This window comes from Hibiscus syriacus, unplaced genomic scaffold (assembly GCF_006381635.1).
Source record: "Hibiscus syriacus cultivar Baekdansim isolate YM2019G1 unplaced genomic scaffold, ASM638163v2 tig00002793_pilon, whole genome shotgun sequence".
Lineage (NCBI taxonomy): Eukaryota > Viridiplantae > Streptophyta > Magnoliopsida > Malvales > Malvaceae > Hibiscus > Hibiscus syriacus.
The window spans coordinates 192,006-313,901 of record NW_024061944.1 but is presented as its reverse complement, the minus strand read 5'-3'; the positions used below and the strand labels follow the sequence as shown (position 1 = coordinate 313,901).

General features: G+C 36.0%; 5 protein-coding genes, 1 long non-coding RNA gene and 4 pseudogenes across 6 annotated transcripts; 5 read left to right on the top strand and 5 right to left on the bottom strand.

Annotated features, from left to right (window-relative positions):
* Positions 1 to 3,513: 3,513 nt before the first annotated feature.
* LOC120148949 lies at positions 3,514 to 5,090 on the bottom strand (annotated as a pseudogene).
* An 856-nt stretch (positions 5,091 to 5,946) lies between these two features.
* Positions 5,947 to 7,515, bottom strand: LOC120149341 (xyloglucan endotransglucosylase/hydrolase protein 9-like). Its single transcript, XM_039162156.1, has 4 exons — positions 7,338 to 7,515; positions 7,138 to 7,238; positions 6,187 to 6,380; positions 5,947 to 6,097 (listed from the first exon to the last, which is right to left on the bottom strand). Exons 1-4 carry the CDS (start codon positions 7,513 to 7,515, stop codon positions 5,947 to 5,949), a joined length of 624 nt encoding a protein of 207 aa, XP_039018087.1.
* Positions 7,516 to 10,180: 2,665 nt separating this feature from the next.
* LOC120148939 lies at positions 10,181 to 20,851 on the top strand (annotated as a pseudogene).
* Positions 20,852 to 37,411: 16,560 nt separating this feature from the next.
* Positions 37,412 to 50,773, top strand: LOC120149991 (molybdopterin biosynthesis protein CNX1-like). The gene is made up of 13 exons (XM_039162696.1): positions 37,412 to 37,756; positions 44,750 to 44,876; positions 45,569 to 45,696; positions 46,107 to 46,208; positions 46,278 to 46,361; positions 46,880 to 47,107; positions 47,276 to 47,466; positions 47,560 to 47,664; positions 47,843 to 48,151; positions 49,380 to 49,537; positions 49,641 to 49,747; positions 50,185 to 50,241; positions 50,348 to 50,773. Exons 1-13 carry the CDS (start codon positions 37,559 to 37,561, stop codon positions 50,570 to 50,572), a joined length of 2,019 nt encoding a protein of 672 aa, XP_039018627.1. The 5' UTR covers positions 37,412 to 37,558; the 3' UTR covers positions 50,573 to 50,773.
* A 113-nt stretch (positions 50,774 to 50,886) lies between these two features.
* Positions 50,887 to 52,192, bottom strand: LOC120148930 (release factor glutamine methyltransferase-like). The gene is made up of 2 exons (XM_039161894.1): positions 51,492 to 52,192; positions 50,887 to 51,173 (listed from the first exon to the last, which is right to left on the bottom strand). Exons 1-2 carry the CDS (start codon positions 51,735 to 51,737, stop codon positions 51,042 to 51,044), a joined length of 378 nt encoding a protein of 125 aa, XP_039017825.1. The 5' UTR covers positions 51,738 to 52,192; the 3' UTR covers positions 50,887 to 51,041.
* On the bottom strand, positions 52,085 to 52,867 carry LOC120149328 (annotated as a pseudogene).
* Positions 52,868 to 58,515: 5,648 nt separating this feature from the next.
* On the bottom strand, positions 58,516 to 60,612 carry LOC120149980 (calmodulin-7-like). The gene is made up of 2 exons (XM_039162690.1): positions 60,398 to 60,612; positions 58,516 to 58,926 (listed from the first exon to the last, which is right to left on the bottom strand). Exons 1-2 carry the CDS (start codon positions 60,471 to 60,473, stop codon positions 58,553 to 58,555), a joined length of 450 nt encoding a protein of 149 aa, XP_039018621.1. The 5' UTR covers positions 60,474 to 60,612; the 3' UTR covers positions 58,516 to 58,552.
* A 45,166-nt stretch (positions 60,613 to 105,778) lies between these two features.
* On the top strand, positions 105,779 to 109,376 carry LOC120149956 (annotated as a pseudogene).
* Positions 109,377 to 110,224: 848 nt separating this feature from the next.
* On the top strand, positions 110,225 to 111,860 carry LOC120149965. Its single transcript, XM_039162681.1, has 4 exons — positions 110,225 to 110,281; positions 110,374 to 110,539; positions 110,626 to 110,702; positions 111,332 to 111,860. The coding sequence occupies exons 1-4, from the start codon at positions 110,270 to 110,272 to the stop codon at positions 111,539 to 111,541; spliced, it is 465 nt and encodes a 154-aa protein (XP_039018612.1). The 5' UTR covers positions 110,225 to 110,269; the 3' UTR covers positions 111,542 to 111,860.
* Positions 111,861 to 112,363: 503 nt separating this feature from the next.
* Positions 112,364 to 112,709, top strand: LOC120149973. The gene is made up of 2 exons (XR_005518497.1): positions 112,364 to 112,459; positions 112,582 to 112,709. It is a non-coding gene; the product is annotated as an uncharacterized LOC120149973 (long non-coding RNA).
* The last annotated feature ends 9,187 nt before the right edge of the window (positions 112,710 to 121,896 follow it).

Genomic DNA, 121,896 nt, shown 5'->3' with positions numbered 1-121,896 from the left:
TAATAAATTATAAAATATAAAAAAGTATTTTTTTAAAATATGCATTATACATAATATATAATCATATTATTAACACTTGTACAGTGTAGTTTGACTTGATTAATCGAGACTTACAAATTTTATATAAAAAATATAGCTAGATTTGTGTATTGATGCGAGTAGATTACGATGTTTCCTAACAAATTTTGATACGAATTATAGTTAGGAAATATTGAACATTGCTCGCATCAATATATAAATCTAGCTATATTTTGATCAAAATTTATAAGTTTCAACTATTATAGTTAGAGTACTTTGTATAAGTGTTAATAATATGACTATATATATTATATATTATGTATAATATACGTTTTTAAAAATAATTTTAATATTTAATCATTATAATTTATCAATTTATAGCTTATGACATATATTTAATTTTTTAAAGAAATGCATAGTACTTTTGGTATTATATATATATATTGTTTTATATTTACAATTTAAGATTATTTTTTTATTTTTTTAAAATTAAATAAGCACACGAACTTTTAAAGAAAACCAATTTAGCCTTCGAACAAGATAAAAAAACTAATTTTACCTATCTATCATGTAATATACCACGTCAGTAGCCACCGTAGCCTCAACTTCGTAAACTTCTATGTCAGAACTGTGAATTATCACATCAATATAGTAACGATCAACGATAAAAATATTGGTGTAAAGTTATATTAGGTTTATTTTACGAGTTCGAGGGTCAAATTGGATGAAAACAATTCGAGGACCGTATTAATTTTTTCTGCGAAAGTACATAGGTTTCATATGCATTTTTGCCTATTTTTATTTAATTGAAAATTTGAATATTTTAATACACATTTAATCTGTACTTTCAACGGATATTTGATTGTGTTTGTGTGATTTATGTATACATTCCTTAATTCAAGGAGCTTTCGATATGTCTACTGTTATCGGTGTGTAAAAATACCTGATTCGGTTGACCCGCCGACCCGAATATTAAAAAATCAAGTAATTTTTTTAAAAAAATGACCCGATCGGGTCGGGTACCCAGCCCGATATTTCCCGGGTCAGGCCCGGGTCACAAAATTGTGTTTTTTGGGTACCCAGTTTACCCGAGTACCCGGTTAGTTTATATATTTTTATTATATATATATATATAATATAATATAATATATATTTATATTATGGATTATTAGATTTTGTATTTCGAACTTTTAAATTTTATGTTTGAATGTTAGAGTATGTAATTCAAAATTTCAAACATTTAAATTTGTGTATTTTTTTAAATTAATAATTTAAAAATAAAAAACCTGGTATCGGGTACCCGCAACATCCGAGTTGGGACACGGCCGAGAAATCACCAACCCGGATGTTCCGGGTACCCAGATTTGCACACGCCCAGGGCCGGGGTAGGAGGGGCGCCCGCCCAGGGCCCATAATATTCTGTCGGCTCAGCATATATGTTTTTGGCTCTCACTGAAAATTATATACATCAACCCATTTAATCAGCAGAAAATGATCAGAAGATTTTGTTCAAACATATAATCTGATAAATTTATTTGTAATATGGGAATCACCCATGTGATCCAATGGAAAAGCATTTTGCAGCAAATCACCATGAAAAAGAAAAGGTATAATGTCGAATAAATCTCTAACGTTCGATTAAATAATCATTTTAATCTTTTTTTGAATCATTTTAATTCAACGTTTTTTAAGATAAAAAACCTCTTAGATTTGACTAAATAGTCACTTGATTTTTTTTTAATATTTTGTACCTAATGTTTCATTTTAGAAAGAAAATATGTATTTTAGAGCATTGATAATTTGTTGACTAACGGTTTTCATCCACGGATGGATTTGTTACTCCAAAATAAACTATTGGATTAAGAAATGCTTAAACATGATGCTTAATTTAAGAAATGCTTTTCCACGAGACAATATTTTTACTCTAAAATCAATGATTATGTATTAGGAAATGCTAGAAGGCAATGTTTTTATATGTATTTGTATACTTAAATATATTTTTGACATTGTTTTGAATTATTGTTTGTTTAATTAAATAAAAAAATTATAATATAAATTTTATATTACATATTTTATTTTTGAATCATGGACTTATTTTTTTTATTTCGACTTAACCCAAAAAATAGTCAATACTGGCCATGCGGGTTCACATATGGCCATGCGTGTTCATTTTCTAAAATGAAAGTGTTTTTCTAAGTTAAAGATTATTTTTTTCTCATAAGTTACAGATTATTTATTTTTCTCATAATGAATTAAGAGAAGCTTTTCTAAGCTGAAATTGTTGAAAAATCATTTGAGGTTAACAATGTCACAAGAAAGATTGAATGAGCTACCTATGTTATGTTGTGAAAAAAATATGTTGAAAAATATTGATGTTGACGCTATGATTTTGTATCAAAAAATGTTCGAAGATAATGTTTTATATAAATTTTTGTGTGCTTTAATATTTTTTTTATATTTTTGAGATGATAATTAATTATTATTTATTTATTTTAATAAAAAAATAATATCAATTTTATACTATATATTTTTTATAATTTTTTAAAATTAGAAGTCAATTTCTTTTATTTCATCCGGACAAAAAAAATACCCAAAGGCCGGCGCTGCACACCCCTACCTACTGTTATGCATAATAATAAAATTGTAGCTCTTTTTTTTTATTTATAAATGAAATCACGAGCGAGAAGAGTAGCTGGAATGAAGTGATAGTTAGGTTAGCAGCGTGTGAACATGTTGAAATCAGCTTAGAAACTTAAGCCATAAGAAAATCAGTATATTTGTATTTATTAAATTATAAAGTTAGTTAGTTGTAGTAAAACAAAAAATTGAAAATATTAAGAAAAAGATTGGTCGGTGGGAGGAGTCAGGAGTGGGGTCCGACATGACAGAATCTCAAATTGGAAGTAGACCAGACACGTGGCTGGCTGAAGTAAGTAATACGGAATGCCAACCAAAGGAGTTTCTTTATAATTTGTAAATGAAGCCTCTACGAATATTTTCACTACCGTCACGAGAGTTCCTTCAATACCAAGAAATAACGTTGATCTCTTTACACATTCCATCAAGACTTAAAAACTTTACGTGTAATAAACCGAATCCAATCACAAGAGCAGATCCCAAAGGCTGGGTGGGGTTATAGCAATGGCATGGAATTGTGAGTTCAAAATGGAAGCTGGACCTGCAAACCCAACCCCACCAATATGGGTTCGAGAGCTACGGGCGTGGCTGCTTTTTGTTTCAACCTCATGTGACTGGTTCTTCTACATTTTATTTTCTGATGGACTTGTCTGTCAGATTATTGCCGCCTCTTTTATGACTATACATATCCCATGCAGAGGTATCATGTTGTCTAGCGCCAGTGGAATAAACATTTTTCTAATCGATCATGTATTTTTGTTTTACTCATTAATGATGTGGCGTTTTGTGGTTCAACGACAGTGTTCGAGAATAAATAGTTTTCATTTAAAAATAGAATAAAAGGGGAAGAAAGGAAAGGAAATTACTGATACATTGCCTGTTTTAAGTTGCTATCCATAAAACAGATCAAGTCCCAGGAAATTCATACAAGATCCATGAAATGGAAGAACAACTTCATCTGCTTGCACACTCAACTCGATTCAACCCGACCCCATCCTTCAGTCTTAAATTGTGATTCAGAATCTCTCATCTTGGCCATCAGATCTTCGATCATCCTCAATATCTCTTTTCTCAGCTCACCGACCACCAATGGAGTAACCTGCTCATTTACAGCAGAAAACCACAAATCCTTCATCATTTTTGCTTTCACTACTTTCATACCAGGAGCATATAGTTCTCGCGGTAGCCGTTACATATGAGCCACAATCATAACCGTTAACTTCCTGAGGCGTGTCAATGCATTCTAGATACTTGTCGTTACCAGCTTAACTGGAACCGCTGATAAAACCGACTACGGATTTATACAGCTTCATGGCATGCCTCTTATTCATCTGCTGACTGCTATCGTGATGCACAAAGACATTAGCACTTCGGTAATGTGCAAGTAAACTCCAGTGACTTCCACCTTCGGCTAAGCTCACATCATCGTTAATATTGACCGGAAAAAGCACGAGGTTCTTAACTGGCAATTTAAGGGGTTCCAAAAAATCATTGAGACCATCAACATCGGGACAGTTGGTTATCCAGAAAGCAATCATTGGTGAAACCAATAGGATGTCCTGTGAAGGGTGGCTTGAAGATAGGAGACTAAAATAGAACTCTATGATTCTATCATTCAGATAATATGGACCACCAAGGATTTCCAAGTCCGATCTTCTAAGAACAACGTCATTGTAACCGAGAATAATTTCATCAGCAGCAGATTTCCCCATGCCCTAGATACTAATCCGTATTCCTGAAAACTAAACTCACAAAGCATAGAAAAAGGGATCAAACAGCTATTAGTACACGAGAAAAATGGTTCAGCGCCTGGAAACTAGTAATAGACTATAACGATGCATTCTGCTTTAATTGCAGTATATAACAATTTTCGAGTCCTTGAAGTTAGGCCCTCAAGTCCTCAATTTGTTCGAGCTGTGTTTCAGTTTCCTAGAGCAAAATCCGCATAGGCTATGCTCAACCAATGCTACAACATAAGGATGATGAATTGCAATACTTGTTTGATAACCAATAAGTAACCCAGATATTAAAATTCATAGGCAGCCCAGTTAAAATAATCAACTCTAGAATCGCAGCAATAAATTCTTTCCCCCAATCTTCAAACCTTGTGAAATTAAATCCCGCAAACCAACAAACTCAATAAATCATTGATGCTCAAAACAAAGCAAGAAAAAGCCCAAACCAAATGTCTTTCTTGGAAAATTCATTAAACAAAATAAGATCTCAAAATCAACAATTTATACTCCAGATTACGAAACAATTGACATACTCTGTTTAAAAGAAGACAAGAAAACCTTAAAACCCCAAATAATCATAGCAAAAAAAAGGTGGAAACTTAAAATCAACATAATCCCACTTACAGGAAAGCCTGACATTGAAACGGAAATGTTGTCCCTTCTTATGTTGATTATCACCTACGGAATAGAACTCCGTTGTATCAAGTGCTTCCGAGGATTTTTCTTCCCTCGAAATGTATAAGGAAAAAAAGAGAAAACTACAGAGGTAGAAGGACGGCCCAATACTGAAAATTAACGAGCACGTATTTCAAGGTTTTATTGGGCTCTACTAACCCATTTTACTTTTTTAATTTAATTTTAAAGAGCCCAATCACATGACTAATGGTGATTTCTTTTTAAGATACAATACAAAAATATTATTCGATTATATGACGTTGCGTTGTCGATTACTGTTAAAAATTATAAAATAATTATTAAACTATTTATATATTTTAAACTCGTAATTTTTTTATTAAAAAATTAACAACTATCTAACCTAGATGTTAACCTATAGATTAAAATATGAATAATAAAGACTCGATGTTAACTTCCTAGCACATAATTTGTGAGCAATTGAGGGTGTAGTTCTTCAACAAATGTAGCACTTTTAAAATTTCCCCGAGTTTAAAATTTGAGTTTTGAGCTCAAGTTCTACTAAAAATATATCATCTCTTAAAAACCGCTGCATCAAAAATGGAGCTAAACTTTGGTTTCGGGTTTAATTTAATATTATTAAGAATTTGTGAAACGCTGCTCATCATACATCGCACTAATGTCGAGTGATACACTCCCTTGGTAACTCGGTGAATCGGGCTGTGTCTTTACAATAGTCATACACCAAATGCCTTCTCCGGACCCATTTAAGTTGATGGCTCCTATGCCTGCTTAACCCATCGAAAGCTGGCTTATCCCACCAGAACCGGCCGAGTTGGGCCAAAGTATCGTCTGCTTCTGACAACAGTTCACAAGCATCGCTAATGAAAGAACGAAAGGTTGAGACGAAGGGAGCATGGGTCTAGTTGGTCTTCACTCGCCCCCCTTGCGTGGCCCAATCATCGGCATTCCACACCGACCCTCGGATGCTCATTGATTGGTTTCTTGGAAACGGCACACCGTTTTCTTCTTTGTTAGTGAAAACCCGTATGGGAATTCTATCAACAAGAAACCTGTTTAAATGAGAGAAATAGGATGTTCTAAATACAAGAAACAACTTCGATTCCGAGCTTAAGTTTAACATTTTTGATGACCTGCTCACACGATGCAATGGCGATTCCAGAAAAAAGAGTTGGTGTGGAAATCAAGTGTGGGATCAAACCAAAGAGTATGCCTTTGCTCTCGATTGCCGGTGCCACTGACGTAAATATTAGTTTGAACAAGGTACGGCTCACTCGATACATTGCCGAGAAACTCCAAGTCCAGTTCGTCATGATTAGGCCCTTCCGACAACATCTGCATTTTCCCCATTGTTAAATTTGTCCAACATTTTGTTTATTTACTCGTAACAATTAGGGCTGGTAATTATCTATGGGTGAGTAGATTATACATCCGTCCCGAATAAATGGATGAAAACCCGCTGTGAAACGGATGATTGACGGTTGATGGATGGATCAGGTGATGGGTCGGATCGGATATGGATGAAATTTTTTTGACCCATCACCCGCAACATCCATTTACACATTAATATATCCATCTATATATATATATATATATATATATATTAAAAAAATAAACGGGTGATTGTAAATATTCTTATTCTCTTAATTCTGACTTTTATTCTATTGAAAATATGTCTAATTTTTTAATATTGACTTATCCCTATTGATACTAGGATGGAGAGGACTTTTGAGAAGTGATAGTTTGTTGATGAATATTTGAAGATTATATTTAGTGTACAAGACTATACATGTTGCATCTATTCACTTGAAAAATGTATTACAAACATAGTGCACAAAACTATATAAACTGTGTTCCATTTTGTTTTTGTTTGAAATGGATAAAAATTTATTGTTCATGTTTTGGTTTCTATGAATGTTTGAGTATTAATGTTTGGTTTCTATGAATGTTAGAAGAATTTGAGCTTAATATGGATGAAATTTTTTGCGGATGATGGATGGTGTGGATGGAGATTTAGATCGCGGGTGATGAGGCGGATGAAGCTCCACCCGACTCATCTCCGATCTATTGCCAGCCCCAGTAACAATTTTACATAAAAGGCAGTGACGGTTCCAGCCGAGTCTCCTTCAATTAGTTTGATCTGCACTCTTGCTTGCCCAAACAAATATTTCTTCTTAGACTCAAATCCACAACCTACAGCCAATCAAATCACCATTTGATGACAACAATAGAGAAAACACTCATTACCCAAAGTAGATATACATATATAGAAGCTGAATAGCTCGACTTTACCTGAAATATTGTCCAGAATTAACTTTATCTGGTCTCCTTCTGAGATAATATGATGGGGAGCCCACTTGAAGTCAAAGACTTCACTAAAGTTAGAACATGCTGCTAAGTCAGAATTCATTGAATAAAATCCGAGCACAAATATTGCAATCTCAAGCAGCTGAGATATATTTGAAGTCATATTTAGCAATGGATTTTCACCGCTACTGGAAACCTAAAACCTCAACTCAAAGCACCGAGACAAATGCATATATATATATGGATATAGCCCACAGTTTGAGATCGGCTCCATCATGCGAGTCTGACGAAATGGAAAGGTTGATTTCAGCAGAAAGTGAAAGATAGTGGCGAGAGGGAGGTTGATGGCTACTTTGGAGCGGCGCCTTTAACTAAGGGGATGGGGAAATCCATTCGATTAGTAGAAATGAGAGAAAAAAAATGAGTTGTCATCAACTTTCTTACTGCTAGCGCTGTAAATTTAGCACTGCAAACGGCCTAAAAATAATATGTATTTGGGTGGTTTATAGAAACAGCCTATCCGGGAAAAAGAAGTAAAGAAATATATTATAGCTAGCCTGAAACCAGATCACATTGGCGTTATGGTATATTTATACTCCTAACAAAGTCTTCCATAGTTTTTTTTTTCTTTTGAATTAAAATGAAGGAAATTAGAGAACTGGACTACTTAATACTAGTAGTGTATAATCGGTATATATCCTTGATGGAAATAAGTATATATATACATTTTCCATCAACAATCCAAGATTTTTTCAATGATTCTTCAATCCATTTCATATTTGGTTTTGCACATGAATATAATATCAACAAAGTTGGAGATCTTTGAAGCATAATCTTTATTTTCAAAATGGAAAGTCTAGTCCCAATTTGCTTTGATGCTTTCTCATCTTAGTGTCATATGGAAATAATGTTATGGACATTCCTTTTGAAGAAACTATATATTCTTTACAAAAATTCTTTCACCATTGTTAAGCTCAAAAGCCAAAACACCATGCATGGAACAGAATCTATTCTTAGACGAGGAAAATAACGTCAACCCAGGTCACATACCAGAGTCAAAACTTCCATAACACTATAAATAGAGAGCTGAGATGAAGGACATTTGCATACCAATAGGGATTTGAGATTTAAAAGGAAGAGAGGTCTAATATGAGGAATCAGAGGCTTGTTTAATAGCCAAGTATGACTTGCCTACAACCCTTCTCATCTCATGGCTGCACTGCTGACCCAGTTTTGGCTAACTTGACAGCCTCTTTTCTCCCATGCTAGCTCTTCTCTTCTTTAACATATTGTTATCGGCTCTTTTTCTTTTTGTTAGGTCTTCTCATGGTTTGCTGCCAGGTGTGGTTATGTGCTCATGTTTGGCACCATGATTCGGTATGAGTTGATTGGTATGCTCATGGTTTCATGGTTGTGGTATGTCTATAATATCCGGGTCTTGTGAGATTGTATTGATCCTTATCGTTCGAACTCTTCTTTTTGATTCATTTAGGTCCGGAGCATTTTTTTCTCCATTTAAGATTAAAGAAAAGAAGGAAACTTAAAAACAAATAGCAAAGCAAACAAAGCTCAAAACAAAATCTACCATCAAGCTTTAAACGGAACCTTCCTCTTTACACCAACCTTAGTCAGATGTGTTGCTAAGCAATTCTGCAACCTAGACGAATGAACAAATTGTAGACAGAAAAATTAGAATGATTTGAATTGAATATTTATAATCTACAAACATTTAATTCATTGGTTCTAACCATTTTCTCCCGTAAACTGACGAAATTTGAAATTTCATAAGCAAAGAATTGAGATTTTAAATCATTCTTAATGTTTTATAATTGAGAAGAAAGATGGTCTAAAGATAAAATTCCATATTGATATTAATTAAATATTTGTAATATAAAAAAATACATAATTGAATTTTTTTTACTATTTATATGTTTTTATTTTGACTATTAATTGATATAGCAGAATGAGACGATAATTCTTACAACAAGGTCCAATGTTTAAATTTTAATGTTGTGAATTGAGCAAGTTAAAATGTGAGATTAAGAAGTTCACTCTCGAAATGAACCTCCACAATATTCTATTAAGGTCAATCCATCAATAAATCAAATATTTGTGGTTATATTTAAAAAATACAATTTTTTTTTTAAAATTTATATTAAAAATTAATTAAATTTCGTATTATACTTTTATGGGAAAATTTTAACCTTCATACAATTATTTGTCCTATAAATACCATTTATGAAAATGTTTGGAGCTAATGAATATTTTTGTCGTTTATATTATGATGGTAGGACAGCTAATCACTTTTATTTTTTTAATTTTAAAATAAAATTATGACAAATAAAAAAAATTCGTATGCAAGCCAATTGATTTGAATAGTTATAATTGAACAACCAATTCAAATATACTTTAACAGTCAAATTAAAATGATTTGAATACTAAATGCATTAAACTTATTGGTTGTAACCATTTTTTTCCAAAACTAAAAATTTCATAAGCAAATAATTGTGATATTTAAATCATTCTATCTGAGGTATTGTGAGAAGTTCAAAAATATAAAAAAAAACAAAGCTCGAATTTGGTGAAGGTGAATATTTGAATTTGTTTCATGAAAATCTTTAATTTTGTTTCAATAGAAGTTGCATTTCAGAGCGACAACTTGTGGACTTTCAGTCAAGTCGTTCCCAAATCATTTTCTTGAATGAAATCTTTTTACTGCTTGTTTTGATCTTTAGATTCTTGCATTTCTTAATCTAAGTCAATGCAATTCGTTTTGTTGTAATTTTATTTTTTTGGATTTTTCATTCCTATTAAACAATGCCTTGCTTCCTGCACATTTGCAGATATGGCCCAAAATGGCGGTAACGGTAACAATGGTGTGGAGTTTGAGGCGCCGCAACCGCACTCGGTGAAAGAACAATTGCCTGGAATTCAGTATTGCATTTACAGCCCTCCTCCATGGCGTATGTAAAATCCGTCTCATATCTACGCAGAATCTAGTTTGGAATTCAGTTTCTTTGTTATCCATCACTAAATTAGACAGTTGGCGGATTTCATGCAATGTTCCCTGGTTTTACTTTCAGAACCCAAACGCAGAATTTAACCATCTCAAAACAAAATTTAGAATCGATTGAACCTTCTCTTTGTATTATGTTTTTCAATATTTTATGCAGCGGAAGCAATTGTACTGGGTTTCCAGCATTATCTACTCACTCTTGGCATCACGGCTTTGATTCCGAGCATACTCGTTCCTCAAATGGGCGGCGGAAATGTAGGGATTTAATTGGTTCATCTTGCTTGATTTGTCCTTTTTATTTCTTTATTATGTTATTATGTAAGTGATTCAATCTAGTTGAAACTGTAATGCCCCGAAACTCGGGTCAGTAGTTTCGGTCAACTTGAAACCCGTAAGTCAAGTCAATTAGACCTCTTAGGATAGTTGATCAGTTCAAAAAGGGTATTGGACTTAGGTTGGCCCAATAGTTAAAGGATATTGCTGTTTTTAAAATGAGTTAAAGAGAGAAGGACTAAAAGTGTAGTTTACCCGTAACTTGTTTGTTAAAAAGCCTCTTATCTCCCTTATTTTTCATGTAAGTCATTCCCCCAAAATATCTTCCCATTTTCTTCTTCTCCATACTCTTCTTCTTCTTCATTTCTTCTACTTAGCCAAGATCAAGCTCTAAGGAAACCTAAGCCTAGATTGAAGCAATCAAGGTAAGAAATCTATTCTTCATCTTCTAAGCTTCCATTAGAGCCCTTAATTTCAAGGTTTGGCTTAGTTTTTCAAAAATGAGTTTTTATGGGTTTTTAGAAATTAAGTGTTTTAAGTCATTTTAGGAGAGTGTTTGAGTTGTAGGGAGTGTATCTAAGCTTTATCCAACACCTAGTTAAGTAAGTAATCCATTTTTATGCATTGATTAGTTAAAGAGGTTGAAGAGAGAGTTCAAGCCAAGGGAAAAGGAAGAGTGGATCCCTAGTTGATTTAAGAAGTGTTCTAGCACCCAAAGAATCTAGGTAACACACTATTAGCTTTTTCATACCAGTTGTAGAATCAATAGAAAGGAGTTTTAGATAGAAAGTTGAGATAAAGTTTGTTTAGTAGCTTTATATGGTAGATTTTATGTTTAATGTTTTTAGCATGTTTATAAGTCTTATTTATGTTCCCTTAATATCACATAAGACTTTAAAGAATGTTTGGGGACCTCACTAGGGTCTTTGGTATTGAAAAATAAAGTTTTTCATGATTGTTTTATGACTTCTGCAGGTAGAGTATCGATACTATAGGGTTAGTATCGATACTTGTTCTTCATTTATGGGCAAAATCATGTTTTCTGGGAAATAGTATCGAAACTCTTTTAAGAATATCAAAATTTTGGGTCATAGTTTCGAAACTCCCAGAAAGTATAGAAACTAGGCAGAATAAAATGTTTAAAAGTATCGGTACTTATATAAAGTATTGAAACTTTTGCAGGAATATCGATACTTTTGGCTAGTATCGATACTTTCAGTCTATTTTGGACAGAAATGTCAATTTTTTAGGGATTTAGACACGAGGTACCCCAACACTTCATTATATCATCAAATAAGACTACAAGTGAGAACATAATTGATGTTTATTCAAACTTAGAAATTAAATAATTGGGGACAAATAAGACTAGCATTGTTTGGTTTTCGATAAATGATTTGGACACCCGAGTTCCATTAGAAAAGCTAGTGGAATCGAAAGTATAGATGCAATCTAAATATATCCTTAGGTAGGGTAGAAGGCCCTTAAAACCGATTAACTATGGCTTAGGCCTGACACTCACAAGGGGTTGGTTAGTCAGGGGTATGGTGTCCGATGCAAAATTTCGGCGGCCATATCTAAGTAGACTAGAGGGGTGAGTGAGCTCCGAGATGCAGTAATCCCTCAGCCACACCATGATGTCTACAGTAACATAGAGAGTGAGTATCGTAAGGATATTCACTAAGCATATTAGATCAGTAGACTTGATAGCTAACATTTTAGTGATATACAATTAGTATGTTTTAGCTATTAGCGTGTCGCTGAGCTAACTTCAAATGTTTCTGTGGGAAAATTAGTAGATCAAGTAGTTGGGAAGAAGTAGATAGACCAAGGTCCATAACAGTCCAGTGTAGATTCAGAGTACGTCTCAACATTTTTTTTGAAAGGGCAAGTATATTTGTAAATTTTATTGTCCAGTTGAGTTGTAATTTCAATAGAGCGGTATGTATTATTTTTGTAAAGTGTAAATACTTTAATTTGGAGCTCCTAATTGTAAAGATTTTATTTATTCTTCAGTTTATTTTACAGTTGTTTTGTAATTAAAGAAAGTAAGAAAAAGTTGGTCGGCCACTTCGATGGTTCCGTGTAGTACCTTAAATCGATTGACTGTGTGTCGTGCTGGTCTAAGGTGTTACATTTAGTGGTATCAGAGCGTCAAGATTGTCGTTCGTAGGACCTGCGGGTCAGTGGTGGTCAGTGTCGGTTAGAGTCAGTCAGTGTCAGTAAAGACTTTATAAGTATACATGCCCTTAAAGAGTTAAGTTGTACTTCAGTATATGCAATTGTGATAGTAATTCTTTGTTTCCTATTAATTTTAGAATTTTAGTGATGGGTAGAAGCCTATATCATAGTAGAGAGGGTAGAGACGAGAGTAGAGCTCATTTAGTCAGTGATTCAGAAGATGAGTTTGTCCCAGACTCCGAGCATGGAGAGCCTGGAGACACAGAAGTTGATGAGGTTGCATTCTTCAAGAAGTTAACCTTTACTCTAGAGCGCATAGTTAGAAGTATTTCTCAAACACCTGTTACCCCATCTGTTCAGCCAGTCCAATCAGTTTCTCCGTCGTAGCACCTTAGGATACCCCATAAGAGAAACTCCAGAGTTATTGGACGACTGAATTCTTTGGGTCAGGGGATGATGATCTAATTGTAGCTGACCAGTGGTTAAGAGAAACCCTTAGAACCCTCCGTCAGTTGCATCTTACTCCCGAGGGAATTTGGAGTGCGTTATCTCGCTGTTGAAAAGTGTTGCGATAGATTGGTAGGAGACAGTGGATATATCTTTAGAGCCTGAGCAACCCACCTAGGACCGGTTTTTAAAGGAGTTCTGCCAAAAGTATATAGGTGAAGCCCACATGGATGCAATGAGAGATCAGTTCGCTCAGTTGATCCAATAGGACTGGTCAATATTCAAGTATGAGGTGCAGTTCCTCAGGTTGAATAGATACACCCTGGAGTTTGTTTCGTCAGAGTACCATTATTTTCAAAAGTTCAGAGAATGTCTCCGGTTAGATATCTTGACTCATTTAGCTGCCAATCCACCAAGAGTTTTTGTTGAGCTAGTTTTCCAGACAAAAGCAGTAGAGAGAGTTTTGACAAGGATAACAACGGAAGAAGACTCTACCTCAGGTTAGGGCAGAGAAATGAAAGAGTCAGTACAACCAATCCAACCATCCAAAAGGTCGATAGAATCTCAGGAGCCTGAGAGAGCCATGGTAGGCCATTCTAACCGATCAACATAGAATATTAACGAAGGAGTGAGTAGAACCAGTCAGTGCAAGAGACTGTTGTTTAGTGCACCAGTAGCTAGTGTTGAATAATCGTCAAGAATGCTTTCTCATCTTACTTGTTCATGTTGTGGTAGGAAGCACCTAGAAGTTTGCTGGTTTGGGGATCAGGGTTGTTATCATTGTGGGTCTTTAGATCATTTTCCCCGAGATTGCCCAGAAACTCAGAGTGTAGCTCCAATGTTAACTCATCAATCAACTTCGTCAATTCAGAGAGGCAGAGGGTTTCAAAGAGGAAGGAGTTCTTCTAGTCAGACTGGTAGAGGTGTCGTTTAACCTGAAGCTAGTGGGGAGCCTATAGTTGTAGCCCGTCAGTTTGCGATCAGAGCTAGTGAAGAGGATGATGCAGCTGATGAGTTCTCAAGTAACCTTACCTTATTTCTTATTCCAGTAACAACTATAATTGATTTAATAACCAAGTGTTAGGATTCTTGATGAAGCTCAATTGATCAACCGAAAGAAATTTGCCAAGAGGATGTGAATTGACTTTTTGAGATTAGGGAGTAAAGAGATTTAAGGATGAGAAAAATGATGCACAAAGATTTATAGTGGTTCGACTTTCTCAACCAAAGTTTACATCCACTACCTTAGCTTCTCATTAAGGATTTTTCTAACAAATTCACTAATTTGTTCTTTCTTTTTACATGATCAAGAGATAACCTTTACAACTCCCTAACTTTTCATAGGCTAAGTTGGAACCAATCCCCTTTTACAAAAGGATAAAATGTAAACAAGAAAACCTCTTAAAGGTAGGGTGTTTACAAGAATTAAGCTCACAAAAATAAAACCTAAGGATATACAATTAAGCTCAAAACACTAATATTTACAAGATAAAGAAAATAAAGATTGAAAAACCTTTCTCTTGAGTATGAATGCTTGGATAGGTGTTGGTGACATTCTTCAAGCGTCTTCAACTTGTTTTTATATGTTGGAATGAGTTTGTGGTCGTTTCTAGCCATTGGGGATGTTTTTGGAGCCGTTGGGTTTATTTTTCTGCAAAATAAAACTGCCCAAGACAAGGAGTATCGGTACTCCTTTAATAAGTATCAATACTACCTTTATAATATTTAAATAAACTAGTCGTTAAAGACTGTTGGGCTTGACCAGTATCGATACTATGCTCATGGTATTGATACTACTATTTAAAGTAGTATCGATATTCCTTTGAGTATCGATACCTATTTTGCATTATAGAATTTAAGCAATTTGGAAAACAACTGGTAGTATTGATACTACCTAGAGAGTATCGATACTTCTCTTACTTTTTGGTATCGATACTACGTGAACAATATCGATACTGTTAATGCAGTATCAATACTGTAAGAACATTATCAGTACTACTTACCCATAAAATGTTTTGTTCTCAAATTCTAGTTTAATAGACTTTGAATTATTTTTTAAAAAATTTGAACAAATTCAATCAAATCCAAAAATATTTTACCTTAATTTGTTATGTCAAATTATTATAAAACATGGTTCAACACCAACCCTTAGAGTTAGATGTCCTAGAAGTTGAGATTAGTAGTAGATGTTTGTCAAAATTTTAAGGACGAAATTTCCTATTAGGAGGAGAGAGTTGTAATGTCCTGGAACCCAGGTCAGTAGTTTCAGTCAACCCGAAACCCGTAAGTCAAGCCAGTTAGACCTCTTAAGATAGTTGGACCAGTTCGAAAATGGTATTGGGCTTAGGTTGGCCCAATAGTTAAAAAATAGTGGTTTTTTAAAAATGAGTTAAAGGGAGAAGGACTAAAAGTGTAGTTTACCCGTAGCTTGTTTTAAATGTTAAAAAGCCCCTTATCTCTCTTATTTTTCATGTGAGTTATTCCCCAAAAATATCTTTCCATTTTCTACTTCTCCAGACTCTTCTTCTTCATTTTTTCTACTTACCCAGGATTAAGCTCTAAGGAAACCTAAGCTTAGATTGAATCAATCAAGGTAAGAAATATATTCTTCATCTTTTAAGCTTTCATTAGAGCTTTAATTTCAAGGTTTGACTTAATTTTTCAAAAATGAGTTTTTAGAAATTAAGTGTTTTAAGTCATTTTAGGAGAGTGTTTGAGTTGTAGGGAGTGTATTTAAGCTTTATCCAACACCTAGTTAAGTAAGTAATCCATTTTTATAAATTGATTAGCTAAAGAGGTTGAAGAGGTAGTTTAAGACAAGGGAAAAGGAAGAGTGGATCCCTAGTTGATTCAAGAAGTGTTCTAGCATCCAAAGAATTTAGGTAACACACTATTAGCTTATCCATACCAGTTGTAGAATTATTAGAAATGAGTTTTAGTTAGAAAGTTGAGATAAAGCATGTTTAGTAGTTTTCTATGGTAGATTTTATGTTTAATGTTTTCAGCATGTTTATATGACTTATTTATGCTCCCTTAATATCATATAAGACTTTAAAGAATGTTTGAGAACCTCACTAGGGTCTTTGGGATTGAAAAATATAGTTTTTTGTGCTTGTTTTATGACTTTTGTAGGTAGAGTATCGATACTATAGGGTTAGTATCGAAACTTGTTCTTCGTTTCTAGGTAAAATCGTGTTTTCTTTGCATGAGTATCGAAACTCTTTCAAGAATATCGAAATTTTGGGTCATAGTTTCAAAACTCCCAGAAATTATCGAAACTAGGCATAACAGAATGTTTAAAAGTATCGATACTTATATAAAATATCAAAGCTTTTGCAGGAATATCGATACTCTTGGCTAGTATCGATACTTTTAGTTTGTTTTGGGCAGAAAGGTCAGTTTTTTTAGGGATTTAGACACGAGGTACCCCAACACTTCATTATATCATCAAATAAGACTTCAAGTGATAACATAATTGATGTTAATTCAAACTTAGAAATCAAATAATTAGGGACAAATAAGACTAGCTTTGGTTGATGCTCGGGAAATGATTCATACACCTGAGTTCCTTTAGAAAAGCTAGTGGAGCCGAAAGTAGATGCAGTTCGGATATATCCTTAGATAGGGCGCATGGCCCTTAAAATCGACTAACTAAGGAATATGCCTGACACTCGTAAGGGGTGAGTTAGTCAGGAGTATGATGTCAGATGTAGAATTTCAGGGGTCATATCTCAGTAGACTAGATGGGTGTGTGAGCTCTGAGATGCAGTAATTCCTCAGCCGCACCATGATGTCTATAGTAGTGCAGAGAATGAGTATCGCAAGGATATTCACTTAGTAGATCAGATCAGTGGACTTGATAGCTAGCCTTTCAATGATATACAATTAGTATGTTTTAGCTATTAGTATGTCCTTCATATTTTTCAGTGGACAAGTTAGTAGATCAAGTAGTTGGAAAGCAGTAGATAGACCAAGGTCCGAACCAGTCCAATGCAAATCCAGAGTATGTCTTAACATTTTTTTGAAAGGGCATGCATATTTGTAAATTTTATTGTCCAGTTGAGTCGTAATTTCAATAGAGCGGTCTTTATCATTTTTATAAATTGTAAATACTTTAATTTGAAGTTTCTCAGTGTAAAGATTTTATTTATTCTTTAATTTATTTTACGATTCTTTTGTAATTAAAGAAAGTAAAAAAAAAATTGATCGGCCACTTCGATAATTTTATATAACACCTTAAATTAATCGACTGTTCATCGTACCAGTATATGGGTTACAAAAACTTTGTATTGTGTGTGGTGTCTCTAAGACAGGCTGAGAAGGCAACAGTGATTCATAGCTTACTTTTTGTTTCGGGATTAAGCACACTTTTTCGGTTATTTCTAGGAACCTGGCTCCCCATAGTGTGTAGTGGGTTTATATGCTTATTTGATTCCTGTTACTTCTATTATCCAAGCAAGCAGGTACGGTTCTTACACAGATCCTTATGAGGTTGGCTGGTTTTGTTATGCTTGTAAAAATTCTTTTCAAATATATTACCACTTCCTATTTTTCTTGCTAAAAAGTTCGATTATACTATCGTCTTCGCCGAATCCTAATTTTCCTTGAGGTAGACACGATGTATCAACTCTTGTACTCAAGTACGAGTAACCTAACTTAAAAGTTGCAGCTAAATAGCCATGAAAATTTATTGTCCATCTGGATTATTTTACAGAGGTTCGTACGGACAATGAAAGGGATTCAGGGTGCACTCATTGCTGCTGCATGTTTCCAGAGTGCATTGGGATTTTTAGGATTATGGAGGAATGCTCTGAGGTTAGAACCTTCAAAGTATATAGACTGATTTTATTTGGGGTGTACAATATCTTGAATACTTTATCTTCTTTTCAGGTTTCTTAGTCCTCTCTCTGTTGTTCCATATGTGACTTTTACTGGGCTTGGACTTTATCATCTTGGCTTCCCCGTGGTAATTTTTTCTGTATCTTTTTAGTGACCGGCTTCTAGGATATCTCCTTCGGATTTCGTTGTGTACCAGCATTTTTCATAATTTCAGTGCTGTTGCCATCCTGCTATATGATTTTTAGCTGATTCTTTTCTTTTTTTACCATTTAATTCAGCTTGCAAAGTGTGTAGAAGTTGGCCTTCCAGGGATTATTCTCATGGTTTTTATTTCACAGGTACGTTTATTCTTCAATAAAAAAGTTTTCAAACAACTTTTTTTTTTATAATTATTTTGTGGTTATTACTGTTTATTTTTGCAATTTTTGGTTATGGTGAGATGTATGCTTCCCTTGAGGTCTTTTTTTCAAGATCTCGTCGCTTCTATCACCTTCACATTCACAATTGCTGTTGATAATTACTCTTCTCTTCATTTCTCGTGATTCTGCTGTATCTTCCTCGTTATATACAATCAAAGCGCCTTATCTGTGACATATTTTCAATCCTCTTCACAGTTGTAATTACATGGTTATTTGCTCAACTTCTAACCTCAACTAATGTATACAAACACAAACCAGAGAACACCCAGGTTAGCAGTCGAGCTGATCGTGCTGGGCTTATTACCACAGCTCCTTGGTATGTTATTCCGACTTGAGGATTAGTGTCCAATAAGAGTATTTGTTCGACGAAAGTATGTTCAAATGAAAGCTTTTTCACGTATTTGAAGACAATATCTCCATGCCTATATCTGAATATCCTAACATAGATACTTTTAACCTGTCAAATTAAATATACTTGTAGATGTTAACTTTTACCTTTTGACTCATGATCTTACTCTCAAACTATTTGTTCTTAACCGCAGGATATATTTTCCTTATCCCTTTCAACGGGGAAACCCCACCTTTAATGCTAGAGATGTCTTTGTTATGATGGCTCCTTCGTTGGTTTCTCTTTTTGAGGTTTGAGCACCACCTCAAAGTCTCACTTCAACTTGAACTTTTTAATTTTTTTCTTTCATATATTTGGATGATTATACCTCATGTTCATATTCATATTTGTATCGAATACGATATTTTTTCTAATCTTCAGATGTCACTGATCATGCATGTTGTTTGCAGTCAACTGGTACATTATTTGCAGCTGCAAGATATGGAAGCGCTACACCCGTTTCACCTTCTGTAATTAGCTGTGGTGCTGGTTGGCTGGTAGGAATTGTTTCATTGATATCTAAGCCTGTGACGTCTCGGGTTCCAGGACATCTTCTCGACATTGTCCTAAGCAGTGTGAATTAGCCATCGCCCCTCATGCTCTTATATCAAACGTATTGCCCTGCTCGGCCTTGTCACCAAAGTACTTGTATTGTGAAAAAAGTCTCCCACGTCCTTTCCACGGCAGGCATACTTTCGGAGGACAATTAAGGGAAAGTTGTGTGCGACAGAAGCGTCCTGAAACCTGAGCTGTTACAGAATCCAATTAGACTTTTCCCGTTTTGTACATTTAATGCAATTTCACCTTATTTTTTTTCTTCTTTTTCAGGGAATTGGGGTTTTGCACTATGGTTTTCTTGGTTCTGTCACAGCAGTGTAAACTTGAAACTTGCCATTAAACATCATTGAAAGTAGGTTCATTACGTGGATATCTGTTAGGCTGACCACTAGACTTTGCTCTTCAACAGTGAAAATGTAGGCCTGCTGGCGTTGACAAGAGTTGGAAGCCGCAGAGTAATTCAAATATCAGCTAGATTCATGATTTTCTTCTCCATATTTGGTAAGCCAGCAGCTCAACATTAACACAGTGAAGGGAAAATAGCCTTTTTAGCTCACATTTTTCCTTTCCTCTATTTTCTCTTCCAACCAAAACTAAAATGCTATTTCCCATTGATGCATCAGTGTAAGTTTTTCTTGTCTTTTGAGGATCACTAATGTATGGTTATCTTATAATATAATATAATATGAATGTGCATTCAATGTCAAAAATAAGAGCTTCAAGTACTTGTCTGTATCTTTATTTCTTCCATTGATGCATCAGTGTAAGTTTTTCTTGTCTTTTAAGGATCACTAATGTATGGTTATCTTATGATCGTTATCAGCAAAATTCGGAGCCATTTTCGCTTCTATACCATTACCAATTGTGGCAGCTTTATATTGTGTACTCTTCAGCTATGTCTCTTCTGCTGGTCTTAGCTTTCTCCAATTCTGTAACCTGAATAGTTTCAAAACAAAGTTCATATTAGGCTTCTCCTTCTTCATGGGTTTTATCAGTTCCACGGTACTTCAGAGAATATTTTCATGGTGGTTGGAGATCACCTCATCATACTGGTTCGGTATGATTCCTGGAAAAACCTGGTTCAATTCTTAATTTACTTGCATGTGACTCACTTCACTTTCCCTTTATTTACATCCTAACAATTTCTTTCCCTTATGAATTGCAGTTGAGTGACATAATCCTTGTGATCTTCATGTCACATACAACAGTTGCTGCGCTGGTAGCTTTATTCTTTGATTCGCACATTCTCGAGAAAACGATGAAACCAGAAAGGACATTGGGTTGAATTGGTGGGAAAGGTTTAACTTATAAATCAGATGTTAGGAATGATGAATTCTATGCACTGCCCTGCAGTCTCAACAAGCTTTTCCCATCAATTTAACCTTCGAAAGTAAATCATTTACATTTTCTTAGCTTCGTTTATGGAGAAATTATTAAATTGTTACCATTTTTTCTGTAATTATTCTTTATTATATTTTTTTCCTAATTTTCCTTTCCATTGAGTTCCAAAATTTTCCAAAACCAAAAATGAATTTGGTGAGTGTCAGTATAATTATGCATAATGTGTCGATCGAAGATAATTATACTAAAAACATGGAGCATAAAGGGGATATCGGTTATGGTTATGCATAATGTATCAATCATTGGTATAATATCAGATATACGAAATGCGTCGAACATTGGTATAGAACACGGTTATAATTATATAAAAAAAAGAATGAAGCAAAAGATTACCGAATACAATTATGCATAATGTTTCGAGCATCGACATCGAACTCGATTATATTAGAAAAAAATGAAGCATAAAAAGAATATCAACCCAAAAGAGAGGGAGAGAAAAGAGATGGCAAGTGAGCACATATGAATCAGCAATGTTCTCTTTTGCTTTCATAGTTGGTTCTGCAAGATTTTCAACTTTCCTTAAAAGGAAACAAGAATATATTCCAGTAAGGATTCAATTAAAAGAGTAGACAAAAATGGAAAGGCAGAGATATTGGACTGTAATTTCATCTCTGTAAAGCTAGTCGATGATTGCTCCACTTGTGCACTATGAAACCCTTTTTCCAGTCGCCAAATAAAAGTTTTTTTTTTAAAAAAAAGGTCAATGATTTGATCAAAAGATGTTTGATCCTGTTTTATTATTATTGAAGATTACCTTCCAAAAAAACCCAGCAAAGAACATTATCCATCCGTTAGAATTCACCATTCAAAAATTGACCAGAACATATTCCTTTTATGTGGACAACTACATGATCTAAAATTGGATGCTAATTAACAGTGACAGATACATTTACCTTTTAAAAAACTATAAATTCCAAGCCTTGGCTTCTCCATCGGTGCACAAATCTGAGGAGGAGAGAAGCCTTACATGAAGAAAAGAATCGTGTTTGGTAGCCAAGGATGACTTGCCTGCATCTTTCAAAGAGCTTCACATTCTGTAAGAAAAATCCTTAAGCAGAAGAAGCTCATCTTGACGTTGCCAGGCAGTCACCTTTGCTAATCTGACAGGTTCTTTTCTCTCATGTTAGGCCTTTTATTCTTCGTCATTCATCTATGTGAATTTTTTTACAAGACATTATAATCTGATACACATGAACAGTTGTTGACGTTAAGATTCGAATGAATCTCATATTTACTGGATATTATATTGTTATGATATATAATCTAAAAGAGAAGAATCTCCTGTGAGATTTGCATTTATTTTATAATCTAAAATTATTGAGAGGATAGATATTGCAGATTAACATCTTGTAGATACCATGGATTATCAATATGATCTGTACATATTCAGTGAAATCTGCTCATTATAGGTTATATTTTCTACTGTTTCAAGTGACATCGTATGTATGCCCAAGGATTATATATTCAAATAATTAATATATGTTTTAATCATCTATATCATATAATTTTGTACTCCAGCTATATTTAAGTTTAGGTACTTAAATTATTTTGGATAAGAAAATGACGGTTTTCTACTTTTTTCTGTTGTTGTCAAGTTCCTCTATTACCTAAGATCGTGTGCAGGGACAGCTAGTGTGGCACCATGAGCTGCAAGAGGCTATGCTGATCCGCAAGGTCAGGGAGGGTCAATTAGTACAGGAGGTTGGCGTGATGAACTTTTCCAGATGCAAATGGTTGATTTTGCCGCTGCTCTAAACAGCCTGCTGAAGGAGTTCCACAGCATGATTGCCGAGCTCCATGGAAGTCAAGTGAACAAAAAAATCATGTAAAATTGAAGGATTAAATTTTAAAAAATTATTTTCACAAGATAAATTGAAGTTACACATATATTTTAAAATGAAATTTATTAGTACAGCTTGATCATGGTTCGGTTTTGTAACGTCCATATATTCAATACCTATATATGTACTCTTTTTCTTCCATTCAGGGGTTAGAGAGATTCTTTTAACTATGCCCATGCTAGTATCTTGTTTTGTTTATATAATACAAAACCCACTTAAAAAAAACAACTAGACTTGCATAATTAAATTCTTTTTTTTTTAAAAAAAAGGAGAAAAATAAAAATTTTCAAATTGTATCAATTTTTTTCTCCTACTAGCAATTTAAGAGAGGCCAAGTGGGCAATATTCCTTTATCATCCAAAGAATAAGGATCAACTGTTGGAGTCCACAAGAAGGGAAGAAGATTATTTGGCTGGAGGGTGAGTAGGCTGAAAAAATTTCGGTGTATTCTGGAAATAGCAGGTGGGTGCTGCTGATTCTCTCATTTCGCCTGCAAATAAGAGTAGTAAACGATACGCAACCCATCTAAATCCAACTCAAGAGCCAAGGAGATCTTAACATCCACCATAACAGTCGATATATAAAATAATTTGACCATGATTAAAGGCAGCATATGATTTATCAGTGGTTGTTCTCTTTTACTCATAAGAATAATTATTTGATTATAGTCATGTATGGATATCATATGTGAAATATTTTGTAATTTTAGTTAATGCGTAATAGAATAATTATAGTCACGTATAAATTTATATCTAATTTAATTTTTTATTTTTTCACTAAAAAGGTCTTATGATGAATTTTATGAATTATTTTTTATTTTTTATTTTTTCACTAAAAGGTCTTATGATGAATTTTATGAATTATTCCAAAACAAAATTGGAGTTATAGATTTTAACAGTGTGGTATGCACTTTGTATGCGTAAGACAGGTTAAGAAGGAAAGAAGCATATTTTGCATATATGGCAATCACAATTAGGATGGGCATGGGTCGGGTTTTTGGTCTACCCGTCCCGACCCGACCCGAGAATAAGAGAGCCTTCACCCGCGACCCGATCCGACCAAATAAATGTTTCACCCGACCCGAACTAAATATATGACATAAAAACCCGACCCGAAATAATAAAAAAATTTATTTTTATTCAATAAAAATAGTGACTTAATTGAAAAAAAAATTATATACCGAGGGGTATTATTGTAATTATCCCTAAATATATAGGGTAAAATTATATATTTTTTCGGGTCGGGTCGGGTTTTTTCACCCTAAACCCGATCTCGACCCGAACTCGATTTTTTTAAGAAAAATCTGACCCGATCGGGTCGGAACCCGACGGATCGGGTTTAAATGCCCATCCCTAATCACAATTCCATTAAAAGGACAGACCAAATATGGCAAGACGGACATATTATCGCGTTGGAAAGTAATTCTGTAATGCAAGTTGTGGATTTATGAATTGTGTGCACTATCAACCTTTCTTTTTGTCATCCCCCAGTATCCATCCAATTAAAATGAATTAAAAGTCTAATCTTTTGATTAAAAGATGTTTCCTTTTTCACAGAGTTTGTCTAATTCGATCCCTTTTTTTATTAATAGAGTTCGACAAAGAACATTTTTCCTTTTAAATAAGGATTCTTCATTCAAGATTGACCAGAATATAATTGGCTAATCTAACACCTTCTTTCCCATCATGTTAGACTCTCTCTTCTTTGTCAACCGTCTATCTGATTGTCTTTTGTGTTGGCATTAAATTTCAAGATTCTGAGGCTGTTGGCTCTCCCATCCAGGGTTTTAAAAAACGGTCCGCGACCGCAATTTTGGCTGCGATATAGCGGTTTCGCCGCTGTCCGAGTTACCCGTGACGGCCGCAATAGCGTCCGCGACGGCCGCAATCACGGTAAATCCGAAATAATCGAAAACGCGACCACGATTTGAAACCCTACTCTCATCGTAAGACGAAAGGTAACGCAATGATCGTACTCTGTTAAACTTTCGTGATATTATAGCTAAGATGGTGTTTGGTGAAAAGGAAAACGATAGAAAATGAGAGGAAAAGTTACAAAAAGAAATGTAAAACAAGATTGCATTCAGAAGTGCGCTACTTTATTTACAAATGGGATGAGTGATCAAACTTTTAGTTCTTTTTTATTTTGGTCCCTGCGTTATCTCCTGTTAGTTTTTACTGATTTGGCACTTAACCCCGTTACTTCCCTGTTTTACTTCTTTTCAGATTTAGCCGCATTTGCACCAAGCAATTGTGACCGAGGGATAGCTGAAAAACAAGCATCGAAGCTCCATTATGAGCATTACTGAAATAATCCATTGTTGCATTAGCTTAGACATCAAATCTGCAACACTGTGTTTCATCAAGATCACCAAGAAAACATGTCCAACAAAACTTAAATGGTCAATTCCCGAGCTTAAGGAACTGTATTAAGAACTTAAACAACTACAAAACTCAATCAAAGCTACCACATTGTAAACAATATCGATATAACTTCAGTTTCTTTTTGTCCGATTGAAAATTCTATTACAAAACATAAACAAAAGCATGAAAGGGGACATGGGTTTTTAGAGCTTTTACCTGTGCCGAGTTGAAATAGAGCGAGCCTCCGAGAAGGATGGGTGGTTGTAACAGTTATGAATGCAGCAATGTTTGAGGGAGTTCGATGGGGAAGAAGAAGGTGTCTTCATTGAGAAAACCATGGTGGAAGCTGATGACATCAGCATGTCTTCTTCTTCTTCTTCTTCTTCTTTGTTGCCTTTTCTTGAAAATCATTTCACAGAACTATGCATTTCACATTCATTGCTCGTACTTGTCTCTGCACCGCCATCATTCTTCTTCTCCAACGGTCGTTGATGAACATATTCCACCACTTCCCTCCCTGGCGCATCCTTAAACAATTTATCTACATAAACCGACGTTGCCGCTTTGTTCTTGTAATAGCGTTGGAACCCAAAAGGAAGAGCAAATCGTCTCTTCTTGCTCTTAAGCTGAAGGCATTGCCCGCACAGCAGTGAAGGCCTAGTAGATTAATTTAAAATTACGTGATAAATTTAAGAAAAATTTATTAAACAAGAATCCCTCTCTAAAATTTCTCATTCAAAATATACCCTTAAGAGAAAATGAAAAATAAAATGGAGGCATCGATAAATCAAATGGAAAAGAATTTACACGGAAGGATTACTTACATGAAGCCCATGTGGAGAGTCATCCTGCAAATCGTAAGGCAGTGAGAGCACTAAACATAGACCATCCACAAGTACCTCAACTTGGCAGAAGCTCTTGAGCCTAGTTTAATTATCAGTGTTAGGAAATAAACCGAGTACGAGTAATTTCTCTATAACCAGATTAGTGAGAATGTGAAATAAAAGTGGAAAAATAATACCCGAAATTGATAACGGAGTTCAGCCAATTGTGCTGACATCTTCGGACTGTTGCAGATCTTTTACTAAGAGAGAAAATTTACATGTGTTTACAAAACACTCACTACTCACAAGAAAACTCTCTAGTATTGGGAGAAAGAAATGATTTTTGGGATAGATTTTAAGCTAAATGAGCTAGGGTATTTATAGTTGAAACTTAAGGACTTAATCATGTAAATACCCTAAAGTCTAGTGACTAATTATGATTATCCCATTACAATATTTCAACAAACATCTACCAAACTTTGAAAAACCATTTTTCAAAGAAACATTTACCAAACTTTGAAAATCATTTTCAAAGAAACATTTACCAAACTTTGAAAACCATTTTTTCAAAGTTGGTTGCCAAACTTTGAACTTTTAATTTGGTGCATTGCTTGACTTTCAACAATCTCCCACTTGAAGACTGATTTTAATCTGTCTTCACACCTCGATCAATGCAGCAACATTTCTGGTCTTGTTACTCCAGCATGCCAACTGAAGTTGAACACAACTTCAGTTTGTCCGTGGTCACCGTCTTTGTCAACATGTCTGCCGGATTTTGAGCTCCACTAATCTTTTCAAGTTTTAAAATCACATCTTCCAGAAGAGACCGGATAAAATGATACCGCAATTGTATGTGCTTCGTCCTGGAATGAAAAGACGGATTCTTTGCTAGATGGATAGCACTTTGACTGTCGCAATACAAGACATTGTTTTCTTGTTTCTTGCCTAACTCTTCCAAGAAACTTTGGAGTCAAACCATCTCATTGCTGGCTTCCGTAACATCAACATATTCTGCTTCAGTTGTGGAGAGAGCAACTATCTTCTGTAGTTGAGAAACCCAACTCACTGCAGTACATCTTAGAGTATAGACATACCCTGTAGTGCTCCTTCTGATGTCAACATTTCCGGCTAAGTCAATATCTACATAGCCTGTCAGTATCATATCTCCACCTTTGAAACAAAGTGCTTTGTTTGTGGTACTGCGCAGATATCTGAGGATTCATTTGACTGCTTCCCAATGTACATTGCCTGGATTATTCATGTACCTGCTAACAGCTCCCACTGCATGAGCAATATCTGGTCTGGTACATACCATGGCATACATCAGACTTCCAATTGCTAAGGCATACGGCACCTTTACCATGTGTGCACGTTCTTCCTCCGTCTTTGGTGACTGTTCTTTGGAGAGTCTAAAATGAACACCTAAAGGTGTACTTACTGGTTTAGCATCTTGCATGTTGAACCTGGAGAGTACTTTGTTGATGTACTCAGCCTGTGATAACATCAAAGTCCCTGATTTTGTGTCTCTCTTGATCCTCATCCCAAGAATCTGCTTTGCAGCACCCATATCCTTCATAGCAAAACTGCTTCGACAATTTTTGCTTCAAGCGTATAATCTCTTGCATGTTTGAGCCTGCAACGAGCATGTCATCAATGTACAATAATAAAATAATGAAGCTGTTGTTGAACCTCTTGATGTAGCAACAATGATCTGCTTGGCATCTGGTAAAACCACTGCTACTCATGAAACTATCGAACTTCTTGTACCATTGTCTATGAGCTTGTTTTAAACCATACAAGCTCTTCTTCAACCTGCATACCAGGTTTTTCTTGTTTGCCTCTATGAATCCTTCTGGCTGCCTCATATAGATTTCTTCCTCCAAATCACCATGAAGAAAAGCTGTCTTTACATCTAACTGCTCAAGATGTAAATTCTCTGCAGTTACAATTTTCAACACCAGTCTGATTGTGGACAGTTTTACGACTGGAGAGAAAATTTCATTGTAGTCAATACCTTCTTTTTGCTGAAAACCTTTGACAACCAATCTTGCTTTGTAGCGTTTGCTCCCATCATGCTCTTCTTTGATCCTGCAAATCCACTTGTTGTGGAGCGCTTTCTTGCCTGGTGGTAATTCAGTTAATTCCCATGTCTGATTTGACATAAGCGAGTCCATCTCATCTTTCATGGAAGACTCCCACTTGAATGAATCCTCCACTTGCATTGCTTCATCATAGCACTCTGGTTCACCATTGTCGGTCAGCATCAAGTAGTGCAAAGAAGGAGAATATCGTTGGGTTGGTTTAGGAATTCTGGAGGAGCGTCTTAGTTCCGGTGTGTCTGGTTCTTCTTGAACTGCTTCAGGACTGATTTGAACATCATTTCCAGAAATCTCCCTCGAACTCAGCAAATTCCTTTGTTTCAGCTTCGATGTTTGAGCTACTTGATTTTATGGTTGATCTGTCTTTGTACATCACATTCTCATTGCAAATGACATCTCTGCTTCTGATGATTCTTCAGATTTTCGTAGTCCCAAAACCGGTAACTGAACTCATCACCACCATAACCAACAAAGACACATTTGTTGGACTTGACATCAAGTTTACTTCTTTCAGCAGAGTTTATGTGTACATAAGAAATATAACCAAACACTCTTAAGTGTGAAAGGTTTATTTCTTTCTTGCTCCAAACTTCCTCTGGTATTCTGCCATCCAAATGAACCGAGGGCCCACAGTTGATCAAGTAAGATGCAGTGTTGATAGCTTCAGCCCATAGAAATTTGGGCAATCCGACATGTATCCTCATACTTCTGGCACGTTCATTCAGAGTTCTGTTTATGCGCTCTGTTATGCCATTCTATTGCGGTGTCATGGGAACTGTTGTCTCCATCTTGATCCCATTGTTTGCGCAGAAATCTCTGAATCTACGATTTCTGTACTCTCCTCCATTTTCAAACCTCAACCGTTTGACTTTTAGACCAGTCTCATTTTCCACCATGTCCTTCCATTTTCTGAAGGTATCAAAGACTTCTGATTTCTTCTTCAGAAAATAAACCCACACCTTCCTTGTAGAATCATCGATGAATGTGACATAATATAATGAGCCTGCAAGAGATGGAACTGGAGATGGTCCCCATACATCAGTATGAACCAACTCTAACTTTTTCAGCCTTGGGTGTCTTACCAATCTTTGCAAAGATGACTTTCTTTTGTTTGCCAAAGATGCAATCCTCGCATAGTCCGACATCTACATTCTTTAGATCCGATAACTTCCCCTTTGACAAAAGTGTTTTCATCCCTTTCTCGCTCATATGGCCAAGCCTTTGGTGCCATAGGTTTGATTTTCCATCAGCATATGCTACTGTAATGATATTCTCTAAATTTGAGGTTATATAGAGAGTACCAGTTTTCTTACCACGAGCAATGACGAGTGCTCCTTTGGTAATCTTCCTTTCACAACCTGAAAAAATTATGCTAAATCCTTTACCATCAAGCTGTCCTACAGAAATCAAATTTCTTTTGAGGCCAGAAATATGTCTCACTTCTTTCAGCGTCCAGGTGGTCTGGTTTGGCAACTTTAATTGGATGTCTCCTTTTCCGACGATCTTCATGGTTTCATCATCGGCTAGATGAACCTTCCAAAATCACCACTGATATAGTTCTCCATGATTTCTTGGCATGGGGTGGAGTGGAAAGATGCCCCTGAATCCAAGATCCATGATTCAATCGGACTGTTGACGCTTAGAATCATGGCATCACCTGTCTCCTCTATCACGTTGGCAGAATCCTGTGTACCAGTATTTTTCTTCGGTGCTCGACAATCTCTTTTAAAATGACCCTTCTTGCCGCAGTTATAACAGGTAAAATCTTTCTTTCCCATTCTTGATTTTCCCGTTCTGGATTTCGATCTGCCTCGGTTTGAGTTTCTTTCTGAAGTTCTCCCTCTAGACTCCGTGTGCAAGGCTGAGGAGGTTGATGCTTCACCCGATTCTCTTCGTCGAATTTCTTCACTCAATACCAGATCCCGAACATCATCAAATTTTAATTTACTATTTCTCGATGAGATGCTGACTGCTGTAACAGTGACTGCTGTAACAGTAGCATTCCAACTGTCTGGTAGAGATGATAAGAGAATTAAAGCTCGAACTTCATCATCGAATTCAATTTCCACTGAACTCAACTGGGTTGTGATTGTGTTGAGTTCATATAGGTGTTGAGCCACTGATGCCCCTTCCGCCATCCGCAAATTGAATAATCGCCTCATCAAATGAATTTTGTTTGAGGCCGATGGCTTCTCATACATACTGGAGAGAGCCGCCATAAGACTCGTCGTGGTCTTTTCCTTTGCTATGTTAAAAACAACATTTCGGGACAACGTCAGTCAGATAACTCCAAGGGCTTGTCTGTCGAGAAGAGCCAGGCTTCATTCTTCATGCCCTCTAGTTGTTTTCCTGAGAGAGGTTGATATATATTTTTCTGGTATAGAAAATCTTCAATCTGCATTTTCCAAAAGTCAAAGTCCGCACCATCGTACTTTTCAATTTTCACCTTCCCTTCGTCTGCAGCCATCGCTCCCACTCGAATCTGGCTTCTTCGGATCGTTTCTGACAATTTGTGCGAACCACTGTGTATTATAACACCTCCGTCGACAAACTCATATCGCCGACAAATTTTTTACTATTCATGAAATTTACTATGCACATGAATAGTAATGAATAGTAACCTCGCAAAAATTGACAAAATTCACAACCAAAAGCTCTGATTACCAGTTATTAGGAAATAAACCGAGTACGAGTAATTTCCCTATAACCAGATTAGTGAGAATGCGAAATAAAAGCGGGAAAATAATACCCGAAATTGATAACGGAGTTCAACCAATTGTGCTTACGTCTCCGGACTGCTGCAGATCTTTTACTAAGAGAGAAAATTTACAGGTATTTACAAAACACTCACTACTCACAAGAAAACTCTCTAGTATTGGGAGAAAGAAATGATTTTTGGGATAGATTTGAAGCTAAATAAGCTATGGTATTTATAGTTGAAACTTAAGGACTTAATCATGTAAATACCCTAAAGTCTAGTGACTAATTATGATTATCCCATTATAATATTTCAACAAACATCTACCAAACTTTGAAAAACCATTTTTCAAAGAAACATTTACCAAACTTTGAAAACCATTTTCAAAGAAACATTTACCAAACTTTGAAAACCATTTTTTCAAAGTTGGTTGCAAAACTTTGAACTTTTAATTTGGTGCATTGTTTGACTTTCAACAATCAGGGATAATGAAATTTGGAAGCCAGGCTCCGCTACTATTCGGGCGGTCGTCAACTTCCTTCAATACCTCATGTCAAGCGTTTTAGCTGTGGATCCACCACAACCTATAATATTCGATAATCAACTTGCTTATGTTGCCTATGCTGCTTCAATGGTACTTATTATCTTAGTTTTGTCATCACAAGTAACATCAAATAAAGAATAAATAATCTAAATAATATTTATTCCCGTATAACTTCTATAAAGAGAGGAATACACCAAGTGAATCCCATAAAGATGAAAAAATAAATAGAACGATTAAGATATTTGACACTGAAATAGAACCAGTTAACAGTAAAAACGATTGATAATTACTTGAATGTAAAAAACATAAAATAAAGAGAACCTCAACCTAATGAGAACAACAAACTATATGGCATAGAAATGTTTTGCGGAAGACGGCTATCGGATTGAGCAAAATCACAACTGATAATTTGACAAAATAAAAATGAAGATAAAGAAGACACAAAATTTACGTGGAAAACCCCTGAATAATATAGGGTAAAAATCACGGGCAATGGTAGAAGGATTTCACTATGAGAAAATATGAATTACAACTTCTCTCAATCGACAAAGGAGAAAAACAATGATAATTCTCTCTTGATAAAAAGAAGAAAACGACTCTAAAAAAACTCTCTAGTATTGGAAGAAAGCTAGAATACTTTGGGATGATTTTGAAGCTAAATGAGCTAGGGTATTTATAGTTGAGGCTTAAGGACTAATTTGTAAATACCCTAAATTTTAGTGACTAAAAATGATTTTACCATTTTCCAAAAAATTCAACAAATGCTAGCTAATTTTCGGTGCCATTAATTGTGCACTTTCGGTGCCATGTGCACCACCTAGCTTGACTTTTCAACAATCTCTCACTTGAAGATTTGATTGAAACATTCATATCTTCACACCATTCTTTCTACCTTGGACCTTCATGTTGCTTACGTCTCTGACAGGCCACAAGAGGATCGACACCAAGTAAATTTATTAGCGTTGATCACCTTCGTCATGAAATCTGCTATGTTGTCTTTGGTATGGATCTTCTGCATATCTACCATCCCCTCTTCTACCTTTTCACGAATGAAATGGTACTGAACTCGTATGTGCTTTGTCCTTGAATGAAATGTTGGATTCCTTGCTAAATGCAAGGCGCTTTGAATGTCATAAAACAGAGAGACATATTCTTGATTGTGCCCAAGCTCCTCCAATATCATCTTCAACCAAATTGCTTATTTACTGGCTTGTATAGCTGCTACATATTCTGCTTCTGTTGTTGACGTAGCCACAACTGACTGTAATTTTGAAACCCAGCTTACAGTTCCACCAGCAATTTTGAACACATATCCTGTAGTAGATTTGTTTTTATCCAAATCCTCTGCATAGTCAGAATCAACATACCCATTGATAAGTAAATTTGATCATCTGTAACATAATGTAACATTTGAGGTCCTTTTGATGTATCTCAAAACCCTCTTTACTGTATTCTAATACTCTTTTCCTGGATTCGCCATGTATCGACTAACCACTACCACTGCTTGTGCAATGTCTGGTCTTGTGCATATCATAGCGAACATTAAATTTCTCACTGCTGATGCATACGGTACTCGAGACATCTTCATCCTCTCTTCTTCACTGCTAGGACTCATACTGGAGGATAATTTGAAGTTAATAGGAAGAGGGGTAGAAATTGGCTTACAATCTTGCATGTTGAATCGTAACAAGATCTTCTTCAAGTAATTCTTTTGTGAAAGCCAAATCTTCCTATTACTTCTGTCTCGGTGAATTTGCATCCCTAAAATCTTTTTTTCTGATCCCAAGTCCTTCATTTCAAATTCCCTAGTCAGTCGTGCCTTCAATTCTTCAATAAGATCTTTGTTGGGTCCTGCAACCAACATGTCATCCACATACAACAGCAATATAACAAAATCATTATCATCAGACCTCTTGAAATAAGCACAAGGGTCTACATTAAGTTTGTTGTATCCAAGGCACATAATGAAGGAAACAAATCTCTTATACCAACACCTCGTCGTCTGCTTTAGACCGTACAGAGATTTGTTCAACCTGCAAACCAAGTTCATCTTTTCTTTTTCTTCAAAACCTTCAGGCTGGAGCATATAAATTTCTTCTTCAAGATTTCCATAAAGAAAAGTTGTTTTAACATCTAGTTGCTCTAGATGTAAGTCCAATGTAGAACACATTGCCAAAACTACTCGAACTGTTGTTAGTCGAACCATAGGAGAAAATATTTCATTGAAATCAATACCTTCTTTTTGAGCATATCCTTTGACCACCAGTCTTGCACGATACATCTCAACTTGATCGTCACCATTTCGCTTGATTTTGAAGACCCATTTGTTACCAATTGGCTTCCTTCCTTGTGGTAGTGGCACAAGGTCCCATGTATTATTTTTATGAAGGGATTTAATTTCCTATTGCATCGCCATCATCCACAGTGAAGCATCTGAGCTGTTTATTGCCTCCTAGTATGTTGATGGCTCACCGTCCTCTATTAAAAGGCAGTATGCAATATTACCTTTTATAACATAATCTGAGTGCCAATTGGGACGTATTCTCACACGATCTGATTGACGAGTTGTTGGAGCTTCAGAACTCTCTGGTTCTTGTTCATCATGTGTTGGTTCTGCTTCAGAAGAATCTCCTTGTTCAAACTCTTTTTCCACATATATCTGAGTAGTCTCTGACTTTTCAGCGCTATCATCGTCTTCTTTTCTTTGTAGTTTATCTTCTACAAAGACAACATCTCTGCTGATGATCACTTTGCGGGCAGTGGGATCCCACAAGCGATACCCCTTTACTCTATCAGCATACCCCAAGAATTTGCATTTCCTGGATTTTTGATCCAACTTTGAAATTTCTTGGGAGTTGTACATCACGTACACAATACTTCCAAATACATGAATGTTTGAATAATCAGCTGGTTTACCAGTCCACATCTCCATTGGTGTCTTCAGCTCTATTGCAATTGATGGAGCTCGATTCACCAAATAACAGGCAGTATTGACTGCTTCTGTCCAGAATGATTTTTTTAGGCCTGCATCCCTCAACATTGCTCTTGTTCTTTCTAACAAGGTTCTGTTCATCCGCTCTGTCACTCAATTTTGTTGAGGAGTGTTCGCCACTGTGAATTGTCTTTTGATGCCTTTTTTCCTGCAAAAGTCATTCAATTCTTCGCTTGTGTATTCTCCTCCATTATCTGTTCTAAAACACTTGATCTTATTTCCAGAATCAAGTTCCACCTGCGCCTTGAAGTTTTTGAAAGTTGAAAACACATCTGACTTCTTCTTAATAGGGTACACCCAACATCTCCTGGAGTATTCATCAATAAATGAGACAAAGTATTTTGCTCCGCCTAGGGATGCAATTGGTGCTTGCCATACGTCAGAGTGAACCAATTCTAGGACACTTTTGCCTCTAGAATTTGATGTATTGAATTTCAACTGGTGCTGCTTACTTGTTAGGCAATGCTCACACAAAGTAAGTGATACATTCGTTAAGCCTGAAAGTAGCTTTTGCTCCACAAGGACTTTTATTCCTTGTTCTGACATGTGTCCAAGTTTTTGATGCCATAGCATTGCAGAATCTGAACTGCATGAGGCAACAGAGGCTTCTTCTTCTAGCAAAGTCTATCCCTTCAGCATGTACAAGTTTGCTGCTATCTTTTCACCTTTCAGCACTACAAACGCTCCACGGAACACCTTCATGATTCATTTCCGTGTTTCAATCTTGCTTGCATTATTATCCAATAATCCGTAGGATAATAAATTTTTCTTTAGGCTTTTCACGTGCCGCACATCTCGAACAACTTTAATTGTTCCATCATACATCTTCAATTTGATGGTTTCCACGCTAACGATCTTTAAGGCATGATCATTGCAACTATATACAAATCCTCCTGAGACAGGTTCATAATGATAGAACCATTCTCTTCTTGAGGTCATGTGATATGTTGCTCCCGAATCAATGAGCCATATATCTGCATATCTCTTTCTACCTTCCACGGTGGTTGACGCTTCACAACATAGAACATCTCCATCATCTGAAGTGTTTGTGGTATTGCCTTGTGGATTGGAGTTTTTATTTAGCTCCAACAATCCTTCTTCAAGTGACCCTTCTTTCCACAATTGTAGCACTTTAAATTCTTCTTGCTCCTCGACTTCGATCTACCATGATTGTGACTGCTACTTTGGCCACGTTCTGTTGATCTCCCTCTCATTGTTGTCAAAGCTTCTGCTTGTTGCAAATTTACTTGTCTGTTTTCCTTGTTCTTGCGCCGATTTTCTTCTTCTAGAACAGTAGCTGTAACGTCATCGAAGACTAGACTGGTGACATTACTATTTGTCAAGTTGATGATGAGTTGATCATACGAATCAGGTAGACTTTGAAGTAGAAGTTCAGCACGTTCTTGTTCTCCTATTGTACATCTTAAGGATGTAAGCTGAGAAAAATAACGTGTTCAGTGTGTTTAAGTGCTCCGTCACTGAAGTAGATTCTGGCATCCGGAGAGTGTACAATTTCCTCTTAAGGAAAATTTTATTGTGCAACAATGTGGCCTCGTACAATTTGGTGAGATGATCCCATATCTCCTTAGCTGTCTTCTTCTCCTCGATGCTTGACAATACTTCATCTGCTAATGCTAGATGAAAGTTTGCCATAACATTCCCGTCCATTTCGATCAATTTGTTGTCATATGTGAAATCCACCGGCCTTTCACTGATAGCTGTTAGACAACCGTATTTCCTCAGGATGGCCTTCATCTTCAATTTCCACAATGAGAAATTTCTCTCATTGAATTGTTCAATATCAAATTTCGTTGCCATAACTTCTTTTACGGATAGCTCCCACTATTTCACTATCGTGAATAGTTCTCTAGAACCTTTAAAGAATGGATAATAACTTCTTACTTTCTTATGTTAGAGGATCCACCTTTTGGTGGCAACCACAAAGACAATAAGTAGATATATTACACACTCTAATCTGGCTATGATACCAATTGTTGCGGAAGACGACTATCAGATTGAGCAAAATCACAACTGATAATTTGACAAAATAAAAATGAAGATAAAGAAGACACAAATTTTACGTGGAAAACTCCTGAATAATATAGGGTAAAAACCACGGGCAACGGTAGAAGAATTTCACTATGAGAAAATAGGAATTACAACTTCTCTCAATCGACCAAGGAGAAAAACAATGATAATTCTCTCTTGATAAAAAGGAGAAAACAACTCTCAAGAAACTCTCTAAATTCTCTCTAGTATTAGAAGAAAGCTAGAATGCTTTGGGATGGTTTTGAAGCTAAATGAGCTAGGGTATTTATAGTTGAAGCTTAAGGACTAATTTGTAAATACCCTAAATTTTAGTGACTAAAAATGATTTTACCATTTTCCAAAAAATTCAACAAATGCTAGCTAATTTTCGATGCCATTAATTGTGCACTTTCGGTGCTATGTGCACCACCTAGCTTGACTTTTCAACAAAATGCACCAAAAATGATGAGGCTACTAGAATCCTTCAGAAATACCAGAAGCGGAGGAGTAGGAGAGCCTTCTTTATCACTTTCATTTCCTCTGGTATTCTACTATCTGTTATATATGGAATCGAGAACAATGATGGTGGATTTATTAAGACTATATTTATTAACATAGATGAGTTTATTACTTCCCAAAAGAATAGAGGAATTGCATAAAATCACCTGTTAAGATATTTGTTTGAATTAGTTTAGGGAAGAAAATGATTGTTTGGTTGTTATGAAAATACGAAAAAAGTGATCAGGTTATCAAGATAAGTCAACATGTATGGTCAAATAGTGTCACATAAGTCAACTAACGTACCACGTCATCATTATGTTAAGGCAGTTAAGGATGAGTGATTGATTTGTTATAAATCTATAACGTTAGTAATCAATTTGTTATTTTTAAAATTTCAATGGGAAAAAAGAAAATTTAGTCAAACATTAATGAACACCTGTGTATTTTACCCTAAATATAATTATATATGTAATTAGTGTATTTATAGAAATATAATTAAAATTCATCCTTACAAAATATAAAGAGAAATTGATGATTTGATTGCTTGAACTTGGACACAAGGCTGTAGGATTTCAACTTTATATTCGCTATCGAAGATGAAGAACGAAGATAAAATTAGATTAGCGTCACATCTTACGCACGCACCCAAACAACCCATCTCAACTCTTGTTATCCATCCAATCAGCCGCCTGTGCTTAACAGCAAAAGCGAAAATCCCAGTCCACAGGTCCTCGCTTCTTTTCTCTCTGATCGAACATTCGAACTCGAAGACTTGATATACACTGAAGACGTTGGGAATGACGGAGAGCGGCAGCGTTACCTGCGTTAGCGCCCATCAGAAGATGATACCAGTCGATGAAGCACTTCAGATTGTTCTCAGCGTTGCCCAGAAACTGCCACCTGTCACCGTCCCACTTCACCAAGCTCTCGGGAAAGTTTTGGCTCAAGATATCATTGCTCCTGACCCTTTGCCTCCTTACCCTGCGTCAATCAAGGTTCGCTCCAAAGCCCGGACTTCTTTTTCTTTTATTTTTAATTGAATCCAGTTTTGAGAAGCTTAAATGGGTGCTCTTATTATGCTTTGATCGGTGCTTTAGTGGTATAGATTGAATATGTACTTGGGTGTTGGTTAGTTTTATGGTTTGAACTTTGTAGGGCAAAAGATTGCCTTTTTGAGTTACGGGTTTCTAACTTGCGATTAGGATCTCTGATTTTCATCTTGCAATTTCGTTGCTTCATATGTATAGATAGATATTGATTGATTGAATTTTGCTTCATAATTAGATGGCTTTTTTTTTTATAGGAATCATTAAAAACCTCCCTCATAGTTGACTCTTGAAAAGTGGCAACTAATTGAGGGGGAAAAGAGTATCTCAATTTATTAATAGACCAGAATTACATAAGATACATAATACATTCTAGCCCTGAATAGCATAAGATATACATAACACTCTAACCCTCGATAATAAAACAGGACATTAATACAAATAGCGTTGGGAAACAAAGACCCCTTAGCCTAACCCATCCTCAGCTAGGTCATCAGACACAACAGAAAGCCTGCAACACTCAACCGATCCCCTGCTTAACTAACCTGTCGGCCTCCATATTGCAACTCCTAGGAACCCATCTAAGAACGACGCCCTTAGCAGTAACAAGAACTCCAATTTCCTCCACCAAATCACTGAAGAAAGTAGGAGCAGGTTGTAGCTTTAAAATCCATTCCACTGCACATTTGCTATCACTTTCCAAAATAAGTCTACCCTTGTTAGCCCAATTGGAAGAAAAGAAAAAAACCAATCCATTCTTAATAGCTTTCAGTTCAGTCACTATAGGGAGACCCGGCCCTACTGCAGAAGAAAAATTAGTTAAAGAGAAACTAAAGGAGTCTCTCAAAACACCACCAATACCACCCTGCATCCCATCTCCAGTCACTGCCCCATCAACATTAAGTTTGAACATATCCGATGGTGGAGTCCAACCAATAACCTTCTTAGTAATCGTACTATGGAGGAGTTTATCAGCCCGCGTAGGATCCCCTATTAGAAGGTCGGTCTGAATCCGAACCCCAGGGTATTTAGCTAAGAACCATTTCGCCAATCTAAATTTAGTGATAAAGAACAGAACATTAGAGTCACACTTGCCGTTTTCAAAAACAATCAAATTTCTTGCCTTCCAAATAGACCAGAAGATGACAGCCGGAATAAACCTCCAAATAAGTGAATTATGACATAGGTTCGACCACGAGCACAGAATAGCAGAAGGGTCTTGAGGCAACATCGAAGAGATATTCCATAACCTTAGGAATTTGCTCTACAAATCCGAGGCAACAGTGCACGATAGGAATAGGTGTGCAATAGACTCATCCTGAGAAAGACATAATGGACACAAAACATCCGAAATCTGAATCCCTCTTTTCTTCAATTCCACTCTAACTGCTAATTTTTGATGACAGATCTGCCATAGAAAAGTTTTTACTCTAGGAGGTGCCAATCCATCCCAAACCCACTTCTTCCACTCATAACTCTCTTCCGACCTACCTTGTAACGACTGTCTACAGGATTTGACCGAAAACATGTCATCCCCCTTTCCTAACCATCCCATGAAGTCATCCACAGATCGTTCCAGCGAAATTTTGTCGATCAATGACATTAAAGCAATCCACTGGTCCAATTCCCAATCACACAAATTTCTTCTAAGTTGAATGTTCCAAACCCAGACATCATCTTCATACTCCCCAAACTCAGAAACCATCCCCCATTTATTCGTCGACAAAGCAAATATTCTGGGGAAATGGTTTTTTAAAGGCAGATTAGTAATCCAAACATCACTCCAAAAAGCAATCGACCGACCATTTCCCAAATTCATCTTTGAATTCTGTCTCAAACAATCACCAATCTGATCATTCTTAGCATAGTTACTGAGGATACCTCTCCATATCCAAGAGTCTAAAGGTGAAGCCGCATTTGAAATTGAAAGAGACATACTGCTAACGTTGTTTTTGCAACAAATCATATTCTTCCACACACTATATTTTTCATTAGCAAATTTCCAAACCCATTTCCCAAGTAGGACCCTATTAATCAACCTTAAGTCAAGAATTCCCAGACCACCCTCTTCGATTGGTTTACTAACCGATTTCCAATTCACCCAGTGAATTCGTTTTTTATCAAGATCTTCACCCCAAAGGAAGTTAGCCATCAACGAGTTCAACTTCTGAGTCACTTTTAGAGGGATCTTGAAAATAGATAGAAAAAAGATTGGCAAGGATGATAATACAGATTTAACCAAAACAAGTCTGCCCGCCAGCGACAGCGATTTAGCTTTCCACCTAGCTAATCTCTTATTAAAATTCTGGACAACCGGTTCCCACATACCCTCTGAATTTTTCCTAGTTCCAATCGGTAAACCAAGATAAGACATTGGAAAAGACCCCACTCCACAGCTCGCTTTCATAGCCCAATCTTTAACTCTGTCAGCTTCCATATTAACCCCAAATAATGAACACTTAGACAAGTTTAAGTGTAACCCAGACATAACACCGAAAACCCTCAATACTCTCCTAATATTTAGAATTTGCATTGGAGTATCTCTGCAAAAAAAAGATTAAATCATCTGCAAACTGTAGGTGTGACAACTGAAAGGAATTACCAACCCTTCCAATACTAAACCCTTGAAACAGACCTATATTAACAGCCTTAATCAACATAAGATTTAATAATTCCCCCACTAAATTGAACAGGAGAGGGGATAGACTGCACCCTTGTCTTAGCCCTTTGCTAATATTGAATTCCTCAGTAGGTGAACCATTAACTAACACCGAAATAGAGGCAGAAGAAACACAACATTTAATCCATGAGATCCATTTTTCCCCAAAACCCATAACCTTCAAAATTCTGAATAAGATAGGCCACTCAACTGAATCATAGGCCCTACGGAAATCAGCTTTAAAGACAACTCCTTTTCTCCCTAGTTTTCTCCAATATTCAATGCCTTCATTTGCCAAAAGAGCACAATCTAGCAATTGTCTACCCGGAATAAATGCGAACTGTGAAGGGCTTACTAAACCATTAATAACAGAGACAAGTCTTTTGGAGAGTACTTTAGAAATGATCTTATAAAGACTGCCAACAAGACTAATAGGTATGAAATCCTCAATTCCTTGAGGATTCACCTTCTTGGGAATTAAAGTAATAAAGGAATGATTCACTCATTTTTCCCATTTTTTCCCTCTGTGAAAATCTTGAACAAACTGCATGATCTGGTCCTTTGATATAGTCCAGAATTTTTTTAAAAAACCCATTGTAAACCCATCTGGACCAGGTGCCTTAGCACTGTCCGACTTAAAGACAGCATCCCACACTTCCTGTTCAGAAAAATCAGCCTCTAACCCAGTCTTTTGTTCCTCTGTCAATTTTGCGAAATTCAGATTACATTCATCCACCTCCATAGAAGTTTTCTCATTGTAATTGACTTTAAAAAAATCAAAGATAGCTGATCTAATCAGAGTAGGATCAGAGATATCTATCCCATCCACTTTCAAAGACGAAATAACATTCATTCTATTCCTATTAAGAGCACATATGTGATAGAATCTGGTATTTCTATCCCCTTCCTTAATCCATTTAAGACCTGATTTTTGGAACCAAATACTCTCCTCCTTCCTATGCAAACTCCACAAATCATTCCTCTAAGATAATAGTTGACCCCATTCTTGTGCAGAAATTCCCCTACCCTGAGACTTTAATTCCAAGTCATTTATCCTGTTTTTCCAGCTCTGATATATGTTTTGAAATTCCCATATTGTTACTATTTGGCCACATTTTAATCGCTTTCTTTGTTCCCTGAAGAATACTCAGCATACCCCTTCGGGCATTCTCCCTTTTTAGATCATGCACAGCATTTTGAACCACCCCATTAAACCCATCCTCCTCTAGTAAGTAGTTAAAAAAACCGGAAAGGTTTGGGGCCCCAATTTTTGAGATCTTCTTCAAGTAGTATAGGATTATGATCAGATAAAGATTTTGGCAACACTTTCTGGATAACTTTTGGAAATACCTGAAAAAACGCACCACTTAATAGAAAACGATCTAATCTAATCCACGTGGGAGCTTCTCTATTATTGCACCAAGTAAATCTCCCTCCAACTAAAGGTAGATCCATAAGGTTTAAATTTAGGACAAAGTTGGAGAATAACTCCACTGAATGCCAATTCTGAGCAACTCCAATCTTCTCCTCGGGATCAAGATAAGCGTTGAAATCCCCTCCTAGGCATACAGGCAAATCAAGCTGTTGTATAAAACACATCAGCTCTCTTAAAAATTCCTCTTTATCAGCCTCAACCGACGGTCCATACACATTAATAACAACACAATCAAAGTTGAGATTCTTAACCTTTCCTGATAACGCAATGAATCTATTGTGTTTAAAATCCCTGCTTACTTCAAACATATTTTCATTCCACAAACATATTAAACCCCCTGCAGAACCAGTAGCCGGGTGAAAACTAAAACCTTTCAAGAAGTTACCCCCTAACTTCCTCAACAATCCCTTTTGGCATTTATTCAACTTAGTTTCCTGAAGAAACATAATCATCGGTTTGATTTTTGAAACTAATCTTGCAACTGCTCTTGATTTTTCCTTTCTACCAAGCCCCCTAACGTTCCATGAAATCAATTTGATTTGTGACATAATTAACAATAGCACCAAACCTTTACCATCCTGTAAAAATCAGTCAAGAGCTTCTAAGAGGCCCTTTTAGCTCCATCTTCAAGATCTCCTCTTCCAAAACATGATTACCCCCTTTGAAAGAGATTCCCAACATATCACACACATCCCTAGTAGCAGTAGCTTCCAATCTTGCTTCGACAGATTTGTGCGGGGACACAGAATTATCACTGTTTTGATCCATATTTTCCCTGTCCAGACCTCTATCTAGTCTTTCATAAATTCGATCATGGAAACAAAATGAAACTTCACCCTCCGAACAAGAACTACCAGACCAAGTTGGAGCAATCCTTAACATCTTGTTCTTCAGAAAACCTCTTTTTAAACCATAAGAAATGGACTCCTTGTTGATACTCCGCCCCAGATTACCAGCCAATAGCATTGGAATTTCAACCCTTTCCACCTCTGTTCCTTCTGCACTACCAACTTCCTTCTCCCGAATTAATCTTTCCTCTACCATATCCTCATTTGTAAACTTAGCCTGTAGACTGACGTTAATTCCACCAACAAGCAAATTTGAGTTGGATTCAGACGAAGCTATATCCTGATCCTGCCTATTTGATTCGTCCATCACCTTTTTTTGTGAGTCTCCTAGTTCCTCCACCTGAGATTCTATAAGTCTACCACAGCCCAGTCGATTTAAAATGACAATTGGCCCAGCAGTTGATAGTCTAATGGGCTCACTCAAGTCCTGTGATTGGGCTTTATCACTTTCATTGGAAAAATTACACCTAATCCCAATACCCTGATAATTCCCTCTCAAATTCAAATCCTCTGCTGGACAGTCTGACATCTTTAGTCCACTATGTTGACCTTCTCCCTCCTGCCACATTAAATTCTGACCCCCTTTGCCGCCTGATACAGCTGTACTCACATCCCCTACTAACCATCTGTCAACACTGTCCCTAGTATCCACAGCTGGCAAGTCTGGTCTACCAACCCCATCAGAGCACCTGTCTTCTTCCTCCTCTGAAACTTCATCATCTCTGAACATATCCTCGCCGGCCACCGTTGAGTTTCCTACTGAGAAACTTTCCTGTTTTATATAGACCAACCCCACATTAATTTTGACCTTGAAAGATCTCCCATACGAGCCCACAATAACAGACTCCTGTACATCAAAGGGACTGCCCACCCTCAGCAAGGCCCTTGCCACCGCCATGTTGTCTCTTTGCACTGTCGAATCGTTGATACAGACTAGCTTCCCCCACCTTGAGACAAGTTTCTCCATAAAAGAGACATTCCAGCATAATAAGGGGATTCCAACTAACTCAACTGAACAAAACGCCATCGGTACCCAATCATCATTCACAAGAGAATCAATCCAATCAAACCAGAAGGATAATTCCTCTAATCTGCTCGACCACGCCTCTTTAAAATCTTCCACCGAATCAAAGGTTAATATGCAAGAGTTCCACGCATAACCCCACTTAGCTCCCTTAACCTTGATCCCATCGCTTGCCAATCCCTTCAACACTAACTCCAAATCAAAGTGTGGTTTGATAATCCCAGTCAATGATCTCTTCACCCAATCCCATTCATCTGAGGGAATATGCATCTCCCAAAGATTTCTCATTACAACATCTTTACAAGGGTGACCCACCCTAATCTTTTCCTCCACCGGACCTTTCCTCATCCCATCAGATGAGACTAAAGCATCCTTATATGACCTTTCATCCCTCAAACGACTGAAAGACTGAGATCCAACTCTACTCCTCCAGTTCGCTCCCTCACTCAACTTATCTTCATCTTTTCTGGACTTTCTTCCAACTACTTGCATGTGCTTCTGCCTCCGATATTTAGCTACACATACCGAAACTTTCTTCCTATCAATCCAAATACCATTAACATTCTCAATCGCCTTCTTCATTTCATCCTCCTTCGCAAACTGAACGAACGCAAACGTATGATCTCTATAATTTGGCTTGTTAGACCTATTCGGGATGTAAACTCTCATAGCACTACCCTGTTGACTAAAAATATCCTTTAATGTTCTCCAAGTGACTCTCTTGCTAAGATTATCTACAAACACCGTCCAATCCTCGCCGGAGGACGGACCTCCTAAGACGCAATTTGGTTTTTCATTTGGATGTAGTTTGTAACTTCCTTGACCGGGCATTAGGAACAGTTGATGAGGTTTCATTTCTGTTCTAAAACATTTTCCCTTTCTTTAAGAAGGAAGAAAACAAGCTGTTATATATCTCATAGTTGGGAAGATTTTTAAGTGTATTATCTTAATAACTGAGACGTCTGTTGCATCGCAGGATGGTTATGCAGTGATTGCGTCGGATGGCCCCGGTGAGTATCCTGTAATAACTGAATCAAGAGCCGGAAATGATGGGGTTGGTGTCACAGTGACTCCTGGAACCGTTGCATATGTGACAACTGGAGGTTACTCTTCTTGTTCTTGTTATTATGTTGACATGAACAGGTCCTGTTATCTTCTGTTTTCTGGACAATTGGCATTCCATTTGCAATAATTTAGGCACATTTTCTTATGGAGCCTTCAATCACTCTTATTAAAGTTATGTATTAATCTGTGAAATGCTATCTGAATATATTTTTTTTTTGCTTTGGAGGTGTGTTTAGCCAATATGATAACTTTGTGACGTGGAAGGTAGCAGTTGAAAGTAATTGTCTTTAAAATTGAAAACAAATCCGGATCTGCAAAGAGAGCCAAAATCGCTGATGACATGCTTATAGGTTTCTTGTGGGTAGCCTATATTTTTCCATTCATATTTAAGTAATATTCATTTCTGGGCGGGAAATATTATTTTAAAAGAGATAATCTGACTAAACACAATGTTGCTTCTTGAATGGCCAACCAAGTATTGCTGTCTTTTGCTAAATGGTCATGCTCTTAAAAACATGTTCTTAAGTGTGATCATACATGTCCAAAATTTAGATTGACAATAGTTTAAAAAGGGGGCCTCTTCTTCTACTTTAGGGCATTGCATGGTGACATTGAGCTTCAAATATGTTTAAATCATGCTTTTAAGACTTAACCAGCTTCAGCATATTATTTAACACTTCATTTTTCCCCTCAAAGTTTTCTCCATTTTGCATTTTTTTTTGCCCCTCAGGACCAATACCTGATGGTGCTGATGCAGTTGTCCAAGTTGAAGATACCGAACAAGTTAAAGCTCCTTCTGAAACAAAGTGTGTAAGGATATTGGTGAAAACCAGCGAAGGCGTTGATATTCGTCCAGTGGTATGATATCATTAACTCCATCTCTTCGCCTGCTTTCCACTTCTCTTCACTGCCTCATCCTTCCTTTTCCTTTTTCTGCTCCAAACCATCCTCGTCTCTATGATAATTTTTTTCTGTCTTGTTACTTCCTCAAAGCCCTTTTAAAACTTAATGGTCTATGGCTTGTTGGAGAATAGGAATTAAGTTAAACTTTCCTGGCTTCTCACTTTCTGTATAAGTTGATCTGACTTTGTTTATCCATGGTGAAAATAGAAAAATAAAGAACAAACAGAACAATATGAACTTGACTGTTTTGTCTATTGTATAGTTTGTATCATTTTTCTTTGTAATGAATGTACATTATCTGAAATAACTTCATATTTCCATGCTTTCTGTTATTTCAAAAGTTCAAGCTAGCATCTGTTTTGCAGGGATGTGACATTCAGAAAGATGCAGTAGTTTTGAAATCTGGAGAAAAAATAGGTGCTTCAGAAGTGGGGCTACTTGCTACAGTTGGTGTTACGATGGTGAAGGTACTATATTGCCTGCTGTTTTGGCTTTAATGAATTTGCATGATCTCCAGGGTATGGCTGATTTTGCAGGTGCAGCCTACACCAACAATTGCTGTTCTATCCACTGGAGATGAACTTGTAGAGCCAACAACTGGATCCCTAAGTCGTGGCCAGGTAGCACTGGACCATCTGAGTTCAATTTTCAAATTGTAGATTATTCAGTTTCCTACAACTGATTTGCGCAAGGTTAAATTCTCTAGTTAGGCCTGAAGGTTATTCCCCAAGCACCTCCCTTTCCCCAGAAGGGAAAAGAAAGAAGAATTTGAAAGGATTTATTATATAAAATTTACTCTTGGTGCAAAAAGTTGAAGAGTTTGAGGATAATGAAACATTGCAACCATGGTGATCGTGAGATCACTGCGCATGGGATGCTAGCAATGCAACTTAGAAATAAGTTTCTGAGGACTGATCTGCAGTTATCTTAGCAATGGTCTTATTCAATAAAAATGACATATATTTACAGAATCTAGGAGATATAATGATCATTCTGTCTTTGTTGCCTAAATCTCTTCATGTTACACCTTTTCTTTGTGGATTTCCCCATGGCTCCATCCTATATTTTGATGGATGAGCTCCTTTGTTTTGTGAATTTCCATTGAGATGTCATTTAGGATGCCTGGTGTCTTTTGCAGATAAGGGATTCCAACCGTGCAATGTTATTGGCAGCTGCAGCACAGCAACAGTGCACAGTGCTTGACCTTGGTATTGTTGGAGATGACAAAGAAGAACTTGATAGGGTCTTGGATAGTGCATTTGCTTCAGGGATTAATATTCTTCTGACTTCCGGGGGTGTTTCAATGGGAGATAAAGATTTTGTGAAGCCTTTGCTTGAAAAGAAGGGGACAATGCACTTCAGCAAGGTTGTTTTCCATGTTGATTTCTTTGTGAGAAAATTACTTAGTATAATCTGGGGAAAAAATTCAGTTGTGTTCCCAATTGCATCTTGGTGCTTTAGATTTTATATTTTATCCTGAGCATCATTGAGTAGACATCTATGTTAACTTTGTTTGGATTGGATTCCTTGGCAGGTTTGCATGAAACCAGGGAAACCCTTAACATTTGCAGAGATAAATTTAAATCAGGCAGAGAATGCACCAGTGAACAAAGTTCTTGCATTTGGTTTACCAGGAAATCCAGTTAGTTGTCTAGTTTGTTTCCATCTATTTGTGGTCCCTACCATACGCCTCCTAGCAGGATGGACCAATCCACATCTTTTGAGGTCGCTTAAACTTCCCGTATATTGTTCTCTTTCTGTTGCTGTTCGTCCATTGATTTAAAGATTGCATAACACTTCCTTGTGTTTGTTGTATAGGGTGCAGGCTCGACTTCAACAACCGTTTAAGTCAGATCCAATTCGACCAGAATTTTATCGTGCCATTATCAGATGGGAGGTTAATGATGGATCAGGGAATCCAGGGTAAACTTTAGGGTTATAGTTTTCTTGACATATCTTTTCACTTCTTTGATTTGTTTTTTGTTGGATCCTTCTTGTACCTAATTTACTCTATAAGCGTGTCATGGTTTTTGGTATGTTCTTCTACTTCGAACACTATTCTAATTGCGTGAATAGGAAATTTGTTTCTTTTGGGTTTTAGATTTGTTGCTGAGAGCACCGGCCGCCAAATGAGTAGTCGGCTTCTGAGTATGAAGTCAGCTAATGCTTTGCTTGAGTTGCCAGCAACAGGGACAATTATTCCTGCTGGAAGTTCTGTCTCAGCCATTGTAATTTCTGATTTAAGTGATACTGCATTGAGCAAGGCTACATTGTCATCAGATTCAAGTACTACAATACATAAAAACATTCCAAATAAAATAACGGCAGATGGATCTCAGGATGCCCCGTACAAGGTAGCTGTTCTTACAGTGAGTGACACTGTTGCATTAGGTGCTGGGCCTGATCGAAGGTATGTTGTTGCATATTGCTTCTTCAGATATTGAATCATTTCCTGGGTTAAGTTCCTTACGATTTTTCAAAGGCTACAATAATTGACATAGAAAACTGAGTTATGATAATTTTGCTTAATTTTATTTAGGATATTTGATGATCGATCTATTGGTAGTTGGAATTTGTTGTTTGCTTAAGTCCCATCTATTTCGAGTCTAAATGTGGTTGGTCCATGACTGCTTTCATTTGGGATTTGTGAAATATTATTCCATATTTTATGTACTATGAGATTCATGTCACTTCTATCCACAACTCATCCATTGATTCTTCAACATCTAATCCTTCTCACCCTGCAATCCCTGAATACTGGAGTGAGACTACATTTTTTTTATAAAAAAAAGGGCATCCCGATACATCATTTTGTTCTAGTTTTTCAGAATGGTCACTTTATGGATGCTAAAGGAATAAAGCAGAGTTGATATTTCCAGTTCATTCTAGTTGGATATGAAATGGGTGAAAGCTTTGCTACAATATACAGCCAATTGTTTGTCTGGTGTTGATCATGTGTCCACTTGGCTATGTTTATCTTTTGACTTATCTTTTCTAACAATGTCCTTTGAAAAGGAATGGTTTCATTGGGCTCCCAGTTTAAATGCATCTAGATACACTTTTGAATAATTGTTTCATGAGGGTCACATATTTGATGCTAAAACAAATGAGCAAAGTTGATATTGTCCCATGAAAAAGTGAGATACGGGAATACTGAATACTTTGCTACAACATTTGGAAACAGCAATGGTATGTTATGCATGAAGGTGTATTTTGCATTTTAAGTCTTAGTTTTCTAGGTTCTTTATTATTTTTATCTTTTCCTTTTTATCATTTTCTTGGATATATTTCATAAAATTGATCTTATGCTAATCAATGTCTTAGCATTTTTCGCCCCTCCCGAAAATGTTTTATCTTTTTATCTCAGACCTGAAACCTTCTTGAAGATGCATTGATGACAAATTGCCTGCATTGGCAACCTAATGAATATATGATTAACTGATGCTTAACAATTGTTCCGGGTTACTTAGTTGAAGTTAATCGATAGTTGCTCCCACTGCCAACTTCCATCCTTTTATGCTTTATCACAATCTGATTTCTGAATAGTTCATTTTTTTAATATATCCTAGAAGGTTTTTTTTCCTTGTCCCGCATCCTTCATATTTGGGTGCGTCTAATGAATGATTATGAAATTGCAGTGGGCCGAGGGCAGTATCCGTTGTAAATTCCTCATCAGAAAAGTTAGGAGGAGCAAAGGTAGTTGCTACAGGTGTGGTTTCAGATGATGTGGGAAAGATAAAGGAAGTTTTGCAGAGATGGAGTGACACTGATAAAATGGATCTTATCCTTACACTTGGTGAGTTCTTCTATCCTTGCCGGCCTCCTTTTCGTGCTTGGATAGAGATTTCCTTTTTTGTTCTATTTATTTCCATTCCTTAAAATTATGTTGTGTCATTAAGGTGGCACTGGCTTCACTCCAAGAGATGTGACACCTGAAGCAACCAAAGCGTTGATTGAAAAAGAAACACCCGGTCTTTTGTATGTCATGATGCAAGAGAGTTTAAAGGTACAGAACTAAATTGTGCCATAAATTATCTGTAGAACTCTAAATTTTCCTCCCCCGAGGCCTAGCTTGGCTTAAGGTGCTACAATCTATGTCAATTCAATCAAATATGAAAAGCTTAATATGCATACCGTACATCTTTATTTTCTCTTTGATGTGTCATGGGATAATGCAGATTGTCATTTCAATTATCTTCTTCTTGTTAAATCTTCTTTGGTTTCCAGAGTATGTGTTTGAATAAATTAATCTTATTCAGGAAATGGTTGATTTCATCAAATTTTCATATCAAAGAAGCATATTACTATTATATTCTACAGACATACATACATTACATAGGATGTCACAACATTTTGTGTACTCTTACTAGGTCATCTGTAAACCAACCTCTTTTATAGTTATGATTATGAAACATGTCTAACCGATTTTCTTAACGGAAATAGGTAACTCCGTTTGCTATGCTCTCACGTTCAGCAGCGGGAATAAGAGGGTCAACATTGGTAAGAATTATGTTATAATTGTTATTTGTTCCTAATGCTCTCATTATATCAAGATCATGAACATGTTCTATTATGATACATGTTTCTAATACTGTCATGTATCCAGATCATCAACATGCCTGGTAATCCAAATGCGGTCGCGGAATGCATGGATGCATTGTTGCCTGCCCTTAAGCATGCATTAAAGCAGATAAAGGGTGACAAAAGGGAGAAACATCCTCGGCATGCCCCTCATGAAAAAGCTGCACCAGTAGATGCTTGGGAACGCAGTCATAAGTTGGCCTCCTCTGGTAGTGCCAAACCCACTTGTTCTTGTTCCTGTTCCCATTAATTTACTTGAAAAAGAAAAAAGGGGTGTTTGGGGGGGGGGGGGAAGAGGATAAGAAAGCAATATACACCTTTTGCGATATTTGAGAGAGAAAACTTCATCTCTGAAATACGAATATGTGAATAGAGATGTTGTCAAAACTTGAGAACTTGAAAAAGCAATCGGATTATCATGTATAGATGATGAAGGATACACTACCAATAACTTGAAAACTGAATATATCCATGTTGGATTGTAACATATGATCAAGCATCCGGCAATAACACTTTCACAATATTAGAAGTCAAAAAAGATGTCGATTACACATAAATGCAAATAATCAACAAACAACAAATGGAATAAAACCATCATATGGTAAAGCAATCATAAATACTTAAATTAGAAAATGTATAAAGCTACTGTGAACACAGACCTTTTCCTTGTTTCCTGTTCTTCAGTACCAATAAACGGAGGTATTTACCAATCATTCCATTCATAAACGAAATCCCATCACAGAACGTTGGATACCAGCAAAATCAGATACCATGTTAATATTACGAAACCTGTCTGCCTTATCATTTTGAATGTAGTCCACAAGAAACTTGCACTGCTTCTCACCGTTTGTCTGTAACGGGGGAAAGAACTCCGGTCAGTTCCAGCTAAACAACCAGAAGAAGAAACGAATCATGTTAAGTATACATTTTCATAGTCTGTTTTCCTTTTTCATTGATATACATGACATGAGAAACGAATAATGTTAATAATGCCATATTTCTCTACCCATTTTTTCTAATCTACCAAAGTTAAACCAAAATTTCAAACTGAAAAGTGGAACAAGGTCATAAGTTGATTGCTGACAAAATTATAGGTTTTTTTTTGGGGGGGGGGGGTTAACTATTAAAACAAGAAAATGGTTGCCATTGTAGGAAAACAAACAGTATTCCTCGAAAGCGAAAAACCCTCCAGGTTTCAACATGGAAGCAACACCATCAATGAGATGAAGAAGATCATTGGTTCCACTAGCACCACCATCTAATGCAAGTATCGGTTCATGTCGGCCAACTTCAGCTTCTAGTCCAGATAAGTGGTCACTCGGTATGTATTGCGGGTTACTCAAAACACCAGCAAGTTCACCTTGAACGTCTTTCAATGGTTCAAAACCAAGATCCTTTCCGCACCTCAACCACATCCTATTCGTAAACCAAAATCAAGTTTTGAAACTGAACATCTCAGTATGATCCAAGACAAGAAAGGTGCAAGTCTTCATCCAAATTGCATAAACCATTCAAAATTAAAAATTCTCATCCTATATCTTGCTCTGCAACAAAAAATTTAAGACTTCCATGCACAAATCTTCATCCAAATTGCCATTGTGATCCAGCAGCCGCCATAAAGGCACTGATTCATTCTTTTTCTCTTTTTTAAAAACATCATATATCATTAAACGTGCTTTGTGCACACTACAAATTTAGGGAGCATTTTCAGTCTTCACTATGCCTAAACAATAAACACAATTTCTAACTCAGTATTAATGAGTTACCAGTAGACCAATCTTTGCACATTAGAGGTGGCCACCGCCACCGCCACCGCCACCGGACTTAAATCAGTGGCGATGACTGCCATGAGCATCACCATCAGCATGACTTCTTAATACCCTTGCTGTCGCAATGGCAATAGCGCCGTTGCCTGTCCCCAAATCGGCCCAGAAACCCTGAATCAGTTCCGGAGAATTATTCAAAGCCACATCTTCAACCAAATCAATAATCATTTGTCTCCGGGCGAGGAATAAGAACCCCTTCTTGCACACTCAACACCAATCCCTACAGTGCTCACACCCCACCACATACTGAAAAGGTCTCCTCCCTTCAATCCTCTGCCTCCAAACGCAATACATCTCCTCCAGTGGCGCTCTTAACGCAACGCTTAAATCCACATTCTCACTGTCACTCGATTCCAATCGAGGTAGCATTTCTGGATGATGTTGGAGTTCAATTAAGTCTTGTAGAAGCCAGTTAAGCTCTCCACGGAGGAGAGTGGAATCTGGGGCATTGTCTAATTTAACAAAAGTGGAACCAACCGAGGATGCCATGTTTTTGGCCCATTTATGCCATTTGGTCAGCTCTGAAAGTGTGGCAGAGAAGGAAGGTGGCCTTAGATAGAGTGGAACCTTGGGTTTTACATCAATGGCGGATGGTGCTATTGATGATACTGATTTCGAATAACAACGTGGATTGGGTAATCGGAATTTCGGACAAACTCCACGACTCAGACCAGACAACCTTAGCTTCAACATGTCTCTAAAGCGACAAACCTAGAGGCTCTGGGTTTCTAAACTGCTTTTTATCTCAAGTTGGACCAAAGATTTCACTTGATTTCTTTGCTCCAAATCCGTCTGTGACATATCGGGAAAAATAAAAACAAGGTTTAGGTCCAAAATAGTGGCTAAATTATATCTTTTATTCCTAAATAAGTGTATAAATTATTTTTTTGACTAATCTAATAAATGTCACGTGTCATAATCTTAAAAAAAAAAATCATAAAAAATAAAAATATTATTAAAAAAAATCAAACCTTTCCTCACGTGCCCCATTTTCCCTTCATGCTCCCTCCTACCATGGTCAAACGGTCTAAAGTCAAACAAACTTTAAAATGATAACTTTTGTAACGTTAGACACTTATTTGAGAATAACGATATAGTTTTAGTACTTATTTTGGTATTAAGCCTAAAAACAAAAGAATTCACATATATAAATAAGGTACATTATAAATTCCATCGCTAAACTTTACTCTCTACTATTTTGCTCACAAACTTTAAAAGTTATCAATTTTCTCACTGAATTTAATAAATTGAATTTTTTTGTCACTCGCTGTTAAATCATTAGTGGCGTTAAAATGATGCCATCTTAAAAAAAATAAAATTTTTACCAAAACGATGTCGTTTTAAATCTATATAAAAGTATGTTTATAACGTTGTTAGTGAGGAAATGGCTTAGTGATAAAAAAAATTCAATGTATTAAATTTAGTGAGGAAATTGAAAATATTTAAAGTATAGTCAATAAAATAGGAGAGAGAGTAAAATTCAGTTACCAAATTTATAATTTATCCATATAAATAATATATTATAAATAGGCTTAATGTAGAATTAAGTGTCTAAATATACTCGACCTTTAAATCACTTATTATCAATTATCCGTTGTGAGATTTCACTTTATTGATATTGTTTGTTATAATAGTTTTTAGTTTTGAAATATGAATCATTTATATTTTAAATTTTAATTTAATTTTTAAAGTCAACAGATTAAAAAATAATGATGTCGAAAATTTAAAATTATTTGATAAATTTTTAAACTTTTGAATAATTTTTTACATCATTTAAAATTAAATTTAGTAAGGATAAAATATTTTTTCCAATTTAATATTATTTTATTGTTATCATATTTGAATCAATTTAATAAATAATAAAATCTTAAACTTTAAAAGATACCTAATAAAAAAATAAAAGTTAAAATAATTATAAATAAAAAAATTACTCTCCCTTTAAATCAATTTTATCAATAGTCATCTATTGTGTCAAAAAATGTGGAAGAATCCAAAAACAAATACACATTTAATTTTGTAATTTCATTATTTTATTTCATACGTCATATATGAAAATCACAGATAGTGAATTTCAAGTAATTTTTAAAAATGATAAATTGAATTATGTGAGTCATGGACGGGATGTTTAGTTCAAAGAGATTTGCAGGTCTAAGAAATTAACGACTGCTGAATACAGAGAACGCTCTCGGATTTGGTAAAAGGTAGCCTACGGACGACGTGTTGGGCAAAATAGTGGACACGAAATTGCATCTAAATTTGGAGGCTGATATGGAAGAATTATATTGGGAGCAGCGAGGTCGAGGGAATTGGCTCATAAATGGGGACAATAACATGGCTTTTTTTTCATAGATTTGCTTCCCAAAAGGAATCGGAGGAACAAAATTGTATCTCTAGTCGGTGAGGATGGTACGGTTGTTGATACGGAAGTTGGTATTGGAGAGCCAGCTAAGAGTTAGTTCCAGCATCTTTTCGCTTCTAATGCTGTTTCGATGGATCCAGACATTTTAGATGGAATAGACGAGAGTATCACGGGTGAAATGAATCTTTTGCTAGAGGAGTCGTTCTCGAGAGAAGTGACACGAGCAGTTAAGTCAATGTCCACCTTGAAAGTGGTAGGTGGGGACGGGCTAGGGGTATTGTTTTACCCGCGTTTCTGGCATGTTGTTGGACCCGAAGTTTCTGATTACTGCATTGGTGTCCTTGCAAGCTGGTATGAAGTAAGCTAGATTAATCACACTCACATAGCGCTTATCCCTAAGATGAATAATCTGACTCAATTAACTCACTACGTCCCATCAGCCTGTGTAATGTTCTTTATAAGATAGTTTCCAAAATGCTTGTAAATAGAATACAGGGGCTACTGTACAGATATATCGATGAGGCACAGAGTGCGATTCTCCCTAGAAGGTTGATCTCTGATAATATTATTGTCGCTTATGAGTTGCTACACTTTTTACAGAATAATAGGTAGGACGAATGGGCTACTTTGCATTGAAACTAGATATGAGCAAAGCTTATGACAGGGTTGAATGGTAGTTTGTTGAGAAATTACGAGAAAGATGGGATTCTCGTCCCATTGGGTAGAATGTGTAAGACGACATGTAACCTCAATTTCATACTCGATGGTTATAAATGGTGTGACAATTGAAAGGTTTGCTCCTCAGCGTGGCCTTAGGCAAGGTGACCCTTTAAGCCTTTACTTATTTCAGATTTGTAGTGAAGGCTAGTCCTCGTTAGTTCGGCATACAGTGTCTGGGGTAGGTTGCGAGGTGTTAAGTTGAACCGCTATGCTCTTGTGATTTCTCATTTATTCTTTGCTGATGATAGCCTTATATTCAGTGAAGCTACAGCCACAACAGCTTCTCAAATCATAGGTTTGTTGCGCATTTATAGAGAATGTTCAAGTCTGCTCATTAACTTTGACCAGTTGAGGGTGTTCTTCAGCTCTAACGTAATTGATGCTAACAGAAATGATATTCGTAGAATTCTGGAAGTTTTCTCTTCATCCAATCCGGAGAGGTATCTGGGGTTGTCGGCAATTGTTGGTCGAAACAAAAGGGGGGCCTTCTCATACTTACGTGATAAGTTTCATGCACGTATCCGAAACTGGTGTATTAGAGTTCTATCTCAAGGGGGAAGAAGGCGTCTATAAAGTCTGTATTGCAAGAGTTACAACTACACGCAATGAATTGTTTCTTACTTCCGAAGCAACTCTACAGATCTTGGAGAGCATCATGACTCGGTTTTGGTGGCAGAAGACACAGAATAAACAGGGTATTCACTGGTGCACCTGAAAGCAATTGTGCATTCATAAAGAAGATGGTGGATTGAGTTTTCGGGATTTGGCGAAGTTCAATGTTGCTTTGTTGCCGAAACAGGGGTGACGGCTCTTAGTTAAGCCTTCTTTTTTAGTGAGTCAAGTTTTGAGGGTTAAATATTACCACTCGGGGGATTTCAAGACTGCGAGGTTGGGATCTTCACCTTCTTGCATCTGGAGTGCTAGAGGTTTGTTGGCAGGTGGAAAGTAGGTAGAGGCCATTCCATCTCAATATGGAATGACTACTGGTTGCCGAGTAGAGTGCCAAAGCGTTTGGTTTCAACGCGAGATCAGTCTGTTGAGCGGGTTGCTGAGTTGATAGACACAGACATACGCTAGAATGAGGAGCTAATTTGTCGAATCTTTAGTAGCGAGGAAGCGAATAAAATTTTGGAAATTCCCCTATCAAGTATCTATCTAGATGACTGCAAAGTGTGGAGTGTGGAGAGGTCGGGCTTCTACAGTGTTAGAAGCGGCTACTAGTTACTGTTACCAGAAATTGATTTATCTCAAACTGCAAAAGTCGTGCTACATTTCATTTGGGCTTGTTCTTGTCGAAGGAAGATCAAACTACAGGTTCGGAGGTTTACACAAAACTTTATCCCTACCTTACAAAATCTACATGTTAAGCGGATCGTTAATGACCCTAAATGCTTAAGATATGGGGGAGGAGATGAATCCGGTATCCATGTCCTCACAGAATGTTCATTTGGTGCTTGGGTTTGGGAAACATTATATTTAAACGGGCCGAGGAATAGCACATTGTCATGCATGATGGATTGGCTACATTGGATGTTCACCGTCTGGGCAATCTGGTATGCCCGTAATCTACTTTATCACCAAGGGAAGAACCTTAGGAGAGAAGAAGTGGTTACCTTAACCCGTTCGTAGCGTCGAGATACTGTTTATGTACAGAAGAGCTCGATCGGGGGATTGCCCCCTCCCCCTTACCGTTGGCAGGCACCCCGAGCCCCTACTGTTAAGGCGAATTTTGACTCGCGATATCTCCAATCCCAATAGGTCACGTGGTCAGGAGTGATAATTAGAGATGGAGGAGGCCAAATTTTGGGAGCATGTCGAAGGAGGGTTTCAAGGGTTAGCTCTGCCTTTATGACGGAAGCTTCTGCTGCAATGCATATCGTCCTCTTCGTCGTGGATCTAGGTTTTCGAGATGTAAAAATTGAAGGGGATTAAAAAACGGTGACTGATAAGCTTAGCTCCTCAATTATTGACAGATCGGAGATCAGTTCTCTGATTTGGGAGGCTCGGCGGAGAGCAGAAGTGTTTCTGGCTTGCCGCTTCAAATATGTTCCTAGAGGAGCTCATCTCCTGGCGGCGGATGATGCGACTGCTCCTCGTACCATTCTTTTCATCCGTTCAAGTTCAACCAATTTTCATTCTTAATCAGTTTACAATCTTTTTATTTATTTGAAAAGTTATATTATATGATCTCTTTTTTACTTTCCAAAGCTATAAAATAATCTTAAAAGATCTTTATTATTTAAATAATTTGAAATAAAATAATGTTATTGATTTTACCGTATAATAACGTAACTCTTTTTTTTTTTTTGAATTTATACAACCAATCACAAAATACAGTTTTGACGTGGATATCGATTTGTGCACATCAATACTAGTACAAAATTTTACATTTTATTTTATTCTATTCATATTTCAGTTTATTTTCGTCAATTTCCATTACGTTATCTCATCATCATTCGTGTCCCTTTTCTCTCTATCACATAATTTCATCTAAATTAACACATGTTCATGAAATTATGATGTTGAATAGAATTTTACCATATACTCCATTTTTTAATATTTTATACTTATTAAACTTTACTCACAGTTCAAAAATTTTAAACACCAAAGTTTTATAATAGTTAAAATTCATGTTTTAATATAGAAAACATGAATGTATTAATGAAAGCCCAGAGAAGATGCCATGGCTTTCGCTCTTCTCCTTTGGACGGGGAAACCAATAATCTTGTATTGAAATGACTGGGGATAAAATAAAAAATAGAGATCCAAAATATCCAAAATTACTATATCAAAATGAATTAAACTGTTTCCTGAGTTTATTTCGATTAAAATGTCTTGGTGATGTTGTCAACCAGGTTCGACCACTATTAGGGAAATTGGCCAATCAATCGCACAGAAAGCTCAGCCCCTTTTTGACGAGATGATGGGGATAACCAATGGCCGTATTTGCAAGCCAGCATAAATAATAGTTAACATATATGGTAAAATTTAGTAAACAATAAGCAGAAACATCCAATCTTTCCAAATTGGTTTAGGTTTCATGGCAACAAGAATAGAAAGAAAACACCAAATTGTAAAAAATAAATAAGACACTAACAACCCATACACTAAAGGGGGGGGGGGAACAGAGCAAACAAGTAGGTTATTAAGGACCAGTCCACTAAATAACGCAGACAAAGAAACAGACACCAAACCAAAAGCTAGTAACATAGAAACATAGATGTCCTATTGATATAAATATAAATCTTTGCAAATTTATCTGCCCCGAATCCTGATCCCTTTTCCTTAACCCATTTTTGGACCTTGGTTATGATTGGGGAGATCCTTACTTGGCCATCATGACTTTGACAAACTCCTCATAGTTGATCTGCCCATCACCGTCAACATCAGCTTCACGGATCATCTCATCAACTTCCTCGTCCGTAAGCTTCTCACCGAGATTTGTCATGACATGGCGAAGCTCAGCGGCAGATATGAAACCATTCTGGTCCTTGTCAAAAACCCTGAAAGCCTCTTTTAGCTCCTCCTCCGAATCAGTGTCTTTCATCTTCTTAGCCATCAGGTTAAGGAATTCGGGAAAATCAATGGTCCCGTTTCCATCAGCATCAACTTCATTAATCATATCCTGAAGTTCTGCCTCAGTGGGATTCTGACCAAGTGATCGCATCACAGTCCCCAGTTCCTTGGTAGTAATGCAGCCTGCACCAAGGATACATATAAATGCACTAAGTAGGAGTACAATATTTGTTGAGAAACAATCAACACTAGTAAATACAGCTGGCCAGAAAAAAGGCGAACACTAAACATAATATCTAAGATGAAAAATAAGACACCGTAATACTTTTAACTTAAAAGATATCTGATGATTTACAAACTTCTTGAACACCATAAATGTCCGCCAAAGTACTTCACAAAGTCAAATAAGAACAATTGATTAGATAGTTAACACTTTTTGGATGTACCAAAACAAAGACATGAATAGCTTGGTCAGCAGTGCATTAGCCAAACTAATTGGGCGACAGCAATCTAGTATCTGATAAGTTTCAAACGTATAAGCGTCAGCAGTCAAATGTTTGATACTCATGGCTCATGTAATAATAGAAGACATGTACAAAACAATAAGGATCCATATATGTATTCCGGAAATCAACTATCCAGTTTTGTTCAAGCAAAAGCACCAAACATAATATTTCACGTTTAGCATTACAAATCACAAAATTAACAAACCAAACAAGCCACAAGTGTCTAACTCTTGGGATATGTCAATAGAAGACATGTACAAAACAATAAGGATCCATATATGTATTCCGGAAATCAACTATCCAGTTTGTTCAAGCAAAGCCCAAACATATTCACGTTAGCATTACAAATCACAAAATTAACAAACCAAACAAGCCACAAGTGTCTAACTCTTGGGATATGTCAACTTCACGCACATTTAGATTCTGGAATTTTAACTATCATGCATACTTCAAACGTAAAAGCTGATTTCCAGGATGAAACAATTACGTCAATGATTTTATTACCAACAGACATCTAAAATAGAACACTAATGATCCCATGTTTCAATATAGGAAGAAAAGGAAGGTCCAATGAAAGTGAGCTAAAAATTAAAGAAGCTTCGCTAATCATATTAAAAATTCACAAAACGAAAATGCAAAACTAAATCAAGATTAACAAAAAAAAATTTAAATCATCAAAACGGTAATCTTAATCTTAGACATAAATCATACAGCAAATCACATAGTAAAATGATGATCTAGGCAGGTCATGTTTGAACATAACAATATCTAATTCTTAACAGATCAAATAATTGAAATCAATGAGCCGGCTGCTAAAGGTCAACTAATAAAGAAGATAAGAAAAAAAGAACGAAAGTGACATTCAAAGCTATAAAAATCAAGTGCCAAAACAATCAATGAATTAAAATGAGAAACAGGATGAAGCATGTTCATAAATTCATAAATCGGAGCCCTAGATCCGTCACATTATTCAAATTACAAAAAGAAAACGATCAAAAGATTAAAGAAAATAAACCTAAAGCTAAAGCTAAGCATCAAAAATTAAAGCGACGGTTAGATATGCGAACCAGGGCTGAATCGAAGTCAATAAACCGTAGTTTAAAAAACGAAAAGCATGAAGAAATAAAGAGAGAGATGAGAGAAAGGACCATCGCCATCCTTGTCGAAGAGGCTAAAGGCTTCCTTGAACTCGGAGATCTGGTCGTCCGTAAGCTGATCGGCCATGGTCTTCTCTCTTTAAGCTTTTTTAGTTTCTCGAAATGACGGCGTTTGGGGAGAGAAACAGTCCCGGAGGAAAATTATGCGAGCGTTAGAGGTGCGAGGTTTTTTTTTTTTTTTTTTTTGGATAAGTGAGGTGCGAGGTTGAAATCCTTAAATGATGAAAAAGTAAAAGGGGGATCGAAGAGCAAATATAAAGGGCCCAACACAAATTAAGGCATCTGATTCTCTTTCATCCGTACGCATTTTCTCGGCTTTTTTCCCATTTTTGAATTCTATTAAACAAGATATTTCCTTTGAAATCTAAGACATAAATGTAATATTATTTTCGGGAATAATATTATCAGAATGTTACATTATCTTACATATTAATGGTAATATTACATGATTGTATTTGGTTTGTTTAATATTAATGTATGATTACAGTGTTTGATTACAATGTTTGGTTATAAGAATAAAAGATTACTTAAATGCATATTTTGCTAAATAGTTCTTATGATATTTTTTTAACAAGTTGAATTCCAAATATTCAAATTAAAATATTTATATAAAAATTCATAGAAAATATATTATTGTATTATTTTCAATTTATATATTTTTATTAAATTTAAATTTATAAAATTTATATAAATTTTTTATAAAATTTAAAAGATAAATGGGTATATTAAAAGAGTAAATATATCATATATTCTTTTAATATTAATTAATATTTAAAAATTTACGATAATAAATAAATAAATAAAATTTCCGGTTGAGAATAATTTTGAAATAAAGTTATTATAATAAATTTATGATAATATACTATAGCTTTTGAAATAAAAGTAAGAGTATTTTTTAAATAAATTTTTTTGTTTCAAGGGCATTTTACTCTTGAAGGAAAACAAAAAAATACCTAAGCCCACCATGGGATTAACATTCCTGGTAGAATTTGAAAAAATTTACTGTTGGGAATATTTTATTACTCCCCTATTGGGAATCTTGCCCATCCAAACGTAGGTATCACAAGGAGGAAAAAAAATGTTCCTACGAGTAAAGCTAAAATCCATGATCCAAAAGCCCCTTAAGGCGTTTACTTTCCCATGAAATATTATAGGGTAGTTATACTGTATGGTAGTTTTAATATACGGCTAAGGAAATACTCTATCGAAAATGTTATTATTTTTTAACATTTATGGTAAAGCGCTACCTAAAACATTATTTTTTTTATTGAAAATATTAGTTTCACTAACTAATTTCCGGTATAACCTAATATTAATATTTCTGGTAGAAAAAAAATTATGTTTTAGGTAGCGTTTTACTGGAAATGTTAAACATTTTAGGTAATGCCCAATATTAACATTATCGGTAGAAAAAATATTGAATATTGCTGAAAGATTCAAGAAATGATGTAGGAAACTTATGATTTACTTCATTTCATCAATCGAACTTATCTTAGCATAGTCTACAATATTGTTTTTATACAACACACTTAAACTGCCTAATTACCTAGCTGTTAAGTTGTTAAGAATTCGAACTGGCTACTAGATTAACAAACTAGCTTCTAAACCACTTCTAAAACTTCCTCATGCATGGAGCTACACAATCACATGAGGCATCTTTCAACATTCTCCATGCTTTTTCCCTTCTTCAAAAAACAAATAAACATTGATTTTCTCCCGAAAACTAGCAAAGGCAGTTTTTGAAAAAGGTTTAGTCAAGCTATCTGCAACTTGATGAGCTGTTGGAACATAACTCACACTTAGCTGATTTACATCAACATTTTCCCGGACAAAATGCACATCTAAGTCCACATGCTTGGACTGAGAATGTACACCGGATTGGCGCTCAACGCAATTGCACTTGTGTTGTCACACCGGATTGTTGGCTGCTTATACTGTGGCACCTTAAAATCAGTGAGAAAGGCATCAACCCATGCCATCTATGCTGCTGCATCCACGAGGCTTCGATACCCAGCTTCCATGGTCGATCTTGACACCACCTTTTATTTTTTTTACACTCCATGTGTAACACCCCCAACCTGTACTGTAACATCATCAACACCGGGCTAGTGACCAAATTGTAAAACTTTAGAATTTAGTAACTAAAGTAGATAAATTGAATAGTTTAGAGACTTATATAGAAAATTTTGTGTAGGACTAAATAATAAAGAATGATGAATAAAAGGGAAAAGTGGTCATTTGATCAATTAATGAATTAAAATTTTGATATGGTGAAGATATATACACGTGGATTTGAAGGAAAAAGGGAAAAGAAATATCCAGAGAACTCTCTTCTTCTTTCAGTCGTGAGTTACCATAGCAAATGTGAGTTTTCTTGTGAGTTTATTTTGGATTGAATTTAAGTTTGGTTTATGATCCTTAGATGATACTTAAGCCTAAGGAAAGCTTAAGTTGTCTTAAAATTATAAGATGAAGTAGTAAGGGAGGATTAAAGATGAGAGGTTTATAAGTGAAATCAAGGAAAATAATTAGTAAGTTAAGTTTGAAACTAAATTTGACTTGTCATCAGCTAAATTAAGAAGTATGAAGTGTTAGAATTGATATCAAATCATGTTGGGAAATTTGTAGGATTTTTGATTTAAAGATATATGATGAGATTTTGAAGATAATTATGGTTTATATGAACATAAGTTGATTTGAGTAAGGGTAATTGAGTTTAATGGCACGATAGGAGCTTAAAATAAAAGGTTTAGATTGGCATTGGTGAATTTTCAGGTTTAAAAAGTGAATTCTGGGCTATGAGTATCAGTACTGCTTCATCAAGTACCGATACTTCAAGGGTAAAAGAGTGATATTTGGTATAGGGGTATCGATACTGGTTGAACAATATCGATACCATAAGTCAAAATTTGATAAGTTATTCAAGGGGTATCGATGCAACAAGGGTAGTATCGATACCTAGGGTACCGATACTGTAGGTAAGGTATCGATACCATTTTTGAAATAAGGATTACATAATCAAAAATGGGTATCGATACCTAGGCTTGGTATCGATACAACAGTTAGGGAAGTATCGGTACCATACTTTAGGTACCGATATTACTCTAAGTGGAAAATGGAATTAATCATTTCTTTTAGCTTAAGAAATTAAGGATCGAATCATGGTATTTGGAATGTTGATATGTATATAAATGTATGATTGTGTAGATATCGAGCACAAGCAAGTTCTGGAACGACCGAAAAGTTAGGAACGATCAAGAAAGAGAAATTAAGTTATAAAAGTGATTGGGATCAAGTAAGGCTAAGGTGAGTGCATACTATAGATGTAGTATTATGGAAATAAAACTTGTGATAAGTTTATTTCCTATGTTAACATTCATGGTCCAATAGTTATGAACATACATATATGATGATCATTATAAACACATACAATATTATATGTGTATATTTTTCGGTACATGATATATGACATATGTGAATATAATTTAATAACATAAGCTCCATGGTATGAGATTGATGGTGATATGTACATGTGATATGTGATATGAGATAAAACATATATGATTACAAGAGAAATGATATGAGTACATGAACATATGATGGATTAATGATTATATAGAACATATAAACATTCAAGTCCATGTTATGTGATATGAGAGCTACAGGTATAGTTGGCATGCCAAGAGTAGAGAGTTATATATGTCCTTCGGGACAAATTTCATATGCCACTAAGTGGGAATTATACGAGCTGTGGTCACATCATATGTACAAAACCTCAAAGTACTCACATACCTTCAGTTCTTTATAATATACATGGGCACATAAAATATATAAAAGAGTTTACTTTCTTATAAGATATTATGTTATTATTTGTTACGGATAGATCATATGTGAGATGATTAAATAGTGAATTGATAATTGTTATGATAAATAAAATAATTAAATTACATGTTCATGCATTATTGTATTTATGCCTCACTAAGTGTATGACTTAGTGTGTAAGCGTTTTACACCTAGGTATTGAGAAGCAAGAGGACCAGGCTTAAGACCTGCAGAACATCATACTGCCACTAGATATCAGATCAGAAGTAAATTACACATTATTTATTTTGTTGTATCAAAGGTGTTGACATGTAAACAAATGTGGATTTACATATGCTCTGATCGGTTTTTGTAATGTGTTGAATATACTTATGTAAATTATTAACTTTATTTTAATGAAAGTTTGAATTTTCATGATTTTTATATGTTTTAAAGGTTTTGAATAGTCAATGTGACACCTCAGATTCGTATCCGGGTCGGGTACGGGTTGGGGTGTTACATTTAATGTTATCAGAGCTATGGTTTAGCCAATTCTAGGCATAAATCAAAGTCTAGAATGTCTTTAAATGTATACATGCCAACAGAATAGTAAGAACTTCTGATCTGATAGGGTAATGAGTATGATATTTTGTTAATAGAACTATATGGTTATATATTATTAGATGTCTAGACATGATAGCTGCCGAAGTACAGCGAGAGAAGATAGGTCAGCCAAGAGTAGTAATTTACCTACCCTGGCCAGGCAAGGTGAAGAACATACACCTTCTGGAGTACCTGTAGGAGATCAAGATATTTTTTTAGGAGGTTGGACGCCATCTTGACGCGATTTCAACTTCTTGTCTCTTCAACTTAAAGAATGAATATTGTGAATGATAGCTGTCGAAGTAAAGCAAGAGAAGATAGGTCATCCAAGAGTAGTAATTTACCTACCCTGGCCAGGCAATGTGAAGAACATATACCTTCTGGAGTACCTGTAGGAGATCAATATATTTTCTTTAGGACGTTGGATGCCATCTTGACGTGATTTCAACTTCTTGTCTCTTTAACTTAGAGAATGAATATTGCGAATGAGTTAAAGGGATTAGGAGCTTCAAAATTTAAAGGTAAAGCCGAAAAAGGTCTTGTTGTTGTGGACCTTTGGCTCAATGATGTGAAGATCATATTAGATGGACCCCACTATTCTCATGTGGAGAAGTTAAATAGAGTGGTCTCCTTGCTTCGTGGGCAAGCAAGAATTTGGTGGATAAATGTTACTATGAGGATGGCAAGTGACCAGGTGACATTGTCTTTTTTCTTAGAAGAGTTCAAACACAAGAATATATGAGATCGATTCATCAAGCAGATGAGACAATAATTTTTGAATCTGAAGCAATTGAATCGTACTGTGTATAAATACGAGTGCGAGTTCAATAAGTTAAGTCATTTTATGGTTAAGCTAATTCCGATAGAGAATGACACATGCGAGTGGTTTGTTGAAGGTTTGCACCCAATGTTGAAGTAGATGTTGATCGTGTTGAACTTGTCTTCGTTTCAAGATGTAGTAAATTGTGCTAAAGCTCTGGAAAGGGCTCAAAATGAAAGATTTGGAGAGCAAAGAGCCCAATCTTCCAAAAGAACTAGGACTTCATCAAGTTTCGCACCACCCAAGAGAGGTAGGGATTTTGGTTTTCGATCTCTGGCGAGGTCTGAGTCAGTGGCATCCTCCACTAGAGGATCAAATCAGATGAGAGCTAGACAAACTTAATCAATAAGGTATGATTATATGAGAGCATATCAGGGTCAAGCTAGAAAATGTCAGATTTATGGAAGACGCCATATCGATATATGCAGAGTAAAATCTGAATCTTGTTTTCGATGTGGGGAAATGAGACATTATATACGAGACTGTCCATTGAGGGTCGGAGAGCCTGCACAGTCGAAGCGATCTATTTCGATTTCTCAGAGAGGAAGGGGAAGGGGTAGAGGAAGAAGTCAGCCCGAGTCCTCTACTCAATAGGAAATATGCTCCACTCCCCGAGTGTATAACATTAAGACCAACGAAGAACGGGTTGATCCGGAGATAATAGAATGTACTTTCTTATTGTATGATAAGTATGTAATTGTATTGATTGACCCGGGTTCTACATACTCATATATTAGTAGTAAAGTGGTGAGAGAATTGAATTCAATTAGAAGCTACTAGTAGTGATGTAATAGAGACAAATCCATTAGGACATATTGCTCGGGTAAATAAGGTATATTGAGGGTGTCCCATACGGATTCAGTGAATTGAATTCCCTGCTAATATGATGAAATTACCCTTTGACGAATTCAAAGTGATATTGGGAATGAACAGGTTATATCGCTATCACGCTAATGTTGATTGTAGACTGAAGAGGGTAATGTTAATAAGTTTAGAAGGATTGGATGTTTTAATGTTCAGTGAAAGATGTAATCTATTGGAAAACGTAATTCAATGATGTCAACAAAGAAGTTATTACTACAAGGATGTTAGGGTTTCATAGCTAATGTGTTGGATACTAGAACCAGAAGAATTGAATCGAATAAATTCCAATAGTCAAAGAGTTTCCAGATATTTTTCCTGCAGAGCTGCCCGATTTACCTCCAGATACAGAGGTAGAATTTTAGATTGAGATAATGCCTAGATTAGCGCCAATTGTAATGGCACCGTACAGAATGACTCTGAAAGAGTTACAGGAGTTAGAGATTCAATTACAAGAATTATTGGATAAAGGAGTTATAATACCAAGTGTGTCGCCTTGGGGAGCTCCAGTGTTGTTCGTTAAGAAGAATGATGGGTTGATTCGTCTCTGCATTGACTATAGGTAGCTCAACAAGGTGACTATCAAGAACAAGTATCTTCTCCCTAGAATTGAAGATTTATTTGACCAATTAAAGGGAGATTCCGTATTTTCTAAGATTGATTTGTGTTCTGGTTATTATCAATTGAAGATTCAGGAGAAAGATATTCCAAAAATGACTTTTAGAACGAGATATAGTCATTACGAGTTCATTGTTATGCCTTTTGGAGTTACGAATGCACCAGCTGCTTTCATGGATATGATGAATAAAATATTTCAATCTTATTTGGACCAGTTCATAGTTGTTTTCATCGATGATATATTGGTGTATTCGAAGTCGAATGAAGAACATATTGCACACCTAAGGATAGTTCTGCAGATTCTACGAGATAAAAAGTTATATGCCAAACTATCTAAGTGTGAATTTTGGTTGAATGAGGTGATATTTCTCAGACATGTGATTTTTGCTGAAGAAATTCAGGTTGATCCTCAAAAAATAAAAGCCATTCTAGAATGGGAAGTTCCAAAGAATGTATCTAAAGTTTAAAGTTTTCTGGGACTTTATTATTATCGAAGGTTCGTTAAGATCTTTTTTATGATAGTTTTACCTTTAACTAGGTTGATGAGGAAAGATGTGGCATTTTCTTGGACTTCTGAGTGTCAAGAAAGTTTTGAAACGTTGAAGAAGATTTTGACAGTAGCTCCAGTATTGGTTCAACATGAATCTGGCAAAAACTATATGGTTTATAGTGATGTATCCCACAATGGCTTAGGATGTGTGATAATGCAATAAGGTACGGTAGTGGCTTATGCATTTAGAATATTGAAACCATACGAGAAGAACTATCCAACACATGATTTAGAGTTGGCTGTAGTAGTTTTCGCTCTTAAGATTTGGCGTCGCTACTTATACGGTGAACATTTTTATTTATATACCGACCATAAGAGTTTGAAGTATTTGATTACCCAGAAGGAGTTGAATTTAAGACAGAAAAGATGGATGAAATTTCTAAAGGATTATGATGTGGTAATTGATTTCCATCTTGGAAAAGAAAATGTGGTAGTAGATGCTTTAAGTCGAAATATGTTTGCAGTCTTACGAGTTTTAGACGCCAAGTTGTTATTGGATAGTGATGGTGTAATATGTGAGGAATTAAAACTTAAGCCAAAATGGTTGGATCGAGCTAGAGAAGTGCAAACTAAAGACGAAATGTATTTGAAGAGGTTACAACAAGTAAAGAATGGAGAGCTAAATGATTATGAGATTAAATCTTATGGGAATCTGTATTATCGAGGGAGATTAGTGATTCCAGAAGATGTTGAGTTAAAGAATGATTTGTTAACAGAAGCTCACTATAGTCCATTGACGATGCACCTAAGTGGAAAAAAGATGTATATGGATCTTAAGAGTTGATATTGGTGGCCAGGAATGAAAAAGAATAATACAGAATTTGCATCAAACTATTTGACTTGCCAAAAATTCAAAGCTGAACATCAGGTTCCGTCAGGACTATTGCAACCAATATCTATTCCTCAATGGAAATGGGAGAATGTGACAATGAATTTTGTGACGGGGTTGCATATGACTCCAAACAAAAGAGATTACATTTGGGTGATCATGGATAGATTAATTAAGTCATTCCATTTCATTCCTGTACGAGCTGAATTCTCCATGGATAAGTATGATGAACTGTATATCAGAGAGATTATTAGATTGCATGGTGTACTTGTTTCAATTATTTCTGATCGGGATCCTAGATTCACATCAAGGTTTTGAAAGACTTTACATGGACCGTTAGGAACTCGATTGAACTTTAGCACTGTGTTTCATCCACATACCGATGGACAGTCCAAGCGAACTATCCAAATTCTAGAGGATATGTTGAGAGCTTGTATAATATAGTTCAAAGGATCATGAGAAAAATACTTTCCACTTGCCAAATTTTCTTACAACAATAGGTACCAGTCAAGCATCAAAATGGCTCCCTAAAATGCTCTATATGGGAGGAAGTGTCGTACATCCTTGAACTGGTACGAACTCAAGGATCGAGAAGTTTTTGGTCCTGAGTTGATTCAGGAAGTAGAAGAAAAAGTTCAAGTGATTCAAAACAATTTGAAAGCAGTAGTTGATAGGCAGAAATCATATGCGGATTTGAAGAGGAAAAAATCGAGTTTCAAATAGGAGATAAAGTATTTCTAAAAGTATCTCCTTGGAAGAAGGTGTTAAGATTTGGACAAAAATGAAAACTTAGTCCCGGTATATTGGACCTTATAAAATCGTTAAGAAAGTAGGACCAGTGGCATACCAATTGGCTTTACCACCGAAAATGGAGAAATTCATAACGTTTTCCATGTTTCCATGCTTCATAGATATAGGTCCGATACCTCCCATATTGTAACACCAGAAGAGATAGAAGTTCAGTCTGATCTGACTTATGAAGAAAAACCGGTACAAATATTGGCTCATGTGGTAAAATAATTAAGGAACAAGACTATTCCATTGATCAAGGTGTTATGAGGAATCACAAAGTAGAGGAAGCAACGTGGGAGCGTGAAGAGGACATGAGGAATCAGTACTCTCATATCTTTGTGCAGTGAAAATTTGAGGATGAATTTTCTTAGGGGGGAGATTTGTAACATCCTCAATACCTGGTTAGTGACCAAATTGTAAAACTTTAGAATTTAGTAACCAATGTAGATAAATTGAATAGTTCAGGGACTTATATGAAAAATTTTGTGTAGGACTAAATAGAAAATAATGATGAATGAAAGGGCCAAGTGGTCATTTGATCAAGTAATGAATTAAAATTTTGATAGGTGAAGATATTTATACGTGGATTTGAAAGAAAAAGAGAAAAGAAATATCCAAAGAACTCTCTTATTCTTTCAGCCGTGAGTTACCATAACAAATGTGAGTTTTCTTGTGAGTTGATTTTGGATTGAATTTAAGTTTGGTTTATGATCCTTAGATGATACTTAAGCCTAAGGAAAACTTAAGTTGTCTTAAAATTATAAGATGAATGAGTAAGTGAGGATTAAAGATGAGAGGTTTCTAAGTGAAATTATGGAAAAAAGTTAGTAAGTTAAGTTTGAAACTAAATTTGACTTGTCATGAGCTAAATTAAGAAATATAAAGTGTTAGAATTAATATCAAAACATGTTGGAAAATTTTTAGGATTCTTGATTTCAAGATATAGGATTAGATTTTGAAGATAATTATTGTTTATATGGACATAAGTTGATTTGAGTAAAGGTAGTTGAGTTTAATGGCATGATAGGAGCTTAAAATATAAGGTTTATATTGGTATTGGTAAATTTTTGGGTTTAAAAAGTGAATTCTAGCCTACGAGTATCGGTACTGCTTCATCAAGTACCGATACTTCAAGGGTAAAAGAGTGATATTTGGTATAGTGATATCGATATTGGTTGAACAATATCGATACCATAAGTTAAAATTTGACAAGTTATTCAAGGGGTATCGATCCAACAAGGGTAGTATCGATACCTAGGGTACCGATACTGTGGGTAAGATATCGATACTATTTTTAAAATAAGGATTACATAATCGAAAATTGGTATCGATACCTAGGCTTGGTATTGATACCACAGCTAGGAAAGTATCGGTACCATACCTTGGGTACCGATACTACTCCAAGTGGAAAATGAAATTAATCATTTCTTTTAGCTTAAGAAATTAAGGATCGAATCATGATATTTGGAATATTGATATGTATATAAATGTATGATTGTGTAGATATCGAGCATAGGCAAGTTCCGGAACGACAGAAAAGTTAGGAACAATCAAGAAAGAGAAATTAAGTCATAGAAGTGATTGTGGTCAAGTGAGGCTAAGGTGAGTGCATACTATAGATGTAGTTTTATGGAAATAAGACTTGTGATAAGTCTATTTCCTATGTTAACATTCATGGTCCAATAGTTATCAATTGCATATATGATGATCATTATAAACACATGCTTAAGTATTATATGTGTATATGTTTCGATACATGATGTATGACCTATGTGAATATAATTTAATAACATAAGCTATATGGTATGAGATTGATGGTGATATGTACATGTTATGTGGTATGAGATAAAACATATATGATTACAAGAGAAATGATATGAGTACATGAACATATGATGGATTAATGATTATATGAAACATATAAACATTCATGCCCATGTTATGTGATATGAGAGCTATAGATATAGTTGGCATTCCAAGAGTCGAGGGTTACATAGATCTTTCGGGACAAATTTCATATGCCAATAAGTGGGAATTATACGAGCTGTGGTGACAACATATGTGCACAACCTCAAAGTACTCACATACCTTCAGTTCTCTATAATATACATGAGCACATAAAATATATAAAAGGGTTTACTTTCTTATAAGATATTATGTTATTATTTGTAAAGGATAGATCATATGTGATATGATTAAATAGTGAATTGATAATTGTGATGATACATGAAATAATTGAATTGCATGTTCATGCATTATTGTATTTATGTCTCACTAAGTCTATGACTTAGCGTGTAAGCGTTTTGCACCTAAATATTGAGATGCAAGAGGACCAGACTTAGAACCTACAGAATAGCATACCTCCACCAGAGATCAGATCAGAAGTAAATAACAGAGTATGTATTTTGTTGTATCAAAGGTGTTGACATGTACACAAATGTGGATTTACATATGCTCTTATCAATTTTTGTAATGTGATGAATATACTTATGTAAATTATTAACTTTATTTTAATGAAAGTTTGAATTTTCACGATTTTTATATGTTTTAAAGGTTTTTAAATGTCAATGTGACACCTCAGATTCATATCCGGGTCGGGTACAGGTTAGGGGTGTTACACGTACCTGACCCAGATACGAATCTGAGGTGTCATGTTATCATTTCAAAACGTTTACTCTTAAAAGATAATTGAAAATTCAAATTCACATTTCAAGAAAACTGCATATTTTACATTAATTACAATCATATGGCTTTTACAAAACCAATCAGAGCATATCTTACTCAAATCTTTAATTACATGTCAACTACATTTACTATAACAAAATACGTATAATTACATTCTTTTTTGATCTAATCTTTAGAAAGAATAAGCTGACATGTCTCGCCTATCTTTGCTTCTCTTTCTTCTCGGAACCTACGTGTGAAACATTCACACGCTAAGTCGTTGACTTAGTGAGATATATAAACATATAATGGAAACTTAACTACCTAATAACTTTTAAATATTTTATACAATATTATCATACAAAACCATATAACATTTCATATAAAAAATACATGTATGCACATATATCATCGTCAACATTAATTCCTTTAAGCGTATGATATTGTACTTATTATTTACACATCATATAAAATATTTCACAAAGCAACACACATATCATCACATACAATTTATTTATGTTATCTCTTTTAATAGCCCATGTACACTTCTGAGAACTAAAGATATGTGAGTGCATTGAGGTTGTGCATAAATGTTGTCACCACAACTCATATAATTTGCATTGAGTGCCATATAAAATTGTCCCTAAGGACCACGTAGAAATGTCCCAAGGGACCACATATATGTCCCGAATGACCACATAGAATTGTTCCTAAGGACCACATATATGTTCCAAATGACCAAATATATATCCTGAAGAACCACATAAATATTCCAAATGATCACATATATGTCTCGAAGGACCACATAGAACCCTCGACTCTTGGTATACCAACTATACCTCTAGCTCCCATATCACATAACATGGGCATTATCATTTATATTTTTTACATAGTCACACAAATCATCACATAACTTATATCATTTCACATGTAGTCACATGGGTCATGTCTCATACCATATATCACATTTGAATATAATCACTTATATCATATCATATAGCTTATGTCACATTCTCATATAGTCACATAGATCATATGACATGACTGATATCTTGTTCTCATATCTTCACATGTATCATATTCTCATATAATCTCATAGGTCATTTATACCAGTTCACATGAGTAATCACACAACATGTATTCACATAGATCACATAACATTTACAATAACAAATAACACATATACTCATATTCAAATACTCATGCACACATAATAATCATATTAAACACATGCTTATATTCATGGATTCATATACTCTAATATAGGAAATAGACTCGTCGCAAGCCTTATCTCCATAAAACATCATATACATCTAGCATGCACTCACCTGAGCCTCACTAGCTAAAACAACATTCTGAATTCTCACTTGCTCCATCTTATCTCATCAACTCATCTAGTACTTGCCTTTAATCGATATCTACATGATACATATAATCGATATGAATATCTTAATTTGAGTCACCATTAATCAATCACATATAAAATAAGTTATACAAAGCACCTAATTTATAATTTCCATATGAGTAGTATCAGTACCCAAGGTATAATATCGATACTTCTACCATATGGTATCGATATTATTCTTCAGTATCGATACCCAATTTCGATTATGGAATTTATCTTTAAAATGGTATCGATACTTGCTCAATGGTATCGATACCCCTTGAATAGTTTATCAACTTTTGGCTTATGGTATCGATATTGTTCATCCAGTATTGATACTCATACCCAAATATCATTCAATTTCTCTTTGAAGTATCGGTACTGAATGAACAGTACTGATACCGCCTTACCAATAATTTCTTATTTTAACCCGAAAATTAACTAAACTTACAAAAACTTCATACTTTGAACTCTTTTCATTACTTAAAATTCAACTATACTCACTTAAACCATCTTATATCATTTGAAAACATCATAATATTCAATATCTCACCATAATACTTAAACTCAAGAATTATACCAAATTTTCAACATGTTATAAATCCATTTCTAACACTTTAGATTTCTTATTCCAGCTTATGAAAAGTCAAATTTCACTTCAAAACTTATTTACTAACTCTTTCTCAATAATTCCCTTAAAAACTATTTACCTTCAATCTTTTATAACTTATTCATCTTTGAGTTTTAAGCCACCTTAAGCTTTCTTATAATTACAGGAATCAAAATCAATTTTAAAATGGAAGGAATAATCAATTTGAGACCAACTTACCTTTAACCAAGCATTCACGGTGAAAGAAGAAGAAGAAGATAACTGACCCAAACTCTCTAGATTTTTCTTTTTTCTTTACCTCGTAAACCCTTACGTGTATATATATATCTCCACCAATTTAATTTTTAATTATATTCTTGTCAAATTACCATTATAACCTTTCTACTTTCCAACTTTGCTATTAAATCCAAAATCCATATATTTCAATTAAGTCCTTTAACTTTTTAATTATCTGAATTTGATCACAAAGTTTCAAAAACTTACGTTTTAGTCACTAGTCCGATTTTTGGGATGTTACACCATGAGACCAAACTTGCTCCAACAAACACGTAGTGTCTAGACATTGACCGTCTATCAATAGTACAACCACCCCAATCAGCATCAGAGAAGGCTGATATATGTAATTTTCCTAGCATAAAACCAAGACCATAGTTCAAAGTCCCAGCTAGATAAAGTAGAATACGTTTAGCAGCAAGAAAATGTTATTCTCTTGGGGCATGCATATATTGGGCCACCATGTTCACACTAAAAGTAATATCAGGCCTTGTGTGACACACATATAGTATCCCCCCAATAAGCTACGAAATTCTCGAGCATCAGCAAGCAATTGCCCTTCATCATTGTTCAACTTTGAGGAAGCCACCATAAGAGTAGAAGTAAATGAAGCCTTTGTCATTTTTGACTTCTCTAGTAGTTCTAAAATATACTGCTTCTAACTAAGAAGTAAAAACTGATCACATCGCTTGACTTCAATACCTAAGAAATAATGCAACTCACCCAGATCCTTTAAAGAAAAATGTTTTTTTCAATAACATAACTACCTTCTCAATCCCATTTGTTGATTGCCTGGTAACTATTATATCATCAACATATACTAGAACATATGTTGATACTCCATCTTCTGCCAAGACAAAAAAGGATGCATTAGCACTAGATTCTTTAAAACCAAGCTGAACAAGACTACCTTTTAACTTAGCATGCAAATTTTGTGGTGTTTGACGCAGTCCATAGAGAGACTTCTACAGTTTGCAAACCAACTTGATGCCTTCATAAGTATATTGCTCAAAACCAGGTGGTTGTTACATGTACACATCTTCACTCAAATCACCATGAAGAAAAGCGTTGTCTACATTGACTTGTCTCAACGACCATCCTCTAGAAACAACAAAAGCAAGTATAACATTCAATGTGGAAACCCTCACGACCGAGCTGATAGTCTCCTTGAAATCTTACCCAGGGACCTGAGAGTATCCCTTAGCCACCAAACGAGCCTTGTACTGTTGAATCGTTCCATCAAAATTATGTTTTATTTTAAATAACTATTTACAACCATCAGTGGTTCGTCTCTTGGGCAGTTTTATAAGATACCATGTACCATTATTCTGAAGCGCAGTAAACTCAGCATGCACAACTAGTTCCCATTCCTTGAACTTTATTGCCTCATCGATAGAAGTAAGAATAGATTCACCCAAGGAGCTAACCAATACCTTGGGTTTAAAAATCCCGTATTTGCTTCTTGTAAGCATAGGATGTTGATTTGTAGAAGATACATTCTTCTCGATAAAAGATTGTACGCCATCAATAGTTGCATTTCCAGGTACTTTAATAGATAATTGTAGAGACAGATTGTCTGCTCTTGTGAGTACTATAAAATGAGTGCAGATATGTGTGCAAGTATACACAATCGAATAAGTAATAGAGTGATAAGTAGAATATCGTCTCCACAGGGAATTGGAAAAGTCAAATAGGTTTGTCAAGGCACTTTACTTTATCACCTAAGTAAAATTAGTGATGGTATATACAAATGAAAATGTTATGGAAAAATAGAATGACTGATGTGGAAATGGAATGATAATAGAGTGGTAACAATTGATTATGTTGTGGCAAATTAAATTGTGATGCATACAAACAAATGGAAATGTCAAGGCAAAATGAAATGCAATTACGTGATTTAATATATAGGACTTTAGCTTTCTCACACGACAAGCTGATATAGGAATGAGTGATATGAGTCACTAGGAAAATCTAAGTATATTTCTCTGAATAGTATTTCTTCTATGCCTACCCTGCCCGACAGAGTCTACTAAGGTGCCCTATGCTATCTCTAGTAAGGGACTCGACAGATTAAAGATGCCCTGGCAAAACTGATTGGCGTAAACCCCTGCAGTGATCCTATTGGTCCAGATAACAGGATATGTCTCGGTAATACCTTTTTACGGCAGCATTAACATCTAACCTATCGTTCAAGGATAACTCCTTTTAGTCGAATGAAATCCTATCCTTATCTCTAAGGTGGATTAAGCCTAGTTACTCTCTAAAACCCGTTGTTTATGTAGTTCCTCCCTAGTTTCTCTCGAATACTAAGGATAATTTTCCAAGGCATTCTATCGAACCCTATGACCATCCTAAGGAATGACTACTCTCGTAGCTCCTACAACCTTAAGGCTTTAAGTTTCATAAACAAGACAGTATAAAGCATAGAACAACAACCATTCATTAAAATAAAAACTTAAACATCCATGCAAACTCTCACCAAATAGGATTAGTTCATGGTGGGGTTCGAAATAAACAAGCACAAAGCAAGTATCATTCGTTCCTTATAACCCAATAACAAAATATGAAAGAAAAGAACTAAGGGAGGAGAGAAAGCCTTCGACGTGCACTGCCCAATGCTTCCCTCGGCAACCAAGCACTGCTCCTAGCGAACTAGCTCCTCTCGGATGCTTAGAACGCCACTCCCTCCGACTTGTCAAGGAGAAATGTCAAGGCAAGTAGGATTGACTGAGAAATATGAAACATTCTCTCTCTAACGTTTTAAGCTTTAATCTGGGTAGAACCAAAGTCTTCTTCCATATGGCTTCATCCTCTTTTTATAGGGGAAAATAAATCCTAAAACTTGATATTAACTTTCCTATAAAACCCCAAAAACCATGGTTAAGTGCTTGGGAGTCGAGCAGAACAGGCAATGATGCAGCTTGGGTAGCTGGCAAAGTGACTGGCATAATCCCGTCACAGGCGCCCAAGGACAGACAAGATCTGTAGGGTCAGACGGTGTCATCAGCAGAACCGACGGTTGCAGCGACGATTTCTCCAGACATATCTTCGAGGTGGATTTCTCGTGTAGAGGTCACAGAGAGTCGGGGAAGCTGGCTGGAAAATATCTTCTTTCACCTTGTGCGCTCTTGAAATGCCAGTCGAACTTGGTATTTTTATTTAACTCAGCAATCTCCTTATGTCACGTCATTTTCTTTCCTCTTTACCTTGCTTTCAATACCTGTATATCATCAGACAAGTTCATTTCCCATAAAGCAGCACCGCTGTAAAAATAAAATACCACGACAAACTGATATTCACCACATACAACTAAATGATTCTAAATGCATCTATATGGTCCTAAATGATCCTTTAGACATTCAATAACTTAAGTTAAAATGTCCCAAAATATGGCCTTTTACGGAGTTATCACATCCCAAACTTAAGTTATTGCTTGTTCTCAAGCAATGGATAGTAATAAGCAAAACAAAAATACAATGACAAGTTCAAAAGCAGAATAATTTATGAGATAAAATTTCAGCCCTCAGCACATAAGGCTTCAAAATGCTAGACTAGGTCCAGAAATCTAGTACTGTCCCCTATGGCAAGATTCTTTGTGTGGGTGAGTGCGTGTTTGTATATGCTTAACAAACTTAAAAATTTTCTACGCAAGCTTTCTTAATTTACCATGACATTTTCTCAATCAACTCCCATCTTGCCTTTCTTTTCTTTTGCTACGAGGAGAGTGAGCTCATCACTCTATCATCCCACACTCTAGGTGAAAGGGAGCATACCTTCCACCCTCGAACTAGTCAGATAGAGTCATCCCGTGACAACTTTCATTCACTCATATGCCATGGCATAGCAAAGTGTCCCTCTACAGATATGCCTAGGCATTTATTCATAACTTCAAAAAAAATTTAGCATAGAAACGGTAGAAACGGGGCAGTCAAAATTTTATGTCACGACATCCTAAGAATTCTCTTATAAAAAATTCCTAACTTCCTTAAGCGTGGAAAACATACAATCGTGTATTCAAGAATTTCAGAGAACCAAGTCCTAGGGTTGGTTCTATCATCCTCAACCAGTCATGCACATTCTATCCTAGCTATCAAATTTATCATCATTGGGCATCCTTAACTAATTCCAGAAAACTATTCAGGCAATTACTAATGTCATAGTATTTTTAATTTACTGCTATTATCATGCAATGATACGAGAACTGTGAGAACCCTGCTTCCCCCATACTTGAGAGAAACATTGTCCCCAATGCTTACTAAAACTAAGGAAAACAAAAACTACATGCTATGAATCCAATGCAAATGCAAGGTACCTTAGCTTTAAGCGGGTGGTAGTGCAGCGGTTGCGCGATGAGTGCGCTTTCTTAGCTTGACGAGGCTAGAATGTTCATACTAAGACGCAGGTGTGGCTGTAGAAGTGCTAGGTCCTTCTGGAACAACTAGGAGCGGGGGCTCCTGATGCTGAGATGCTTTCCTGAGGCGGTGTCGGCTCCTACGCAAGTGAGCTTACCGTGGCATCTTGGATTGGGACTCCTCAGTTGACTCAGTGGGCTGTGGTACTTCAGGGTGTGCTTCTTCCATAGGAGCGGCAGGTTGTGGCATATGAGGATGTTCGGCCGCCAGGGGTTCAATGAATTGTGGTGGTTCCGGGACATTGGCGAGTTGGAGGTTGGCTTCTCGATTTGCATCGGGTGACACTGTATGGACTGGATCAGGGTCAACTGGATTGTCTGCTTCAGTGGATTGGTGACTGTCTTTACTGAATTAGTGTTGAGCAGCAGCTGGAGCAGGTTGGGGTGCTTCTGCAGATGCCTCGGCATTCTCATGTGGTGGTGTGAGTATGTCAGGGAAGACAAGAATGGTAAAGTTTGTGTGCGGGAGAAACTCCATCAAGGCACTGGCGAAAAATTAATCTCGACGCTTGGCATAGGTAAAATATGTCATCAGTTTGTCGGACAGCTGCCCGACATGCTCTTGAGTGCACTGGACTGTCTGCTCCAGGGAATTTGAAGTTCCCTCTTTTTCCTTCCCTTTGGCTTCCTTGTAACCCAACAATAGAGGGATTTTTGCTTTGGTGATTCCAGCAATAACCGGTAAAATCTCATCAAACAATTCTTCAGGGACCTTCTTTTTACGGTATAAGGCGGTGATAAGATTTGGAAATACCAGGGAACTTGTAGGTCACTTCAGGCACAAATGAGCCTGTTCCACGATAAGTTTCCCTACATCGATGGCTCACCCGAATATGATTGAATACAGCAAGAGCATCCGCTGACAGGACATGGTGGTGTTTTGGGAAGTGGGTAAGAGTTTGTTCTTCATGAAATGATTCCACAACTTCACTTGTGGAAGTAGTCTCTCCTGGTCCACAGTTATTCTGCTCATTTGTTGCCCGTTCCATTCAGTATCGGGAAGACAAAGGTCTTCCAGGATGACTTGATAAGTTTCGTTGTCAGCTTCTTGTGCAAAACTAGTATGGTGGTCATCAGTAACCTGTAGTTTAAAGTATCGATTAATGGCAGAAGGAGTAAAACGAATAGAAATACCACAAACCACCAAGGCATGTTGATTTGGCTCGGTGATGTTTGAATAAAACTCATTCACTATGGTTGCGTTAACGGCGGCGGGATGTTTGGCAAATTTTTGCCACTTATGTGTGGTGACCACATCGAGCACCTCGCTCCCTAAGTCATCATCCATCTCTTCGGAGAAGATAAACCCTAACTTAAAAAAAACTCACTGATTCTTGATAATTTAGAACCGTTCGCGGGTAACATCATCTACAAATTGTGGTGGCGAGGGTGGTGGAGGGGGTCGTGATCGAACAATCGTGAAAAGACAAAATAAAAGAAATAGAAAAAACTTGGCGTGGTAGGCTATGAAGGTTCGGTTAAACGGAGCGAAGGAAGAGATGAAAGAAAGTAAAAGTGAAAAGTAAAAGTGAAAGTGAAAAGAAGATAAGACAAAAGAAAGATTTTTGTGGGGGAATATTAAATAAGAAGGTGGGGTCTAGGCGAGAAGAAAACAAAAAGGAAGAATGAAAATTTTTAATCCTAAGTAAAAGTGAAAAGTGAAAAAGTTCCCTCATTTTACTATTCAAGTTTGCCGCCCAAATTGTTCCCAAGTTTCTTCCATACAACTCACGTGTTCTCCATGTGGGTTAACCCTTGCAACAATATAATAAAAATAATTAATTAAAACAAGAAATATTAAAAAAACAGCAAGACAAGAATAATTTATGTACAGAAGTAAAATTAAAATGCCACGGCCTCCTTAAGATGTCGGACCAGTGTCGACGTCGTGCAAGAGCAGCGCCGACTTGTCACATGCAGGTGGGATTCCCTGGTAGGCCTTTAGGCACTGGCCATTGACTTTAAAGATAGATCCATCGTCCATGTTCTTAATATCAACAGCGCCATATGGGTAAACATGATGGATTTTGAATGGTCCCGACCAACGTGACTTCAGTTTGCCAGGGAAGAGTTTGAGCCTTGAGTTGAAAAGCAGCATTTTCTGGCCCATATGAAAATGTTGTGGCAAAAGAATTTTGTCATACCACTTTTTTGTTTTTTCCTTGTCGAGCTTGGCATTTTCATATGTTTGCGCTCGAAACTCCTCTATTTCATTTAGATCAAGCAATCGTTTCTCCCCAGCAAGTTGCTCGTCGAAGTTTAGCTTCTTGATTGCCCAGTATGCCTTGTGTTCTAGTTCAACTGGTATGTGGCAGGCTTTTCCATATACCAACTTGAAAGGTGACATTCCCAGAGGTGTTTTGAATGCCGTCCTATAGGCCCATAATGCTTCATCGAGCTTGGAGGACCAGTCTTTCCTTTGAGGATTCACCACATTTTCAAGGATTTGCTTGACATCTCGATTGGACACTTCAGCTTGCCCATTTTGTCTGCGGGTGATATGCCGTGGTAATCTTATGTCGCTCTCCATATTTCTGTAATGCCTTGGCAATCAGCTTGTTGTCAAAGTGAGTGCCTTCATCGCTGATGATAGCTTTTGGGACTCCAAATCGAGTGAATATGTTCTTGTGAAGGAATTTGAGCACCATCTTAGAATCGTTCCTTTGCGTAGCAATTGCTTCAACCCACTTTGAAACATAGTCCACCACAAGCAAAATGTATAAGTCTCCAAAGGAAGATGGGAATGGTCCCATGAAATCGATGCCCCAAACATCGAAAAGTTCTATCTCCAGAATATTTTGCAGCGGCATTTCGTATCGTCTGGAAATGTTTCCAGTGTGCTGGCATCTGTCGCACGCTTTACAAAATTCGTGGGCATCTTTAAATAACGATGGCCAATAGAAGCCCGATTAGAGGACCTTTGAAGCAGTCTTTGAACCTCTAAAATGCCCTCCACAAGTCGCTGTGTGGCAATGGTGTAAGATATCACTTTGCTCTTCTTTGGGGACGCACCTTCGAATCATTTGATCGGCACATTGCTTGCACAAGTAAGGCTCGTCCCAAAAATAGAACTTGGCATCATGCAGAAACCTCTTTTTTCCCTGGCTGTTTAGTTCATAAGGAAAAACACCACTAACAAGAAAATTAACAAGGTCAGCGTACCACGGAATTGCCGTGGCATATAAAATTTTCTCGTCAGGGAAATCTTCTTTAATATAAAAAATGTCATGGCATTCTGAAATGTTCCGTAGCCTAGATAAGTGGTCTGTAACCTGATTTTCAGTACATTTCCTATTGATTACCTCTAAATCGAATTCTTGCAACAATAATATGCACCTAATCAGTCTAGGCTTGTCATCTTTCTTGTTCACTAAGTATTTTATAGCTGAATGATCAGTGTGAACTATAACTTTGGTGCCTATCAAGTATGGCTTAAACTTGTCAAATGCAAATACCACGACAAGTAATTCTTTCTCAGTAGTCGTGTAATTTAATTGTGCATCATTTAAGGTACGACTGGCATAATATATGGCATGAAATATTTTTCCTCTACGTTGCCCAAGCACAGCTCCCACGGTAAAATCACTTGCATCGCACATTAATTCGAATGGGGTCGTCCAATTTAGGGGAACCACGATCGGTGCAGAGATAAGTCTTTACTTCAGCTCTTTGAATGAGCCATGACATTTTTGATCGAACACAAATGGTTGGTTCTGTTGCAGTAGGGTGCACAAGGGCTTGGATATTATGGAGAAGTCTTTGATGAAACTTCGATAAAATCTGGCATGCCCAAGGAAACTCCAAATGCCCTTGAAAAAATTTGGTGGGGGAAGTTTCTCGATCACCTCGATCTTGGCCTTATCTACCTCAATGCCCTTTGCAGAAATCTTGTGGCCTAGAACAATGCCTTCTGTTACCATGAAGTGACATTTTTCCTAATTCAGCATAAGATCAGCCTCATCACATCACTTCAGTACCTTTGCCAAATTGCCGAGGCATTTTTGAAAGTCGTCCCCAGAAACAGAAAAATCATCCATGAAAATTTCAAGAAAGCCCTCAACCATGTCAGAAAATATGGCTTGCATGCAGCGCTAAAAAGTTATCGGGGCATTACAAAGTCCAAAAGCCATTCTTTGGAAGGCATAAGTGCCATAGGGGCACGTGAATGTGGTCTTCTCTTGGTCCTCTAGTGTGATGGTAATCTGGTTATACCTCGAGTAACCATCCAAGAAATAATAATATGCCTTGCCAGCAAATCGATCCAACATTTGATCGATGAACGGCAAAGGGAAGTGATCCTTCTTGGTGGCCTTGTTAAGCTTGCGGTAGTCCATGCAGATTCGCCATCCGGTGACCGTGTGAGTAGGAATCAACTCATTGTCTTCACTTGTCACTACGATCATGCCTCCCTTCTTGGGCTCACATTGAACGAGACTCACCCACGAACTATCTGAAATGGGGTAAATTACTCCAGCATCGAGCCATTTGAGAATCTCTTTTATCACAACTTGTTTCATGATTAGGTTCAATCTTCGTTGTGGCTCTATGGATTTGCTGTGGCATTATTCCAGCAGGATTTTATGCACGCAGATTATTGGACTTATTCCCTTGAGATCTGTCATCGTCCAGCCTAATGCTTTCTTATGTTGTGACAAAAAACTTAACAAACTCGATTCTTGGTTAGGAGTAAGGGCAGAGGAAATAGTCACAAGTAAAGTTTCATCACTACCCATATAAGCATATTTAAGATGTTGTGGCAAATTCTTAAGTTCTAGGGTAGGAGCATGTTGTAATGAGGGATTGGGATGAATAAACTCTTCAAAGTTAAGAGGTTCAAAATGCGTACCTAGGCTAGCTTTAAGGAAGTTAGCATGTTGTTCCTCGGATGAAAAATCATTAGGCTCTCCGGCCTTTAAGTCTTCCATTAGCCCCTTATCAGGTCCTAGCTGAATAAAATTGTCTTGGCAAAATTGATTTGTTTTTTTTGTTATTACTGTATCCACTTCTAAAATACTCTGGCATTCTTCAGATTCTTCTATGTACTTGAGAGATCGGAAGAAATTCATAGTGACTTGTTGATCTGCCACTCACATGGTCAGCTCGCCCCTCTCACAGTCGATGAGAATACGACCGGTAGCTAGGAAGGGTCTCCCAAATATAATGGGCGCTATGGCGTCGACCTCACAGTCCAGAATAAAAAAATCAACAGGAAAAATGAACTTGTCAATCGGGACGATGACATCTTCAATTCGTCCCTCTGGTCAAACATGCGAACGATCGACTAATTGCAAAATGACTGAGGTTGGTCTCGCATTTCCTATTCCAAGCTTTACAAATATTGACTTAGGCATCAAGTTCACACTTGAGCCAAGGTCACATAATGTCTTTCCAACAAATTTGTCTCCTATCGAACATGGGATGATAAAACTGCCCGGATCATGTCTCTTTGGTGACAGCTTACTTAAGGAAGAGCAAAATTCTTTTGCCATGACAATTGTTTTATACTTCTCAACCTTTCTCTTCTTAGTAACAATTTCCTTGAGAAATTTGGCATATGTCGACATTTGTTCCATAGCCTCTAGAAAAGGAACATTGATTTGAAGTTGACTCAGAATATCAATAAATTTTCTGAATTGGATATATTCGTTATGCTTATTTAGTCTTTGTGGAAATAGAGGTGGGGGTCTGGCTTCCTGTACTGATGGGGTGCGAACAGAAGTTGCCTTGGCATTTTTATTTGACCCCCCAAGTTTCTTTACTTTTTGACTCCTCATTATTTTCCTCTTCCACTGGTGCTTCTTCATGCACTTCTTGATCTGCTTGCTTGGTTATAGGGGGTGAATCATCCTTCGGTCTTCCCCCAAACTTGTCTTCAACATTAATTTATATACCACTTCAGAGAGTTAGCACACTGCAGTTCTCATTGCCATGAGGTTTGGTGACTTCAGTGTCACTCAAAAAATTTCCTGGTTTGCGTTCTTGTAATGTCGCGACAATTTGACCAACTTGACTCTCCAGCGTCCTTAGCGACGAACTATGGCTTTGAAGTAGGGCTCTTTTATTTTTTTATGGATGTTGCATGGTCTTGCAGCATTGTTTTTGTTGTTGCAATAAACTCTTGCATTTTGGCTTCCAAAGAGCTTGTGTTTGATGAAGATGGCCCTCCCTTATTAGAATTATGCCATGGCATATTCGATTAGAATCCCTGGGAGTCATTGAAATTCTGCTGCCGAGCTGGTTGATGAGCATTGTTGTTTCCTTGATTTCCCCATGAAAAGTTTGGATGTTGACGCCATCCAGGATTATATATGTTGGAATAAGGGTTGTTGTTGCCTTGATTGAAATTGCCTACAAAGTTGATGGATTCTTGATTGGTTGGGCAGTCACTCTTATTGTGATTGTCGTGGCATAATAAACATGCTGAATGAGCTGCCTTCACTTCTCTCACCTCACTTAGCCTTTGCAAATTCTTCAACATGTTGGTGATTGCAACAAGTTGGATGGACACGTTATCTTTAGAATCTATCTCGAAAGCTCCATGTAATTTTCGCCCAACTTCAAGACTTATGGATGGAAACTGATAATCATTAGTGGCAATCTTATCCAGAATGTCAAATGCCTCTGCTGGTGATTTTTCAAGTAACGTCCCATTTGTCGAGGTATCTAGCATCATCCTCGTGGGTGCGTTTACTCCATTATAGAACATCACCACTTGTGTCTAATCTTGAAAACCATGGTTTGAGCACTTACAAAGCAATCCCTTGTATCGATCCCAGCATTCATACATTAACTCGTCATCAGGTTGACGGAAGGAAGCAATGTCATTCCTCAATTGGGTGTTCATATTCGGAGGATTATACCGCAGTAAATTTTTTTTTGCGCAGATCTATCCACGACTCCATTGAACCCGCTGGAATGCCACTCAACCACACCCTTGCTCGGTCACGCATGGAGTACAGAAACAACTTTAATTTCAGAACATCTTCGTGCACCCCTTGTTGACGAAAAGAATCGCACACCTCCAACTACCTGGCATCTTCATTTGGCATGCCCCCAAACTGTCCTATTGAATTTAACATATTGAACATGACAGGTTTGAGCATGAAGTGGGCTGCCTGAATTTCTGGGGACACTATTCTCGGATTTAAATCATCTAAGATCGGGTTTAAGTGATCACGAATAGCACGAGGTCTGTCTACATTCCCATCATTTAAATTTGCCCCGGCATTCTGATCCTCCTCATGACCAATGCCTTGATTTCCGAGTTGATACATGTTTATACGTTGAGCACGTCTTCTTTGTCTAAAAAGCCTCTCGATTTCAGGATCAATCGGTTCTAATGGCTCTTCAGGGTTGCTGCTAGTCATGTACCTAGATAAACAGATGAACAAAAATTAAGGAAAGTAAAAAAGCAAAGCTAAGTGAAAAGAAAATATGAATAAGTAAAATAAAAATGCTATGACAAATCAATTTAACTTTCAGTTGCCAATTCCCTGGTAACGGCGCCAAAAACTTGTCCTCTCTTGTGAGTACTATAAAATGAGTGCGGATATGTGTGCAAGTATACACAATCGAACAAGTAATACAGTGATAAGTAGAGTATCGTCTCCATAGGGAATTAGAGAAGTCAAATAGGTTTGTCAAGGCACTTTACTTTGTCACCTAAGTAAAGTTAGTGATGGTATATACAATTGAAAATGTTATGGCAAAATGGAATGACTGATGTGGAAATGGAATGATGCCAGAGTGGTAACAATAGATTATGTTATGGCAAATTAAATTGTGATGCATGCAAACAAATAGAAATGTTAAGGAAAAATAAAATGCAATTACGGGATTTAATATATAGGACTTTAGCTTTTTCACACGACAAGTTGACATGGGAATGAGTGATAGGAGTCACTAGGAAAATCTAAGTAGATTTCTCTGAATGGTATTTCTTCTATGCCTAGCCTGCTCGACAGAGTCTACTAAGGTTCCCTATGCTATCTCTAGTAAGGGACTCGACAGATTAAAGATGCCCTGGAAAAAGCGATTGGTGTAAACCCCTGCAGTTATCCTATTGGTCTAGATAACAGGATATGTCTTGGCAATACCTTTTTGCGGCAGCATTAACATCTAACCTATCGTTCAAGGACAACTCATTTTAGTCGAATGAAATCATATCCTTTTCTTTAAGGTGGATTAGGCCTAGTTACTCTCTATAACCCGTTGTTTATGTAGTTCCTCCCTAGTTTCTCTCGAATACTAAGGATAATTTGCCAAGGCATTCTCTCGAACCCTATGACCCTCCTAAGGAATGACTACTCTCGTAGCTCCTATAACCTTAAGGCTTTAAGTTTCATAAACAAGACAGTATAAAGCATAGAACAATAACCATTCATTAAAATAAAAACTTAAACATCAATGCGAACTCCCACCAAATAGGATTAGTTCATGGTGGGGTTCGAAATAAACAAGCACAAAGCAAGTATCATTTGTTCCTTACAACCCAATAACAAAATATGAAAACAAAGAACTAAGGGAGGAGAGAAAGCCTTTGACGTGCACTACCTAATGATTCCCTCGGCCACCAAGCACTGCTCCTAGCGAACTGGCTCCTCCCGTATGCTCAGGATGCAACTCCTTCCGGCTTGTCAAGGAGAAATGTCACGGCAAGTAAGATTGACGGAGAAAGATTAGACCTTCTTTCCTTAACTTTTTAAGCTCAAATCTGGGTGGATCCGAAGTCTTCTTCCATATGGCTTCATCCTCTTTTTATAAGGGAAAATAAATCCTAAGACTTTATATTAACTTTCCTAGAAAACCCCAAAAACCATGGTTAAATGCTTGGGAGCCTAGCAGAACAGGCTATGATGCAGCTTGGGTAGCTGGCTAAGTGACCGGCATAATCCCGTTGCAGGCGCCCAAGGACAGACAAGATCTACAGGGTCAGACGGTGTCATCAGCAGAACCGACAGTTGTAGCACTGATTCCTCCAGACATATCTTCGAGGTGGATTTCTCGGGCAGAGGCCACAGAGAGTCGGGGAAGCTGGCTGGGAAAATATCTTCTTTCACCTTGTGCGCTCTCGAAATGCCAGTCGAACTTGGATTTATGTTTGTGAAATTGGGCTATTTATTCAACCCATGGACTGACCCGCCGACCCGATCCACCTAGCTCTGACCTGCGTGTTTTCAACGCAAATGGGGTTAATACCCATTTCAGTCCATCTGATTTTTAAAGCACGTATCATTCCCTTAATTTCTCATTCTATCTTTCGTTCGACTTTGAATATGACCCTCCAAGTTGGTTTTCATTTCAATTCAGTCTCGTTATGATTATGTTTACTATTCTTTATTGTTATTATTTTTATTTATTTTTATTATAACTATTATTATTATTATTTCTTTTTTATTCTACTAATTTATATACATCTATTTTCCCTTTTTTATTATTAGTATTATTATTATGATTATTATTTTTACCTAATATATATATATATATATATATTATTTATTTTCCATATTTTTTATTTTTGGTTTTTTTATTTATTCCTATTATATTATACTATTTTTTAACTTTTTCAACATTTTCCTCTTTTATAACTATTTACTTTTTTTCAAACTTTTTGACTTTCTTTTTTTTCTTTTTTGAATTTGAAATTATCTTTTTCCCTTTCTAAACATTTTTTTATTTTATTTCATTTTATATTTTTTGTTTATTTAATATTTTGTTTATTTTTTTAAATTTATATTGTTTTTTATTTTTAAAATTATCTTTTGTCCTTTGATTTTTTTATTTGTTTATTTATTTTCATTTTATTTTAAATTTTTTATGATAATTTTTCTTTTTTTAATTTTATTTCTTTAATTTTTCTTTTGATTTATTTATTTATTTATTTTCTCTAACTTTTTTAACTTTGTAGATAAATTCCAACTGATCAAAGGTAAACAATTTGAATCGAATGCTTTTAAATTTTAATTTTAATTTTAATTTTCGCAATTAAAGACAACTGAAAAATTAATTGGTACCGAAAGGGCGGTTCAAGGGTGCTAATACTTCCTTGACCGTAACTGACTCCCGAACCCGACACATTTTTGGTAAAACACAGATCAAGTAAGATGATATTCGATCAACCTAAAATTTGTTTTTGAATGATCGGTGGCAACTCTAACCCAATCAATTCAAGTCGAAGCCCAATTCCGGGCCCAACCGAAAGATGGTTCCGACAGTTTGGCGACTCTGTTAGGGATAGGTAAGTGAGTTATACCATAATTAATTTTCGGTAGTCTTTTTATAAGAAATAATAAATTTATATTTAAATTTATTTATTCGATTCCAATTATTTATCTTTGATTATTTTTCAAATAAGTAGTTGTACTAACTTTTGTAATGATTTCAGATTTTTCAAAATTGTCATATCTAGCTCTATACCCGAGCTTCGAACCCTTTTAAGTGGGGGCGAAAGTGACACCTTCGTGTGAATTTATTTTCCGTATGGGCCTAGTAAGTAACATTCGGTATTTATATACCTTATGTCTTCGTGTGAATTTATTCTCCGTATGAGCCTAGCAAGTAACCTTCGGGATTCATATACCTTATGTCTTCGTGTGAATTTATTCTCTAGATGGGGATAAGGGAATCTATCCTCTCGAGTTTAACTTAGTCCACATAAGCCTTTAATAGGCTTAGGACTAAGGGTTTGGCGAGCCCAAGGGGGCACCAGTAAAGAGAACTTAGGTACCCTTTTAGAACCTAAACCGGGAGAGTATAGAGAATTAAAGCCCACCCCAAAACCTCATTGCAAACCCTAGGCTGCTTGGTTTTTATTTCCTTCTTTATTTTCTATTCAAAGCATGTGAACTAGAAATGTATGCGGTTAGGACTAGTTCAAAATTAACTGCGGGATAGAGATTATGTCTGGGTAGGAATCATAAGCATGTGGGGTATGACTTTTTATTTTCATCATTTTTTTATTATCCTTATCTCACTAACTTTTTCCTTTTATTTTCGTTCTTTTACATTTTTATTATTTTCATCATTCAAAAGAGGTGTTGATCCACCAAAAATATGTTCGTTAAATGTAAATAATTTGCATTAATGGACAAAGGGGTTATAATACAAGAGATGAAAAGCTCCGAAGTCCAGCTATGGTCAGATAATACTCAGAATGGACCGGGATTTACACCAAGCATGTCAAAAGTTAACTTTTTCAAAAAGGGATGGCGAAAGTTGTAGGGGCAAGACAAAAAAAGGGTTACTGACCCGGAGAGTCCTTTTGAAGACTACAATAACAAGATGGTGAAACCCTAGCTGAGTTGGAGGCCACTATTGACAAGTTCAAGAAACAAACCGATAAACTTCGGATGGAGGGCTCCAATAGCACTTCCATTAGAAATAATCCCGATAGAGAGAAAAAGTCAGAAATACATTCATTCGAGACCTTTTTTGGGGCAAGCAGCTCGTCAATTGCACAAGTTTATCCCGAGGAGCTGGAACAGTTCGACAGGGCATTCGACCAGCAACAGAAAAAGGCTATAAATGAATCAACTTGTCAGAGTCTATTCGGGATCTATACCATCAAAAAGTTTTTTGTCTCTTCAGGCGTAACACTTTTGTCCCCAATAAGGATTATTTCTAATAACAGACACATTTTTTGGATCAATGCCTCGAACATTTCATGCATCATGCATTTAGACATATTTTTCATTTTGGTATTTTCTTTACATTCGCATTAACTAACATAAGCATATCTCATCAAAAGGAATACATACTGGATACACCATCTCAAGCATTGGACACACCACATCCGCATAATACCCGCCTGAAAAAGAAGAAAATGGAAGCCAGAATTACACAAATCGAGGAGAACATGTTGAAGCTCCAGAAAGAGCTAGAAGATTAGATAAACCAGAGTAGTCTGAGTACTCTGAATAGAATCATGAAGAACCAAGAGTCATTGGTTGATCAGATCGTTGTCAAGTTAGTTAGCCTACAATAGACCAGTGCGCCTAAGGCAGGTTCACCGGAAGGGATAACTATACCACCTACCCCACAAGTGGTTGTCTCACCTGAAATCTTATCGGAACTTCGAGGGGACTCATCTGCTGCAAAAGCGAAGCCCTCATCCTTTGTATTTAACCCTGAGAACAATTCGGGTTATTACCATATACCGTATTCAGACGAAGAGGACAAATCAAAGAAGATATAGGAGAAAATCAAGCAATTGGAGGACCAAATGAAGGTAGTTAAAGAAGACCGTGACTACCCTGGAGTCGATGCCGCAGAGCTCAATCTATTATTGGACTTGGTTCTTCCTCTGAAATTCAAGTCCCCAGAATTCGAGAAGTTCGATGGAAATAGTTGTCCATCCGTTCACATCACTATGTTCTGCCGAAAGATGACAGGATATGGAGGAAACGACCAACTCCTGATCCACTGCTTCCAGGATAGTCTGTCAAGCTCAGCCATCAGGCGGTACAACCAGCTAAGCCGATCCCATATCAAGACTTGGAAGGACCTGTCCAAGTTATTTCTGGAACAATACAAGCATGTCAATGACATAAGGTCATATCAAGTTATGCTACAAAGCATGAAAAAGAAGAATAACGAGATTTTCAGGCAATACACACAAAAATGGAGGGACTTGGTTATGCAAGTTCATCCACCCTTGGATCAAAAAGAAACCCGGAAGCTTTCCGTACAGACCCTGAAGGCTCCATACTTCGGATACCTGGTTACGATCACATCAGGAAGATTTTCAGACTTGGTTATGGCTGGAGAAATGCAACACCCCCAACCCGTATCCGACCCGGATACGAGTCCAAAGTGTCACATTGACTTTTCAAACATTTATTCGTATAAAATAGTGAGTAATTTAAAAACTTTGATAACATTTAAATTATTTCAAAACGTTTACAACAGATATCAGAGTTCATACCATTTATATCTTTAGACTACATGCCAACTACACTCTGTAAACAGTACATACATTTTCTGATCTGACATTTGGTAAGGAAAACTGACCTGTCTTGCTCCGCATTACTCTTTACTCTTCTCGAAACCTACGTGTGAAACAATCACACGCTAAGTCGAAGACTTAGTGAGGCATAACGGCTTATAATGCACTTCATAACATATATCAATACATGCATGTTCTGTTCTATCAGGTTATACCAATTCCATGCATTCTTCGTATCATATAAAATCATATCAGATTAATTACAATAAATACATACAGACACATAATTCATCATTAACAGTTTATCATGTAATCACATACTTTTATTGTTAACCTTTTCAATCAAACGCTATACACACACAACATCATATGGTTCACGTAACACATTTCAAACCACTTATAAACCCATCGTATACATATCACATTCAGTATGCTTGTTTAATCACTTTATTAGCCCATGTACACTAGTGAGAACTTAAGGTATGTGAGTACATTGAGGTTGTGCACACATATGCTGTCACCACAGCTCGATCAATGTCCCGAAGGACCAGTCCATAGATTCCGAAGAACCTAGGTAATCAGTCCATATGTACCGAAGGACATAGGTAAACAGTCCGTATGTTCCGAAGAACATAGGTAAACAATCCATATGTCCCGAAGAACATAGGTAAACAGTCCATATGTCCCGAAGAACATAGGTAAACCCTCGACCCTTGGCATGCCAACTATACCCCTAGCTCTCATATCACATAACATGGGCATTATCATTTATAACAGTTCACATTACTTATTCATATTCTTTCTCTTATAACCACATAGCTTTTCTTTTCAGTCACGTATCACATGTACGTGTAAACATATATCTAATATCATATGTTGCATATAATCACATAGATCTTATCTCATAACATATACTTGTTTTCACATATATATTTCATATCATTTCACATATACACTTTCATATCACATGCCATATAAGCTCATAGCTTCTTTCACATATACATGTAGTCACATAGCTCAGTTTCACATATGTTCATATATATACATTACATAGAACATACTTCTCGTAACATTACATTCAGAAGCATGTTAACACATATAATCATGCATACATACAATTCATGTCATTCATATACGTATAATCATATATTCATGCATTCTAACAGAGGAAATAGACTTGTCGCAAGTCTTGTTTCCATTTAGCACCATAAACTAATTAATATGCACTCACCTGGCCTCACTAGTCAATTCCAATCTCTTATCTTTCCCCCTTGATCGATCTTACTTGCCAAACGTTCCGGAATTCTTTATGCGTAGAATCTACATAAATGTACATTTCGAGGTAATCATTAGATACCTACACCTTGTAATTGAATACTAGCAACTTAAACAAACTTATTAAATCCATATTCCCAATTTTCCTTTAGGGGGAATCGGTTCCCCCCTATGGGGGTATCGGTTCCCCCATGACATACTGGAAATTCTTGTTCGTTTGAAGGGGTATCGGTTCCCCTTGAATGGGTACCGATTCCCCTTGCCCAGAAATCATATTTTCAACCCGAAAATTACTTCATTTCCACTCAAACACTTCATATATCATCCCCTTTTCATTCTTAACTCTAGTACACATACTTAAACCAATCTATATTCATTTATTTCATCTTAAACCTCAAAATCCTATATTCCATACGAGATTCAAAAATCATACCAAATTTTCAATGTGTTCTAATTCCAATTCTAACACTTCATACTTCTTAATTAGATTGATGACAAGTCAAATTCATCCATAAAACTTCAACAACCATACCCTATCAAAATTCCATCTTAAAACTCATATTGTAAATTCCTTCATAATTCCTTTATCTTATTGTTTAAATCCTATATACGCTTTCCTTAAGCTTATTTAATACCCAAAGATTCAAAACCAACTTATAAATTCCAGAAATTAACAGTTAAAAATCAAACTTACCTTTAAGTTGGAGCTACGAGAAGAAGAAGAAGAGAGTAAGAAGAAGGCTTCCAGAACTCTCCCAAAACCCACGTGTATCACTTGTATTTAAAGAAAATACAAAATATTCTTTAAACTGAAAAGACTAAATTGCCCCTTTAATTATCCATCTATGCTATTTAATCCATCATCAAAATTCTTTACTTAAATCCCAAAACTTTTAACTTATTTCAAAATTGAGCACAAAATTTCCCAAAATTTACATTTTAGTCACTGACCCGGCTTTCGGGATGTTACAAATCTCCCCTCCTTATAAGAAAATTCGCCCTCGAATTTTCACTGAACATCTTAGTAAGAACATATCTTCTAATGTTCTTATGTTGCTTCCCTGACTTATTCTTTCTTGTCATCATCGGAAACTTACTTTCCAATCCTTAAGTTTTCCAACTATCTTTTTCGTTTATACATTCATCTCATCACTCTATATCCAAACTGTCCTCTGTACTTCCATACTTATCGTATCTTACTCCTTATTCCTTATACATAAATCATATATTTCCTTTCATATTCACACTCTTGTCTTATCACTTATACTCATCTTTTTGTACCAATCTTCATTGCATCCTCATTACTCTGATAACCCCTTTCTTATACATAACTTTATTCTTTATCATTTCTTATACTTGTATTTTCCTTCCTGAAGGTTCCATGCAAATACTTATTTCTGTTTCTACATCATAGCTATCTGCTCAGAATATACAATTATATTCAAATTCATATCATAATCAATTAACTCAACTTTATCTTTTCCTTCTATCTTATAATTCTATCACTTTTACTCTGACAGCTAGATAATAACATTCGTTCAATCTAGGGCACAAGCCCTATTATACCAATCATATACATCCTTTCCAGTCTAAATCATCTCAACATTCGCTTACTCAACTTATCAATTACACATCTATTCTCATATATCCCGAAATTTCTTTTATTCAAACTCAACATTCTGACTTCCTGTGTCTTATAATCTGATCATCAATATACACATTCTCAAACTCTTCTTATCAATCCTCAGCCTTACTTAAATATACAAATTCTTACTTCCTTTTCCTTTACTATACCACATTACTATGATCCAAATATGCAACTGTATCCAGATCCATTGCAGATCTGGTTATCATATCCTGACAATATCTTATAATCTTATAATTCCAGTACATTTTTATCACATACTCTAGTTAGCCAATGCTAACTCTTTCCATCTTAACTGCAAACCCTTATCATAAACATACTCTTGTTTATGCGCAATATTATCACTCCGTTTCAAACTCATAAGCTCTGACATATACATCTTATACACTTGTCACTGATGCACTTATCCTTGAGTTCTTCTATACGTAATCATCACGTCATTAGATCTTTTTAACATTCTTATGGTGACACCCGTTCACCATCTTCTATCTTATTCACATAATAGCAAAACTACTCTACATCGTTTTTCCGATTCCAAACGATGAAAATTTTCTATCATTATTCAGATATGATTTCAGCTTTCTGAAATCAACTTTTGATCTTACTAGGCATTTCCTGAGGTGTCCGCTCTTCATCCTGCCTGGCCAGGGCAAGTGAATAGCTATCACAATCAGGAATATCACCTTTCACTTACTTCGAAATTATCACGATCGGATTTCTACTGTATTAAACTATTCTTATTTTATTAGCAAGACAACGTATTCCTTACACTATCAGATCAGAAATTTTTCAATCTATGTTGGCATGTACACCTTTTATGACATTTTGGACTTCGGTTTATGCCGAGAATCGGCTAAACCTTAGCTCTGATACCATTAAATGTAACACCCCCAACCCGTATCCGACCCGGATACGAGTCCAAAGTGTCACATTGACTTTTCAAACATTTATTCGTATAAAATAGTGAGTAATTTAAAAACTTTGATAACATTTAAATTATTTCAAAACGTTTACAACAGATATCAGAGTTCATACCATTTATATCTTTAGACTACATGTCAACTACACTCTGTAAACAGTACATACATTTTCTGATCTGACATTTGGTAAGGAAAACTGACCTGTCTTGCTCCGCATTACTCTTTACTCTTCTCGAAACCTACGTGTGAAACAATCACACGCTAAGTCGAAGACTTAGTGAGGCATAACGACTTATAATGCACTTCATATCAGGTTATACCAATTCCATGCATTCTTCGTATCATATAAAATCATATCAGATTAATTACAATAAATACATACAGACACATAATTCATCATTAACAGTTTATCATGTAATCACATACTTTTATTGTTAACCTTTTCAATCAAACGCTATACACACACAACATCATATGGTTCACGTAACACATTTCAAACCACTTATAAACCCATCGTATACATATCACATTCAGTATGCTTGTTTAATCACTTTATTAGCCCATGTACACTAGTGAGAACTTAAGGTATGTGAGTACATTGAGGTTGTGCACACATATGCTGTCACCACAGCTCGATCAATTTCCCGAAGGACCAGTCCATAGATTTCGAAGAACCTAGGTAATCAATCCATATGTCCCGAAGGACATAGGTAAACAGTCCGTATGTTCCGAAGAACATAGGTAAACAGTCCATATGTCCCGAAGAACATAGGTAAATAGTCCATATGTCCCGAAGAACATAGGTAAACCCTCGACCCTTGGCATGCCAACTATACCCCTAGCTCTCATATCACATAACATGGGCATTATCATTTATAACAGTTCACATTACTTATTCATATTCTTTCTCTTATAACCACATAGCTTTTCTTTTAGTCACGTATCACATGTACGTGTAAACATATATCTAATATCATATGTTGCATGTAATCACATAGATCTTATCTCATAACATATACTTGTTTTCATATATATATTTCATATCATTTCACATATACACTTTCATATCACATGCCATATAAGCTCATAGCTTCTTTCACATATACATGTAGTCACATAGCTCAGTTTCACATATGTTCATATATATACATTACATAGCACATACTTCTCGTAACATTACATTCAGAAGCATGTTAACACATATAATCATGCATACATACAATTCATGTCATTCATATACGTATAATCATATATTCATGCATTCTAACAGAGGAAATAGACTTGTCGCAAGTCTTGTTTCCATTTAGCACCATAAACTAATTAATATGCACTCACCTGGCCTCACTAGTCAATTTCAATCTCTTATCTTTCCCCCTTGATCGATCTTACTTGCCAAACGTTCCGGAATTCTTTATGCGTAGAATCTACATAAATGTACATTTCGAGGTAATCATTAGATACCTACACCTTGTAATTGAATACTAGCAACTTAAACAAACTTATTAAATCCATATTCCTAATTTTCCTTTAGGGGGAATCGGTTCCCCCCCTATGGGGGTATCGGTTCCCCCATGACATACTGGAAATTCTTGTTCGTTTGAAGGGGTATCGGTTCCCCTTGAATGGGTACCGATTCCCCTTGCCCAGAAATCATATTTTCAACCCGAAAATTACTTCATTTCCACTCAAACACTTCATATATCATCCCCTTTTCATTCTTAACTCTAGTACACATACTTAAACCAATCTATATTCATTTATTTCATCTTAAACCTCAAAATCCTATATTCCATACGAGATTCAAAAATCATACCAAATTTTCAATGTGTTCTAATTCCAATTCTAACACTTCATACTTCTTAATTAGATTGATGACAAGTCAAATTCATCCATAAAACTTCAACAACCATACCCTATCAAAATTCCATCTTAAAACTCATATTGTAAATTCCTTCATAATTCCTTTATCTTATTGTTTAAATCCTATATAAGCTTTCCTTAAGCTTATTTAATACCCAAAGATTCAAAACCAACTTATAAATTCCAGAAATTAACAGTTAAAAATCAAACTTACCTTTAAGTTGGAGCTACGAGAAGAAGAAGAAGAGAGTAAGAAGAAGGCTTCCAGAACTCTCCCAAAACCCACGTGTATCACTTGTATTTAAAGAAAATACAAAATATTCTTTAAACTGAAAAGACTAAATTGCCCCTTTAATTATCCATCTATGCTATTTAATCCATCATCAAAATTCTTTACTTAAATCCCAAAACTTTTAACTTATTTCAAAATTGAGCACAAAATTTCCCAAAATTTACATTTTAGTCATTGACCCGGCTTTCGGGATGTTACAAGAAATGATCATGTCGTCCATAAAGCAAGGTAAAATTAAGAATGGGGAGGCTAATAGGAAACCTCCTATGCGAGAGAGTGATAGAGAGATTAACAACATCAACCATGCCAATAAAGGTGTTACAATCTCCAAACCAAAATCAACTACAGATGTACCATCAGGTACTTCTAAACAAGATTCAGAGAACCAATGAGGGAAAAGGAAAATTTTGACCCTATTCCCATGACCTACAAAGAACTCTACCAGTAACTTCTTGACACCTACGTAGTTTCACCATATCCGGTGGAACCCATGAAGCCTCGTACCCCAAGTGGTATGATGATAATGCTCATTGTGAATATCACAGCGGTGTCCCAGAGCACACTATTGAAAACTGTTACGCATTCAAGAGAGTCGTGCAGAAGATGCGTAACCATAACTGGATCGACTTCAACAACTTGGGTGCATCCAAGTGAGGAAGATCATTTCATCATTTGAGGCATTCTGTTTGAGTTTGTTTTTTCATTTTTTCTCAAGTTTTTGTAAGAACATTTGAATAAATTTATGTTACTTTAATGATGACGAGAAATGAATCACATTTGCAAACTTGCAATTCTTTGAATATCGACTGAATTAAGAAACTCTGCAAATGGTTCAAAGTTACAGATCTTTGACAAAGTAACATGATTTAAAACAAGGACTTTGACCTTACCCATAATATACCCTCAAACACCGTACCCTGCTCTTGCAATTAACCAATATAACATTTTCCTTTCATAAAATGCGGACAACGTGGGGCATCCTTTTGCATATGACATTACTATGCTTTTTATTTAAGACGTTCAATGATGATCATGATCTTCACAGATAGAATAGTCGAGTAGGTAAATCTAGTTTAGGTCAGTTTCTTGGGAATTGAACTCTAAAGATGTGATTCCTTGACTTTTAAAAAACACCTAGACTATAACAGGTTATTCTTGACAAACTTAAGAAGTTGAATCCATATACCCAAATTATAATTATATATATACAATAAAGCTTGAGTTGTACCTCTAAAGCAATTGGTTAAACGTCACGGCTTTATGGATAAGATTCAGCTAACCTGATAAAGATGATTATAATATACAATAAAGCTTGAGTTGTCCCTCTAAAGCAATTGGTTAAACGCCCCGGCTTTAGGGATAATATTCAGCTAGCCTGATAAAGGTGATTATAATATCTATACAATGATATTAAGATGTCCCTCTAGAGAAATTGGTTAAATGTCCCGGCTTTATGGATTCAGCTAGCCAGATAACGGTAAATTTAAATAAGGAGTTTCGGTAAAAATGGATTAAGGGAGTTAAAGAACACCTGTTATAGTCAACTTCACACGAGCACTCAGGAATTTCATTTTTAGACCGATATTTCTCCACTACCTTTGTTAGAGGAGCTTACAAAAACTTGAACAAAATGAAGATTTCATAGAACCGAAATGGAAGGTCTAGTAATTGATAATGCTAGTTGCGTCATTTTGTCAGCATCCAATTAAAATGCCAAGCCAAAGAAAAACATGTTGTAATAACCGAAAAAATGACCTTTTCAGTAATGAAACCTTAGGTCAACCTAAAGTCAACTCATCCATTTGAACAATTGTCAAAGAGCTATAACTCTGAAAGCATTAAAAGATCTATTGATTCCTTTGATATACTTTGAACTCATGTTTACAATTTGATTCAATTAAGGAACAATATTTTACAAGCATTTTTATCATTTTCCCTCCTAAAACAAGAAAAAAGAGAAAAATATTTTCAAACAGAACAGTCTCAGATATGAAAGGCTTGTAAAGCCAAAGCTTGAAAAGAGAATGGGGCACGATCAATTCCCTGAACCAGATTGGCAGGCAAAACACGGGACTCCAATCCAAGAGATAAAACATAACTCATTCATGTTGCATGCATCTTAGACATACTTAAGAGCATCACATTTATTATTTTTCGCATACATGATTTTTTACAACTTTTAGAGTCAAGTTTTAACTTCAAGACGAAGGATACTCGATTCAAAAGCACCTTTAAAGATTGATGGTGGTTGTTTAACTCAGCAACGAGAAGCTACACCTTAACCAACTCGACAGATTGAAATATTGACAATCAAATTCAGTTCAACTCAACTCAACAATAAGCAGCATGTTTCTAGTTAATGTCTTCAAGTCAGATTTCAATTCCACAACGGAAGATATATGACTGTCAGAATTTATCAGTGGGTTTTCCCGTAAAAGGGGAGTCATTCAAAGATCGTTTCATCTGGTTCAGACTCGCTCAAAGGAGCCACTTGAAGAATCATGACCAGCTTAGACTCGTGAAGGGAAGCCATTTTTTAAAGAAACTATTCGCAGCATAACTCAAGGCTATAAGGGTTATCTGCCAACAAAAGACCTTCGAGTTTGACTCCGCTCAGCTCCAAGGCACATCATTTGCAGCATAGCTTAAGTCGAGAATGGCTATCTGCCAAAGACCTTCGAGTTCGACTACGCTCAGCTCCAAGGCATATCATTTACAGCATAACTCAATGCTAGAAGGGTTATTTGTCACCAAAGACCTTCGAGTTCGACTACGCTCAGCTCTAAGGTACATCATTTGCAGCATAACTTAAGTCGAGAAGGGTTATCTGCTAACCAAAGACCTTCGAGTTCGACTTCGCTCAGCTTCAAGGCATATCATTTGCAGCATAGCTTAAGTTGAGAAGAGCTATCTACCAAAAACCCTCGATTTCGATTACACTCAGCTTCAAGGGCACATCATTTACAACATAACTCAAGGCTAGAAGGGTTATATGTCACCAAAAGACCTTCGAGTTCGACTACACTCAGCTCCAAGGCACATCATTTGCAGCATAACTTAAGTTGAGAAGGGCTATCTGCCAACCAAAGACCCTCGAGTTTGATTACACTCAATTTCGAGGGCACATCATTTACAGCATAACTCAAGGCTAGAATGGTTATCTGTCACCAAAAGACCTTCGAGTTCGACTACGCTCAGCTCTAAGGCATATCATTTGTAGCATAACTTAAGTCGAGAAGGGTTATCTGCCGACCAAAGACCTTCGAGTTCGACTACGCTCAGCTCCAACGCACATCATTTGCATCATAGCTTAAGTCAAGAAGGGCTATCTGCCAAAGACCCTCGAGTTCGATTACACTCAGCTTCGAGGGCACATCATTTACAGCATAACTCAAGGCTAGAAGGGTTATCTGTCACCAAAAGACCTTCGAGTTTGACTACGCTCAGCTCCAAGGTACATCATTTGTAGCATAGCTTAAGTCGAGAAGGGTTATCTGCCAACCGAAGACCTTCGAGTTCGATTACACTCAGCTCAGAGGCAAGCCAAATTTATAGAATAACTCAAGGCAAGAAGGGCTATCTGTCAATAAATTGGTCGAGTTTGATTCCATTCAGCTCGATGACACCTCAATTACACTACTGTCCGGTTGCAATCGAGGTTTTCAAGTCAAGAAGAAGACTTGGGTTAACCGTGCCTTAGTGACAAGAAATTGTTTTCTGGCAGCATAGCTTAAGTCGAGAAAAGCTATCTGTCAATGAAGACCTTTCGAGTTCGATTTCATTCAGCTCGATATCAACCACGTGGCCGAATCAAAGAACTATTTTTCAGCTGAATTTTTTTAAAACCAAGGTCTTTAAACCGAGAAGAAGACCGAAGTTGACTATAATTTGGCAACGAGAAGCCATATTACAATTAAAATTACGAACTACGACTTCAGTTCCATTTCATGATGGACTCGACTTCGCAACGAAGGAGCCATCCACAACTCAATTCGGCAGGGAGTTATTCTTTCAGAGTCAATTTTCAGCTCCACCAAATGAAAATGTGTGTCTTTTTATTTTTTTTCCTATTTTTCGTTCCACGAAAAAGGACAAAGAGGGGCAGCTATCGACACATATTTTCTTCCATGCTTAAATATTCAACCCATTTACAACACTCCTAGCCCACACCAGACCCAAGCCATACGCGCAAACCAGACTAACAAGCTAGGGTTTCCAGAACCCTAGCGTTCCAAGCGGCGTTACATCATCCATTCGCCAAACCAACCGCGTGGACGAGTCTTCCACCGGTTCTCTCGCCCTAGCAATAACCCACGATCCTCTCTCTCTCGGACCCAACAACGTGGAGTTATAGGACACCCTAAGTAACAAAGTACAAGTGATTTAGTCCGATTAAAACTCTAAAAAATCGTACCTAAAAATAGTATATGGTAGGCTATAAATATTCATGTAAACAAGACATTTAGGGGAGAAAATACAGAGATTACACACAAAAATACCCAAAAAATACAAGGATTGTAAGTATTCGATGCAAAGAAATAAAGAAAGGTATAAGTTTTTACCTTTATTTCGGTGGGTTCGTTGCATGCATGTTATCGTTTTGATTCGTTTTTTTCACACAAGGTGTTCGGCCGAGGACCCGGGGAGAGTTTTTTTTTAACTCTTTTTTAGATTTGCTCTCCCCCGAGGCTTGTTTCAAAAAAATATTTTGATTTTGAGAAAGAGGGAACCGAGATCTGTCAAAAGAGCAAAAAATTGGGGTTCTGTCGTCGGTGGTCAACGCCGATCAACCGCACCCGAAGAGGCGACGGGCCGTCGTATTCTAGGTTCTTTCGGCTGTGTTCTTAATAAATGAAGAACACCGAAGAACACTTCAGAGAATTTGAAGCCTTGGGGTTTTGATTCGTTTGTGTGGAGAAAAGAAAATGGATTTATGTTTATGTAATTGGGCTATATATTCAACCCATGGACCGACCCATCTACCCGATCCACCCAGCTCTGACCCGCGTGTTTTCAACGTAAATGGGGTTAATACCCATTTCAGTCCCTCTGATTTTTAAAGCACGTATCATTCCCCTAATTTCTCATTCTATCTTTCGTTCGACTTCGAATTTGACCCTCAAAGTTGGTTTTCATTTCAATTTAGTCCCGTTATGATTATTTTTACTATTCTTTATTGTTATTATTTTTATTATAACTATTATTATTATTTTTTTTCCTTTTTATTCTACTAATTTATATAAATATCTATTTTCCCTTTTTTATTATTTGTATTATTATTATGATTATTATTTTTACCTAATATATATATTTAATTATTTTTTATTTATTTTCCATATTTTTTATTTTTGGTTTTTTATTTATTGCTATTATATTATACTATTTTTTAAATTTTTTACTATATTATTTTCATTATTCTTTTATCTTTATTATTATTATTATATGTATTTTATTATCATTAACATTTTTTCTAAACGTTTTTCAACCTTTCTTTTCAACTTTTTTACTTTTTTTAACCTTTTTCAATATTTTCAACATTTTCCTCTTTTATAACTATTTACTTTTTTTCAAACTTTTTGACTTTTTTTTCTTTTTTGAATTTGAAATTAACTTTTTCCCTTTCTAAACGTTTTTTATTTTATTTCATTTTATATTTTTGGTTTATTTTTTTTTAAAAAAATTATGTTGTTTTTTTATTTTTAAAATTATCTTTTTTCCTTTGATTTTTTATTTGTTTATTTATTTTCATTTTATTTTAAAGTTTTTATGATATTTTTTCTTTTTTTTTAATTTTATTTCTTTAATTTCTCTTTTGATTTATTTAGTATCTATTTATTTATTTATTTATTTATTTTCTCTAACATTTTTAACTTTGTAGATAAATTCCAACTGATCAAAGGTAAACAATTCGAATCGAATGCTTTTAAATTTTAATTTTCGCAATTAAAGACAACAGACAAATTAATTGGTACTGAAAGGGCGGTTCAAGGGTGTTAATCATTCCTTGACCGTAACCGACTCCCGAACCCGACACATTTCTGGTAAAACGCAAATCATGTAAGATGGTATCCGATCAACCTAAAATTTATTTTTGAATGATCGGTGGCGACTCTAGCCCAATCAATTCAAGTTGAAGCCCAATTTCGGGTCCAACCGAAATACTGTTCGGATAATTAGTTTATATTATTCTTTAATAATATACAATATGAGATGCCAAGCTTTTTAATATTTTAATATGTTTTTGTTTATATTTGTTCTTTGTTTATCTTTTACATTTTCTTTTAATATCCGTACTTTTTTTAGTTTTCTATAATTTAGTCCTTATATTTATATCTATTCATATTTTAAACTTTAAATGATATTTTAAGTAGATGTTATAAATGTCTAGTAAATGCGTATATAGCATTATGAGTATATATATGTACTTTATAAAAAGGTAACCTCTTTTATGTAGTATATATGTATATATGTATTTTTATTTAAATAAATAAAAGTTTATTTTAAATTTATTTTTTAGCATTTACAAAATATTCATTGTTCGACTCATCTATGGAAGACCCTAAAACACTTGGGATGCCTTTCCGAGGATGATTCGAATATATATTTTTATTATCGTATTTTGTGTTGCTTATTATGATGATTAGATGTATTTCACTTACTCTATTATGTAATCTATGGTTCAATTATTTATTTATCGATTCATATTTAATTTATTTTTATATGTCGTTTCTTATTTTACATTGATAAATCATTCATTCGATTATTCGTTTTCCACAAGAATACAAGACAATGTTGTCTTGTGTCATGAGTTAATAAAATTACGTCCAACGTAACTGAATTTCAATTTCTGTTAATTCACATAACAAGATGACCTCCTTTTTAAATAAAATCGATTAAATTAAATCTTTCATCGAGTCAAACATTTTAAAAATGGATTCATTCATTAAAAAAACATCATGGAGATAAAAATGATTCTAATTTAAATTTCGAGTTCAAATTTATAAAATTTTATCATTTTCTACAACGTATAATCGAGATGTACTAATATTGGGCGCTGTAGGGGTGCTTACCCTTCCGTACGCGTAATCGACTCTCGAATTCTTAAAATGAATTTCTGGTTAAACACAAATTAATTTTCGTCTTTAAATGTTTTTTTCTAAAATTTGTTAAAAATATCTTTTTTTTAGGTATTTGACCTACCTAACTAAAAGGTTGATGGTGACTCCAACTTCAAATTAAACCAAAAATCATAATTTCTCAAAATGAAGTCATAATTATTTCCAAAGAAAATGATTTCAAAATAAAAATGGTTATGACGGGTGCTTAAAGAATTTTCGTTAAAAATATGTGTCTAATATTTTTTAAAAATATGTGTCTAATATTTTTTAGTTATATTTTTAGGTGTCTAGTGTTATATTTTTTATTTTTAAATAATAAAAATATTATTTTTACAAAAAAATAACTTAATTTATTTATAAAAAACTCCAATTTTTTTTACTGAAATTATAAAAAAACCCTAAAAAATTTAAACCTTTCATTTCAATTCATTATCAACCGTCGATGGTTATCTCTGACCATCATTGTCATCGTTGAATGGTTGAGCTTCGATCAAAATTACACGGTGGTTCGAATGGTGGTGACGATGTGGCTTATGGACGTCAGAATCTACGAAGAACGACGACGATTTGAAATCTGACGAACCTTTAAAAGCTTATACATGACAAACAATGGCAAATTACGACGAAAAGTTAATGGGGTTTGATTGAGGTCGATGCAGGTGTTGATGACAGTGACGATGACGATCACAGATAGTTGACTGACGACTATGTAAGGGGGGAAGGAGAAGGGAGAGAGGGGAGACGTGAGCTATTGTTTGTTTGTTTGTTTGTTTTTTTAATTTTTTTAAAATAAATTCTTAAAATTGTCAGGAAATGACAACTGACACATGTTATTTAACCGAGATTTTTAACGGCGGTTAACATTCAAACACTTAAAAATAGATGTTAAATACATTAGACACCTGTTTTCAACAAAATAATTTTTTAAACAATAAAATATTTTCGGAGACATAATTTAAGAAATTTACATTAAACATAATATATTTATAAAATTTGAAAATGTTTTACCCTAAAATATATTTCGCGGCATGGCCTGCAAATTAAATTCATTATTCAGAAAAGAAAAGAAAAAAAGAACCAAAAAATGAAAGAAGGAAAAGAAACGGGAAAGTAGAGAGAATTGGCCGCTGGGAGAGTAGCAGTAAGTCGGCGAGTCGTCGATACTCAATAGATGGTTAAGAAATCAAAAAATGGGGGTGGAAACGAATTTCGCATCGTTGTTTGAGAAGCTGAAAGTGGAAGATCCATGGCTCCCTCCTCGAACCTGGGAATCCATTCCTTCTCAAAGCGGCCCTCTTCCTCCTCTTCCAGCCTCTCAATCTCCCATTTCCTCCTCTTCATCAGTCTCCGTAAGCCTAATTCTCTCTCTCGATAATTTATATGTACGAACTTTTAGATCAATTTACTTGTGTATTTCAACATTCTACCAACCACGACATTGTGATGTTTGATTTTCATTATAGAATTCTTTTAACTATAGTGGTTTTTAGTTTTTTAATTCTTTTTTTTAATTACCTGTGTTTAGTTAACTGATCTGATTAGAAATTTAAAATTAAAATATTAACAACTCTTAAAAAATTACACAAATTTGTTTTCAATGAAAAAATATGTTTGAATGTATGTTAAGTTTGAGTTATTTTCCCATTTTTAATTCTAATATATACTTTTTCGAATTTTACTAATTAGGAATCTAAAAAATACTAGCTAGAGGCCAGTAGCAAAAAGAATGATCAAATACTTGTTTGGATTAAGATTCTAATTTACTGGTCGCTTTTAGATTCTATTTCCCATTTGTCATATTTTTTTAAAATATTTTGTTGCGTGCCCGTCTCATGGCATAGCCATGTTACACATCAGTGATCAATGCTTCCTAGGTGCTTATGGATTGTGCAAAGCTATGGTGTTTTACTCCTCCCCCTCTTTAGAATGCATTCTGTGCTGTTTATCAGCAAATTTGATTTATACGAGGTCCATTTTTAGACACCTGAAGATGATAGATGCCGGTTTGTGGTGATTCTACTTAAAAATATGATCAAGCCATATACATTATTTTTAAGCTGCAGTCTTCAATTTTATTTCCTTATAACAATTGTGATGTCATTTTTGTACAGGAGGCAATTTTGGTGAGGTTGCCACTGAATGCACTGCAAGGTGTAGAATCATCACTTTTTAGCATTGAAAAAATTTCTGCTGCCTTTTGTTCTGATCCTGCAGATAGGACTTTCCATCAAACACCTAGTCTTTGGTATCGGTCTTCGAGCACTCATGGTCTGGGGAAAATTCTCAAATCAATAGGCTGCTCAGGTTTCTTAGTTTTCCTTCTCCGTAAGTTTGTAGATTATTTTACAAATTTGAATCTCAATGGAAATTCATTTTGACTACAAAAGGGCTGGGAAAGTTATCAAGCAGAAGATAATCAGAATCATGGTGGCCAGAAAGTACAAGAGGAAGAGGGTCCTAAATACAGCCTTGTTAATCAAGTGTTCTCTGTAGCTATAGGAAAGGTTTTGGAAGGGTACATTTGTGCATTGGACACATTATATGCATCAGTAAATGTAAGCCGTTCATCAAAGGGTAGGAAGCTTCTGCAGGTGTGTCTTCTGGCTGTCTCACAAGTGTAGTTTACTCTGAAATTACGCTATTGGAGGTATTCCTGCATACCAAGGAATTGAGGACCCAGGTTGAAGCCCTTGGGAATATATGCAACCTGCATAATTTAGCTATTTGCTTCTCAGAATATTCTTTTGAAGAGCTAAGTTATAAAGCAACCTTGGGATTTCATAACTTCTTCAGGGGAGGTTACCTGCTTAGTTACTTGTATACACAGCTTAAGGTTAGTTTAATTGACCTTAAAAAAATGGTTAGTTTTGTTGATCGTTGTATTGTCTAATTTTACTTAAAATTTTAATTTCTGTTAATTCTATTCTTTAGTCTTTATATTGGTCAAGCTTCATATCACTGTTGGATAAACTGAGTTTATTCAACTATGACCTTTAGAGTCTAAAGCCACTATATATGGTACTCGATTGATAGAACAACCAGACGTTGCAAGTTCTTTGCTTCAACTTATTTGAACATGAACATAGGAAGTTTATTAAGAACCAAAACATCCTATTACTGAGAAATACTTTTAACTCCCATGGTTCTGCTAATTAACATTCAGTTAGCCAATTCTTCTTGTAGGTTGCAGACCCTGCTCACGGTGCTTTACTCAAGTTTCTCTTTCTTCGGTCACGTGAACCTTATTGTGAGTTTATAAGGTCATGGATATTTAAAGCTGAGATTAATGATCCTTATAAGGAGTTTGTTGTAGAGTACATTGCTAGTATTACGGTAATAAATATTGAGTGGTTTAATAAATATTTAGCATTTTTTATTCCTCTGTCAATTATGATCCTCTTAAATGTGACTATTTGTGTCAGGAGCGGAATGGAGCTGCTGTTCCATGTTTTCTGAAGGATATTTTGGTTCCCCTTGTCAGGGCTGGTCAGCAGCTTCAAGTTCTAATGAAATTGCTTGAATTGCATAAATATGTTGATCCTGGAGACTATACTTATTCAGATTTTCTTCCTTGCTGGAGTGGTTTTGCTGGCAGTAATCCATTTTATGCTTCTTCAATCACTTTTGGCAAAGAAAATATAGAAGCCTTGGTTCTCATGCGGAATAGTTACTATGAAAGGATGGAGCAGAAACTTGAAAACTTACTGACAGGGTTGGAATTCAATTATGAACAGGTATCACAGTTTTTCTTGTAGATATGTTGCTTTTTTGTGGTGTGCTATGTCAAGGAATATGATGAGAAAAATATGCGACTATAGCTTGGCTTCAATTAGCGTGTTCTTGTCTCTCTTTTGCTTTTACCATGGTTCATTATTTCTATTTCCAGTTGTAACCATCTATATCACATTACCTGCTGTCTGAGCCATTGTTCTAACTCTTATGGAGTGTATAACCTTTGGTCTTAATTAATCGACAAAAATTTAGTGTTCTGTTTCATTTTTTATTGTATGAATGCTGAAATCTGATTAATGACTTGTTGTATCACGTCATAACATCAGATATGCTATCTTTATAATTGTATTTCAGGTTGACTTGACCATAATATGTTATCCCAACTGGAAATAAACAAATAGTAATTTGTACTTTGGTTGCTCAATTAGAAACTTCTTAGGCAGTAATCCTACGCACCAATAAGGCAATAATTACTTGGGATATTGGAAACAAATTAGTTTTCTTTCCATTGCTCCAAGCAAACTTTTTTCTTTGAAAAAATACCCCTCTTAGATGCTTTGTGTGCTAAGAACTTAAAGAGATTATGCTAATTCAGTATAGAGATTCCTAAGTTTCTTCTGTTCTTCTGACTTCCATTCTGGACTTAGGTGTCGGTAAAATATATATGGAATTGATAGATTTGATAGGGTAAACCATGTGAATCGTGATAAGCTCAAGTTGTGACTTGTTGTGACATGTTGGAGGTTACATTCATTGAACATGGGCAATTGTTATGCTTTTTATTGTTCAGGTCATTTCGCATTGTGCCGAACCTCATTTCTTTGGTACTAGTGGAGGCACTGAAGATTCACTCACAGTGGATTTATTAATTAGACAACAGAAGGAAGTTTCTCTTATGTGTAATCTTTCTCTTTCTCTCTCTCTTTGTGTTAGATAGTTGAAGGGTGTCCTTGCATACATCCAATGGAACTTTTTCCTAAATACTGAATAAGACCAATGGTGTAAGAAATCATTTAGGCTTAAAATTATTTAAGTGGAAAAAGGTTTTCTATTCTATGGGATTGATTAGGTAAGACTTAAGAGAACATTAATCTTTGCTTGCATAAAATTATTCTCTAGTGCCTGTGAATCTTATTATTTTGGATCGAAAAGATTTAATCTCCATGGTGATTGAATTGCTCAAATTCAGAGGTTTCCTTTCTTGTATATAAGGATTTGAGTGTTTGTAACATAATCTTTCTGTAAGTTTGGAACATAAGGTTTAAAAATAATAAGAATAATCAAGGCTCAAAATATTTTGTAGAGTATGGCTATGACCATTACGTGGGAAAACTTGGTTTGGAAGTTATTTTGTCCTGGTATTATGGGTATTGCAAAAGCTTTCAATACTGTCAACTTGATTTAGGTCAAGGTTTGGAAAAAAAGTAAGGACCAGTTGCAGGTTTCAAGCGCATTTGAAAGATTTAGAAGAAAATATGACCTTGGTTCTACCTAGGGCCTAGGGATACTGCTCCTTGTTGCAAACTCAATAGGGCATGACTAGAACTTGATTTTTCATTATCAACATGTTCAATCTCTTGTATACTTCTTTAATATTTGATCGTTACCTGATTTCTTTGATTTTTCAGGCCTCTTGACGTAAATGATTTTGATGACTCAAGTACAAAAGATGGATCCTATCATGAAACCGATAACTTTGAACCATTTGAGTGTTCATCTATGAGTAGTGTTGAAGAACATACTGAGTCTGAACAGTTGATTGGACACACTAATAATTTAGTTTGGCCTAAACAGAATTATTTCTCTGTACTTAGCTTTTCTGTTAGTACCCGTCAGTAACCCAATGCAACAAGCTTTGCAGAATGGAAAGTCTGAATATATGGAAAGTGGTTTACAGTCTGAAAGACTGGTGGCCATGGCAGTTTTATAGGTTCTGAACCTGGTGGGATATATGAGCACTTATCTATGCACCTTGAGTCAAACTGGTTGTGTGCAGAAGCTGAATCTGCAAATATCCTACCTTCTAATGGTTGGCCAGTTAATGGTGCAAGGTTTAATGCTTTTTATATTGATGGGGATGACAGAGATGATAAAAGATTACGTCACTGTGATTCTGGAAAACAGACGAGAAAATATAACACACAGTTCTTTGATAAATTTGTGCGACATTTTAATGAATCAATTACTATTAACAATACTTCAGCAGTGGACCTCTCAAATGAGGGTCAGCTTGAAAAGGAGTCTACTTGGGGGTTATTCCAATTTCAACAGTTTGAGCTTACTTGCAATGGAAACCTTTTGGGTGCTTTTGATTTACGGAATATAAGATTACCAGTGAGAATGTAAGATTACCAAGGAATAAGATTACTGGGAATGTTATATTTTGTGTTTGGTTGGTTTAACAGAAATGTAAGATTATTGGAATGTATATTTGATCAAATTGTCTTTATTATATATTTGTTTTTTTAACAAGTTGGAAAATAATTATATATTTTCTTTAAAAAAATTAAATTCATAAAATTTATATAATTTTTTTACAAAATCGAAAATATAAAAAGGTTTAATGAAATGGTAAAATTTTATTTTAACCCCTAAATTTTATATAAAATTTTAATTATAGATTTTTTTTTGTAAATATAAAATGGTTTAAGGATAAATTTGTAATTTAATATTCATAGAATTTTTATTATTTAATGACAGAATAATGATATTTTTGAAAAAAAAAATTAAGGCCATTTTAGTCCAAAACGTCGGTAATCCAACAATACCTAAGGAAATTAAGATAATGATATTCCCGGTAATATACCCAAAAAATTTACTATTGATAATCTTACATTACCGAGAATGAGATTCTCGGGCTAACCAAACGAGAGAATGTATATTTTATTCTTATGGGAATCTCACACCCTCCCATCCAAACGCCCCTTTTAAGTAAAAACCCAATGGTGGCAAACAATGGTTTTCTAGGTCTGATGAACAAACCTGGTGACTCAAACAGCATACCTTGTTTTGATTTTTCTTCAGTTGATGACCCTTGTAAGGTTTATGTCAAAAGGCTAGCTTCTGGGGTTACACATGAATTTCCTGAGAATACCACTTCCGTGACAAATGGTACTGGTAATCAGGATGATTAAACAAGGCTATGGAGGAGATGTTCTCTTGATTGACAATTCAAAAGGTTCTCATGCTGTTCCAACTTCGGAGTTAAAGAACGAAAACTAGGATGTCATTTCAACAACTGTTTCTGGTGGAAGTTATTGGGAGAGTTTGCTTGGTAGTTCTAGCACCCCTTATAGCAGTATGAATGGTGAGATAAAACTGAATACATCGTCCTCATTTGAGATACCTCTTGACTTTGTAATTGACAAAATGCCTACTGCTGGAAATCTTGCTTCAGTATCCTTTCTCATATTCTACCAGATGTAGAGGAAAGATGACCATATTTTCCAATTATTCTTTCTTTATGTTGGTTTATTGATGCTTGGTATAAGTTCCAAACCTGAATTTCATTCATATAGAATGACTTGTTTCCTGCATTTACAATTTCCTTTGCTATTTGATTTCACATGATTATAGCTTCCTGTGGTGGTTTGTCTTGGAAAAAGTTGGGTGTCTATTTAATATCCAAAGAGCAAATAATTGGTGATATACTTTAGTGGTTGTTATAATATATGTGATATAAGATTTTAGATATATTCTTTTATCATGGAAAATGGAAACTTTTCTTTCTTCTCCATCCCCCCTCCGCCACCCAAAAGGAAAATCTATGAAAGATAATAATATATAAAAGAGCTTTACTTTGTGTCGAAGTCCAATACTTAGCTGTCAAGTGTAGATCAATTCTATATCCTATTCACGTTTCTATCTGTTGACAAATTTTATGCTGGATTGTGGTTTATCTTAATTATTTAAGATATAACTATGTCAGCAAGTTAACCATCAAGATACTTGAAGGTTTTGATTTGCAAGAACATTTGTTAGCACTGCGGCGATATCATTTTATGGAACTGGCAGACTGGGCGGATTTGTTTATTATGTCCCTTTCGCGTCATGTATGTCTGTCTATTTTATAGTCACTCGAATGATTTATTATTTGAATATTGTATGCTTGTTTAGAAGGATAGAAATGAATATTGATTACTTGCAATCGTTTCATTTTACATGGAATGAACAGAAATGTTGTGTTACAGAGGTGGAGCAGAGAATCTCTGAAATTCAAGGACTTCTTGAGTTGTCAGTGCAGAGATCATTTTGTGAAAGAGACCATCATAAAGATAGGTTATTTATATATGCAAAATGGCATGGGATGATGCCTCTTTCAACTTCTACAATTGGTACAAGTTATCATTAATTCATTATTGCAAAAAGGAACCAAGGTTCTATAGCGTAGAACATGAGAGCAAACAGAGTGAATTCTTAGAAGTTACATTCACGATTTGCTTGTGCAATTTGGAAAGTTGTGCCAATTTTCCGACTCTAAACCTTTTAAAAAAGTCATGAAAGAGAGTGGTCCAATGAGAGAGTATATTGGGATAGTCATTCGTCTTTCGGTGAGGAATGGACGGCGTTTGTGGATAACCTGAGTAAGAGGGTCTCTAGGAGAGCTGTTAAGGAACTTTTTCAACATCAGGGTAATGTACTGCGGGTCTATATTCCAAACGTATCCAACAAACCAAAGTACAGGAATCAAACGTTTGCCTTTGTTCAGTTCGAGAAGGAGGAAGGTTTAAAGAACGCGATTGAGAATGTTAACGGTGCATGGATAGACGGAATGAGAGTAACTGTAGGGGTTGCGAAATACCAAAGCCATCGGAATAGGATTGCAGCTGCCAATAGATCCCAGACAGAATCAGAGAAGTCAAACAGGGGTGAGGAGAGAAAGAAAAGAGGTGGAGGAGCAACGGTGAACAGTTTGAGGGATGGAAGATCCTATAAGGAGGCACTGGTCTCGAACGAAAGGAGGAGAAAGGAACCGGTGTTAAAAGAGCAGAGAGAAGGGAGTTCTCGAAGGGTTCCTGGGTTGAGAAATATGTGGGAGATGCACATCCCTTCGGGTGAATCAGATTGGGTTAAAAGCTCTCTAATAGGTGTAGACACCCGTTTTTGTCCGGGTCTTTTATATTTATTTTTTTATTATTTTATTATTATTAATTATTATTATTAATTTTACATATTACATTTTTTTTGCAGGCTTAGAAGCCCAATTCAGATTACAAATGCCCAATCCCGGAGCCCAACAACCCGAAGCCCAATTGGCCCAATCCCGGAGCCCAACAACCCATCAGATTAGGGTTTCAAACCCTAAATCAGATTAGGGTTTCAAACCCTAAAACAAATTAGGGTTTCAAACCCTAATCCCCTACTCAGCCGCCACAGCCGTTTGGCCTTCAATTTCCCAGCCGTTCAAGCTGGCTGCTTCCCTCACCGTCGCTGTCATCGGAGCTGTGAGGAATCCATCCATCAAACAGTGACCGGTTCCTGTAAAAATAGTAACCAAATCAAAGAACAGTGGCCTAAACTTACCCCAAATCTAAAAACCCATTAAAATAACACCCGAAAATCCCGAAAAATCTGGATTTTATTCACCCAAATCAGAGAAATCAAATCCTATCTACCTAGATATCATCATCATTTCAATGGAAATCCAGAGGCAAGCAAAGATAAAAGAACAAAAAAAAAAGAAACGAAAGGACAGAGAGAAATTCGAAACAGAAAAAAAAGAGAGAAGAAAGAAGAGTTTTACCTCCTCCTCGAACCACCACCGTGAACCTCGTTGTGACCTTCTCCGATCCCAGCTAGCCCCGTATCTGAAGGTAAAGCCTTCTCCTCTTCTAGGTTGGTTAGGGTTGGAGTACAGTGGGTTTTGGGGTTTTGATTCGCTTAGGTTTTTAGGTGAGAGAGATGAGGCTACTCCCCATGGCCACCGATCTACGGTGGCCGGGGAGTTTTGGGTTCTCTGTTTGCTAGAGAGAAGGGTTGAGAAGAAGGAAGGTTGAGAGCCTTTTCGGCTCTCTGTTATGAGGGAAGAACGAGTGAAACGGCTGATGGGGGGAGAATAAAATGATTTTTAGGGTTTCATAATAACCCTTAAAGGGTATATCTCAGACGTCAACGACGTCGTTCTGAGACAGGGGAGGCCGAGTGATGGGATTAAGGGCTAATAGCCTATTTGGTCCCCTTATCTCTGTAATCTTGCACGCGTGCTCTTAGCATTTATGGGTAAACCACAGTTAAGGTCCCTGTAGCTTGTGTAATGGTTGTAATCTTACCACTTTAATGAAATTTCATCATTTCATTTGAGCTTTTATTTTATTTTTGTTACATTTTCGTCATTATTTGCTATTAAATATTTTGTGGTTATATTTGTGCTTCAGCCATCAAACTTTAATTTATTTATACATGTGCAGTATAGTTTATTGTTGGTTCATTTTAGTCACTATTTACTATGTAAAAGAAATACATGTTTTATTCATGTTTATAATCCATGTATTTTGATTCTGAATGCATTTTGATCACTACTTTTATATTGGGTTAAATGCTGAATATGGCTTGCTTGTTTTACTTTCATTTTATTTTAGTCCTTAATAATATTGTTGAGTTATTTTGGTTTCTAGTATTTGTATTTTTAATGTTTTATATTTGGGTTCTGTTTGTTTTGTAATTGCTGTTTAGCCCTTGAAGATTCTGTTTTTACTGTTTTGGTTCCCAAAATTCATTTTTTTTCATTTTGGTTTCTAAAGTTTCGATTATATCTATTTTGGTTCTTTAATTTCCTGTATTTTTGCAGTTTAGTCCCTAATATTTTTTTGTCATTTTAGCTCTTTTAATTTCCGTTAATTACATTTTATTGCCTTAAATGATTTATTTTGGTATTTTAGTTTGGTTTGTAATATTTAATTGTTTGCTTTTCAATCCTTTATACATGTATAGTAAATGTTCTTATTTAATATTGTAAATATTTATTTGTCATTTGCAATCATATTTGTTTCTATTTTATTTCCTTAGTTGTTAATTTCATTCAAATATTTTTCAAGAACATGAAATTGTAGAACGGGCGTGGAAAGTACTATTTGACCGAAGTGGTGCAATCCGATACGACGTTCAAATAAAATATGGATTCGAAAGCACAAATTCTTCCTTTGTACGAGCTTATGAAAAATTTTTACTGTTATTCTATTCTTGTTATTTTATTTTATTTTATGTTCATATTGTTTGATGTTTAAATTTTAATCCTTATTTATTTATTTCTTGATTCTTAATATGAATGATGTATGCTTTGGAAAAGTATAATATGATGCATTTTATGTCAATTTTCGTCATTATTATTTTTTTTTTTAAGTTAAAGAGAAAATATTCTTTACAAGTAAGAAATAGACGAGGTAGCTTTCCCGGCGGAGGATTGCAAATCTCGGGATTTCTTATCGAGAAAAGGATTTTTTTTATTTTTTATATATTTATTTTAACTAATATTCAATAAATAGATCATAATTTATTTATTATTCTATTTTCATAATTTTTATTGTATTAATGGTTGTTATGTTAATATTAACGATACATAAATTAAGCATATTTTATTTTCTACTCATGATGATATTATTTAGTGGTAATTCAAAGATAGGATATACTTTATAGATGAGAAATAGATGAGATAGCTTTCCCGTTGGAGGATTGCAAATCTCGAGATTTCTTACCAAGTGAAGTATTTCTATTATTTTAACCAATATTCAATGAATAGATCATATTTTTACTTCATATTCAAATTGTAATTTCCACCATTTACGACGATGTGTAAGCTACACAGTACCAATTTTGGGCTTTGGGGGGTTTACCCTTCCCCACACGTAACCGACTCCCGAACCTATTTTAAATGAATCTTTGGTAACGTAGACCAAATTTTGTCTTATAAAATTATTTTTCTTAAAAATTGTTTTTAAAAGACGTTTTAGGTATTTGACCTACCTAACCCAAAGGTCGATGGCGACTCTTTTCAATTTTATTCAAATCCATTCAAAATCACTAATTTTTCCAAATTAAAGTCATAATTGTTTTAAAAAAATAATAATAGAATAATAAAATAAATAAACCATAATTGTTTTAAAAAATGGTTATGACAGCTTGGCGACTCTGCTGGGGAGCGTCTAGAGAGTCAGGCTGTCGGTCGTTTATATATGGTCGTTATGGTGGAAATTATAAGTTCGAATCTTTAGTAAAACTATGATCTATTTATTGAATTTTTATGTATTATTTTTATCTCTTTATTTTTATATACTAACATTTTAATTGTTTTCATTTTTTTCAGATATTTCTTAGTTCTCGTTGGGTGTTATTTTTTATTTTTATTTTCCCTGTTTTTGAGTCACAGGTTTGTTTGTTTCTCCTCACACACATCACTTTCATTAGCATAACATGAGCTCTAGACATGAGTTTCGATCCAAATTAGTTAGGGTGATTGCTTTACTCTCGTAAGAATTTATTCTTCGTATGAGTTTTAGCAAATAACCCATGGGATACATACCTTATACCTTCGTAGGAATTTATTCCTCGTATGGGTATAAGGCAGTGAATCCCCTCGAATTGAACTCATTCCGTTTGAAACCTGTAATGGGTGAGGATTGAGGGTTTAGTAGCCCAAGGGGGCTCTAACATCAAGGACAATTCGAGTCCCTTTTTTTTTCCTGTTAGAGCCGAAACCATGCATATAATGAACCATAGAACAGTCACACTAGGTAGAGTCGTACTGAACCTCTGTCCGTCAATAGGTACCCAAAATAGGTGTACACAATGGAGAAACCCTCTAACCTTTTTATTTTATTTTATTTATTTATTTTTGAGTGGGTAGAATAGATTTATTCTGTTAAAGCATGTGAAATAGAATTTAGGTGCAGTTAGAATTTAATTAATTTAGAAGGGTAGAGAGCATGTTCGGGTAGGACCCTTTTTGAGGAATATTATTCGGGTAGATAATACATAAATAGAATAGATTTATTTCCCGTTTTACATATCTTTTTATGTTAAATTTATGCAATTGTTTTGACTAACTGTTTTGTTTGTTTTGTTTATTTTTTTTTTCATACTGCATAGACATATCATTAGAAAAGGCGATTGATCTGTGAGTATCGATAAAGTGGAAAGACTTTCACGATGGAAAGGAGTTTCCTAAACAAAGAAGTGAATCCAGCAGATGTAAGGAACTGGTTCGAAGCCAAGCAGAAAGAGCAGGGAGATAGTCTATCAGGGAACTACGTGTCGGATCTGTCTGATTATGCACCAGCTTCTTTAAAACAGAATGAGCTTCAGGGATTGAAAACCATTTGGGAAAGTTGGAATCTTATTGAGAGGCAAGCTTTTCAGCAGACTTATGGGGATATATTTCATCTGATATACGTGAAGGTAGATCCGGTTCTCATACGAAGCATAATACAGTTTTGGAATCCGGCCTATAGTTGTTTCACATTCAACCGAGAGGACATGACTCCAACCATCGAGGAATACCAATTTCTGTTGAATTTGCCAAGCGTTAAAGTAGACAAAGTTTACTCCCGATCGATAAAAGGGCCTTCTTTTAAGTCAAAGCTTGCAAAGATCTCGGGCACAAGCGACAAATGGGTAAATGATCGCTTGCAACGCAAGGGAGAAAGTGAGGGAGTGCCGTGGTCTCACTTACAAAAGATAGCTGAAGCACATGTAGATGAAAACGTGCGTAGAGATGTATTTGCTTTGGGTATATGGTTTGGTAATCTTTCCAAAATGTTTGGGATTGATCGAGCTAGCAGTAGTCGATTTGGTTGAGAAGTTAGGAAGAGAGGTGAATCCAGTCCATGCAATTCTTGCTGAAACTTTTCGATCTTTGAATATATGTAGAAGGTTGGGGGGAGGTCGTTTTATGGGTTGTGCTCAATTGCTTACTGTGTGGATCAGAAGCCATTTCTGGAAGGAAGAAAAGGTCAACTATAACCGTTTTTTGAAAGATTATTCTCCTGTTGCTGAGTACCTTACGAAGGAGTGGCCTGAAGTATCTCAGAAAGATCAATGGATTGATTTCTTCCGGAATCTACAAAGTCAAAACATAGCATGGCGAACACCGTGGCTGATGCATACACAAATCTTGTTCAAATGTGGAGATTTGGATTGGATCATATTACTAGGACTGTGGGGAGGAGTGGGATACGCTCCTTTGTTGATATTGAGACAGTACGGTGCCCGACAGTTTGTTCCCGTGACTCATGGGTTGACTGGTGCTGAATTTGATTATAAAGAAGGCAATTATAGAAAGAAAATCAAAGATGTGGCTGATTCCTGGATGATGACTTTTAGAACTAAAGTAATTGGAGCGGATGTTATCTTGACGCCTGATTATGAAGCCTGGAGAATCAGGAGGGTAAATGATAAGATACCTTTAACATCTGGAGAGGGATCAAGGTCGATAGAAGAACAAATCAGAAATATCCCTTCGAATTTGGAAATCCAAAGAATTGAGTTTGAAATGGAAAAGGCTAAAGATTCCAAGAAAATAGAAGAGATGAGAGAGAAAACTTCATGTTGACTATTGAGGCTGAATTTCATGCCAGACAGTTTATAATGATGAGAGAACGGAAAGAGGAGGTGGAAGCCGATTTAGAAGACTTAAAAAAAGATTATCAAAGGGTGCAGCAAGTGAGAAAGAAACTTGGATCCAGAGAATTAGCGGCTGCAAGACGGCGAATCAAAAGTCTGGAAATTGAGAACAAGTGTCAGATCAAGAAAATAGAAGCTGGAAAAGCAAAAGTATGCGAGCTAGAGGCCGATAAAAAGGAATTGATCAAGCAGTATAAAGCTGAGGCTCGTAGAGCTCAAAAACTCCATGAAGAAAAAGAAGTCAGCCTGAAAGAATTAGAAGAAGAAAAGAATCAAGTCCAGGGGTTAAAAACTGAGATGAACAGTATAATTGAGGACTTTGAGGACAAAGATCGAAGAATTTTAGAGCTCGAAGAAGAAAGAAAGCAAAAGAAAGAAGAGATGTGGTCTGAGAGACAGGGATGGAATCGATTCCTCGATAGAAAGCAGGCAGAGATTGGATCGTGGATGCAGAGATTCTCGACAAAAAGTCAGCAAGTAGATGAGCTCACGGGAGAAATGGGAGAATTACAGATGAGATTCGAACATGAGATGAACCAATCTCGAGCTATGAATGATGAGCTCAAAAGTCATGTATCGAACCTTGAGCAATCCCTTCTGCAAGTGCAAGTTCCTCCCGCTTCAGTGGACCTAAGAGTTGCTCTCGAAGAAAACAAATCCTTCCAGAAGGAAATCAGAGAATTGAAAGGTGAACTCCAGAAATGCCGAATTCATATTACCAGTCTAGAAAAAGAAATCAAACGCATCAATAAGGGATGGGAAAATACATATGAGCATTATCGATCCTTGGTAGATGAACGCGAGCGCATGATGGGGGAAGCTATTGCTCAAATGGGTGAAGTGGCTCGGTACATGAACGAATTAGCCAATAGAGCGGAGATCATCCAACTGCGCACAAATCCGGTTTCTGAATATACAAGGGAGATCATCGCCATTATGAATGAAATTGCAGAGCTGAGTCTGAGGGCTAGGCCTTATATGTAATAGAACTCCTTTGTAATGAGTGAAACTTTTTATCCAATGAAAGTATTTCCGAATGGTTACTGCTTGGGTCAACGCCTTTTATTTGCATTTCATACTTGCATCATTCATTATGCATAAGTATATTCATCATTTATAATGCATCACCAATATATCATTATAGCACATTACCAATAATATGCATTCGAATTTAAAAGAACAATAAAATTAATTTCCGAAGGGTTATGTGACAGACGATTCTGGCAAGTAAGAACTCCAACCCTTATCACACGCGAAGTAGAGCCATGGAGGCCAAGCTTGATCAATTAAAGAAAGAAATGCAAGAAGATTTACTAAGAATACAACAAGAATGGCAGGCAAAGATGGATCAGTCACAAAAGTCAATTATAGATCAAATCCTGCAAAGCCAGGCTAATATGATGAATGAGATGATGACCAAGATGTCTGGGTTACGTACTGAAACAGTTAAAGAACCAAGCACTGCCCCTGTTGAAGTTTCTAGGCAGGAGTCTACCCCGAGACTAGTTATCTCACCTGAAAAGCTAGTTGAACATTCTGCAGGGTCTTCAGCTGTAAATGTTCAAATGGCCACGACTAACCCTCAAAACAGTCCTCATGAGTATATTGATGTAGATCCTGAGGAAATGGAGAAACCTAAAACGGAAGTACCAGAGCATTTAAAGGACTGGTGCAAAGGGTTTTTTAAAGAAATGGGAAAGCAGGGTTCTCAAGACGGAATGAATGCAGAGGAATTGAGTCTTGTGCCAGACCTAGTATTACCACCAAAGTTCAAAATGCCGGAATTTGAAAAGTATGATGGAAAAACTTGTCCTGTTGCTCACTTGACCATGTTTTGTCGAAGAATGACAGGATTTGTGAAGGATGATGGGCTATTAATTCACTGTTTCCAGGCCAGCTTGATGGGGTCAGCTGTCAGATGGTATAACCAATTAACCCGAGCTAAAATAGGGTCTTGGAAGGATTTGGCCAATGCGTTTAAAGAACAATATCAACACGTTACCGATATGATGCCTGATCGTGTTACTCTCCAAAATATGGAGATGAAGCATAATGAGACCTTCCGACAGTACGCTCAGCGCTGGAGGGATATTGCTGCTCAAGTGCACCCACCACTTATTGAGAGGGAGTTTATAACCATGTTTATAGATACGTTCAAATCTCCTTATATTGATCACATGTAGGAGTGGCAACTAAGAGCTTCTCTGATATCGTGATGTGTGGAGAGATGATCGAGAGAGCATTAAAGAAGGGGCAGATTGTCGGTAGCCAAATTCCTGCAAAGAAACCCTATGTGAAAAGGAAAGAAGGAGAGGTGAATAATGTAAATTTCTCTGTGAGTAAGCCGAAGATGGGAAACTCTTCTTCATCTCAAGGAGAGACTAAGCGCGAGCATAACAATGAAAGGATGACGTCCACTCCCATACCAATGACTTACAGTGAGCTCTTCCATGGATTAGTCCAAGCTCATTGATCCAATTAAACCACCTTATCCAAAATGGTTCAACGAAAATGAGACATGCGAATATCATGCAAATCTCAGAGGACATAACATTGAAAAGTGTCTCGCTTTCAAAAGAGTGGTTGAAGATCTGATCAAGAGAAATGTGGTGTCCTTTAATGATTCTGAAGCACCCTGTGTTGCTGCAAACCCGCTTCCAAATCATCAGAATCAGGGAGTGAACGCTATTGAGAAAAATCAGAAAATTAAAAGGAGAATTGAAGAAATAAGAACACCGATGAAATGGGTATATGCTCAAATAAAGGAGAGAGGGTTATTGAGCCCTAGAAATGAATGCTCAACGGAAAAGACAGAGAACTTTTGTGAATACCATGGTGAAAATGGTCATCAAATTCAGGACTGTCAGAATTCAGG

Excerpts from the sequence above, each read along its gene's own strand:
- LOC120149341 (XM_039162156.1), bottom strand. The coding sequence starts at position 7,515 with ATGACTTCAAATATATCTCAGCTGCTTGAGATTGCAATATTTGTGCTC. Across the intron at positions 6,381-7,137 it reads GAACCGTCACTGCCTTTTAT|ATGTTGTCGGAAGGGCCTAA; the intron begins GTAAAATTGTTA and ends GGGAAAATGCAG. Across the intron at positions 6,098-6,186 it reads TGGAATCGCCATTGCATCGT|GTTTCTTGTTGATAGAATTC; the intron begins GTGAGCAGGTCA and ends TCATTTAAACAG.
- LOC120149991 (XM_039162696.1), top strand. The coding sequence starts at position 37,559 with ATGACGGAGAGCGGCAGCGTTACCTGCGTTAGCGCCCATCAGAAGATG. Across the intron at positions 46,209-46,277 it reads TTGGTGTTACGATGGTGAAG|GTGCAGCCTACACCAACAAT; the intron begins GTACTATATTGC and ends CTGATTTTGCAG. Across the intron at positions 47,467-47,559 it reads ACCAATCCACATCTTTTGAG|GGTGCAGGCTCGACTTCAAC; the intron begins GTCGCTTAAACT and ends TTTGTTGTATAG.
- LOC120148930 (XM_039161894.1), bottom strand. The coding sequence starts at position 51,737 with ATGTGGTTGAGGTGCGGAAAGGATCTTGGTTTTGAACCATTGAAAGAC. Across the intron at positions 51,174-51,491 it reads GAGGGTTTTTCGCTTTCGAG|ACAAACGGTGAGAAGCAGTG; the intron begins GAATACTGTTTG and ends CCCCCGTTACAG.
- LOC120149980 (XM_039162690.1), bottom strand. The coding sequence starts at position 60,473 with ATGGCCGATCAGCTTACGGACGACCAGATCTCCGAGTTCAAGGAAGCC. Across the intron at positions 58,927-60,397 it reads CTTCGACAAGGATGGCGATG|GCTGCATTACTACCAAGGAA; the intron begins GTCCTTTCTCTC and ends TCCTTGGTGCAG.
- LOC120149965 (XM_039162681.1), top strand. Across the intron at positions 110,540-110,625 it reads TCTGGAAAACAGACGAGAAA|ATGAGGGTCAGCTTGAAAAG; the intron begins ATATAACACACA and ends TGGACCTCTCAA. Across the intron at positions 110,703-111,331 it reads AGCTTACTTGCAATGGAAAC|CTTTTAAGTAAAAACCCAAT; the intron begins CTTTTGGGTGCT and ends ATCCAAACGCCC.